General features: G+C 38.7%; 4 protein-coding genes and 1 long non-coding RNA gene across 13 annotated transcripts; 2 read left to right on the top strand and 3 right to left on the bottom strand.

The window, feature by feature from the left end:
* The first annotated feature begins 4,420 nt into the window (after positions 1 to 4,420).
* On the top strand, positions 4,421 to 11,225 carry LOC114272711 (uncharacterized). The gene is made up of 7 exons (XR_014333138.1): positions 4,421 to 7,669; positions 7,758 to 7,898; positions 9,329 to 9,415; positions 9,514 to 9,817; positions 10,306 to 10,530; positions 10,648 to 10,787; positions 10,871 to 11,225. It is a non-coding gene; the product is annotated as an uncharacterized LOC114272711 (long non-coding RNA).
* A 23,242-nt stretch (positions 11,226 to 34,467) lies between these two features.
* On the bottom strand, positions 34,468 to 36,066 carry LOC145793630 (uncharacterized). The gene is made up of 2 exons (XM_082876494.1): positions 35,569 to 36,066; positions 34,468 to 34,500 (listed from the first exon to the last, which is right to left on the bottom strand). The coding sequence occupies exons 1-2, from the start codon at positions 36,064 to 36,066 to the stop codon at positions 34,468 to 34,470; spliced, it is 531 nt and encodes a 176-aa protein (XP_082732620.1).
* A 17,937-nt stretch (positions 36,067 to 54,003) lies between these two features.
* On the top strand, positions 54,004 to 57,796 carry LOC114272710 (mogroside I-E synthase). The gene is made up of 2 exons (XM_028214430.2): positions 54,004 to 54,833; positions 56,990 to 57,796. The coding sequence occupies exons 1-2, from the start codon at positions 54,174 to 54,176 to the stop codon at positions 57,719 to 57,721; spliced, it is 1,392 nt and encodes a 463-aa protein (XP_028070231.2). The 5' UTR covers positions 54,004 to 54,173; the 3' UTR covers positions 57,722 to 57,796.
* Positions 57,797 to 58,524: 728 nt separating this feature from the next.
* Positions 58,525 to 73,842, bottom strand: LOC114272709 (uncharacterized). 4 transcript variants are annotated; one of them, XM_028214424.2, is made up of 15 exons: positions 73,412 to 73,842; positions 71,522 to 72,186; positions 71,118 to 71,430; positions 68,114 to 68,260; positions 67,934 to 68,022; positions 67,700 to 67,792; positions 66,707 to 66,833; positions 65,063 to 65,127; positions 64,768 to 64,942; positions 60,844 to 61,035; positions 60,688 to 60,735; positions 59,900 to 60,046; positions 59,727 to 59,809; positions 59,103 to 59,218; positions 58,525 to 58,884 (listed from the first exon to the last, which is right to left on the bottom strand). In XM_028214424.2, the coding sequence occupies exons 2-15, from the start codon at positions 72,118 to 72,120 to the stop codon at positions 58,802 to 58,804; spliced, it is 2,277 nt and encodes a 758-aa protein (XP_028070225.2). In that variant the 5' UTR covers positions 72,121 to 72,186; positions 73,412 to 73,842; the 3' UTR covers positions 58,525 to 58,801. The 4 variants fall into 4 exon arrangements, with proteins under 4 accessions (XP_028070225.2, XP_028070226.2, XP_028070228.2 ...); XM_028214425.2 differs by having other exon boundaries at positions 71,522 to 72,136; positions 73,412 to 73,838; XM_028214427.2 differs by having other exon boundaries at positions 71,522 to 72,136; positions 73,420 to 73,807.
* Positions 73,843 to 88,738: 14,896 nt separating this feature from the next.
* LOC114272708 (putative disease resistance protein RGA3) lies at positions 88,739 to 138,080 on the bottom strand. 6 transcript variants are annotated; one of them, XR_014333148.1, is made up of 6 exons: positions 134,617 to 138,080; positions 133,781 to 133,825; positions 90,997 to 91,065; positions 89,470 to 89,520; positions 89,061 to 89,145; positions 88,739 to 88,894 (listed from the first exon to the last, which is right to left on the bottom strand). XR_014333148.1 is itself a non-coding variant. In XM_082874856.1 (3 exons), exons 1-2 carry the CDS (start codon positions 138,036 to 138,038, stop codon positions 133,819 to 133,821), a joined length of 3,429 nt encoding a protein of 1,142 aa, XP_082730982.1. In that variant the 5' UTR covers positions 138,039 to 138,080; the 3' UTR covers positions 100,962 to 101,236; positions 133,781 to 133,818. The 6 variants fall into 6 exon arrangements, 4 of the variants coding, with proteins under 4 accessions (XP_082730982.1, XP_028070224.2, XP_082730981.1 ...); XR_014333147.1 differs by having other exon boundaries at positions 88,739 to 89,145; XM_082874856.1 differs by lacking the exons at positions 88,739 to 88,894; positions 89,061 to 89,145; positions 89,470 to 89,520; positions 90,997 to 91,065 and adding an exon at positions 100,962 to 101,236.
* Between the last annotated feature and the right edge of the window lie 6,099 nt (positions 138,081 to 144,179).

The raw sequence follows: 144,179 nt of genomic DNA, 5'->3' as shown, positions 1-144,179 counted from the left end.
GATGGAGCTTTTCTTTTCGGTCATCTCTTTTTAACACTTACGTTTTCAGTTTTCTGTTTATATTTACAAAAATTTTAAAAACTCAAATAAAAACTTGTTTGGTAAAATTTTTGATTTATAAATTAGTGGTCTCAGTTTATAAATTTGGCCAAAAAATGAAAACACAAAAAATGTGTTTCCATTTTGAGTTTTCAGTTTTTTTTTTTTTACCACCCAACACTAGCCACCACCCGCCACCATTTTCTACCACCGTCTTCCACCACCACCACCCACCCCCTACCACCACTTGCCACCACCACTCACCACCCACCTGCCACCACCAGCCACCACCCGTCAGCCATCCCCACCACTCACCAGCTACCACCCACCTGCCACCAACTCGCCACCACCACCCACTCCTCGCCACCACCACCACCACCACCACCACCACCACCCACTACTCACCTACCATCCACCCGCCACCACCCACCACCCGCCACCCACCTGCCACCACCCACCACCTGCCACTACCATCCACCGCCCGCCACCACCACCCGCCACCTACTTGCCACCACCACTCACCACCCACCTGCTACCACCAGCCACCCACCACCACTAGGCACCTACCACCCACCTGCCACCACCACTCACCACCTACCACCACCACCACCACCATCACCTACCACCCACCTACCACCCACCTGCCACTAGCACCACCGACCACCATCACCCGCCACCCATCCACCACCGCCACCCACTTGCTACCACCCACCACCCGCCACCGTCACCCACCTACCTACCCACCATCACCACCCACCCAGCCACCACCACCTGCCATCCGTCACCCACCTGCCACCACCACCCACCAACCGCTACCACCACCCGCCATCGTCACCCACCCACCCATTACCACCACCCGCCACCTACCTGCCACCATCACCCACCTGCCGCCACCACCACCCACCACCCGCTACCACTACCACCACCACCACCACCACCCACTCGCTATCAACCGCCACCGTCACCCACGCACCCACCATTACCACCCACCAGCCACCAGCTACCCACCACCCACCGTCACCACTTTCCACCGCCGTTTTCCGCCGCCACTTGCCATTTCTTACTCATTTTTATATTTTTAAATTTTTTTAAACATTTTATCAATTATCAAACGCGTTTGTAGTTTATGTTTTTCTAAAAATAAACAAAAAATAAGTTTATAAAATTTTTGTAAATATAAACTGAAAACGTAAACGTTACCAAACACACACTTAGATGTCCAAAAAAATTTATTAAAATTTTTACTAAATCATTCATATGAGTATAAATCTTACACTTATGTAGATGATGCATCCACATGAGTATTTATTAAAAGTTTTAATAAAACATTTGAAATGGGAAGCATTACACCATGGACAAATACAACTCTCTCTCTCTCTCCCTTTCTCTCTCTCTCTCTCTCTCTCTCTCTCACTATTGAATAATTTGACTGAAACATTTTGTTGTCAAACATCTACTGGACAGCATTTTAAAAAAAATAAAAATAAAAATTTGACGCCATTTTATGTTTTTTTTTACTGAACTTTTGAAGCATGTTGATTTGATAAAATTAAAATTAAAATTAAAATTTCAAAATTTTTTTTTGTCTTTTTAAAAATTCTAAGGCAATTTTAAAAGTTCAAAAAAATTGAATTAATTTTAAAAAATTCACCCAAGACAAAAATGAGTCAAATTATATATATGTGTGTGTGTAAAAAAACTAATAGAAATTGTTTTTTATTTTGAACTTCTTACAAAAAAATTTATATTTTAAAATTATTTAGTCGAATCTAAAATATTAAATCACTTTAGTCAATTTTTTTAAAAATAAAATAAAAATTCAGCTATGGAGAAAATATATTAAAAAAAAAACAAAAAGAGAGAGGCAAATTGCCAACAGGATTAACATATGTCTCTCGTTATTACTATATATAAAACAGGATTTGATTCTCTTCATTTTATGTATGTAATAGAGAATTTTCATTATATATTTAAAAATTATAAAATAGAAACGTAAACTTATAATTATTTTAAATAAAAAGGATTATTATATTTAAAATTTAATAATATAATAAAACCTCTTCATTCTAAATATGCGAAGAAGAGGATGACAATCCCATAAAACATAAAGGAATGGGACCATCATAGATCTTTATTCTTTTATTTGATTTGGCATCCGTCCATTTTCTAGTTTGTTTTGATGGATTATTTTCACAACAATGATAGAGACCACTAATTTTAGAGTTTTAAAAAGACCACTAATGATATAGTATTTAATAAAAAAAAAAAAAATACAACATCAAGGTCAAAATATCAAATCAGAATAATGCTTGGGACCCCCTTTTGGGGGTCACCCCTCACCCCTCTTTGCCACGTGGCGGGTGGTGATTGGAGGAGCAGGAAAAAAAAGAAAAAGAAAAAGAAATTGTAACCAATGAGAGAGAGAGGGGGTCAAAGGGGGTGGGGGAAAAGGGGGGATGAATCATTGTTGTATCAAATCATTCCTGATAGGGCCCACTGCCATATCATTAGTGATAGCACTAATTAGTGCTCTCACTCATTTTCCTTATTTTCATTGCCTAGGTATGCAGTGATGTCATTTGCCTTTTTTTTTTTTTTTGGAAGGAAACATTTGACCCATTAGTTTTATGCTTTCATTTTTTTCAAAAAAAGCATATAATTTTTTTTTCCAATAAATTGTTTTGTGAAAAGGGTAAATTAAAAATACATCCCTTAAAATTTATTTAAATATTAATTGCTCTTCATAGTTTTAGAAATTACATCTTACCCCTTAAACTTTCTAATTTCTTAACTAATCACCTCTTTTATTAAGAAATCATCAAATCAATTAACAGTTTTTAATAATGTCAAAATTTTATTTTAATTAATAATTTAAATAATTTTATTAATGTATAAGAAAGCCATTAGAAATTTCATTTTTTGCAGTTGATTCTGTTAAACACAACTTTTTAACGAGGGGGTATTTTTAATTTTCTAAAACATAAGGAACAATTCATATTTTAAACAAATATCAGGAGATATATTTATAATTTATACTTTTAAAAACAACTCACTTTTAAATAAATCAAATCTTTTTAAAAGAAATTGAAAATTGTTTTCTCACAAAATAAAAATGATGTTGTTTTTGTACTTTCCATTTATGCTTTTGAAAAACCCAAAAGATAAAATAAAATAAAATAATACAAACAGGCCACTGCTTAGAACACCTAACTAATTACAGACAAATATATCTCTCATCCTAATTACATTAGATAATTTCAAACATAATTGTCTAAATGTAACAATCTCATCTACCTCAAGAGTTAATTGTCTTCAAAATGCAATATGGTTAAAATTTGTTCATTTATGCATGGATTATTCTAATTAAGTTCAATCATACATCAATATTCACACTTTTTTTTTTATTTAAAAAAATAAATTACAAAAAAAAAAAAAACCCCAAGATTTGGCCTCTGTAACAAGTAGGGGTGGGCGCGGGTCGGTTGCGGCCATGGAACCTCCAATCCGCCATCCGTCCGCCAGATTGACGGATTGAAGAAAATCAATCCGCATCCGTCCGCCAATCCGGCGGATGTGGATTGAACGGATTGGCGGTTTGGCGGATGGATGCGAATCGGTTTGGCGGTTTAAAATTTTATAAATTTTCAACATAATTCAACTTGTGCACTTCCTCAAACAAAAAAAGAAAAAAAAGAAAAAGAAAGTATTACAGTCAATGACTTAAAAAAGTATTACAATCACTGTATGTCTTATCCAAAGAAAAAAAGTTTGAAACTTTAAAATATCACGATCACTACATGCCTCATCCATATATTACAATCACAGCATAATTTATCCCCATAAAGTATTACAATCTGTGATTCTTAAAATATAATAACAATTGAAACTACCAAAACCATGAACAGAGCAGTAGTAGAGATTGAATGTCTCTGTATTGTTACATCTACATATGTTTTTGAAAACAAAAACCAACCAGCATTTATCATATTTTCTATTTATTATTTTTAGAGTTACATTTAAAAACTAAAAAATATATATGAATAATACGTTTATTTTTTTCAATTCAAAAAATATATTCAAGTTGAATTTTTTTTTTCAACAAAATATTTAAATTCTTTTTCAATTGAAAACACAAACATAATATTTAAACAAATTGAAAATACAAAATCTTATAAATTACTAAGGGTGCTCGCGATTTGGCGGTTTGGCGGTTCGGTTGCGGCCAAAAAATCTCAAATCCGCCATCCGTCCGCCAAATTGGCGGATTTGAGAAAATCAATCCGCAACCGTCCACTCGTCATCACGCATCCGTCCAAAATGCGGCGGATCGGTTCGGTTCGGTCGGTTTTGACGGATCGGTATATCCGCTGCTCACCCCTAGTAACAAGATAATCGCTAAAATTTTAATTTATCAATTTAAATCATAACCTTTTATTTATTTTTTCAATCTAAACGATTTGTCTATTTTTCTTAAGTAAAACTAACAAAAGAAAAAGATAGTTTAGTCATTAAACTCAACAAAAAAGATATTTTAGGCATTTTGTGTACACTTATATTGAGTTTAATGGTTAAAATATCATTTTTCCGTTGATTTTACTTAAAAAAAGTAGGCAAATGATTTAGATTAAAAACAAATCAAAATAGTAAGGTTTAAATTGAGAAAATTAAAAATTTAGAGTTCATTTCGTTATAGAGGTCAAACGTTGAATTTTTTTTTCTTATTTTTTTTTGTAATTTCCTAAAAAAAAAGGAGATTTTTTTTAAGGTCCCTAATAATAGTAATTTAGAGGATAAAGGACACCATAAAAAAGAATAATGTCTCAAGTCCTTCAACTAATAATGCGCGCTTTTTATTTACTTTTTGGACCAAAATACCCTTTACAATCAACGGGGAACTTAAACTACATTCCGATGACTGATCAGTTCCACACTTCACATCTAACCATCTTCACGAGCAAGAGAAGAGCAAAATTAGGGTTTTCGAATCATCTTCACTATCGACATTAGGGTTTCATCATCTTCTACGAAAATCTTTTCCATTCATTCCTCACAAATTTTTCTGACTTGTTTTCACTGTTTATTGTCATCACAGTTCATTTTCATCACAGTGTACCTTCATCTCAGGGTATATCAGTTCGTAATTAGGGTTTCACACTCACTCTGGTAAGTTTTTCTACAATCCAATGAGTTTTTCTTTAGAAACACAGTTAATTGCATTTTATATTAGCCTTTCATTAATAGGGTTTCAATTTCGTAATAAAAGCTACATGAATTTAAAAAATGTTATATCTCTCATTTTGAACTTATTCTTGAACATTGTTGTGTGATTTTGTCTGTAAATTTTTCTGGTTTCAGAATTTTTCTGGCATTTGCTTGATCTATGTTTCTTCTTTGAATTTTCTCTAATTTGTTTATGTTTATTCTATCATTTTCTCTAGCATGGTTAATTTCTCTGTATTTCTCTGTGTAATTTTCAAATTCAATTCATTCAAATTTCTCTGCTCTATAAATTTCTCTGGCATTTTAATTTTCTCTGGAATGTGTAATTTTCTCAAGCATTTTCATTTTCTATGCTTGCTAAATTTATATTTCTTTTTTGAATTTTCTCTGGCTATATTTTATATCTATATGTAATTTTACTCTCTTGTCCGTGTCTTTTTTTTTTTTTTTGATAATGCAAGTATCCCCAACCCTCTGGTTTTCCGGGAAGTCAGGACTAATCCTGCGAGGTAAGTCGCCCGGGGGAAGCCGTGTACCCTTCTCAAACTCTTGTCCGTGTCTATGTTTCTATGGCATTTATAATTTTCTCTGGCCACATCACTTTTCTCCCTTGTATGTGTCTGTCGTGTTTAATTTTCTCTAATTGTGTCTTTAAATTTCTCTACCATTTTCATATTATGGAATGGAAATTTTCTCTGGCTTGCCATGTTTAATTTTCTCTGGAATGTGTAATTTTCTCTGTTATTTTCATTTTCTGTGCTTGCTAGATTTATATTTCTTTCTTGAATTTTCTTTGGCTATATTTTACATCTATATGTAATTTTTAGTAATTATTCAAAATTTCTCTGTCTTATGTTGCTTTATTTATTTTCTCTGGAAATGGAAATGAATTGTAGCTGCATGTATTCCACATTACTTTTCTCCTTTGTGTCTGTATGCCATGTTTTTAATTTTCAGTGCCTAATTTTCTCTGACATTTATAGTTTTCTTTGGCCACCTTAGTTTTCTCCCTTATATGTAATTTTCTCTAGGAATGGAAATGAACTGTGGCTACATGTATTCCATATTATTTTTCTCCCTTGTGCCTGTTTGCCATGTTTTTAATTTTTAGTGTCTAATTTTCTCTGGCCACCTTAGTTTTATCCCTTATGTGTAATTTTCTCTGGGAATGGAAATGAACTGTGGTTGCATGTATTCCACATTACTTTTCTCCCTTGTGTCTGTTTGCCATGTTTTTAATTTTCAATGTCTAATTTTCTTTGACATTTATAATTTTCTCTGGCCACAATAGTTTTCTCTCTTATGTGTAATTTTCTCTGGGAATGGAAATGAATTGTGGCTGCATGTATTCCACATTACTTTTCTATCTTGTGTCTGTCTACAATGTTTTTAATTTTCAGTGTCTAATTTTTTCTGACATTTATAATTTTCTCTGGCCACCTTAGTTTTCTCCTTATGTGTAATTTTCTCTGACATGTTCAATTTTCTCTGGGATTTAAAGTTGACATTTTTATGTTTCCATTGTCTAGAAACGGCGAAACATAAAACCAGCAAAACACCAGAAACACCAAGAAATAAACAAAAACTCTCTGAGTCTTCTTATGATCTTAGATCAAAAAACAGCAAAACACCACAAACTCCTCACCAAAAAACACAAGTCCAAGGTGATGAAGGAACAAGCATCAAGATGAGTACCCCAACTTAAAAAGACTCAAGCTCAAGGGGGAAAAAACCTGTTAAACTCCAAAGAAAGAGAGCTCATTAAAGCATTCAATATCGATCCAACCTCTCATCTGTTATCACATTTTTTGAAACACTTAAATTCAATTCAAACCAACTTGAAGAGCTTCAAAGGACTCCATTCTGGTATTTGATCCAAGTTCTAACCATTGGAAGGATGGATCCAAGAAAGTCTAGGAAATCTGATGATGATGTAGTTGTAATAATCCAATGCTACAATGAAAAAATGAAAGCATTCACTGTTGATAAAAAGAACTTGACCTTTACAACCAACGACATGACCTTGATTTTTGGTTTGCAAGGTGGTAAAGGAGCCATGTCACTAAAATACTCAAAAAAGCCAAACACTGCATTCCTAAGGCGAAGATTCCTAAAGGACACAAGACTCATTGATCCTGTTCTTAAGAATGCCTTAGTCAAAGCAATGAAAGACAAACAACCAACTGACTTCAAAGATGTAGTAATCATTGTTACCTTGTACTTGTGTCTCACCCTATTTTTTGCAACAAGTGGGAATTCAATAGGGTGAATTTTTATCAAGTACGTCAAACCTCTTGAATCAATGAAGCAATATGATTGGTCAGAAGCTATCGCAGCAACATTGATCGATTCTATCACAACATTGCACATAACTTCGAAAAAAGTTACGGGGTGCATCATTGCATTGCTGGTAAGTAGAATTTCCATTCAAATTTACAGTTATGATATTTACAAATTTGTGTGTTTAGAAAAATTAATTACTTCAATTTCCATCACAGTATTGGCTATGTGAACATGTGAATATCATCGATTTGGAAGACAGTAACACAACTGAATTCCCAAGATGTACCAAGTGGAACCTACAAAGCTTGACCAAACAGTTACAGAAGACACCAGTCTACTCTCTTGTATCTCGACAGGTTAGATTCCTATTGTCACTGAAATCTCAGTGAAATTCTAAAATTTCTCTGACCACTGGTTTGTTTCCCTTATTGTGCCTTGCTTGATTTGATCAATTCTCTCTGCGATGCAATATCTTATATAGAATAACTTATATGCCTTGACTAATTGAGATTAATTTTCTATGAAATTTCAATTTATGTTGCTTGTTTGATTACCATTGGTTTATTTCTGCCCTTGTAATGAATTCTCTCTGAAATCTAAATTTCTCTTACCACAATTATAGTAACATTAACTTATATTCATTGATTGATTTTATCTGATATCTAAATTATGTTGTTTGTTTAATAATTTTCTCTGACCTATAAAATTATTTCTCCTTAATTGGTTTTCTCTGACCATTGGAATCTGGTTGATCTTATTTGAATTTTTCTCTTAGTGAAATTTTAATATTTCTCTAATAAAAGAGCTTCCTATTACAAATAGATAACAAGGAGCTAGTGAAAAACCCATCAGAGGAGTTTTGTCTTGGTAAAAAGAAGAAGAAAGAATCAAAAAAGGCATTGGTCAAATTCAATGAGAGATTAGAAGATTCAACTGAAGAAGAAGCAGGGAATGAAGAAGGAGAAGGCAACACCGAAGAATAAGAAGCAAGCAATGGAGAAGAAGATCAAATAAGCAGTGCATAAATGGAAGCTAGAGAAGAAAATGAAGAAGTAAAAGACAAAGAAGAAAATGAACGGGAAGAAGAAGAAGACAATGAAAAAAAAGATGAAGGCACTGAATCTAAAGAGGAAGAAGAAAACAATAAGGAAATAGATGAAGAAGAACATAATGAGTCGATAGACCAACATCATAATAGCATTTGTGGCTCAACAATGCATCAGTCTCAAGAATCTGAGGAATCTAAATTTGATCAAATTGTTAATCTATATCAAAGACTAAAGACACTTTCTAAATCCAAAATAGAAGAAGAGAAAAATTGGAATGAATTACTTCAAGAAAAGGACATTGTAATAAGAACCTTGACATCAATTAACTCGAAACTTCAAGAAATAGACAACACAAACCAAATGAAACTAAGGATGTTGGAGATTCAAAAAGATGATGATAAAAAAACAATTCAACAGTTGAGATGTTTAATTTTAGAGCTTGAAATTGAAAATGATAGATTGCATGAACAAATTTAAGAACTATCCGTTCAACTAGCAACACAACCTTACAGACCACCAGCACAAGTTCAACCCCAAGGTCAGTGAAAATCTTGAACCACATAACTCAGAGAAATTTTTATTTATTACAATTTTTTCTGTCAATGGTAATTTTCTCTGGAAGTTAAATTTTTCTAACCACATTAGTTTGGCTAGTTTGATTTCTGCTGCTTATTTGATTTTCTCTATCTATTTGATTATTTGATTTTTGGTGCTTGTTTGATTTTCATTGTATATAGTTAGAATAGAAGTAGAACAACAACCAACAACCCAGCAAGAACAAGTGGCACACAAACAACAACCAAAACAAAAGACAAAAGTCTATGGTAACTAGAAAATATTGAATCAAATAAATTTACATATTGAAATATGATCTGTTACTTTAGAGAAATTTAAATTTTACTGATATTTTCAATGTCTACAGTGAAAAAAGATCCTACATCAATGATAAAGAATTTAAAGGCAAAAGAGAGGAAAGAAAAACAACAAGATCCCGACTTTCAATATCCCAAAGTTGTGAAGGTGATTAGAGGTTCAAAACAAGCTGCAAAGCAAATAGAGTAAACCACCAAAGACAAAGAAGTACTTGATGCCGATGAGTACGTCTTGCCTCAACCAACAAACATCAGAAAATCTTGGGTTTTTCCACAAACTCTACCAGTTGCAAAATTGGTAAAAGAACATGTAAAAGATATTTTGCAGCACATATCAAATGTGTCTGGACTCGAGTAAGTACAACAAATAAAATAGAAAATAACAAACAACAATTTACTAACTTATATTGCATTAATAACTACTAAATCCCTTATTTGTCATCTTGTAGGCCTTTAATCTAGACAAGTGAATTGAATCTCATTACTTTTGAAGATATTAAAAACCTAATAAAGGAAAAAAGAAATTGTCAACAATGTAAGTTTTTCATCAAAATTTCTTTGCAATATTCCATCAGTCTTTATAAACCAATGTTACAATTATAAATAATATTTCTCTGCAATATTCCATAAGCTTGGTATATTACTACTTTTTTATTTGATTTTCTTTGTAATTTACTTACTACTTTCTCTTATTAAGATACTTCTTGAAACCAGTTGTGTCACTAGTCTAATTTTCTCTAGTTAGTTTAAAATTTCTCTGTGTGTATATTTCTAAAATTCTTGTCATTTCAACTTTCTCATAATCATTTTTTGATTTTCTCTGACCGCATAACTTCATCAAGATGACGGAAAATCAAACTTTCCGAGTCTCATTATTTGACAAGCATATTGAAACCGCATAGAGGAACCTCCCAATAAATACTGAGGGCAATGAAAAGTCAACAGATGAAAATCACTGGACGGTGCTTGTCTTGGACAAACAAGACAATTTATGGAGGTACTACAACTCACTAAGGCCAATGAGGGATGATGCACAAGACAAACATATCAAAGATGCAAAACAATTGGTAACGAATGCACATTTCTCTGATCCATGATAATGTTTATGTGATGATAATTTTCATAGAATCCCATTAATTTGTGTGTAAATTTCTCTGTTATTTAAAAATTATTTTTTTTTGCAGCAAAATTATGTGGAGGATTTTCTAAAAGCTTGTCTTGAAAGAGAGGCACAATCACAACCCTATTTTAAATTGATAGACTCACAAAACACAAATTATGACTTTCAATATGTCAACAATGGTCCACACTAAGCCAGTGATTCGTAAGTTTCATACAACATCTATAAATAAGATAATCTAATTTGAATGTTTCTTAAAACTAACTATACCTATAATTTGTATGCAGTGTGGATTGTGGTTTCTTTGTATGCTACATAATGAGACAATATACCAACTATGAACCTATCAGCTCGACATTGTCAACACAAGATGTAAGGTTGATGAGGGTAGAAATCATAGAGAGATTTATGACCGAAGTTGGCCGGTCATGGACAGAACCAGTTCAAATACCACCAGAAGAAGAACCAAAAGTATAATAGTGAAAGGAAGACAATGCCCACAATGTAATTAGGATCAATTTTTTTTTCTTCATACATTGAAGGAAAGATGATGTTTGACATATATGTATATATCTTTTTTTGACTAATGTAAATTTCATAGCTATCAATGGTTAAATATATATATATTTTTATAATGCATGCTAAGTGGTGATTGTCAACATAATCCACACAGAAAATTGTCTGAATAAATTCTCTAGTATGAAGTTACCAGAATTTCACAGAGAAATTTAACCCGTATCGTGCCAAGAGGGTGTCTATATGATCATGTAATATATAATGCACTGTGTTGATACAAAACAATCATCAAATTAAAAAAAAACAACGCATACACTAATTTTCTCTGTTATTGACAAATTTCTCTAAATGAATTTGACCTCACAAAATACAATGCACAGAGTAATTTTCTCTACTAGTGGCAAATTTCTCTATATGAATTTCACTGGTATTATAAACACACTGCCTATAGTAATTTTCTCTGCTACTGGCAAATTTCTCTGGATGAATTTGACTGGTATTATAAAGACACTTCTAAAGTATGTTTCTAAAAACACAATACAAAAAGTAATTTTCTCTGCTATTGAAAAATTTCTTTGAATGAATTTGATTGGTATTATATACACACTGTCCACAAAGTACATTCCGAAAAACAAGATACACAAAGTAAATTTCTCTGCTACTGGCAAATTTCTCTGGATTAATTTAACTTGTAATATAAACACACTGCCCAAAGTATGTTTAAAAAACACAAGTGTATTGATCCAGAAATTACAGAAAAAATTTCAAAGAAAATACTAAACACATCGCACAACAAATATGTTATTTTTGTAATAAGATCCTCTAACATCCTCAAATGTATTATTTAATCAATAAAATGTATTATCCTCAACTATTTAACAAAGGTTCCTTGCATGTCCTCTTATTATGGCGACCAATACTCTCACATCGATTACACTTCATCACCCTTTTAAACTCTCCAATAGAAGCAATTCTGTTCTTTTTTGGCCTCCCAGCTGGTCTCTTACTCAATGGAGGTAAAATCATAGCATCATCAATGCTAGATATAGGTTTTTCAACAGTTGGAACTAGGCCAATCGAAAACAAGTATGCTTGACGATACATATCAGCATGAAAAAATGGTTTAACAAATGAATTCAAATTCTTTATGCTCTTGAAAATTGCAGCAACAACATGTTGACATGGATGCCCATTTATTTTTCATTTTCGACATGAACAATTTCTCAACCCAAGATCAACCATAACTGAAGGAAAACAATGCACTTCAAACACATTATTAGATGATAAACTCATATTCCATGTCCTTCCATCTGTGAAAGCCTTCTCAAATACACTATCTATACGAGGACGGAGAACTTTATTCCATTTACTAGAAAGCAGCCTTCTATTAGACCTCATATTCATGATTTGCAACCGTATATGTCCACCAAATTTGTATTGGCAAATGTCGAGCTTCTCGTATCCATGAATTGAATGACTCAGCAACATTTGAATGCATTTCAGCATAATGTTTCCCCTCAAAATATGCATCACTCCAATTTTCATATGATAAATTTCTCAAGAAAACACTCACAATGTCACCTCCCTTACTATTTAAGTCATTTAACTTGAAATGAAATGATGCCTTTATTGGCGCATATGCACAATCTGAAAACTTGGACACAATTGTTTCCCTAACCAAATTTGTGTTTCCACATGATAACCTATCCCTTAAATTTCTCTTTAGATGTTCAAGACAAAATCCATGATAACAATTAGGGAAAAATCTAGCAATCCTTCCACAAAACCACAATGTCGATCTGATATGAAACTTATCACCCTCTTCGATCCCCATACTTCACATAAATGTTCAAGGAACTAACACCAATTGTCTTTATTCTCAGTATCAACAACGGCAAAAACTATAGAAAAAAAAACCTACAAAACAAATAGGAACAAGTAGATTAGATATACACATGTAGAGAAAATTAGAACAATAAACAACCAGAGAAATTTGACACTGACAAAATCCAAAGAAACTTCACACAATGGCCAAATCCAGAGAAAATTCACTGAAAGGAAATATCCAAAGAAAATTTACTTAGTTACCAACTCTAGAGAAAATTCACACAGTGCCAACATCTAGAGAAAATTCTCCTAGTGACCAAATACAGAGAAAATTCACACAGTGGCACATCTAGAGAAAATTCACATAGTGCCTACCTCTAGAGAAAATTCATACATTGGCCAGCTCTAGAGAAAATTTAAAATGTCAGAGAAAAATCACAAAACATAACTACAAAAATAGAAAATTCACTCAATTCCCACATGTATAGAAAATTCACATACTTAGAGAAAATTAGATATGTTTACAATTACCTTCATTCCCATCTTTCCCCGTCGCAGCAAGCATATCTCCTTTGTATCGTCCTTTCAAAAATGTTCCATCAAGAAACAACAATGATCGACAATATTTGAAACCAACAATGCATGTATGAAAAGCCACAAACACTCTTTTGAAATTGTTATCTTCAAAATCTAACTCAAAACGATTACCTGGATTATTCTTCAATGCCTTATTAAAATACCACCGTAATTGATCGAATGACAAACAAGAATCCCCATATGTACTACATTTTGTTTTTCAACCCTCAACCAACCACAGTTATAACTGATCGAGACTCCATACTTGTCTTTCATTTCTTTGACAACATCCACTGGACGAGTTAAAGGTTTTGCACTTACCTCTTCAAGTATCAACCCAAAAACTAAACTGGAAGTCATCCTACCATGTTTACAAGTACAAACCGCCACACCACACGTATGTTCATTGTTCAAAGTTGTGACAACCCTCACCACTGTTTACTGATAATAACACTGATTAGTGCTAATCCATGATTAAGCATGTTGATTGACTGACTGACTGACTGAATCACTAAACTGATTGATTGATTGTGCTGGTTTGAATGCAATTCTATCTGTTGACTGTTAAATTACCTGTTCATGTTTTATGTTTTAAACTGCGAATTGAAGGCCTTATCGGCGGCCGAATCTGAAATTGATGGATGTTTTGTGCTAATTAAGATTTATATGATTTTATGGTGTATTTAATTGAAATGTGATTCTGTATGATTAAATTAGATTAAGTAAGCTAAATTACATAAGTTGGGCCTTTTTACTAATTTGCCATCTAGTGGACTTAGCTAGGCTATTGTTTAGTCTTCAATTACATATGTTGGCATCACTTTTCCTCAGCCATTTTCTTGAGACAAGTCGACCAAGAGAAGAGAGAGAGAGAGAGAGTGAGAGAAATTGAGTTCCATCTTGTGAATTGCTTGGTGAATTAAAGAAATTGAAGGTTGATTTCATAGTTGAGCTTCCTACACTTGATATTCAAGGTCTAAGGTAGAGAATCCACCTTCTTAAACTTGTCTTTAAGTTAGTTCTTGCTTGATTCTTGTTATATTGAATTTTGGAATCAAAATTAGCTTAATATGTTGAATTAAGTAGGAATTCATGCATGCATGTTGCCATTCTTGAGTTTTGAGGATTTTTGTCCGTGGAATTCCACATGCATGTTCATATTATAGTTCTAGTTCATGAATTCCTCATGATTTTGAAAGGATTGGCTCATTTGTTCTTGTAATAAAAGTCTTGAGGTTGATTAAATCCATGCATGTTACATTTAAAGTATGTTCTTGAAGTTTGGTTTGAAATTGGGTTTAATTGACTTACCTTTGGGCTTTGATTTCTCAAATTGATCTTCAAAACATGTTATACTATGAGTTTTAAAGTGTTTTTCAGAAAATTAGCCCAAGAGGATCGAATTTGGTGTTTTAAAACTTGGTTTTGAGCTTAAGGTTCGAATCTGGAATTTTCAGGATTTGGACTTCCGCTCGAGCAGGAAAATCGTGTTCCCAGCACTTTCATTTGTTTTACAGTCCGCTCGAGCGGAAGAATGTACGCTCGAGCGGGGAGTTGTGTCACACGCTCGAGCGGGTGTCGAGCGCCCATCGAGCGTGATTTTCACCCATCCAGTACTTTTGTCACGTTTTGCAGACCGCTCGAGCGGGAAGGTTTACGCTCGAGCGGAGAATTTTGTTTGCATGTCCGCTCGAGCGGGGAAACCCACGCTTGAGCGGGACCTCTGTTTTTTGAAAATTCTGAAAATATTTTTAAAGTGCATCTTTGCATCTTCATTCCATTCTAGGCATTCTTAGGCCTAGTTTAAGACATTTTGATGAGGATATTGATGTAGAACCACACCGAGGTAAATTAGGGATTAAGTTATTATTTCCCAACAGTGTAGCTTAGTGTGTGTTCACTCTGTAACTGTGTAGGGTTGGCATCCGAGGACGCGTACCAGCTTATCTGTAGCCCAGAACTCTGTGAGTAATAATGTTGTAAAGATATGTTCAATAATGATTATCTTCTGAACAATTGAACTATGCTGTTTTCTGAAATGATACTGTTACTGAATGAATGATGTCCTATTTGTGAACTGTATTCGTGGCATCCATAGCAACCTACTGTTACTGTACTATACTGCTACTGTCACAGAGATCTCTGTCGGTTCCAATGTTGGAACCACTACTGTTTGCTGATATGATGGTCATCAACTGACTGTTCGGTCTATTAAGACCTACTGTACTGCTTTGCTATTGGATGTACCACATATGACTGCTATGACTGAATAACCGTTCTGAATGACTGAAATACTATTTAACTGACTGTTTTCAATACTGAAAGGACATTTATTCTTAACCTTTTTACGCATATGTTATTCACTGGGTTTTAGCTCACTGCTCATATATATATGTAGGTGTACAGGCACCAGACCGTTGCTGGGAGCGTCGGGCTAAGCTCCCGTTTTGTCAAAGCCAACCACTGTGCCTCACTGCGAGGTTCCAAGTCCTTCAAGCCAGGGCTTTTGGGGTGTTTTAGTTTCCCCCTCCCCTTTGTATCTGTTTTATAATTACTGTATAGACTGAATGATATCTTACTGTACTGTTCTAATAGGGATTAAGTCCGTGTCCTGATTGATTGTATATATTGTACATACTGTTTTGGTACTGATTGTACATGTGTATTAAAAAGTCTTTTTGCATACAGACTGTCACAGCTCATTGGACATTTTTTAATTACTGTTTTGGCTTCCGCCAGCCCCTGTACTCTATATTGCTGTATTACTGTTAAGCAGGCCTTCGGTAATCTCGGATTACTGGCCGATTACGGTACTAAACCCATAGGGACGGGTTTGGGTCGTAACAGAGTGGTATCAGAGCGTTATTAAATCACAAGTTATACCGCACACACGTGTCCAAATGAGCTATAGGATGTCCTAGAAAAGTAATTAGGGTATTACATGAGCATGATAAGTGTGTGTGGCTAAGACATGAATATAACTGTTAATGTGATAATCTGTCTAAGTATGCAACTGCCTATGTTTATAATTGTTATAACTACCTATAGTGAGATGGACAATGCAAGAAATGTTAATGAAACTGAATCCTCTGAGGCAAGAATGGCAAGGTTGGAGAGAATGGTGGAACTACTAACTGAAAGACTAGGGCAACAACAAAACCAACAGCTCCTACCTCCTCCAGTACAACCAGAGCCACCTATGAATGATGATATCATAGCTCTAACACAGAAATTTAGTAAGATGAAACCGCCATCCTTTTAGGGAGGCCTCGAACCGCTAAAAGCTGAAGCTTGGGTTCTTGAGACTGAAAAGTTATTTGAAGTTTTTCCATGTTCTGAAGCACACAAAGTGCTACTGGCTACCTTCACCTTACAAGAAGAGGCCAGAAGGTGGTGGATGCTAGTCCGTGACACCGACACCGTTATGACTTGGGCTCAGTTTAAGGGAGCCTTCTTTGAGAAATACTTTCCACAGTGTGTCAAGGACAGAAAGGTGACTGAATTTGAACAACTGAAACAAGGTACCATGTCCGTGGCTGAGTATGAATCAAAGTTTACCGAACTTGCCCGTTATGCACCACACATGGTTGATACAGATTACAAAAAGGCCAGGAAGTTTGAAGGCGGCCTTAATGTAGAAATTCTTGACAAAATTAATGTTTTGAAACTATTGAAGTATGTGGATGTTCTTGACCGAGCAATCATGGCTGAGTCAAACATCGAGGCATTGAAACAAACTAACACACCATCGACCGAGTGGCGTGGTAAAAGACGGGGTTTTAAATTCAAGAAAGGCAGAAACAATTCATCGAACAAAAAGCAGAACACAGGGTCAACGACTAGTTCTAGTCAAGGGAACCGTTCTATACCGCCCTGCTCCGAATGTGGTAAGAACCATAAGGGAGTTTGTTATAAATTATCTGGTGCTTGTTACAGGTGTGGCAAGGTGGGCCACATGGTCAAAGATTGCCCTTCCACTTCTCAGGGCAATAGTAAAGCTGCACCAAGCGCAGCAACATCAACTGCTCCACCAAAACCCAACCCTAAAGCGACTGGAAAAGAGCCTATGAGGCATGGCCGAGTGTTCGCACTGGTATCGGGAGATGTGCAGAATACTGAGACCGTTGTGTCAGGTATCTTCTCAATTTGTACTCAAAATGCATATGTTCTTATTGATTCGGGGTCTACACATTCATATGTATCGTATGCTTTTTCGCGAAAATTGAATAGACCATTGGAACCTGAGAGGGAGATTAATGATATGGACTTTGTGCCAGACAGATTTGGGCCGGGCAGAGTTGTGTCGGACAGATTTGGGCCGGACAGAGTTGTGCCGGACAGATTTGGGCCGGACAGAGTTGTGCCGGACAGATTTGGGCCGGGCAGAGTTGTGCCGGACAGATTTGGGCCGGACAAAGTTGTGCCGGACAGATTTGGGCCGGGCAGAGTTGTGCCAGACAGATTTGGGCCGGGCAGAGTTTGGACTGAGTGTGTGCCACCCCGGACCGAACAGAAACTGCTCGGCCAGGAAGTGACCGGTCGGACCAGGATGCTCGGTCCGAGGATGGTCGAAGCCAGACAGACCGAGAGACCGGCGCCCGGAAAGGCGTGGTCAGCCGAGGTAGTTGATTGACCGGCAGGAAGGCCGACCAAAGGAGGTACCCGGGCTAGGCTTTGCCGGGATGCCGCCTAGCCCGGTCCTCCATGTGTTTGTCCGGTTAGGCGCATGGGTATGAAGCATGGCATGGCCGTGGTAGAGCAGCACGGCTGCCGAGCTCCAGCTGTGAAGTCAGGCAGTTGAGATTAGGTGATGTTCAGCAAGGTCTATGCTGACAGATGGGATAGCAGAGCCACGTGTCAGGAGATGACTGGGAGTGGGTAAGGGGCTCAGAAGGTATATAGGCATGTCTGTGCCCCCCATACGGGACACACGAACACATCTGTAAGGATTTCTTACACTCAAACACTCTCTCCCCTCTCTCTATTCCCTCTAAGGTGTGTGCTAATTTGACCGTCGGAGGGTGTTTCCGGCCACACATCGCCGGGTAGCTCACCGTTATTTGCTCGCAGGTGATCGGACAGAAACGGAGCTTGGAAGAAAGGAGTACGGGCTTGCCGGAATATTTGCTCCCCGTACAATTGGCGCCGTCTGTGGGAAGCTTGACAAATAAAACCTTGTCTTCCAGGCTCATCTGATCGCCGTCCATGGTGAACAAAGACGAGATTCCGTTGTCCGCCATCGATGGAGCTACCCCGGAGTTCACCCGACGGAGAGGACATCCTGTCATCCTTCCAATGGCGAACTTGGATACGTTCACTGGAGGACAGTCAGGAGACGCGCGGGATAAGCGCGGAAGAAGTTATGGTCATTCACGAAGTCCAGACGGTCATCGGCGGCGGAGAGAATCACATGCCCGACGTCTGGAACACAAGTTGAGGGACCAAGACGCTGTCATCCGGCGAATGGCAGCGGAGATGGAGGAGTTGAAGCGGCATGTCAAGGGGAAGGGTGTAGATGGAGTGGTAGACCACAGAGAGTGCATCCCATCCCGCCGTTCAGAGAAGTCCAGCGCGCAAGATAGGACTTACCAGCCCTCACGTCCGGTGACGACGTCGAGATATTCCTATTCCACTCGTTCAGAGGACTTGCGGGCAGTCCTGAAGGAACGGGCTCGCCGGCGAGAGGCTCAAAGGGTGCCGGCGTTCCAGCGGCTATCCTACAGGGTTCATGCCAGCGAGGAGGCCGGAATGCCCCCACCCCGCCTAGCGGAGCCACTCCTTGTAGATACAAACTTGACGAGGCTGAGCGCCACCCCTTTCTCCCTGGAGATAGAAACAACACCGCTTCCCGCGGGCTTCCACCAGCCAAAGTTCACGCTTTATGACGGAAAGACCGATCCGTATATGCATGTAAGCCACTTCCGACAGGTTATGGCCGGACGTAGGCGAAATGATGCTCTTATGTGCCTGATCTTCCCGTCGAGTTTAGGCGAGCTGGGCTTGAAGTGGTTCGAGAGGTTGCCAGAAGGGAGTATACAACAGTGGAATCAGTTGGCCGAAGCCTTTGTGACGCGTTTCAAAACCAACACCAAAACGCCAAAGGAAGTTGACCACCTTCTCAGTGTCAGGATGGAACCGAGCGACACTCTCAAGGCGTACAACTCCAGGTACTGGGATACCTACAATGAGATCCTAGATTGCCCAGTCAACCTGGCAATCACCCAATATAAGCGCGGTCTCCCGCTCGGACATAGGCTGAGGGATTCGCTTACAATGAGCCAACAGACATCCATGTGGCACCTAATGCAGCGCATCAATGAGCACATTCGAGTAGAGGATGATGCAGCGACGTCCACCGCGGAGACAACCTCGATGGCAACGGGCAAGTGGGCGACTGGGTTTTAAGGAAGGTCATGGGCAACGCACTAGTGCCGGGTGAAGGCAAGCTAGGGGCAAACTAGGAAGAGCCTTACAAGATAACCGGGCAAGGGGCATACCACTTAGGATTTGGATGGCAAAGGCGTACCCCGGCCATGGAATGCGGCCTTATGTAATTTTTTGAGGGACTTGTTTCCCCTACACTTCTGAATGCAAATACTCTTTTTGTCAATGTAATAGAAGTGAATTACTTTTGCTAAAGAGCTTTGTTGTGTCCGAAATAATAGTGAATGAGGGGCCTACTCTTCTGTTCCAGCCGAGATGGTTTACTCCGGTTGGAAGAGTTGGTGTTTTGTCCAACTTCGGATTCCCAACCGAGATGATTTACTCCGGTTGGAAGAGTTGGCGTTTTGTCCAACTTCGAATTCCCAACCGAGATGGTTTACTCCGGTTGGAAGAGTTGGTGTTTTGTCCAACTTCGGATTCCCAACCGAGATGGTTTACTCCGGTTGGAAGAGTTGGTGTTTTGTCCAACTTCGAATTCCCAACCGAGATGGTTTACTCCGGTTGGAAGAGTTGGTGTTTTGTCCAACTTCGGATTCCCAACCGAGATGGTTTACTCCGGTTGGAAGAGTTGGGGTTTTGTCCAACTTCGGATTCCCAACCGAGATGGTTTACTCCGGTTGGAAGAGTTGGCGTTTTGTCCAACTTCGGATTCCCAACCGGAAGAGTTGGCGTTTTGTCCAACTTCGGATTCCCAACCGAGATGGTTTACTCCGGTTGGAAGAGTTGGCGTTTTGTCCAACTTCGGATTCTCATCCGAGATGATTTACTCCGGCTGACGGGTTGATGATTTGCTCAACTGCGAGGTTCCAGCCGAGATGATTTACTCCGGCTGAAGAGTTGATGATTTGTTCAACTACGAGGTTCCAGCCAAGATGATTTACTCCGGCTGACGGGTTGATGATTTGTTCAACTACGAGGTTCCAGCCGAGATGTTTTACTCCGGCTGAAGAGTTGATGATTTGCTCAACTGCGAGGTTCCAGCCGAGATGATTTACTCCGGCTGAAGAGTTGATGATTTGCTCAACCGCGAGGTTCCAGCCGAGATGATTTACTCCGGCTGAAGAGTTGATGATTTGTTCAACTGCGAGGTTCCAGCCAAGATGATTCACTCCGGCTGAAGAGTTGATGATTTGTTCAACTGCGCGGTTCCAGCCGAGATGTTTTACTCCGGCTGAAGAGTTGATGATTTGCTCAACTGCGAGGTTCCAGCCGAGATGATTTACTCCGGCTGACGGGTTGATGATTTGCTCAACTGCGAGGTTCCAGCCGAGATGATTTACTTCGGCTGAAGAGTTGATGATTTGTTCAACTACGAGGTTCCAGCCGAGATGTTTTACTCCGGCTGAAGAGTTGATGATTTGCTCAACTGCGAGGTTCCAGCCGAGATGTTTTACTCCGGCTGGTGAGTTGATGATTTGCTCAACTCCGAGGGTCCAGTCGAGCTGTTCTTGTCCGCCAAGAAAGAAGTGGCGGAGCGGACCTTGCTCGCCTTCTTTGGAGTTCCTTGGCCGAGCTGATCTTGTCCGCCAAGAAGGAAATCGCGGAGCGGACCTAGCTCGCCTTCTTTGGAGTTCCTTGGCGGAGCTGATCTTGTCCGCCAAGAAAGAAGTGGCGGAGTGGACCTTGCTCGCCTTCTTTGGAGTTCCTTGGCCGAGCTGATCTTGTCTGCCAAGAAAGAAGTGGCGGAGCGGACCTTGCTCCCCTTCTTTGGAGTTCCTTGGCCGAGCAAATCTTGTCCGCCAAGAAAGAAGTGGCGGAGCGGACCTTGCTCGCCTTCTTTGGAGTTCCTTGGCCGAGCTGATCTTGTCCGCCAAGAAAGAAATGGCGGAGCGGACCTTGCTCCCCTTCTTTGGAGTTCCTTGGCCGAGCTGATCTTGTCCGCCAAGAAGGAAGTCGCGGAGCGGACCTAGCTCGCCTTCTTTGGAGTTCCTTGGCCGAGCTGATCTTGTCCACCAAGAAGGAAGTCGCGGAGCGGACCTAGCTCGCCGACCTTGGAAGTTCCTTGACCGAGCTGTTGTTGCTCGCCAAGAAGCAAGTCGCGGAGCGGACCTTGCTCGCTGACCTTGGAAGTTCCTTGCCGAGCTGTTTTTGCTCGCCAAGAAGGAAGTCGCGGAGCGGACCTTGCTCGCCTTCCTCGGAGTTCCTTGACCGAGCTGATCTTGTTTGCCAAGAAGGAAGTCGCGGAGCGGACCTTGCTCCCCTTCTTTGGAGGTCCTTGGCCGAGCTGATCTTGTCCGCCAAGAAGGAAGTCGCGGAGCGGACCTAGCTCGCCTTCTTTGGAGTTCCTTGGCTGAGCTGATCTTGTCCGCCAAGAAAGAAGTGGCGGAGCGGACCTTGCTCCCCTTCTTTGGAGTTCCTTGGCCGAGCTGATCTTGTCCGCCAAGAAGGAAGTCGCGGAGCGGACCTTGCTCCCCTTCTTTGGAGGTCCTTGGCCGAGCTGATCTTGTCCGCCAAGAAGGAAGTCGCGGAGCGGACCTAGCTCGCCTTCTTTGGAGTTCCTTGGCTGAGCTGATCTTGTCCGCCAAGAAAGAAGTGGCGGAGCGGACCTTGCTCCCCTTCTTTGGAGTTCCTTGGCCGAGCTGATCTTGTCCGCCAAGAAGGAAGTCGCGGAGCGGACCTTGCTCCCCTTCTTTGGAGTTCCTTGGCCGAGCTGATCTTGTCCGCCAAGAAGGAAATCGCGGAGCGGACCTAGCTCGCCTTCTTTGGAGTTCCTTGGCGGAGCTGATCTTGTCCGCCAAGAAAGAAGTGGCGGAGCGGACCTTGCTCGCCTTCTTTGGAGTTCCTTGGCCGAGCTGATCTTGTCCGCCAAGAAAGAAGTGGCGGAGCGGACCTTGCTCCCCTTCTTTGGAGTTCCTTGGCCGAGCAAATCTTGTCCGCCAAGAAAGAAGTGGCGGAGCGGACCTTGCTCGCCTTCTTTGGAGTTCCTTGGCCGAGCTGATCTTGTCCGCCAAGAAAGAAGTGGCGGAGCGGACCTTGCTCCCCTTCTTTGGAGTTCCTTGGCCGAGCTGATCTTGTCCGCCAAGAAGGAAGTCGCGGAGCGGACCTAGCTCGCCTTCTTTGGAGTTCCTTGGCCGAGCTGATCTTGTCCACCAAGAAGGAAGTCGCGGAGCGGACCTAGCTCGCCGACCTTGGAAGTTCCTTGACCGAGCTGTTGTTGCTCGCCAAGAAGCAAGTCGCGGAGCGGACCTTGCTCGCTGACTTTGGAAGTTCCTTGCCGAGCTGTTTTTGCTCGCCAAGAAGGAAGTCGCGGAGCGGACCTTGCTCGCCTTCCTCGGAGTTCCTTGACCGAGATGATCTTGTTTGCCAAGAAGGAAGTCGCGGAGCGGACCTTGCTCCCCTTCTTTGGAGGTCCTTGGCCGAGCTGATCTTGTCCGCCAAGAAGGAAGTCGCGGAGCGGACCTAGCTCGCCTTCTTTGGAGTTCCTTGGCTGAGCTGATCTTGTCCGCCAAGAAAGAAGTGGCGGAGCGGACCTTGCTCCCCTTCTTTGGAGTTCCTTGGCCGAGCTGATCTTGTCCGCCAAGAAGGAAGTCGCGGAGCGGACCTTGCTCCCCTTCTTTGGAGGTCCTTGGCCGAGCTGATCTTGTCCGCCAAGAAGGAAGTCGCGGAGCGGACCTAGCTCGCCTTCTTTGGAGTTCCTTGGCTGAGCTGATCTTGTCCGCCAAGAAAGAAGTGGCGGAGCGGACCTTGCTCCCCTTCTTTGGAGTTCCTTGGCCGAGTTGATCTTGTCCGCCAAGAAGGAAGTCGCGGAGCGGACCTTGCTCCCCTTCTTTGGAGTTCCTTGGCCGAGCTGATCTTGTCCGCCAAGAAGGAAGTCGCGGAGCGGACCTAGCTCGCCTTCTTTGGAGTTCCTTGGCCGAGCTGATCTTGTCCGCCAAGAAAGAAGTGGCGGAGCGGACCTTGCTCGCCTTCCTCGGGGTTCCTTGACCGAGCTGATGTTGCTCGCCAAGAAGCAAGTCGCGGAGCGGACCTTGCTCGCCGACCTTGGAAGTTCTTTGCCGAGCTGTTGTTGCTCGCCAAGAAGCAAGTCGCGGAGCGTACCTTGCTCGCTGACCTTGGAAGTTCCTTGACCGAGCTGATGTTGCTCGCCAAGAAGGAAGTCGTGGAGCGGACCTTGCTCGCTTTCTTAGTACGGTCACCATCTTGCATATTGAGGACCGATGAAGTATTACCCCAATCAGGATAGGTAATCCCAGTCACGCTTCAGCGGACGGAATTAAGGGGCAATTGAGAGGGAGATTAATGATATGAACTTTGTGCCAGACAGATTTGGGCCGGGCAGAGTTGTGTCGGACAGATTTGGGCCGGACAGAGTTGTGCCGGACAGATTTGGGCCGGACAGAGTTGTGCCGGACAGATTTGGGCCGGGCAGAATTGTGCCGGACAGATTTGGGCCGGACAGAGTTGTGCCGGACAGATTTGGGCCGGGCAGAGTTGTGCCAGACAGATTTGGGCCGGGCAGAGTTTGGACTGAGTGTGTGCCACCTCGGACCGAACAGAAACTGCTCGGCCAGGAAGTGACCGGTCGGACCAGGATGCTCGGTCCGAGGATGGTCGAAGCCAGACAGACCGAGAGACCGGCGCCCGGAAAGGCGTGGTCAGCCGAGGTAGTTGATTGACCGGCAGGAAGGCCGACCAAAGGAGGTACCCGGGCTAGGCTTTGCCGGGATGCCGCCTAGCCCGGTCCTCCATGTGTTTGTCCGGTTAGGCGCATGGGTATGAAGCATGGCATGGCCGTGGTAGAGCAGCACGGCTGCCGAGCTCCAGCTGTGAAGTCAGGCAGTTGAGATTAGGTGATGTTCAGCAAGGTCTATGCTGACAGATGGGATAGCAGAGCCACGTGTCAGGAGATGACTGGGAGTGGGTAAGGGGCTCAGAAGGTATATAGGCATGTCTGTGCCCCCCATACGGGACACACGAACACATCTGTAAGGATTTCTTACACTCAAACACTCTCTCCCCTCTCTCTATTCCCTCTAAGGTGTGTGCTAATTTGACCGTCGGAGGGTGTTTCCGGCCACACACCGCCGGGTAGCTCACCGTTATTTGCTCGCAGGTGATCGGACATCGACGGAGCTCGGAAGAAAGGAATACGGGCACGCCGGAATATTTGCTCCCCGTACAGAACCTATGAATTACTTGTTAGCTGTATCTTTACCTGTTGGGGGATCTGTGACTTGTGCTTATATGTACCCTGCATGTGAAATTATTGTTGGAGATATGCATCTGTATATTGATTTACTGCCTCTGAACATTGATCATTTTGACGTGCTGTTGAGAATGGACTAGTTAACAAAATATCATGCTACTATAGACAGTGTGACAAAACAAGTTATTTTCCGTCCACCTGGCCTATCCGAATTTGTGTTTAACGGAAGTGGAGTGGTACCTCCCCCATATTTGATTTCATCTATGAAAGCATACAAACTGATTAGAAAGGGGTGTAAAGGGTATTTCTGTTCTGTATTGACTGTATCTACTGACGTTAACGCTAATGTGAACAGTATTCATATAGTCAGAGAATTTCCAGATGTATTTTCAGATGATCTGTCAGGGGATTTGATTGATAGGGAGATTGAGTTCACCGTTGATGTGATTCCGGGTACACAGCCAGTATCTAAAGCTCCTTACCGAATGGCTCTGACTGAACTGAAAGAATTAAAAGTGCAACTGCAAGAACTGTTAGATAAGAAGTTCATCAGGCCCAGTACTTCGCCATGGGGCGCACCTATCTTGTTTGTGAAAAAAAAAGACGCCTCATTGAGACTTTGTATTGACTACCGTGAACTGAACAAGGTAACTGTGAAAAATAAATATCCATTGCCGCGTATTGATGACTTATTTGATCAGTTACAGGGTGCTCAAGTGTTCTCTAAGATTGATCTCAGATCCGGATATCATCAGTTGAAAGTTAAACCAGAGGACATTGACAAAACTGCTTTTCGAACGAGGTATGGACATTACGAATTCCTAGTTATGCCTTTCGGAGTTACCAATGCACCTGCTGCATTTATGGACCTTATGAACAAAATTTTTAAACCATTCCTCGATGAATTTATTGTTTTATTTATAGACGACATTTTGATTATTTCTAAAAGTAGAGAAGAACATGAACATCATTTGAGACTTACCTTACAGACCCTAAGAGAACATAAACTGTATGCGAAATTGAGTAAATGTGAATTTTGGCTTGATCATGTTATGTTTTTGGGACATGTTATTAGTAGAGATGGCATTTTAGTTGACCAACAAAAAGTTGAAGCCGTGGTAAATTGGCCAAGACTAACAAATGTTACAGAAGTCCAAAGCTTTTTGGGGTTAGTCAGGTATTACAGAAGATTTGTCAAAGACTTCTCCAAAATTGCCTTACCACTGACACAGTTGACTCAGAAGGGGATATCATTTGACTGGACTGACCAAAGAGAATCAGCATTCCAAGAGTTGAAAACTCGACTTGTGACTGCACCGGTTCTTACCCTACCTTCAGGTACGGATGGTTTTACTATTTTTAGTGATGCTTCTCATAAGGGTTTGGGATGTGTTTTAATGCAGAATGGGAGAGTTATTGTCTATGCTTCCCGACAACTGAGACCGCATGAAAAGAACTACCCGACCCATGATTTAGAACTTGCTGCAGTAGTGTTTGCACTGAAAATCTGGCGTCACTACCTTTATGGGGCGACATGTGAGGTGTATACAGACCACAAGAGTTTGAAATACTTCTTCACACAGAAAGAACTAAATATGAGACAGCGGAGATGGTTAGAACTGATAAAAGATTATGATCTACAGATTTTGTATCATCCGGGGAAAGCTAACACCGTTGCCGATGCACTGAGTCAGAAATCGATTGGAAACTTAGCCTGTTTACTCATCGGACAGAAAGAGGTGCTTTGTGACCTTGAGAAATCTGAAATTGAGATTGTTTTGCGAGAACAAGGTGGAACAATAGCTGCTATTTCTGCTCAACCGGCACTGATTGAAGAAATTTGTAATAACCCTCACCACTGTTTACTGATAAGCCACTAATTACTGTTAAACTGAGGCTAAATATGTTAATTGATTGACTGACTGAAAACTGAAGCCGAACTGATTGAGTATATTAGTTAAATTGCAACTCTATCTGTTTGCCTGCCAAATTATTTGTTCATGTCTTTGTGTTTAAACTGTTAATTGAAGGTTTTATCTGCGGCCGAATTTGAAATTGATTAGTGTCTTAAGATCAGTAGAATTAATGTGATTTTATGGTGTATTAAATTGAACATTGATTTGGTATGATTAAATTAGATTAAATTGTGTAATGTCATGAATTAGGCTAATTACCTTTTTGCCACCACTAGTGGGCCACTATCTAAGACTATACTTGAGCCTTATTACCTTCAAACAAAACATTTCCTCAGCCAATTTCATTGTTGTTGCCAACTACAGAGAGAGTATAGAGAGATAGCTTCATTTCATCTCAATTTGTCTTGAAGATTAAGGGAATTAAGGAGTGAATTGCAAAATTAAGCTTTCTTGCCTATATTTCAAGACTTAAGGTAGAAATTCATCTTCTCATTCTTGAGTTTAAATTGATTCTTGCATGGTTTAGAGCAAAGTTGAAGACTAGAGCCAATTTATGGCTCAAATTGTTGTGTTGAAGATTAATTGTTGCATGCATGTATATATATTGAAGTTATGAGGTTGTAGTTTGTAATTCCTCACATGCATGTCCATGTTTTGAGAGTAGACCATGATTTCATCTTGGGCTTGAAGGAATTGGCTCATTCGAGCAAGTAATTAAAGCTTTGAATTGGTTTAAACTCATGCATGTCATGTTTGAGTTATGTTCTTGAGTTTTGGTTTGAAATTGGATTTATTTGAACTACTTTTGGGCTTTGATTTTTACAATTGAGCTTTGAATCATGTTAAACTATGAGTTTTGAAGTGTTTTCCAGGAAATGAGCCCAAAGGAATCGAATTTGATACATTTGTAGTTGAATTTGAGCTTGAGGTTCAAATCTGTGATTTCCAGATTTTGAACTCACGCTCGAGCGGGGTGACTGGCGCTCGAGCGTGGAAATCGTGCTCCCAGCATTTTGTTCTGTTTTTAAGTCAGCTCGAGCGGGGTAATTTATGCTCGAGCGGGACCTTGTGTCTTACGCTCGAGCGGGTGTCGAGCGCCCAATCGAGCGTGAATTTCACCTATCCAGCACTTTTGACTGTTTTACAGTACGCTCGAGCGGATAAGTCTACGCTCGAGCGGAAACCTTTGTCTGCATGTCCGCTCGAGCGGATTAACCTACGCTCGAGCGAGACCCCTGTTTTCTGAAAATGCTTTTAAAATACACCTTTGCATCCTCATTTCATCTTAGGCATCCTTAGGCCTAGTTTAAGGCATCTTAATGAGGATATAGATGTAGAACCACACCGAGTCTAAGTAGGGACTAAGCCTTTGTTTCCTAAATGGGAACTTAGTGTGTGTTCATCCTGTAAACTGTGTAGGGTTGGCATCTGAGGACGCGCTCTAGCTTAACTGTAGCCCAGAACTCTGTGAGTAACAACTGTGTAAAGATATGTTCAAAGATGAATGTTTTCTGACTGTTAACTGAACTGCTTTCTGAACTGTTACTGTTAACTAAATAAATGTATGTCCCCTATTCTGAACTGTATTGTAGCATCCATAGCAACTACTGTTTACTGTTACTGCTACTGTTACAGAGATCTTTGTCAGTTCCTATCTTGAAACTTCTGTTTACTGTTATGATGGTCATCATTGATTGCTCGGTCTTTTAAGACCTACTGTTCACTGTACTGTTATGCTAATGGATGTACCACATATGACTGTTATGACTGAATGACTGAAATACTGATTTAATAAACTGTTTTCATTACTGTAAGGACATTCATTCTTAACCTCTTTACGCATTATGTTATTCACTGGGCTTTAGCTCACTGTTTATATATATATATATATATATGTATATATGTATGTAGGTGTACAGTCACCAGACCGGAGCTAGGAGCGTGGGTTAAACTCCATTTTTGTCAAGCCAACCACTGTGCCTCACTGCGAAGTTCCGAGCCTGCCAAGCTATGGCTTAAGGGTGTTTTAATTTCCCCCGTCTGTCTCTGTATTTGTTTTGTAATAACTGCATAGACTGATAGCACTGTACTGTACTGTTTAACAGGGATTAGGTCCCTGTTCTGATCGACTGTAAATGTTGTACATACTGTTCTGTACTGTTTATGTATATACGTATGAAAAATCTTTTTGCATATAGACTCACAGCTCATTGGACATTGTTTATTTATTGTTTTGGCTTCCGCCAGTCCCTGTACTCTGTTGTACTGTCCTACTGTTAAGCAGGCCTTCGGTAATCTCGGATTACTAGCCGGTTACGGTGCAAAACCCATAGAGGCGGGTTTGGGTCGTGACAAAATTAAAGAGAAACAATAACAGGATGACTCCTTAAGAAAGATCATCGATGAACGGGAATCCAAAACGAGGCCGGATTTTAATTTTGAGAATAATGTGTTGAAATTTCAGGGAAGATTATGTGTACCGAATGATTCTGAACTGAAAAGAAGAATTCTGCAAGAGGGCCACAATTCAAAATTGTCTATTCATCCAGGAAATACGAAAATGTACCAAGACTTGAAATTGAATTTCTGGTGGCTGGGAATGAAGAAAGAAATTACTGATTTTGTGTCAAAATGTCTTCATTGCCAACAAGTTAAAGCCGAGCATCAACGAGCCGCAGGTTTACTACAACTCTTACCGATACCGGAGTGGAAATGGGAACATATCACTATGGATTTTATTGTTGGTTTACCTCGCTCCAGTAAAGGTATGGATTCAATTTGGGTTATTGTTGATAGATTGACTAAATCTGCTCATTTCTTCCTTGTCAAAACAATTTATAATGCGGACAAATTGGCTATATTCTATGATGATGTATCGATTCCTGGATGGATGGGTCGGACCGGCCCAGGTTCTCCAGACTCCGACTCAAAAAGGGGGCTCCGCCAGATGACCTGCAAGCAAGTTCAGGGGGGGGAACGGGGTAGTCCCCCAGTGAACCCTCCGGTGCAAGAATTAGAAGAGCAGAGTATGAAAAGACTGTATATCGAGAGATCAAGAGAGAGAGACCAACTTAACCTTCTTTTTTTTCCTCTTATCCTTGCTTATATCCTTTTGTCATCATTTTTCCTGTCTCTTGTGACATGCTTTTTCCGCCGAAAGCCTGTGCCATAGCTCATCTTGTTTAGGGTGATGGAGGCTCTGTTCCGGCGGGGAGTGCTGTTGTAATAAATGCTGTGATGGGTTGCATTAATGGTGATGTGTTGTGATAATAACTCTGCAGATCTTTGTCTGCTGATGTGGCCCGTGTCCCACCTGCCGTGTGCCTAAATGCCGTTGGCCCTTCATGTCTAGGTGGCCTCCAGCTGTTCTGGGCCTTGTCACCCAAGCAACCGGGTTGTGCCATTGGCCCCAAGCACTGGGTTCGGGGTGGTTTACCGTGGGCCGTGTGCCTTGTGGGCCTATCCATGTCAGTAGTCCCCCATTTCCGAGTGCAGCTTTAGACCAACGAAGGGAATAGTGAGAAGGGAGAGAAGTGTGAAACGGGTGGAGAGGCCGACTGGAAGGTGTGCCGACTGCGAGGAGAGCCGAGCGGGAGGTGTCGACCGTGAGGCGGGCCGACCACGAGGGTGGCCGAGCGGGAGGGGTCGACCGTGAGGCGGGGCGACCACGGGGGTGACCGAGCGGGAGAGGTCGGCCGTGAGACGTGCCGATCATGAGGGTAGCCGAGCGGCAGGGGTCGACCGTGAGGTGTGCCGACCAGGGGGGCGTGGGGTTCTAAAATGTGCTGATGTGAAAATGGAAAAGACAGGGTAAGGGTAGGGGACAGTGCATCGTGGCCATACACGTGGCAGTGTCGTGGGGGAAGATGAAACGTTGGGGCAGGAAATGAAGCGATAGGTCACGGGGGGTTTTGAAAAGGCGGTTTTGGCGGTTGATTTGAAAGGTTTTGAAACGGGTGAAAATTAATGTGGATCCGTGGAATACGGGCAAAACCGTAGGTTTTAGGTATAATGCGTTTTACCTACCGTGGGACAAGAACTCAAAATATCCAACTCTTTCACGGCGTGCGACATATCTGTGTAGCATTCTCTCAACTTTCTTGTGGTTGCGTCAGAAGTGTTTTGTGAGCAAGCCCTAGAAATGGCACAAGAAGGAGTAGTTAACGTGAGGGTAGACCCGTTGGGGGACGATGATGGGGAGGAGTTAGCAGCGCAGTACAGGGCAGAGGCATCGGGCTTGATATTGGCCCCAAAGCCATTAAACCAGGTGGAGTCGGGGCAGTGGCACACTAAGGCGGACAGATCCACGCTCACGGTGGCGGATTTGGAGGCGATTAGGGAGCGATACCAGATTCCGGCGGAGGTAGATTTACGGTTGCCGACGCCAGAGGAAAGGCCGTCTATGGTGAAGCCAGGGGAGTTTTCCCTGTACGAGGAGGCGCTGAAAGGGGGGCTGAGGCTGCCATTGCCTCAAGTGGTGGTTGATGTGCTAAATCGCCTGGAGGTAGCGCCGGGGCAGTTGATGCCCAATGCGTGGAAGATTCTGATGGCTTGTGCGAGTGCGTGGCCTAAGGCGAATGGAGGAGAGGCCATGACGATCGACGAGTTCTTCTCATGTTACAAAGCGTCGGGGCAGCAAGAAACGTGGGTCACCCTACAGGCGGTGATGGGCAGGGGGTTGGTGGCGGGGCTGCCTACGTCGATCAAGGGGTGGCGGCCACGGTGGTTTTTCGTGTCAGTTAATGGGGGGATGGGGGTGCGCACCATGTGGAAGGTGCCAAATCGGTCGATGGAATCTAGGCTGGGGGTGGTGGCGGAAGAGAGGGTGAAGAAAGTGAGGGAGTGGAGAGAGAGAGAGAAAGCCAGATGGGACGATCTTGTCCAGCCGTCAGCACTGTTTGAGGCGGGGCTGGGACCGCAGCCGAAAGGTGGAGACCTCGACCGGGGGGAGTTGGAAGAGAGGAGAAGAGCACAGGAGATGGAGGATCGAGCCATTATGGCCAAGGCCGCGAAGTTGATAGAGGCGCAGAGGGGCCGACCGGCTGAACCACTCTCGCGGGAGAGGATCCGACCGCGCCCTAGGCCTTTGGGGGAAAAAGACTTGGGTAGCTTTGAGCCGCTTCCGCCGCCTGTAGACCCTGTAAAGGAAAAGGCCAGAGGGGTTGTGACGGTCATGAAGAAAAAGAAGGAGAAGAAGAAGAGGGGGGCCCCAGAGGAGGCTGCAGAAGAGTCTGGGGCCAAGAGGGCGAAGGTGGCCCCAACGGATGCAGAGGAGTCTGCGGCAAAGGACGCCCCAGAGGAAGTGGAGATCATCCCAACGGTGGAGGTTGTGGAGGTGGGTCCACCAGTACAAGCGGAGGCTGGGGTGGGGGAGGCGGCGCCGAGCGGGAGGGAACAGGTTCAGAGGAGGCCCGACCCCCAGGAAGGGGGGGTTCGTGTGGCCACGGCTATTTATCATGCGCGCGCGGTAGCTGGGAGGATGGAGGGAGAAGAAGGCCCAGCCAGGGCGGGAGCCGACCGCCTGGTGAGGATTGTGGACGAAGGAGCTCTGCGCGCGGCATCTGGGTATAGTGAGGCCGACCTGCTGAGGGGGTTATGCTCCGCCCAAATGGAGGTGACTACCTTAGCGGGGGCTCTTCTCAGGAAAGCTGGGGCCGCCAAGTTGAAGGCTGAGGAGGTCAGGGTCCAGCTGGCCAAGTTGAGGGAGGATAGTGCCGACTGGGAGACTGCCTATGCCGACCTGCCAGCAGTCAAGTTGGAACTGGAGGACACACGCCGTAAGGTTGTGTCGCTGGAGTTCCAACTGGCTGGTGAGCACAAAAAATTGGAAGAGTCCGAGAAGGCCTGCGCGGTGGCGGTCGAGAGGCATGAGGAGGCTATGACCAGCAATGAAGAGCTGGTCAGGCAGAAGGATGAAGCGGACTCTAGAATTGGAGACCTGCTGAAGGAGCTGGGGGAGGAGCGCACCAGAGCAGAGGAGGACAAGGGGAGGCTTCTGAGGGAATGGGAGATGGAGAAGGTGAAGATGGCGGCGGAGCTAGAGGGTCTGAGGAAGGGGATGGAAGAGGAGAGGGCGACGGCAGCTGCTGGAAGGGTGGCTCTGCAAAGGGAGCTGGACGAGGAGAGGGCGAAGGCGGCGTCTGAAAAGGCGGCCTACCCTGATCTATGCGTCGCAGCAGTGGAGCAGTATAAAGGGTCCTCCGAATTTCAGATGGAGGTGGATGCTGCTGTCGCCAGGAGTCTGGCTGGTCAAGAGCCTGGGGGGTTGGGCCCGTCAAGGAAGACTGCTGGAGGTAGGACAGAATCAGAGGTGATTGAAAGCTTCCAGCAGTCCGACTTCTATAAGCATGAAATGGCCGAGTACTGGGACAGTGGTTGGAAAATGTTCAAGCGTAGAGCTGAGGAGCTGTTTCCAGACTTGGACCTGAGTAGTGTGACAATAGGCGAAGATGATGTGGCCCAGACCCCCCTGGACGAAGGCGTTGAAGAAGAGGATCTAGCATCCAGCGAGGAAGAGTAGCCAAGGAGAAGAAGAGCTGGGCGTGTTCTGTGGGGTTTGGTTAAGTGTATACATTGTAATTTTTGTGCATTGTTTTTTTTTTTTTTTTTTACATTGTAATTCTATGAGTGAATGAATAAATACGTGAAGAGTTTGGTTAAGATGAATTTGTGTACGAATGTTATTTTGTGTCTGTTGGCAGCTGACTGTTTGTGCAGCAAAAGTGAATAAAAACCTTGTGCAGTAAAAATGAGTAAGAAATTTTGTGCAGTAAAAGTCCACAAATGAGGGTAGAGGGTAAGTTACAAGTAGTAGCTAGACAGTTGAGTGTAAATTTGAAAGTGAATGTGAAAAACGTAAGTGTTATGAGGAGGTTTCAAAACGGACGAGTGAGAGTGTAAACATGAAGGTAAGAGTAAGTAAGTGTTGTGGGGAAGTTTAAAAATGTGACCAAGTGTGAAAAAATGTAGCCTTGTTTGGTTTTGGAGTGCTCGGTCGAGTGTTCAGTCTAGCTGGGGCTTTGAAGTGCTTGGTCTGGCCGAGGCTTTGAGTGCTCCGTCTGGCCGAGGCTTTGAGCGCTCGGTCTGGCCGAGGCTTCGAGTGTTCGGTCTGGCCGAGGCTTCGAGTGCTCGGTCTGGCCGAGGCTTGGAGTGCTCGGTCTAGCCGAGGCTTTGAGTGCTCGGTCTGGCCGAGGCTTCGAGTGCTCGGTCTGGCCGAGGCTTCGAGTGCTCGGTCTGGCCGAGGCTTCGAGTGCTCGGTCTGGCCGAGGCTTCGAGTGCTCGGTCTGGCCGAGGCTTCGAGTGCTCGGTCTGGCCGAGGCTTCGAGTGCTCGGTCTGGCCGAGGCTTCGAGTGCTCGGTCTGGGCGAGGCTTCGAGTGGTCTGGCCGAGGCTTTGAAGCGCTGAGGCCGGCCGAGGTTGTGAAGTTTTGAGTTGCTGTCGGTGGCAATGTTATGGGATCGTCATACAAACATTTGAATTATGACAGTGTAGATCTGCAATCGGAATTTGCTTTATATATAAAGAAAAGGGGAATACAACAATATTGGTAATACAAAAATATGAACTTATTGATAGTAACGCTTCAGATGTTCTGCATTCCAGGGATGGGGCAGGTCTCGGCCTTCCATGTCTTGGAGTCGGTAAGTGCCTGGTCGTGGTCGGGCTTTGACGATGTAGGGGCCCTCCCATTTGGCTGCCAGTTTGCCCTTGGCTGGATTCTTTGTGGCGAGAGTCACTTCTCGTAAGACAAGATCCCCGACGGAGAATTCTCGAGGTCGGACTCGGCGGTTGTAGTGTGTTCTCATTTTCTGCTGGTAAGAAGCCAATCTGACAGCAGCGGTTTCTCTGAGCTCTTCGATTAGATCGAGGTGTGTTCGATGGAGCTCTTCGGCTGAGGCCAGATCCGGGTGTAAAACCCTAGGAGTGGGGAGGCCGACCTCTACCGGGATAACCGCCTCAGCGCCATATGTTAAGCGAAAAGGGGTTTCGCCGGTGGGGGTGCGAGCAGTGGTTCGGTAAGCCCAGAGTACATTGGGCAGTTCCTCGGCCCAAAGGCCTTTAGCAGCTTCGAGCTTGGTTTTGATGATTTTGAGAAGGGAACGGTTGGTGACTTCAACTTGGCCGTTTGCCTGGGGGTGACCGGGGGAGGAGAAGCACGGTTGGATCTGGAGATCTGCACAAAATTTTCTGTACTTCGCGTTATCGAATTGTTTGCCATTGTCAGAGATGATGGCTTGAGGGATGCCAAATCGGCAAATGATCGATTGCCAGATAAACCTGGTTGTGTTCCGCTCGGTGATTGTGGCAAGGGGTTCAGCTTCGACCCACTTGGTGAAGTAATCGATGGCAACGATTGCGAATTTGGTCTGACCTCGACCGGTGGGAAGGGGACCGACCAGGTCAATCCCCCATTTGGCAAACGGGTAAGGACTGCAGAGTGTGATTAACTCTGTAGGAGGAGCATGAGGGATGTTGGCGAAGCGTTGGCATTTGTCGCATTTGAGCACGAAATCAGTCGTATCCTGACTGAGTGTTGGCCAAAAATACCCAGTACGGAGTACCTTCTGGGCAAGGGACCTGCCTCCTGAGTGATTGCCACAAATCCCCTCATGGATTTCCTGCATTACGTAAGTTGCTTGCGCTGGATTGAGGCAGCGTAGGTATGGCCGGGAGAAACCGCGTTTGTACAATATGTCGTCGATGATGACGTAATTGGACGCTCGGGATCGGACTTTGGAAGCCTGCTGCTGGTCCTCTGGGAGTGCTCCTGTGGTCAGGAATAGGAGGATGTCGGATGCCCATGGGATAGGTTCATTTTGAATGTGTTGTATAGCTTGTAGACTCGGTGAAACGGCCGGGTGGTGTAGGTATTCTATGCGGACGTCATGGCTGAGAGTAGGATGGTCAGCTGAAGCCAACTGAGCCATTTCGTCTGCTTTGGAGTTGTCTGCCCGAGGAATATGTCTGATGTGGAAGGTATTGAAGAGGCGAGCAAGAGGGAGTGCCAGGTCTCTGTAGGCTCGCATCGTATCGTCCTTGGCGTCAAAGTCCCCCGTCATTTGACCGACAACAAGTTGGGAGTCGCTGAAGACTCGGAGGTGGCTGACCCCTATGTCCTTGGCGAGGTGGAGTCCTGCTATTAATGCCTCATATTCGGCTTCATTGTTGCTTGCTTCAAACAGGAAACGGAGGGCACATTTGAAGTGACCGCCTTCAGGAGAGGTGAGGATGATGCCGGCACCGCTTCCTTCTCTTCGGGACGACCCATCAACATTGAGGGTCCAGGAATGAGGATCTTCTGGCTCTGTTAGAGTTGGTAAGGGCGGGGGTGTGGTGGTCGGGGTCGGTTTGGTGAATTCCATGATGAAATCAGCTATAGCTTGCCCTTTGATTGCTGTCCGAGGGCGGTAAGAGATGTCAAACTGGCTGAGTTCTACTGACCACTGCATCAATCTGCTTGAGAGTTCCGGTTGCTGCATGACCTTCTTCAGGGGCTGGTCGGTGAGGACCACTATGGAGTGGGCTTGGAAGTATGGGCGGAGTCGTCTAGAGGCAATGACCAAAGCCAGGGATAGTTTTTCCAGCAAGGGGTAGTTCTGCTCCGCGCCCCTGAGAGCTCGGCTAATGTAATAGACCGGTCGTTGGACTGAGCCATCTTCTCGGAGGAGAGCCGCACTGACTGCGGTTTCTGATACTGCTAGGTAGAGGAAGAGAGGCTCACCCGTGATTGCTTGAGAGAGAAGGGGGGGTTAGCCATGCATTGCTTTAACTGTTGGAAGGCCTCTTCGGACTCAGTTGTCCATTCAAAGGTCTGCCGAAGGACTTTGAAGAAGGGCAAGCACTTATCTGTCGCGCGGGATATGAAGCGGTTAAGGGCTGCCACTCGGCCGGTGAGCCTCTGAACTTCTTTGACCGTCCGAGGTGACTGCATCTCGATCAAGGCTTTGATCTTCTCAGGGTTAGCTTCGATGCCGCGTTGGCTGACCATAAAACCCAAAAATTTGCCGGATCCTACGCCGAACGCGCACTTCTCTGGGTTGAGCTTCATCTGGTACTTACGCAGGGTGGTGAAGGTTTCTCGTAAATCAGTGAGGTGGTCGGAGGAGTATTTGCTTTTGACTAGCATGTCGTCGACGTAGACTTCCATATTCCGGCCTATTTGGTGATGGAAGATGGTGTTAACCAGCCGCTGATAAGTGGCCCCAGCATTCTTCAATCCGAACGGCATTACCCGGTAATGGTAAGTACCGCGGTCGGTAATAAATGATGTGTCCTCCTGGTCGGATGTGTGCATTAGGATTTGGTTGTACCCAGAGAAGGCATCCATGAAGCTGAGCATTTGATGACCGGCGGTGGCGTCGACCAACAGATCTATGCGAGGGAGGGGGTAACTGTCTTTAGGACATGCTCGGTTCAAGTCCGAGTAGTCGACACAAAGCCGCCATTTGCCATTGTGTTTTCGGACGAGGACCACATTGGACAACCACCTAGGATAGTCCACATTTCTGATGAATTGGGCCTCGAGGAGTTTGTTAACTTCGGCGGCTATAAGGGTGTTGCGCTCCGGATGGAAGATGCGCTGCTTCTGGCGGTGGGGTCGAAAATGGGGTTCGATGCTAAGGCGATGGGTTATGAAGGAGGGGTCGATGCCTGGCATGTCAGAATGAGTCCAGGCGAATACATCTCTGTGCTCGGTTAAGAGGGCAGTAAGGTCGGCCTTGGCTTGAGCGGGTAATTGGCTGCCGATCTTGGCGGTTCTGATTGGATTGGTGGGATCAATGTTGACTTCAACAAGTTTCTCTACAGGTTCACCTCTGACCAGCTCGTCCTCGTCTCGGACGTCAAGCCCTTCGATGATCATGGCCTCTTTTAGCTTGACTTCTTTGAGTGAGGCGACATAACACTCCCTGGCTGTGGTTTGTTCGCCTTTGACGGTTCCGACGCCGAGGTCGGTGGAAAATTTCATGGCCAGATGGTATGTGGAAGTGATGGCTTGGAAGGTATTTAGGGCTGTGCGGCCAAGGATGATGTTGTAAGCGGAGGGGCAGTCGACCACGAGGAAGGTGAGCAGCTTAGTGGTCTGCCGCGGGTGCTCACCGATGGTGATAGGCAGATCGATGGAGCCGATGGAGGTCACTCGGTCTCCGGTGAAGCCGACCAGAGGGGTTTGGAGAGGGGACAGGCTCTCTTCCCCAACCTTGAGTTGGCGGAAGCAATTGAGGAAGATGATGTCCGAAGAGCTGCCGTTGTCTATGAGGACTCGTCTGACTTTGTAGTTGGAGAGGATGGCGGAAATGACAAGGGGGTCATCGTGTGGGTAACGGACTCCGGCACAGTCGGTATCAGTGAAGGTGATGGGTTCGATCCATTGTTTTGACTGTTTGGGAGGTCGGTCCACCGTCATTACTGATTTGTCTGAGCCTTGTCTGATTTTTCTGAGTTCTGCCTTCTGGGCGGAGCGGGATGGCCCCCCGCAAGCAAGGCCTCCTGAAATGACTCTAATTTCGCCGACTGGTGGGGGGGGATTGCCCGGAGGTCGAGGCTGTGGTGGGGGGCGATCGTGGCCTTCGTTTGGTGGGGCTGGATTGCGGGGCGGTGTGCGTCGGCGATTGTTCCTGGGATGGTCAGTTCTTTGTCGCTGTGGGGGACGGGGGTCTGTGAATCGGCTGAGACGGCCCTGGCAGATGAAGGTCTCGATCTGGTCTTTGAGGTTAATGCACTCGTCGGTGGTATGGCCATGGTCTTGGTGGAAACGGCAGTATTTGGACTGATCTTTCCGGGTGGAAGGGTTTCGGGATGGTAGGGGCCATTTGAGGGGGTAGTCCCGCTGGATCTGGTTTAGGACGTGATCCATAGGGGAGTTGAGAGGGGTGTACCGCTCGAACCGACCGGGCGGTCGGGTCGGAATCGATCGGTCAGTTCGGGGGGGGTGGTCATTATACTGGGCGGTTCTGGGCTCGGAGTCTTTCCTCTTCTCTCTGGGAGTCGGATTTTTAGGGGTCGGCTCTTGTCGAGCGGCCAGGGAATCTTCAGCATTCATGTATTTCTGAGCTTTGGATAGTAGGGTTGCCATGGTGGTTGGGGGGTTTTTGGAGAGGGAGAAGAGGAAGTCAGACGGCCGCAGGCCGGCCATAAAGGCGGTGAGGATGACCTTGTCGTCATTTTCTGCTACTTGAAGGGCTTCGGTATTGAAACGGGTGACAAAGCTGCGGAGCGACTCCCCCTCAGTCTGACGAATGTTAAGGAGCTGGGTGGCCGGGCGCCTCTGACGCTGGGCTCCAATAAAATGGCTCAGGAAGGAGTCACTGAGGTGTTGAAAGGCGGAGACGGACTCCGCCGGTAGCTGGCTAAACCACAGCCGAGCTGATCCCTTTAGTGTCACTGGAAAAGCTCGGCACATGATCTCATCAGGAAAGGCATGGAGGACCATGAGGGTGCGGTAGGTTTCCAGATGGTCGACTGGGTCCGTCGTGCCATCGAAGGAGTCAATGGTAGGCATCTTGAATTTGGCAGGCAATGGTTTGTCGCGGATGGAGGCAACAAAAGGTGAGTTGGCGGTGGCCGAGGGCTTGTGCTGGATGTTCTGCATGACCCCTTGTAGTTGGAGTTTCATAGCTCGGATTTCAGCGTCCCAGAGGGGGGTGGTGTCGCCATGGTCGGCCAATGGAGGCTGGACGCTGCTAGCTTCCCCCTCAGGGGTCAGTACTGCAACCGGCGGGCGTGGAGGTGGTATGTTTTCATGTTGGGGAGGAAGGTGCTGCGAACCTTCTGGGTTAGGTGGAGGGGGCTGTGGAGCGAGATGGTCTGGGGCTGTTTCTTGGTTGGGTGGAACGTTTGGAGGTGGAGCGGGGGGGTTTCTTTGGAGTAACGCATTGATCAGGGCCTGGTTTTGCTCGGCCATGCGGTTAATGCTGTTGGTGAGCTCGATGATGTATTGTGGTGGATTGATCGGGTGGGAGGGGTCTGTTTGGTGGCCGGAGGCATTGTGGTGAGAAGCCATGGACCTAGTCGTGACCATACACCTAGATGGGCAAAAAGGGGAGGTGATAGTGAGAAGGGAGGGCTCCGGCGGTAGTGAACACAACTACCGCGCGAATAAACCAGTATGTTCCCACAGACGGCGCCAACTGATGATGTATCGATTCCCGGATGGATGGGTCGGACCGGCCCAGGTTCTCCAGACTCCGACTCAAAAAGGGGGCTCCGCCAGATGACCTGCAAGCAAGTTCAGGGGGGGGAACGGGGTAGTCCCCCAGTGAACCCTCCGGTGCAAGAATTAGAAGAGCAGAGTATGAAAAGACTGTATATCGAGAGATCAAGAGAGAGAGACCAACTTAACCTTCTTTTTTTTCCTCTTATCCTTGCTTATATCCTTTTGTCATCATTTTTCCTGTCTCTTGTGACATGCTTTTTCCGCCGAAAGCCTGTGCCATAGCTCATCTTGTTTAGGGTGATGGAGGCTCTGTTCCGGCGGGGAGTGCTGTTGTAATAAATGCTGTGATGGGTTGCATTAATGGTGATGTGTTGTGATAATAACTCTGCAGATCTTTGTCTGCTGATGTGGCCCGTGTCCCACCTGCCGTGTGCCTAAATGCCGTTGGCCCTTCATGTCTAGGTGGCCTCCAGTTGTTCTGGGCCTTGTCACCCAAGCAACCGGGTTGTGCCATTGGCCCCAAGCACTGGGTTCGGGGTGGTTTACCGTGGGCCGTGTGCCTTGTGGGCCTATCCATGTCATTCTATATTGATGAAATTGTGAGGTTGCATGGAGTGCCTGTGTCCATTGTTTCTGATAGGGACTCGAAGTTTACATCGAGATTCTAGCAAAACCTACAGACAGCTTTGGGTACTGAACTGAGACTGAGTAGTGCATACCATCCTCAGACAAATGGCCAGTTAGAAAGGACCATCCAGACTCCGGAGGATTTACTGAGAATTTGTGTCCTTCACTTTCAGGGAAATTGGGAAAGCCATCTACCGTTGGTTGAATTCGCCTACAATAACAGTTTTCACTCAAGTATCGGTATGGCGCCTTTCGAGGCATTGTATGACATAAAATGTCGATCTCCGATTTGCTGGGCAGAAGTTGGAGATGGGCCTTTGCTTGGGCCTGAGATTGTGCAAGAAACTACTGAAAAAGTAAAACTGATACAACAGAGACTGAAAACCGCACAGAGCAGACAGAAAAGTTATGCGGATGTCCAAAGGCGAGACAGAGAATATGAAGTAGGTGATCACATTTTTGTGAAAGTGACACCGATGAAGGGCCAGACCCGTTTTGGGGTTAAAGGCAAGTTAGCGCTGAGATATATCGGACCGTATGAGATTATTGAGAAAATCAATTCGGTGGCGTATCAAGTAGCGCTTTCTCCTGAAATGGAGCATATGCATAACGTGTTCCATATTTCTATGTTGAGGGAATACCTTCGGGATCTCTTCCATGTGATTGAGCCTACCCGTGTAGTGCTAAGTGATGACTATACTTATGAAGAACGGCCTATTCAGGTTGTAAACCGACGGCTCAAGAAGTTAAGGAACAAAGAGATTCCGTTAGTGAAAGTTGACTGGCAAAACCATGGTGACGTGTATGCCACTTGGGAAAGGGAAGATGATATGATAAAAAGATATCCTGACTTGTTCCAACTGAATCCTATTTTCTTCCAAAATGAAGGTAATTCGAGTTTGGAGGACCAAACTCTTTTTAAGGATGGGAGACTGTGACAACCCTCACCACTGTTTACTGATAATAACACTGATTAGTGCTAATCCATGATTAAGCATGTTGATTGACTGACTGACTGAATCACTAAACTGATTGATTGATTGTGCTAGTTTGAATGCAATTCTATCTGTTGACTGTTAAATTACCTGTTCATGTTTTATGTTTTAAACTGCGAATTGAAGGCCTTATCGGCGGCCGAATCTGAAATTGATGGATGTTTTGTGCTAATTAAGATTTATATGATTTTATGGTGTATTAATGTGATTCTGTATGATTAAATTAGATTAAGTAAGCTAAATTACATAAGTTGGGCCTTTTTACTAATTTGCCATCTAGTGGACTTAGCTAGGCTATTGTTTATTCTTTAATTACATATGTTGGCATCACTTTTCCTCATCCATTTTCTTGAGACAAACCGACCAAGAGAAGAGAGAGAGTGAGAGAGTGAGAGAAATTGAGTTCCATCTTGTGAATTGCTTGGTGAATTAAAGAAATTGAAGGTTGATTTCATAGTTGAGCTTCCTACACTTGATATTCAAGGTCTAAGGTAGAGAATCCACATTCTTAAACTTGTCTTTAAGTTAGTTCTTGCTTGATTCTTGTTATATTGAATATTGGAGTCAAAATTAGCTTAATATGTTGAATTGAGTAGGAATTCATGCATGCATGTTGCCATTCTTGAGTTTTGAGGATTTTTGTCCGTGGAATTCCACATGCATGTTCATATTATAGTTCTAGTTCATGAATTCCTCATGATTTTGAAAGGATTGGCTCATTTGTTCTTGTAATAAAAGTCTTGAGGTTGATTAAATCCATACATGTTACATTTAAAGTATGTTCTTGAAGTTTGGTTTGAAATTGGGTTTAATTGACTTACCTTTGGGCTTTGATTTCTCAAATTGATCTTCAAAACATGTTATACTATGAGTTTTAAAATGTTTTTCAGAAAATTAGCCCAAGAGGATCGAATTTGGTGTTTTAAAACTTGGTTTTGAGCTTAAGGTTCGAATCTGGAATTTCCAGAATTTGGACTTCCGCTCGAGCGGGGTTACTGGCGCTCGAGCGGGAAAATCGTGTTCCTAGCACTTTCATTTGTTTTACAGTCCGCTCGAGCAGAAGAATGTACGCTCAAGCGGGGAGTTGTGTCACACGCTCGAGCGGGTGTCGAGCGCCCATCAAGCGTGATTTTCACCCATCCAGTACTTTTGTCACGTTTTGCAGACCGCTCGAGCAGGAAGGTTTACGCTCGAGTGGAGAATTTTGTTTGCATGTCCGCTCGAGCGGGGAAACCCACGCTTGAGCGGGACCTCTGTTTTCTGAAAATTCTGAAAATATTTTTAAAGTACATCTTTACATCCTCATTCCATTCTAGGCATTCTTAGGCCTAGTTTAAGACATCTTGATGAGGATATTGATGTAGAACCACATCAAGGTAAATTAGGGATTAAGTTATTATTTCCCAACTGTGTAGCTTAGTGTGTGTTCACTCTATAACTGTGTAGGGTTGGCATCCGAGGACGCGTACCAGCTTATCTGTAGCCCAGAACTATGTGAGTAACAATGTTGTAAAGATATGTTCAATAATGATTATCTTCTGAACAATTGAACTGTACTGTTTTCTAAAATGATACTGTAACTGAATAAATGATGTCCTATTTGTGAACTGTATTTGTGGCATCCATAGTAATCTACTGTTACTGTACTGTACTGCTACTGTCATAGAGATCTCTGTCGGTTCCCATGTTGGAACCACTACTGTTTACTGATATGATGACGATCAACTGACTGTTCGGTCTATTAAGACCTACTGTACTGTTCTGCTATTGGATGTACCACATATGACTGCTATGACTGAATAATCGTTCTGAATGACTGAAATACTGTTTAGTTGACTGCTTTCAATGCTGAAAGGACATTCATTCTTAACCTTTTTACGCGTATGTTATTCACTAGGCTTTAGCTCACTGCTTATATATATATGTAAGTGTACAGGCACCAGACCGTTGCTAGGAGCGTCGGGTTAAGCTCCCGTTTTGTCAAAGCCAACCACTGTGCCTCACTGCGAGGTTCCAAGTCCTTCAAACCAGGGCTTTTGGGGTGTTTTAGTTTCCCCTCCCCCTTTGTATCTGTTTTGTAATTACTGTATAGACTGAATGATATCGTAATATACTATTCTAATAGGGATTAAGTCCCTGTCCTGAATGATTGTATATATTGTACATACTGTTTTGGTACTGATTGTACATGTGTATTGAAAAGTCTTTTTGCATACAGACTGTCACAGCTCATTGGACATTTTTTAATTACTGTTTTGGCTTTCGTCAGCCCCTGTACTCTGTATTACTGTATTACTGTTATGCAGGCCTTCGGTAATCTCGGATTATTGGCCGGTTACGGTACTAAACCCATAGGGGCGGGTTTGGGTCGTGACAAAAGTTCTTATGTAAAAGAACTCATTTGTTTTTTCAACTGAAGTATGTACACGCGACATACATCCCCTTGATTCCTTATATGCACATTCTGCCGTAACCCTCTACTTGTCATTTTTAACATACGTAAACTGAAAACCAACCTCAATAGCATACTTGTATAAAACAGTATGAAACTTAATCACACCACCCTCAAGCTTTTGTCCAACACACGTAATATTATTTCGCCAACCAGTTGACAATAACACATTTTCTTGGTGAGAACAAAACTTAGAGAGTGAATTCCTTTCAATATCCACAAGCCTATCACATTTACCATGCACAACATCTACCCAATTAGACCCCACTTCATCATCTTCATTAGAAGTACTGCACCTAATAACTGAAACATTAACTATATCAACACCACGTGCACAAACAATCCTCAACATATTCAGAAAAACAATATTATTTTGAACCATACAATTCGGAGGCCGTCAATAAAATATGAAATACATATCGTCTCAGGTTTCAAATTCTCCCATGTTTTACACAAAATGCCAACCAATTCCTCAAAATTCAATTCGCATGAAACATTAATGATAATAGTATCATTTCCATATTTGCATAGCAACAACAATGCACTGTCCATGTAAACTGAAAGAAAAAATACGAAAAATAACTTGTTCAATATAAAAACACTTCACAAGAACAACATAAAAGTTTAGAGAAATTTTCAATAATTCTAATTTTCTCTGGATTATAATAATAAGCTTATACTTTTTTCTGGACTCAAATAAAAGTTCAGAGAAATTTACAAACTAATATTCACCTTCAAGATAACAAAAACAAAATCACAGAAAAATTAATGAATCCAGAGAAAATCACAGAGAAATTTAATGCTAACTATTAAACACAATTATAAACAAAAATCACACAGAAGATCTGTTATGAAATTATAAGTTTCTTTGTGATTTTCACTGGAGTACAAGCTTACAATTTTTTCTGTGTGATTGTGCAGTATTGCACTCAAATAAAAATTTAGAGAAATTTACCAACTTATATTCACCTTCAAGATAACAAAAACAAAATCACAAAGAAAGTTAATGAGTCCAAAGAAACATCACCGAGAAAATTAATGAGTCCAAAGAAAATTATAAACAAAATTAATGCTAACTATCAAACACAATCACTGACAAAAATCACATAGAAGATCTATTATGAAATTATAATATTCTCTGTGATTTTCACTGGACTAGAAGCTTACAATTTTATCTGTGATTTTTGTTGGATTATAATAACAAACATACAATTTTCTCTGGAATACAAACAAAAGTGCAGAAAAAGAAAAAAAAAATTGCAAAATAAATGGAAAGTGAAAAAAAAAAAAAAAAAAAACAGAGCACAAAACTTAGGAAAGAGCAGAAAAACAGAGCTGGTCTCTAAACACAAAGAAAAAAACTTATCGTTGATAAACATGTAACAGAGAACGAAAAATCAACTTCAAAAATCAAAATCAACTCCATTGTCAAATAACAAAGAATGAAAAAATAACTTTAAAAATCAAACAAAACTACACTAAGCTAGCTTTTTTTTCACATTGATCAAAACTGAAAGCAAAAACTTAATTCAAAATACACTACAAAAACTTCTTTGAAATCAGAGTCCTTACATACAAATCAAATGAAAAATAAAAAACTTAAACTGATTATTAAACTTACCTGATTCAACTCCATTGGAATTTTGAGCTTCAACACGATTTCAACTTCTACACGAGCAACGAAAAATAACTTCTACACGATCAACAAAAATCAACTTCTGCACGATTACAAAATTCCTAAAAAATCTCCATGAATATCTACATCATCAAAATCTCCGTCGCCAAGTTCATCCCCAAGTAATCTCCTACAAAAATAGCAACGTAATCTTCAGTTTCAAAACTTGAAAACTGTATATTATAAAAAAGGATAAAATAGGTATTTTATAAACTAAAATAACATTGAGGGACCTTAGGCATCAAAAAATAATATTATAGATCTCTTCTCATATTAAAAGTTGGGTAGGGACATTAGACCAATTTTTTCAAAAAAAAATGAAAATTGATAAATAAATAAAAAAAAAAGGAAAAAGAAAAAGGAACTCAAGTTCGGAAACCAAAACAAATTGCTAATGTTCTGATAGAATTCAAACTATCTACCAAAAAGGTCATCAATTTTTGTTGAGCTTGGCTGAAAAAATAAAATAAAAAATCAAGCTTCAAATTCAAATGGCATACCCACTAAAGTAGGAGTTGATTAGAGCTCACTTGCTTGCAAGATTAAATCACTTAAGTAGGAGTTGATTAGAGCTCACTTGCTTGCTAGGTTAAATAAGCAAAGTTAGTGATGGAGTAAAAAATTCAGTATGAGTGGCATAAATTAATGGCAACAAATGATTTTTTTTTCATAATAAATAATAATGAAATATTACTAAATTTCAATATTATAAGTCCATTTAGATAAATATGAATTTTAAATTAACAGATTTAAGGTTTAATTTTATAAAAATATTGGAGAGTAACTATTATAAGTACGTTGAGACATTAAAGAAAATAAGTCGAGATAGAAATGATTTATGTTAGTAGAAAAATTTTATAAACCACATAGCAAAAAAGTGTGTATTATATGTCGCGTTTATAATCTTTGCAATCTTTAGTTATAACACATTATGATATTAGTTATGATTATTCATTGTGGTCCTTTTAGTTATAATTGGAAATAATTTGGTTATAACACTTTCTAGTATCTGCACCATGAAATATCATAACTTATATATGGTATATCATTTTAGGGAGTATATAGTAGAATGACCTATTTAAGTAGAATATTTATAATTACAAAGAAAATCCTTAATAAAGGGGCACTATTACAATTTTAGAGAGGGAATTTTTATAATTTTATAAAGGATATATCAGAGATAATTTATGTATATTAAGGCACTAATAAAATTATCAAAAATTCAGGGGCACATGAGCCCCAATCCGTCCTTGAGCAAAGCAAGTTCAATCTTTGTTTTTGTGCATGTTAAATTTTTTTTGAGGACTGTAATTTATTTATTATTTTATTTCATTAGATTACATGATAATATGTATAATTTTTCAAAGTTGATACATTTGACAAATGACAAAATTAATTAACTTTTTATTAACAAAAAAGTTGAGTGAAATTTATTTATTTTATTTATACTTTTGTCGTCAAGTGAGTTATTGTTTGACAAATAATAAAGTCAATTAATTTTTTATTAACAAAAAGTTGAGAAAAATATATATATATATATATATATTTATTTAAATTTTTTGTCGACTTATAAATAAGTCATTGCCAGTTTATATTTTAGTGCCTTGAAACAATCAAAAGGTTTTTGAATTTGTTTAGCAGTGAGTGGAGAAGTGGAGCAATCGGCCAATTGACTAGCTACCTACTAGAAACAACCATTCAATTCAGCACCAATCATTCTTTGTGTTATCCTCATTTTATATCATTAATATGGAAGTCTGGATCACAGACTTATTGGGTGGACTGGGGTTGTGTAAATTAAATTTGTAGAATGTAGTGTAAGATTTGAGTATAAAACAAATTTAAATTACAAAATAATTCGGTGTGTTTGGTTTGAATTTTTTAAATTAAATTTTTTTATTTTCATATTTTTTTATTTTTAGTGAATATTTTTTAAATTTTAATATTAATATTTTTCGATGGTTAAGTTTGAATTTTTAATATTACTGGATTAATATTAATTAGTCCTGTCTTGTTCTGTTAGATCTCTTCGTTGATTAAAAATGAAATAATATTTATATATAAAAAACAATTTAATACCATTTCACATTTATATATATATATATATATATATTTTACATTTTAAATATATTTTTCGCATATCTCCAAAATTATTAAGGCAAATTATACTTGTAGCTCTTGTGATTTGTCTCATATACTAATTTAGTCATTATAATTTTAATAGTCTTAATTTTATCTTTAATTTTTTTTTTATATTGAATCAATTTAGTTCAATTAATAACTTTTTTTTTGAAATTGGATTCTGAAATCAAGAGATAAAATAATTGGAAGGTTAGCGTCTAATTTAAAAATAGTCCATTTTCTTTTGAATAGATTATTTTGTCATTAATTTATGCCTATTTTTTTTAACAAATATTATTAATTAGACTAAAAATCAGCACAGTTAAAATTACAAAAATTAAATTAATGTAAGAGATAAATTATAAAAACTACGATTATAATTTGCATTAATTATTAACCAGTATGAATTAGGGTCATACATTTATACAAATAACATTATAATTTATGAATTATTTCAACATCAACCCTAAATGGTGAGTTAATGAGAAAGCATCTGAATGATGCCCTAATCATTTCTTATCATTTTTGAAAATTGGAAAACCAAACAAAGTTACCTGAATAACAAGAAAGGAAAATGTTTCGTAGCTTGAAACATTTGCCCCGAATGGCTCGATTTCGAAGCAGAGGGGAAGAGAGAAGCAGAGGGAGAGGGAGAGAAAGAGAGAGAGAGGGAGAGAAAGAGAGAAGCAGAGGGGAAGAGAGAGAGAGAGAGAAAAGGCGATCGTCGCCCCGCCCAGCCCAGCCCCGCCGCAGCCTCCGACCACCGTCGCCCCGCCTCTGCCTCCTCCTCTCCCAAATATTATGCCCTCTCCAGTCCTCTTCCTCCTCCTCCTCCGCCTCATTTCTTCCTTCTTCTTCCTGATCTTCGATCTTCTTCTGCAAAAAAAAATAAAAATTGAGCCATTCGGACTCTCCGTTTTCGAGCTACGTAGCGCGATTGAACAAGAAATCACATACACAATAATGTAGTGTAAATCCAGTTGTGCTCGAGACCAGTAATGAACTCTACTGGTGAATTTTTTTGTAATCCATGTTAAATTTGTTTTTGTACAAATATCTTTTTCCAATTCAGAAATGAAAATTGAAGCGTTTTGCAATAAATACATATAAATCCTATATACACGTGAATAATTGATAATTTAATTTGTATTTGTATTTTTTATTTTTAAAATAAAAAATGATGATGCAATGTACTGGTGCCAAACTTGTCTTATCATGTGGGCCATCAGTACATTATAACTATGCTCTGATTATTCAATTTGTCAACCAGTTAGTCAGGAAGTGGGGTCCCTTCAGTCATTAACTTCCCTACCTACTATTCACATAAAATCTAACATCAGACCCACATGCCACATGCTACTATGTCCTCCTCATATGGTATATGTTTTTCATATTTAGATTTGGATTGTTTTATGTTCACAATTTAATTTGAAGGAATATTTGAATTTAGTAGGTGAGTCAAATTATTCATTTTTTTAGTACTCATTAAGAAAAATATTAATGTAAAAGATAAAAAATAATTAGAATTTTATAAATATATGTTTGAATCACATTTATCTTAAAAAAATAGATAGCAAATACAATTTCAAGAATAACTGTCCATTTTTTTAAAGACGAATGTGATTCAAAATTCAATCATCTTATTTTTTTAAATGAATATTCTTCTCAATGAATTCTAAAAAGTAAACGGTTTGAATTATCGAGTTTGGGCTTACAATGGGTCTTCTAAGCCCAATTTCTCTCTTAAATTGGATCCTCAACATGAGAGTAGTCAAACCCATCATATTAATACTATAAAATTTTATAGCAAATAGTAAAACAACATAAAAATATAATTTTACATTGAGACGTATGCCATAAATTAATTATTCATAATTTTTATCATAAATTCACGTAATACATTACAAATATTTATAACTTTTACTATAAAAATCTCATATTTATAGCGTGTACATCATAAATTTTCTCAACACGAAATGAGTAATATTAGGATGCATAACATTTTTTTGTCTTCTAACTTTTATTTGAATTTGATCTCTTACATTTTTTTATTATAACATATACGTACTTTAATTTTAACCTGTTTAAATGTAATCCTCTCGTTTTTTAACCGTTTAAAATTTAAGCGGAAGTTAAAATATAAAAGACTAAAATGAAATTAGTGTAAAAGTTAAGAGGATAAATTTTTCATACTTTTTTCTTTAATGCCATAAAAACATGCTCACGTGAAGATTGTTTGTGCATTTTTTTTTAATGATGAGTAACATCAGAATTTCTTTGAAATAATGGTTGAAATGCAAAACTTAATTATTGTAATTAAAAAATGAGGAATTAAAATGCAATTTAAATTAAAACGGGAGTGAAAATGTAATTTACCTTATAAATTAATTTATGGTTAGATATTTAAGTATTATTAGACACAAAAATCTGGTCACGGAAGACTATAGGCGACCAGATAAATTATTTCTGCAACCAAAAAATTTGGTCGCTAAAGGTGTTCTTTCTTGTATGTAACATAAAATACTATTCTCAATACAACAAATTAGGACTTTAAAGATGAAAGTTTAGGGGAAAAAAAAAAAAATCACTTTTTAAGAATAAAATATTTTTATTATCAAAAATATCATTATTATATTTTTAACTAGAAAATTAGACATTTTTAGTAATAACTGTTATCTTTTTAGGGTCAATTTTTTTTTGTTTAAAAAAGTAAACATTTTTACCCGAAATTATTTTGTCATTAAAAGTCCATTTATCAACGACATTTTTAAATTTTTGTTGCTAAAAGTTTTTTATTTATATTTTTATGATCAAAATTAACCTATTAATATTTTCTATAACAAAATTTTATTTTTAGAAATAAAAGAATTTAGTCTAAAAAATCCTTATATATTAAACTGGTGGTGTTACATATACTAATTAATGTACACACTAGTGTATCAACTAGTATTATGTCATTATTATTAACCCCACCTATTATACAAATTATAAATATTTAAAATTTCTAAAATTATGTCACATCATCTATTAGTATACTAATTAATACATTAATTAATATATATAATATTATTTATATTAATCTCTTCTTCATTGTTCCGAAAAAAGATAGAAACACGTAATAAATTACTAAAAAACTATACAAGCTACTCACATCACATGATAAAAGCTGGGGACCATTACCAAGTAATTCAGGTCCTGTTTGGTGCAGTTTTAAAGTTGTTTATTTCAATTTTCAGTTTAATTTAAGTTATTTTGATGTGTTTGGTTTAACTTATAACTTATACCTTATAACTTTTCGAAAGTCAGAAATCAGCTTATTCATTGAGTGGGGCAGGAGATGCTTAATTTATAAGTCAGAAATCAACTTATGTTCATAGTTATAAGTTATAAGCTGTTTAAGTATAAGTTATAAGTACTTTCTCACAACTCTACCAAACAGGACCTCAGAAGCGTTTGTAGCAAAATTGAGTTGTTCCTCCTCTATATATAAGAAGCAGCCAAGTAAGAAGAAAGAGATCTATTTCTCTATTGTTTGGCAAATTTGTAGTATTATTATATAATTTATATTAGTATTATTTTGATCAAACTTGTCTTCTTCTTTATTTCATCCCAATTCAGCTCTATCCTTTCTGCCAAAGAGGAAGACAAATAGATGTTTGGGATTGATTTTTTTTTAATGATTTTTTAATTAAATTTTTTCACTCTTTAGTGGATTTAAAAAATAAAATAAAAAATATTATGGTGACGTTTGATAACACTTACGTTTTCAATTTATATTTATAAAAATTTAAAAAATTGTCATAAAAACTTGTTGGTAAATATTTTGGTTTATAAACTAGTGGTCTTAGTTTATAAATTTGGCCAAAATTTGTAAACTCAAAAAATGAGTTTACATTTTCAGTGTTTTTTTTTTTACCACCCACCACTCGCCACCACCTACCATCATTTTCCACCACCGTCTTCCGGCACCACCACCCACCACCACCCTCTACCACTGTCTTCTGCCGCAACCACCCACCACCGTCTTTTGCTGTCACCACCCGCCACCACCATCTTCCGCCGCTACCACTCGCCACCACTTTTTCCACCACCTTTTTTCGCTGCCACCACTTTCCACCACCGTCTTTCGCCGCCACCACCCGCCACCACTTTTCACCACCGTCTTCCGCTGCTACCACCCGCCATCACTTTCTCCCACCATCTTCCGCCGCCGCCACCACCTGCCACTATTTTCCACTACCGTCTTTCACCGCCACCATTTGCCACCACCATCTTCTGCCACTATCACCCGCCACCACTTTCTACCACCTTCTTTCGCTGCCACCACCTGCCACCACTTTCCACCACCGTCTTTTGCTACCACCACCCGCCACCTGCTACCACTTTTCACCACCGTCTTCCGCCACCACCACCCGCTACTACCACCTGCCACCACTTTCCACCACCGTCTTCCGCTACCACTCTCCATCACTGTCTTCTGCCGCCACCACCTACCACCTGCCGCTATTACCCATCACCCGCCACCCGCCATCATCGTCTTCCGTCACCACCACTCGCTACCACCCACCACAACCGTCTTCCGTCGCCACCCACCCGCCACCACCGTCTTCCGCCGCCACCATCCGGCACCACTCATCATCACCCACCACTACTCGCCATTTCTCACTCTTTTAGTTTATATTTTTAAAATTTTCAAACATTTTGTCCAAACCAAACGTGTTTTTAGTTTATGTTTTTTTAAAAATAAATAAAAACTAGTTTATAAAATTTTTGTAAATATAAACTGAAAACGTAAGTGTTACCAAACAGGCCCTATACTTTTTGGGTATTTCTCAACCAGACGAACTAGAAAAGTAAATAAAAAAATTAAAAATTCTAAGCAAAAGTCTAGAAAGAAAAAAAAAATGCAAAAAAGTGTTTGGTTTCAATTTTTTGGATTTAATGTTTTGAAAATGGAATTTTTTATTTTTTGTGTTTTTATTTTTTTATTTTTAGTGAATATTTTTAAAATTTGAAATAATTTTTTTACTTTTTTAGATGTACCTTACTTAGATGTATCTAAAAAGTAAAATATTTGTAAAAAATATTTTAAAAAATCAATAAATATACAAGAATATGAAAAATGTACTAAATTGTCTCTTTTTTTTTTTTTTTTATATTTGGTATTTAGTGAATTTTCTAAATATTTTGTTCACAAATATTATTCTTTTAAGTGTGTTTATGTTAGGTGTATCTAAAAATAAAAAATAAAAATTCCTTAGAATATTAAAACAATTTAGTGAAAATAAAAAAATAAGGAATTTTTTTTCCCCAATTTTCTGAAAAATGAATCTTGAAAAACCAAACCAATTGTTTAATTTCATTTTATGTTTTAGATTCTTCTATACAAGATGATTATGAAAAATAACAAATTTTGACATAATTTCTTTCAAAAAAAAAAATATCACAGATAAAAATAAAAAAAAAAATGATATTTTTGGGGTTTGCTTATTTGGTAATTTTTTTTTTTTGGTTTATTTTCAATTGTAGTGAACTTTAAAAAAATAAAATCCAAAAAGTTTTAAATTTTTAGATTTAATTTGACGAGAAGAATCGAAAATTTTAAATAACATTCAAGAAAGACAAAAATAAACAAAAAAAATAGTGATTTTTTTGTGTGCGTTTATTTTGGCTTTTTAAATTATTTTTAGAAATTTTTAAAAAAAATTACTTTCTAGATTCTTCTACATAAGACAAACAAATTGAAAAAATAAATTTTTTTACATGATTTTGAAAAAGAATAATGCTATATAGATAAATTGGTATATTAAATAGTGTACTAACGGATGATATGATATAATTTTAGAAATTTCAAGTTTTTATAATTTGTATAATAAGTAGAATTATAATATAAAATGACAATATTATAATATATATTGATATATTAATTAATGCGTGTGGTATCACTATTCGAAAAAAAATCAATAAAAATAAGACTTTACGAGGTCCCAAACACCCGCCAAACACAAGGGAGAGAGAGAGAGAGGATTTTTACTCTCCTATGTATATGGTGAGTTTCTAATTAAGAAGAGATACATGGTGAGTTGCTAAATAAGAAGAGACACAGAGAGAGAGAGAGAAGCAGAGAGAAAGAAAGAGAGAAAATGGGTAGTAGTAGTGAAACACAAATCCTAGTCCTTCCATACCCAGTACAAGGTCACATAAACCCAATGCTCCAATTCTCCAAACGCTTATCCTCAAAAGGCCTCAACATCACACTAATCACCACCACCTCCATCTCCACCACCCTCCAACTCAACCTCCACCCCACCTCCACCTCCACCCCCATCAAAACAGTCTCCATTTCCGACGGCACAGACAAAAAAGACCACTCCGAAACCTACGAGGCCGAGATCCTCCGCTTCAAAACCGCCGTCTCCCAAACCCTAGCCCAACTCATCCAAACCCAACTCACCACCTCTTCAGGAACCAAAGTGCTCGTCTATGACTCGGTTATTCCATGGGCTCTGGACATAGCTCACAAGTTCGGGCTTCGCGGGGCCTGTTTTTTTACGCAGCCGTGTAGTGTGTGCGCGATTTATTATCATCTGCATGAAGGAGAGTTTAAGGTTCCTTTGGATTTGGATCAAAGTGGTGTTGTTTCGTTGCCTGCATTGCCGGGGATTGGGTTTGATGATATGCCTTCTTTTGTAAGTGATATGGGGTCGTATCCAGCTATGTTGGGGCTGCTTGTGAATCAGTTCTCCAATTTTAGGAAGGCTGATTGGATCTTGTTTAACACCTTTGATAAGTTGGAAGAACAGGTACTTTACCTATTGCCCTATCATATTAGATATTCTCCAAATATCACTTGAAATTGTTTTATTTATTTGTTTATTTTTTGGGGACCAACACCTTCTGGTCTAATTAAAAAATATTTTCTACCCATTTTTCTTTTTTTTAAAAATATATTTTTCTACGTTTGATGATGAGTGGTGGGACTAAGAGCATCTCCAACCCATCATTCATATCTTTAAATATGAAGGATGGTCTCCTCCAACCCATCCTTCAAATTCATCTCCATTTGAGAGGAGAATGAGTTCATCCTTCATATTTGAAGGGAGGATGAAAAAATGAAGGATCCCTCCAAAATACTATTCATTTTGTATTTTTTATTATATTACAAATAACTTTTAATTTGTAAATTTAATTTTTATAAAATTGACATCATTAAAAAGTATAAAATCATACATTTAAAATGAGTATAATATTAAATATATTTTACAAAAATTTTAAAATTAAATATTTATTAATGAATAAAAATTACTTTTTGAATAGAGTTTGAATGAAGGAAATGAAGGTTTGTGGTTGGAATTTGAATGAATAATGACCTCCTCTATATTTACTTTTTGAATAAAAAATATTATTTTCATCCTCTTAGTGAGAGTATTGCATTGGAGATGCTCTAAGGTGGAGGAGGTGTGGTGGCAGGGTGACAGCAATTATGATGCATGTGGGCCAGTGGCTATGGTGATGGTGGCATGGTGGTGGAGATGATAGTGATGGTAATAATGTGATGATATTAATAATCTTTTAGTTTAGAAAAAATCAACATTAATAATCTTTTAGTTTAGAAAAAATCAAAAGTAAAAAATATTTTTTTCTAAATAAATTTATTTTTTTGTTAACCATATAAAATATTTTCAGTTGATTTTTATTTTTTATTATATTAAATACCAAAAACTATAAAAAAAATTTAAAAAATATTTTGTATCCCAACAAACGGAACGTAATTATTCATCATTTGTCTCTAACTATTTAACAAAAGAGTGGTGATTTAGAGCACTAAATTTGAAACTTTAAAAACATCACTAATGAGGCGGCAATGTAAAAAAAAATAAAAATAAATAAAACAAAGGCCAAACTATCACATCAATGGTGGAGTCCACATGATGCCACATCATTAGTGGTGTATTAGTGGTGCTAAATTAGTTATATGGAACATTTTTCTTAACAAAAAGTAACTTAGCATGTCCTATTTATAAAATTTTCAGCTACATGACTGGTTTATGACACATGTAAATAATGTCACAAATTATTATTATTAATGAAAAAATATTTTTACAATGTTTTTTTATATTAATATATATATGTATATATATATATATATTTTATCATTCATTATTTCTATGTTTATATTTAGACCTAGTTTGGAAAGATTAAATAAGTACACTTTTTGACTTTTTATGAAATATGGGTTGAGTTTGAATTGGGTTTGAAGTGATGTGTTAGAGAGGTGATGTGACTTAAATAAGATGATGTGACTTAAATAGGATTGTGACTTTTTAACTTTTTGTCTTTTTTTAATCATGCCAAACTTGACTTTAGTCCTGATCTTTTTAACGTACTAAAAGGAGATTATTATAATTATGTCAAATTTGTACTTCCTTGTCCCAAATTATTTATTCAACACAAAATAATAATTTAAAAATAATATATTTTTCTATCAAAATTTTCAAAAAAAAAAAATCACTAATTAAAAAATCTCATAAAGTAAATTTTTTGTGAACTTTTTTTTAAAAAATTAACAAAAAAATACATTATTTTAAAATTTTAATTTTACCTGTCAATCAATTTGGTACAGTAAAATTTACTTATTTTTACCTCCCAAATCTTAAAGGTAGTTCGTGTACCTTACTCTAATAGATTTAGATGTATTGATTTGGTGCGACAGCTAGTGCCTTGTGTCCCCAACCTTGTGGTGTGGGTTCTACGCCATGAGAATTAATCTCTTCACAAAAATAAATAAATATATAAAATAGAAATATAGTTTTCTACCCAGTACAGCTCTCAAACCCTACTGTAAACAAGAAAACCTTGAACATTGGGCAGACTTCTACAGATGCTTTTTTGTTAATTTTCTTTTATTCTATGACATTGGTATTTATTTATGTTTTGTAATTTTTTTCCAATCTACTAGATAGTGAAGTGGATGGCAAGTCAACGGTCGTCAATCAAGACAATAGGACCAACCATTCCATCCAAGTTTTTAGACAAGAGGTTGGAAGATGACAAAGATTATGGCCTCAGTCTCTTCAAGCCCAGCGTCGAGGCTTGTATGAAATGGCTAGACACAAAACCAAAAGCCTCAGTCGTTTATGCCTCGTTCGGGAGCTTAGCTAGCTTAAGTGAAGCACAAATGGAGGAAATAGCATGGGGCCTGAAAAACAGCAACTACTACTTCTTGTGGGTAGTTAGATCTTCTGAACAGGGTAAGCTTCCCAGCAACTTCATCGATGAAACCTCATCAGAGAAGAAAGGTCTAATTGTGAATTGGTGTTCTCAGCTTGAAGTTTTGGCTCACCAAGCCATTGGGTGTTTCATTACTCACTGTGGATGGAACTCGACACTTGAGGCTCTTAGTTTGGGGGTTCCAATGGTGGCAATGCCACAATGGTCAGATCAAATGACTAATACTAAGTTTGTTGTCGATCTGTGGCGTACAGGGGTTAGGGTTAAGGTCAATGACAAGGGTATTATTGGCAAGGAAGAGATAGAGACGAGGATAAGAGAAGTTATGGAGGGAGAGAGAGGGAGTGAGCTTAGAAAAAATGCTGTCAGGTGGAAGGAACTGGCTAAAGAAGCAGTTGATGAAGGTGGAAGCTCCGATACCAACATTGAGGAATTTGTTTCAGAAATTCTGAATGCATAATGTAGATGTGTAATGACAATTGAAGAGATGTTGAATTGTAATGTTATTTGCCATGAAATCAAGTCAATTTGTCAAGACACCTATTTTTCAAGTATCAATTCTAGGTTGAAAAATTCTATTATATGCATCAACCGAGTCACAGTGCAAGAGTGAAAATGTCTTGTAAAAATTTAATCAGAATGAGAGCACCTACAGTGTGTGCATACATTTACCTATTTTCAATGGATTACCAGTCTTTGATTTATTAATTCACAAATTTAACGTGAATTGTCTTAAAATCTCCGCCCCCTTCCTTCTCTAGCTAGGATAAAGAACGTTGATGGCTATCCATTCCATAACCCTTGTAACTATACCATAAAGTGGTCAAAATGCTAATTTACTGCATAAAATAAATGAGTATTGCTATTCAAACCAAAAAACTAGACCCACTTTCTAGACTTAATGATGTGACACTATGAAAATATTTAAGTCAACTCTCATTTATTCTGTAATCATCAACCAGTTATCTTGTTGACACATCACTGAGTCTAGAAGGTGGATCTACAAAATGGATTTATATATCATTTTTCAATACGTATTCCTGGTGAAAATTCGGGGAAAAAGATGAAAGCAGCAGAGCAGAGCTGTTTTGCTTTATCATAAATATTAGGAAACCAGAAAATACATTAGTGATAAGTTGTTCACAGCTTATTGTAGATCTAATATGAGCATCTTGGCTCACCTTGATGTTATGGTGAAAGGCATTTAGATGTATAGTGAAAATTAACAAAATGTAATATATTTTAAATTCAGATTTCAACTAATTTTGGCACATAAGATGAACCGCATTATCTTGGTATGAAGCATAGAATATAATGTTTGGAAAATCGTTTCTTATGTCTTCTGTACACTAGGCACTGTTGCGTTTACATAGTATGTGTTTTGGCCTATCAACTATTTTTTACAGCACTAGAAAACACATTGTTTTCATTAGGCTGATAGAAAGAATTACACTTCTCTATATATCACTAGGGAGAGTTATCACCTGGGTAGTGCCATCTAGATATTGAATGCCAGACAAAACGGGAACACTGTTATCCTCTACCTCCCCTCAACTTCAGCCGTACTGCCATCTTCTGCTCGACTACCCAATCGAACAATGTCTTCAACAAGGATCTTCCCTTCTGTAGAGGAATCAAGTTCATTAAAATCAAGACTTAGAAAAAATGAAAGAGAAAATTTTTTCACACATAACATGTTTAAAAGCTGCCAAGCATTTAGGTTAAATAATTGGCCTTCAAAAGAAGCATTTATTTCAATGGTTTCAGGCAGAAGGAAATTGCATATAGATTTTTAAAACCATTAAGAAAATGAATCACGGAAACTTATTTGAATCACTGACCTGGATCTTTGGAAAGGTTGCTGATGAGTTCTTGGATCCCATCCTTGCCTAAAGTATCCTTCAAGTATGTAGCCGCAGCTGCCACCTCCTCGGGAGTTACTTTGCCATCATAATCTCTGCACACATACCCCATGTTTACCATGTGTGGCCAGATATGAAAAATACACAAAAGGTAAAGAGTGCTTGAAATTCAATTGGTGTATAGTGCGGTCTATGCATAGAATGAATCTAAACCATTCATTAATATTTCTGTTTAAAATGCCAAGTATGTAATATTGCTGGGCTAGATAACATGATTATCAAACAGTTACTGGAACCAACCACACCTATATGGCAGCTACTAGAAACAAAAGAAATGTCAAGACAAATCGCGAATATGCAGGAAAGTAGATCAGGATTAGTTCAACCCAATCCAAATAATTTCATCAAGGTTCATTTAACCATATAGATATATGTATATATCACCTTCTAGGTCGCCTAACATCAAGAATTCTGAGTTGTTGACTAGGATGTTAAGATTAGTTACATGATAACCCTATATAAATATTATTGCAACAATGAAAAAACTTGTAGAACTAGAAAGAACAAGAAAAATAAAAGTATAATCCTCAACCAATCACAAACCTGTCAAGTAGCCGCCACCGATCACCAATTTTAGCATCTACATCATCAATTTCCTTTTCAAGCTTTTGAAGCATAGCATCAACCTGAAGTACGGAAAATGATAAAATGGTTAATTGTCAAATGCACCAGTATTCATCACATTTCATGAAAGGGGGACAAATGGAAAAACTTACCCTATCTACGAGTGCTGATGAAACCTCATCATCATGTACGGCAAAGTCCGAAGCCTGGTCACTTTCCTCCCGTGCAGCTTTATATGCCTTCATGGCCTCTACTTCGTCTGTACCTTCTTTATCTACCATGCTATTGTAGAGTTCTATCTGACAAAATCAGAGTTATCTAACATGAGTACACTGTCAAAGGGATGCCATATGAATTGCACAGAAGAAAAAAATAGAGAAAAGAACATGAAAATGTAAAGCAATTGTTAATATTTTCATGTTGCATATCCACAAATACCCTTTCACTAGTATACAAGAAGCATCACAGAAAGATGAGGGGGCCAAAACGAACATAAACTGATAACCATTCAGGTTGTCAGGAGCAATTTGATATCCCATAGACCTATCATAACAAATTCGACTTTGCAATAAAACAAAAGTCCAGTTAGTTGACATTGTGCACATAAGAATGTTTCTGACATTAGTAAGTTTGATCTACAGAAGCGACCAAAAGTGAGAGATCAAAGCATTAATTTGACGTAGGACATGCATATTCTGCATATATACGAGAAGAAACATTAAAAAAAAAAAACCTAAAATTCTGCACATATTAAGATTATTATTTTTTATCACTATGCATGTAGCTTTTCTTCTCTTTTCCTCATTTTTTTTGGTGGGCCAGCAGGGTTGATATCTGAAAGAATCTCACGTAACAATATTTGAGTCAATATAAAGAAGATAGATTGAAAATAAAAGCTATTCATCATGAGTAATTAGTTATGTCAATGATTCAGATGTACCTCTTTGTTTACTAGCCTCAGGAACTCTTCACGTTCTCTACTGACTGACTGCATAGATAAGCAGCAAAAGGAAATCAATATGCAGCGCAAACCAGCAAAGTTTCACAAATATAGAGTCATAAGGAGCTCAACATAGTTAAAACATTTAGTCCTTACAGATGCAGAAGCTAAAACAGCCAAAGCTCGACTGAGTTCGCAAAGATGCTCTTGTTTTTCCAGAGTTCTTTCTCTAGCTTGATCTTGTGCTTCTCTTGCTGTCGGAATGACCATTTCTTTCAAAGCCACATCCTCTTCACCAACAGCAGATTCCTTCTTAGCGTGCTCCTCTTCTTCTTTCTCTTGTTCCTCCTATAATTAATCAATTTAGAACCACAGAACTAAATCTCGTAAGGTACATACGTGAGACTCAAGATGGCATTGAGACTCCTCAACCTTGTAGACTAGGCCTTGTTTGATTTGGCTTTGGGAAAAAGATTTTGGAGAAAATTTTTGAAAATTTTGTTTGGTTTGTAATTTTTCTCAAAAAATTTCTAAAATCACTCTCTTTCCTGCACATCAATCAATCACTTTTTCTCTTTCCTCTATCCTTTTTAATCACTTTTTCTCTCACATACATCTATTCAATTACAACAAAATATCAAATCATCCCAAACTCCAAAACTATTTTCAAAATATACAACCAAACAAACTACAAAAATTTCTAAAATCTCTTCCCAAAATATTTTTTGAAAACTTATCTCCCAAAGTCAAACCAAACAAGGCCTAGAGCTTTTTGAAGTAAATCAATAAGTACTTTAAGGAAGAAACTCAAGATTTCCATAAGGCTCAACCTTCAAAAATCAAGCCTTTAGATTAAGGATCAAAATTTCGCTTTGGTGAACTGACTTTTGCCAATCCAAAAAAAAAAAAAAAAGAGTTTGTGTATTGTTTTGGCAAGCCCGGTTTGGAAATGTTTTGGTAACATTTCAAAAGATACACAAAAAATTGAAATACATGAAATCTTTAGAACACAGACTCAAACTTATCTAAAGGTATAAAAAAACATAAAGATTGTTATATACAGATTTAAAGATTCATTCACTGATTTGTATCTGTAAAATACAAATTTAAAAAAAAAAAAAAACATGTTGCTACTAACAGAAATTGTTAGGATTCTCATATAAATTATCAAATGCAAATGTACATGATTCTATAAGTGCATCACATCCCAAGAACATAAGATAGAAAAAATTTAATAAGATAGTAACAATAATAGCATAAGGCAAGCTAAGAGCCGAAACCTATTCAAAGGTCTCTACAAAATCCGAAGATTTGAGTTGAGGATGAGTTAATCAACCCCGAAAATCAACTATACGAAATAGACAAAGAGTAACTCTTTAAAGTCAAAAATGATTCTTCTTTACCAATAAAAGTTTTTCTATTCCCTTTTTTTTTTTTTGGACAAGTATGTGGACTTTATTGAGAAAGCATCAAGATGATGCAAAGAATACAAAAACCCTAAAGGGGACAAAAATCACCCTCTAACCTATAACCTCATCCAAAAACTCTAAAAAACCAAACATATCCTGATTAGTTTTCATCTCTAACCAACTATACAAAACAGCTAGTAAACGACTCTCAAGCCAACTAACTATGCGATGAATCTCTTGAAACGTGCGCCTATTACATTCCACGCATACTAACCACATCAAACAAAATGGGACCAAATACCACACACGCCCCTCCGCGCCAACTCCACAGCATATCCATCACCCTTAGCGGCTGAACCCAAACAATCCCAAAAAGAGAGAAAACAAAGCCCCACACACGGAATGTGACCATGTCGATTTACTAGAATGTGACCACACCGCATCAAGTTATCAATCGTGAGATTCCGACTCAAAGCCATCGTCCACATAAAGAAAACCATCTTCGATAGAACTCCTGGCACCCAAACACTACAAGGAAAATCCTGTCTCACCTCCCCCACCATGCTCCAATGGAATGACGAGGCCGAAAAACAACCCTTAACCCCAACATGTCACCCCAAAACATCCTCTCCCACCCCAGTAAAACCTAACCCATACAAGTAACCCCACAACTCCACCATCTGATCAACCTCCTAGTCTTCAACTTGTTGCCATAACTTAATGTCCCAAACCACTCCCTCCCCACCCCTGAAATAAGATGCCATGCCACTATAGCCTCATGATCTCTCACAATGCTGAAGATCGAAGGAAATCCTCCAGCAAATCCACACCAAACCACCTATCCTTCTAGAAACGCACCCTCACCTCATCACCCACTCGAAAACCAACCCTATCCCAAAACTCCCTTCTCCTAACCAAATCCCTTTTCAAAACCCACAACCATTTCCCCAACAACGCTCTGTTAAAAGTCACCAAACTCCTCACCCCTAACCCCCCTGCCACTTTTGGTTGACAAATCCGCCCCCAATTCACCAAGTGATAATTAAAATCATCCCCCCCACTGCCCCACAGGAAATCCCTTTGTAACTTCTCAATCCGCTGCACCACAGACATATGAATAATACACACAAACATAAAGTATGTCGGGATACTGCACAACACGCTCTTGATCAAAGTCAACCTTCCCCCTTTCAAAAGATATTGCCTCTTCTAACCTGCTAATCGTCATTGAATCCGCTCCACAACCCCTTTCCATGCCCCTTTAGCCTTAAACGACACTCTCAACGACAAACCCAAATAAGTCACTGGCAAAATGGACACCTTAGAGCCCAACACCGCCGCTAGCACTGGCAATCCGTCCACCTTACCCACTGGAATCAGCTCAAACTTCCTCAAATTCACCCGAAGGCTAGAGATAGTTTTGAAACACAACAAAACACATCTCAAGTAACCTAATTGTTCCGCCACCGCCCCACAAAAGATTAGCGCATCATCTACGTACAACGAATGGGAAACACTCATAGATGCTCTTGTGAGAGACTCCACCACAAAAGTTCTTATATTCCTTTCTCCTCAAATTAACCACGTAATTGCCAAAGGAGTCAAATATCAATCCTTCTTCCTCCTTCTCCCCACACTAACACCCCTCCAAGAGCAAAGAAAATCCCTCACATTACTAGGGGATGTCAAGTCCACTCCAGAGAAAAAGAAAAGTCAAGGACCATAACTCCCACACTACCTCATAATGGATAAGAAGGTGGCTCACACTTTCTCCATCTCATTTACACATGCAATGCAACACCAATTGACAAGCACTTGTTGTTGCCTCCCTTTTAATCAAATTACCAATGGTGAGGATCTTGTCATGGGATGCACATCAAACAAAGAAAGCCACCTTAAACGGTGCCATAGTGGCTCAAAACTCTCTCCAAGGGAAGGAGAACCCCCTATTACCTAATGGGCCTTGTATTACGACTTCACTTCAAATCTACCAGAAGAAGACCTCATCCATCAATCGAATCACCTCCGTCCCCAAGGTGGATGGCATAAAGACGAGAGAGGGGATGAGTTTGATACGAGGAATACTACTAGTAGTAATTCTTATTAACATAGAAAATAATGCCTTTATCTTCTTTTTTTTTTCCCCATCAAAAATATAAAAAGAAAAAAAATATTTTGAGAGATTCCAAATTTGTGTCCACGCAACTTATAGTTTCACAATGTTGCATTAGGTTTTGATGCAATGCGCAATGTTCTACTATCTTTCAATGGATAACGCTAGAATTTTGTTATTCCACTAGTGTTTGTTTTGGTCTCTTAGGAAACGAAAACATTTCAAACATCCCATTAAAAACAAAAGGAAACTTTGTTCCTTACTTCAAACACAATAATACAATGCACCTTGAGCTTTGGGTGTCAACCTTATTTCCTAACAAAGTCCCATTCTATCCACAGTATTGAAAGCACTAAACATTTTTCCATTTTCTGCTTCAAGATTCAAGTTCCCATGATAGGAACAAAAGTGAAGGCATCAGGACTAGCTGTCAATATAAGGCAAAAGCAGTAAAATATGAAAGTAGAATTATCCTGGCATATTGTCACTAAAAGAATGATTGGTCAAAAGTCAAAGAGGGTGTTAATTGGCAATAAAATAAACCATAAGATTATTAACCTTGATGAGTTCTTCTTGCATTTCAAGGAACTCCAATTTCCTCCTCCTTTCTGAAACAGAATCTTCAGATGGTAAGGCTACGACACCAACAGTATCGACAACCTCATCTGGAAGTGAAGACAATGTAGCCCCAACGATTTCCTCCGGCTTTAACTTTCCAGAAACAGTGAAGGCTCTGTGTACAGTATCAAAACAGGAAAAAAGTTAAATGCAGTCCAAGTTATAGATTAAAACAAACTGGTGTGGCTTCCAATTTTGATTACAAAAATTAGAACTGAAAGGGCCTTTAAAATACCTGGAGAGGATCAAAAGTGAAGATGGTACTGAGTGATTGAGAGATAAATCCAACCAATCACGAAGCTAAAGAAAGAGATTATACACTTACATTAAACTTCTGAACCAAATATGTTAATTCATCAAAAACACTGTAAATGTATCTGGGCTGTAAAATTGAGAGAGAGAGAGAGATTCATGTGTAGCTGATGTCAAGCAGCTGCACATGCCAAATAATCTCCATCACACAAAAATACCTTTATAATATTACAAAAAAAGATAGGAATGTGTAGCCATATCCTGATGTCCTTGGATTTGGGAATTTATATATATCCTATAATTAGATGCATACCAACACCCAACACACATCCAATTCCGTTTAATATAGATGTTCTTGAGCTTCTTAAAAGCCCTCCTCAAGATGAATTTACGAAATTGCTTTTATGGAGAGACATTGGGTAGACTGCTTTAATCAATGTGTCAATTAGAATGCTATCTTCTTGAATTTTATCTCAATATTAAATTACAACAGCATGTCATGCTCTTAGGCTTCAGTCAAGGATTTTTTCATAAATATGTGCAGCTAAAATTTGTTTGTGAAGAAGCATAAAATGAAAGCACAAAATTCTACTTATACCAAAAAAGGTAGCTCATGTGCCAATGTAAAAAGAACCAGCCCAGCCAACATAGTCAAACCAGTGAACCGGTGAACAAAACCGTTGGCAAAGCCAGTTAAAGAAGCATACAAACTGGATGAACACATATGGCCCAGCTATATTGTATGTCAACAAAATGAAGCATGCAGGCTGCAGAAACCATCTGGTTTTCTTTTGCCGAAAACATGAGATTTATGTAATCACAACCATGACTGTTCAGAAAAACACAATGGGATAAAATTCAAGCCAGGAACGACCAGTCCACACGTTAATCTTGAAATTTCTATTTAACTTATGTGAAACGTTTACAAACCAAGCCAAAAGAGAAACTTCTTCAGGGGAGTTAGCATACCCATGATAGGATGGGCTGGTTCAATTTTACCTCACAATCCCCTTGTACAACAATAGGAATTAATGAGACCATTTAATGTAATTTGGAATTTCTACAAACACAAAAAAAATGCTATCCAAAAATATAGGGCTTGTTTGGTTTGTTTTTGGGTGAGTTGTTTTTGAAAAAAATTTCCAAAATTTTGTTTGGTTTATGGTTTTTCTCAAAAAATTTCCAAAATCACTCTCTTTCTTACACATCAATCATCACTTTTTCTCTCTCCTCTCTCCTTTTCAATCACTTTTTTTCTCATACACATTTACTCAATTACAACAAAATATCAAATCATCCCAAACTTTCAAACTCCAAAATTACTTTCAAAATATACAATCAAACAAACTAAAAAAAATTCTAAACTTTCTCCCCAATTTTTTTTTTTTTGAAATTCACTCTCTCGAAAACAAACCAAACACACCCATAATGTCTATATGAAACCATGGACCTTGGAATGAGATCCTCAGTCTGCATTTAATAATCTATACACTAGACATAATTCAAGGAGTTTTCAAGCTTTATACTTCTGTTTTAATTCTAATTGTCAAAGACGAAAAAGAGCAACACACAAGTAGATCCAAGAGTGGGAGAAAGAGGGGAAAAAAGGAAAGAAAAAGAAAAAAACCTGTTGGCGCATTTCCTCAACTGAAAGTAAACCAAGCATGCCTCGCTCTCTACAATCTTCACGAAGTTCAGCTTCTGAAAGAGACTCCAAACCCTCCGCTTGTATCATTTTATCATCATTCTTTATCCTTACAAAACAAACAATAATAATAACAATAATTCAAGGATACCTACCATTTGAAAATGTATTTTCCCTCAGGTCAAACCACCTTTATGTAAGCATGCAATTCTTCAAATTATTCTTAACAAGCAATACTTTCGAAACTTAATCTATGATAGTCCTCAATAAAATAAGAAAAAGAAACTTATGCACAAAGATGAGCCTATGCATATTAACATGCATATTACTGTGAATCTGTGTCTCTGTATTTAATCCTTTTTTTAGCTCATTTTGCTACATCATGGAAAAAGGATCAGATTTTGTGGAGGGCCCGAATGACACGTGATAACCAAGACAAGGTTCCAAGAAAATAATTGGGCCCCTCAATATTTCATAAAATAGCCCACTGGTCGCGGGCCATGAAGCATGTGATTGCACATATTTGGCGAACAGTTTCAGCTTTTTATTACACAACCAGAGACACAGATCAAAGGTGAATATATTTTTCATGCAGTGAGAGGGTAATTGGCTCAAAACTCTACACCCCCACACCACTTTCTGGCACAACTTTTGTGAATTCCAGAAGTCTCATTTCATGGGGCTTAAACTATTCCAAGGACACTAAAATTTATCAGAATAAATCCACAATATCTTTCTTCCAAGTTGAGGAAAAATCAATCATCTAAGCCATAAATTCAAACTAGAGCACAAGTAGGTCAAAAAGTTCAAGTCAACCTCAAAACAAGCTGTGAGATTTAAGAAGATAGACCAGACAGCCCAATCTTAGCTGGGTTCAAACTCACCCAGATCTTTTACACCATAAAATTAAAAAGGCCACCCATACTCACGGTGGTATGATAGTAAACCTACATAAAATAGGAAGATGTATCTCACCATTGCAATCTTTTTCGAAGCATAAACCGCAAATATGCATCTGTTCCATAAGGATTAATTCCCATATACTTGCACATGTTCACTAACCGAGGCCTGAGTACAAAAGAGTCCAAAACAAGGAGAAAGAGTTGTTATATAGTCCCAGTCATTAAGCAAATAACAATACCAACACAAATTTCAGATTAAACAGCTAGGATACAGCATAATGTACAATCAATGATAATAAAGCTCAACCTGCTAATATTATCCAGTGTGAGTTCATCGTTGAACAACTTAGCAAAGCTCAAAATTTCCTCATTAGAGACACCAGCACCTCTTCTAACCTACACAACATACCAGGTCATACATATCGTGATTAACAGCAAGAGAGAAAACAATATATACAAGGCGCTGACTGTTAGAATTGTAACTGACCTTGGTCAAAAATTCATCGAGATCTTCAGCTGTTTTCTTAGTTTCTCCACTCCGTGAGCTTTGGACTTCCTTTGCCATTTCTTTAACAGTCTCCTGGAGAAATTTTGCATATTCTATTCTTGCATTTAGCCTCCTTTTCAATGCTTCCTACAAGTTAAGCATTTGATGCGAATCAAATATCCAGCTTGAAACGGGGGCAACAATAAAACCCATGGCATGCATTGTAGCTGTTCGTATGCATGCAAATGTACATGAAAATAAGAGCACCTATGAGTGCCCGTGCAAATGGACAACTGTACATTCCACTTAAATTAGTGACAAAATATGGAGAAGGAATATGTTTTTGATAAGTAAAAGATATAACTTCATATATAAAGAGGTATGGTGTCACCAACATCTAGTACACACCGTACAAGGGAGGAGTTTATGCACTAAAATGAAAAAGGGAAACAATTTTGCATAGCAATACCATAAATGTGTGGTGTCACCTTGTCATGGAAGCATAATATCCATAACATTCAGGTATAAATCAGTGTTACATGGACTCTTCTATTCTCCCTAGTGTATTCGCATCCACCAAATATGACAAGGCTAAGGGTTTGTGTTTTGTGTCAAACCCATGTAATCAAATTAGTATCCAAATTAGACACTTGGTCTTTGTTTGGTTTTGAGTTTTCAAAAATAGTTTTTTGAGTTTTCAATCCGTATTTTTTTGTTTTTATTGAACTTTTTAAAAAATTTAATCATTTTTGTTTTACTTTTTAGATCTACTTAATCTAGATACACTCAATAAGTAAAATATTTGTGAATAAATCTTTAAAAAATTCAATAAACACAAAACAAATACGAACATGCACTGAATCTTTGTATTTTTTGTAATGGTCACAAAAGTCGAATTACACTTCTAGAAGTATAAACTTGAACGATAAGGCATATCATTGATTGTGTGCCAAATTTTGATGAGCATATTGACACAGATATAGCTTAGGAGATACATGTAGAGGTGTATGCCATAAAAGTTGGCAATTTCCAATCTATCTCCTTATAAGAAAGGTTGTGAGTTTGGTAAAAACTAAGGAGAATGTAAAAAAAAATTTCGACTTCAGAATTATCCAGCATTGCGAACTTCAAAGACTCAGGTCCTCGTCTAGATTGTGAAAAGTTTAACCTGAAAGCTAATAACTGCTAGCAGCTTATACATTTAATATTTCTTACTAATAAACTTCCAGCATAACTAGAACTGAGCCACAAATGAAAACCTCCTAGCATGTATAAACGAATTGAAGAAGAATAAAACCACCTGCTTCTTTGTGTGGTGACTAATAAGATGCCGTGCACCGCCCATTTAGAGATTTCACAAATGCCCAAATCAAAAGGTGAGATTCTTATTGTTCAAACCAGGTCAGATGGCTCAACCTATCTCTTCATTATAATTCAAAATTGACTAAAACCCATCTTATTGAATTTTCCAATGCTTATATATCCTAGAAGATTTAAAAGTCCCTCTATTTTTGGGGTATTAATGACTAGAATAAGAAAGACAATGTAAGAACAAACTAATTTCCAACCAAATAAAAAACTAAAGAGAATATATGTGTGTCTGTGTGTTGTAAATTTGAAGTCATCAATTTAGTAAATATTTGATTGAGTAGACAACTTTTTCACAGGTCCTCAAGAGCAATCAATTACTCTTCTATTCTTTATAGTTTATCTGCTTCCAAGTTTGCTAAGGTACCTTTGCAAATGCATTTTTGCAAAGTAAGAATGGAACACAAAATGCAGTGATTTTTCTTTTCAAATCAAGGTCTTCTATGAAAGAACTAGAGATAGTTGAGTGGCTTGAGCGAGAATGAAAAGCTGAAAGACAAATATTGGAGCCCTTTACAATATTCTAGAAATCTAGAAACAGAATGCCTAGGTCGTAAGGCAAGGGAGAATGGAACCCCACTTTGACTCACCAAGAAGAAAGTAAGTGTTATTATATCATTTCTTTTGAAGTGAGATAAATCAGTGCATGGACATAGGGCCGCCAGCCCACATCAAAACATGGGTGCATTGCGCACACTGGAGCACAAAAAAATCTTTAACATGTTTAAAGATCTTAAGCAAAACTAGACATAATAATGGTCCGAGGGTCAAGGGGAGAAGTCCAATAATGAAGGTTTTTGCTCCAAATTGTTGAGGCACAGTCTATAATAGGATGAGTTCCAAAAGTGCAAGCTTCCAGGATGAGTGTAAATAGCCCTATATAAGACTCCAAGAAAAAAGAACTTGATAGAATGTCATGCATCTGACAAGGAAATGTACCATAGATAACCTAGAATAAGCTCTACAATAGTGGTACAAACTAACCCTTCAAAATTGGCTAGCAGGGAAAGGGGGTTCAAGTGCTTATAGTCACTTGGTAAAGCTCACACTTCATCGATGTGGTACAATTGTAGGATTGTAACACACCACCATGCTCCACAACCAACGTCCACAACGATCCACTCTATCAACAGACCTGATGGTAGCACTTTCCTTTTTGGCGACTTCACTCACCTATTCATATGCAACACCCTCAGTACTATGTCCATACATAATTCTAAGGTATCTTAATCCAACCTATAAGTCACTCATTCTACAACTCGAACCACAAAGTCACACCCCCATCCAATACTCGCATGGGTTGTGTCTGATTACATACTCGACGTGGTGGCTATCTTTGATACCAAATGAACCCTTAAAAACCGGCTTGCAAGGAAAAAGTGCTCAAGAGCTTACATTCACATGGTCAAGCTCACACTTCATTGATGTGGGGTAATTTTAGGATTCTAACAAATAACTCACGATAAGACACATCCAAACAATAAACAATGTAAACATAATAGAAAGAGAACAAAGATGGAAACTTCAGCACTTATCAAGGGGAAAAATAAAAAAAGGATGAAGTCTACAGCATGCAAATTGCAATTCATTTAGCATGAAACAAGGAATAGATTTTAAGCCCAAGAAGAATCAGTACCTGTTCTTTCATTTTATCTTGAAATGTTGATGGTAACATGTTGGGAAATACCGCCAAGAAAACTGGGAGCAAGAATTCCATGAATGGGACAATGATAAAAACAGCAAATGGAACTAGTCTAAAAATATCAGCTGTGGTTCGGGTTAGCTGTTGCCTCTCCCTCCTGGTGAGACTCTTCCCACCAGCAAGTTTAAGCAGCAACCTTGAACTGATCCTCACGTCAACCCACAGTAGCTTACAACCCAACCAATAATGTTGCAGTGTTGACACAAATTCATTTTTCCAATGATTTAGTTTCTTTGCCCAATCTTCCCTAAAGAAAGAAAACGGTCAACTAAGTATTAAATTTGAAACATGTTGACTTGGTAATAAACAAATAAATCAACAAATGCAAAATTGTTAACCTGCTCATCGAAGCAACAGCTCTCAAAGCTGGACCAATCCCCAGGAGTGTGGCCCATACTCTTTGTAAAGCAGACTTAGCAACCTTTTCAGATTCTTGCAATCGTTTGGCTTTAGCTTTGGCCTTTGCAGTACTCAGACCTTCAACAGCTTGATCACATTCCTCCGGAGATGCTTCTTTTCTCTTTTCAGCAACTAGTTCCTCCTTATCTTCATCATCGCTACCCAAATCAGGCTTACCTGCCGTGGCTGTGGAAGCATAATGTATAGATTGCGGCATCAACCTCATCCCCGTGGGGAGAATAAATTGTGATCTTCCATTCACATGACCGGATGCCATAACTCCATAGCATCTATGCTTAAAGATTCCCAATGCCGAAAATTTTAGTAAATCCTCATTCACAGCTGAACCTGCATCCCCATCCTTTATGCAAAAAATATCTCCAGAAGGATGATTTGCACCAGAGCTCAAACCACGAGAATCCACATACTGATTGGATTGTCCATGACCAAGACTTTGAAAACTTCGAATTGAGCGTGCAGAGACATTAAGGTAATCAGAGACAAACTTCCTTCTCCGTAGAATTGATCTTGAAGCCATGATTAATTTTTCCTCTCTTCACAAAGAGAATCAGAGTCACAATTTGCAAGCATCGACTTACTTAAGCTAGTCAGCAGAACCATAAGAAGATTAATCCATGACCAAAGAAAAGACCAAAAAGAATAACAGCCAAATAAAACCTGAATACTACATGAGTACTACATTCCTGTAAACATTATAACAATCTACAAGTGTACTACATTTCGCATTCAGTATTAGGACATTCAAGAACAAATACAAAAACAAACATATAATCAGAATCACAAAATGAGAAAACTAATTAAGAGGAAATTTTATATGCAGTGTACATAGGTTTCCCACACTGCACAAGTGCAATCTACACTAAGGCCTCGTTGCTAATTTATTAGTTGGTTTTTTAGCTTTTTATGACAAGATGTGCGGAAAACTAGATAGAGAGAGTGATGTGACAACTATATATATATATATATTTTACTTTTTTGATAAAAGCCTATCATCCCAAACAAGGCCTAAAACTTAAAAACAATATAATCATGTGAATATCAGTTTGGAGAAAAATGAAAAAGAAAATTAAATTGCACATATCAAACCAATTTATCTGCATTTTAAAACTACTAATAGGTGTCAGCTAAAACAGAAAAAATAAAAAATAAAAAATTAAGAGGGGGTAAAGCTACCCTTGGTGACCTGGTGGTCATGGGTTCGAGTCCCGGAAACAACCTCTCCGGTTGCGGGGTAAGGCTGCATATATCAACCCTTCCCCATACCCCGCTTAAGTGGGGAGTTTCGTGCACTTGGTATGTGCACTTGGTAAGTATGCCCTTAGAGAGAGAGAGAGAGAGAGAGAGAGAGAAGAAATAGGAAAGTGCTTACGAAATTTAATTAATTAAAGCAAGAAAATCAAAAAAAAAAAAAAAAAAAAAAAAAGCATAAAGAACCAAATACGCTTATTGTGCATAGTCAAGAAAAGTTAAAAAAATAAAATAAAAATCCACAAGAAGAAATTCACAACAATCAATTTATGAATCACAATTTATGCAATTGAAGGCACTGGTATTATATACACCAACACCTATTTCTGCACAACACATACAAACAAGCACGTATATATATATATATATATATATATCAAATGAATCATATAAATGAATTAATGACCAAATGAGAGAAATTGAAAACATAAAAAGCTGGAGTCGCAAGAAACATTTACAGAAGCTGAGTGTAATTCTACATATTATCAGCAACGAAATGATTCTGAAAACTATACGAAATTCAAAAAGTTGAGACCGATCAAGAGTTGATGAGCACTTACAAACTTACAGTTTGTGCGAGACTCAGCACCAACGATCTGAGTAACGAACGAAGAACAATCAATCCCCCAAAATGGCGCAACGAGAGAGCGAGAGAGCGAAACTAATGCCTGAAGAGAGAAAGAGACGAGGAGGGGTTTTAGGCTGTGTGCGCAGTCTACACGAAAAAAGGGAGGGCGCTGAGATTTGAGAGAAGAATGGAAAGATTGCCTGGTGCTGAGGACCACTAGATCTTGGTGGTTTGCACCGCTTGATGTCATTGAAATATGTGTGATTGGAGGATGATTGGGTGAGATTGTGAGAGATATTTTAAGTGGGGCCAAGGGATGATGGCGGGACTGGGGGTTGTTGATTTTGTTTACTGTCGAGGTGTCCATCCAAGAAAGAGATGCGTATATACGAGTGCAATTAGGACATGTCGGAGGCTTTATTTGCTCACATTAAAAAAATTGCACTTATATGAAGATTAACCTAGGTTATTTTAATAATTTTTTATTTTTTATAAAAAGATATATAAAAAAAATAAAAGAGAGTGATGTGATAATTTATAATGATTTTTTAATTTTTTTAATTAAAATGTATAATTAACAAGCAATACCTATTTTAAAAACTTGATTAAAAGTTATTTTTTAATATTTAATCTCTTTTAGGCTATATTATTTTTTTATATTTTTTTTTTAAAAAAAATTTAAAATTTCAACTTTTAACTTAATTTTTAAAACAAGTCTAAAATAAATAACATCAAATTAATGGGGCAATTAAAGATAATATGCTTGACCAAGAAGTCTAATTTTTTGCATTTTTATGTAAGACACGCCCTAAACTAATAATTTAGGAGTCGTTTGGCTAAAGATTTTTGGTTAAAAAAGTATAAAAAGACAAAATTAATTATATAAGTCAATAAATAAAATATCACATCCAAACCATAATCGTTATATTTTTCCTCTCACAAAAATCAAAAAAGCCAAACCAAACGAGGCTAAAAAAGCTAGGTTAAAAAAGTCTCAACACAAAAAAGTCAGTTAAAAAAGCCAATGCCAAACGAAAACTTAGATTCCAAAATTTATACATCATAATATGCCAATTTGAGCTCTATATAACAAATCTCTAATATACAACGTCATTTGGGGGTGAAATTAAAAAAATACATATTTTAAGAATCTCAAATATTCTTTTTTTGGAAAAATTAATCTAACATCCCTCTCCAATTTTTAGTAATGAGAGATGTCCATAATAATTTTTTTTGTAGTTTAAGGTCTCTCACTCACACCCATATATAATACCCACTCTATCATTCTCTCACTCACACCCATATATAATACCTACTCTATCATTCATTCTCTCTCTCTCTCTCTCTCACACACACACACACATTCTAAAAATGGATGATGACACAGACATCTATGGTGATAAGCAAGAGGAAGCCGAGGAAGTAGAGGCATTCTCTGAGTGATTTTCCAATAACCACCACTGATGATCAATCTCACTCTAACGATAACATCTCTATATCCAAATCCAAGTATGAAGATTGTAGATCATTCTCTGAACCTACTAATTTCTTTGAATTCTTCAACAATCTCACCTCTGAAATGTCTCATCCACTCTCAGTCGATCGAGTCATTCATTTCTCGATCGATCGATCGATCTTCGAATCTCAAAAAAAAATGAGAGAAATCCTGTACATTCAAGGTGGACAGTGTGGAAAACCAGATTGGATCAAAATTTTGGAAAATTGTTTGTGATGAACATGGGATTGATCCAACTAGAAGGTATGTTGGAACTTTAGATTTGCAACTAGAACGTGTTAATGTATACTACAATGAGGCTTCTTGTGTGAGGTTTGTTCTACGTGTTGTCCTCATGGATCTTAAGCCTAGCACCATGGACAGTGTTCGCACTGATCACCAATCATAACTCGGTATTTCTTCATCTATCTGTATCTTATTATTGATTTTTATTGCATTGGATTTGAATCATCACTCTCTTATTTGTCTATACAGTCCAGAGAATTTCTCTAGTAAGAAGAGATATGTTTGGTGATCGGAGGAGAGAGATTAATGATTTGTGCTAAAATTTCTCTAGTTTGGTTAAAACAATTTTCTTTGGTTTAAAATTGTGAACAAACATAGAGAAATTTGTGAACAAAGTCAGATAAATTCCCTGTGAACAAAACTAGAGAAATTTTAATTCTCTGTGAACAAAGCCAAAGAAATTTGTGAACAAAGTCAGAGAAATTTCAATTTTCTCTAGATTTCTCTAGCTTGAACTTAGAGAAATTCTCCTTTTAGTGAGTCTCTCTCTGTTTCCCCCTCTCTCTCTCTATATATATACTAGTGTATGCCCGTGCCTAAAGGCACGGTGCAAATAATGATGAGATCAAAATGTAATTAAATATAAAATTATGGGGTTAAAAGGTAATTTATCCCATTTGTTGCTAAAAATTTGAAGTCAAAATATGAATGAAGGTCTAGTTAGTTTTGAAAAGATTTTTTTATTAAAAAAACTTGAAAATATTTTTAGTTGTATATTTTGAAAATAAACATTTCCCAATCACCTATTTAAAGTACGGCAAGTAACACAATCATAAACATTTCATTTTTATTAACAAATTTTATGACTCTAAAGTATAAACTTTATATCAATGCAAACATTAAAAATAAAAGCACCCTTGCTAAGCAAGTTAATAAAAAATTGTAAACACAAAACAAAACATACAAACCAAGGTATTTTACATTTGTTAACACTCTATAATCCAAAAAAAATTACACCAAACAATGCACACCAGCCAGTATTCTGCAATTCAAAAAAAAAAAAAATTAAATTAAATACTAACCAACACACACCAGCTATTACTCTGCAATCTAAGAAAATTAAAATTGAAATGCACACCAACCAGTGCTCTGTAATCTAAAAAAATTAATTTAAATACCAAGCAATGTACACCTGCTGGTGCTACTGCTGCAAATCACATTGTAATAGTTCTTTGCAAATTATAAACCTGAAACTACGTGTGAAAAATATAAGAAAAATAATAATAATTTAACTTACCTACAAACAATGTGACATGAGAAAGATGTAGTCCCAACACAATCTGACATCAACCAAAAACCTACAAATGTTATGCAAACTTTCAGATATAACTAATTAAGTTGAGAAACAACTAATATACCTAGGCAGTTCAATATAAAGCTAGACATTGGGTCATTGAGCAATCAACAATATTTTTTGATTAATACTAAATCACTTGTACATTTTTTGAGCAATACTAAATCACTTGTACATCCATGAAAAATACTAAATCACTTGTACGAAAAATAGCAACCTTACAAAAAGTAGCAACCATACATACCAGTCAAATGTTTTTTTGCAAATCATTTGTACATCTTTTGAGAATTTAAAATGAATAGCAAAAAGTCAACTCATCTCTCCACTTTTCGAAATAAAACCATTGATAGCAAAATCAATAATAAAATCTAAAAATTAATAGGAAAATTGCCAATCAATGGTAAAGCTTATCAACTTTAATAATTTAAGTGATAAAGTTTCCCATGATTTTGCAATTTTTTTTGGTCTTACCACTGATTTGCAATTTCTCCAAAATTAATTTCAGTAATTAAGTGTCACAGATAGAAAATACTTAATGGGTTACAATTAAGATGCGAAGAAATAAAAACATAAAAAAAATGACTTACCCTGCAATTTTTGTAAGCAATCTCGGTGGAAATTCTACAAAGATACTAAGATCTTTTTACCCTCAATCAGGCAACGGTCATTCGTTATTTTAATTCATTTTCATATAAGACAATTAGCGAATGACTTGTGCCTAAAAACATTCGAAAAGGAAAGGGAAAAAAAAATATCTAAGCATGCTTTCTATCAATTATTGCATACTATCTCATGAATTGTTTGTATGATTTCAAATAAATATATCAAATGGGTTATGAGTTCGAAAACCGTTATGATTAAAAATTAATACTATAATTGCTAAAAAAAGGCAATCAATAGACTATACTCAATTAAGCGGTCCTAAACAGAAACAGTAATTTTCATTAGATCACTCACACGCAACATAGATAAAAATTTGATCAACAAATAAAAGCCGATAGAAAATGAGATTAGAAGAAAACTAAAAAGTTAGTTGGAAAGTAATTTGAAAATTCAATATTACTCATTTTTCCTTTCAAAATGACACCAAAATTAAAATTAGGCAATTCCATCAGCTAGACTCCTCTTAGTTAAAGTAGATAGCATAATAATAAAAAAACAAACAAAAAATCAACAACTACGGTCCTCTAAAAAAAATAAAAAAATAACTATGAATTAAAAAATATGAACAAAAAAAATTTAAAGTTGCTCATTATGTTTAGGTCAAAAATCTGTCATAGTGTTAAGATTTTCTCTCATTCTACCTTTAAAACCCACCAAAGAAAACATTGAAATCAATTATTTCACAAAACTATCAACATATATGCACCAAAAGTCACAAATAATCACATACCCATAAATTGAGTTTTGAAATAATAAATGAGCTGCACATACCTATAATAAAAAAAAACTACACACTCCCTAAGAAATGAACCCTCAAGATCAAACATAGATCATACCCACATGTCAAGAGAGAATGAATGGGATAAAATGCAGATGATTAAAAGAGAGGAGAGATGGATAGAGGTTTGTGGAGTAAGCTTTGCAGTGAAGCAAGATACAAAAAATTGAGAGATCTTTAAAGATGGAATTTATCAACAAACATGACACATTTGAGAGGGAATTTAAAGGTGAAAAAACAATCTCTCACCATTTGATCTTAGAAAGAAATAATCAATCTTTCCAAAATATTCAAGAAACTTTAAAAAAGCTACCTTCTTGATCTTAGCGGTATAAGATCTGACAAAATGTTTAAAATTGATCTTGACCATCTAAAATGATACATGAGACAGCTATCCAATCTCTCTACTTGGACAATGATACAAAGTACAGAACAATGTAACAACAATATTCCTAAATTTCCAAAATTCACAAAGCTTCACAATTCAAGTGATGACAAAACAGAGTATATTCTTCATCCAAGTACATCATCACTTATGGTTATCTATTCAAGGCTCTAAAGCTCTAAGCAACATGATCTTGATTATCACCATCTTGCTCTTGCTTCTACTAGCCTGTGAGAAATTAATGCAAATTGTGAAAGTTAGGTTAGTAACTTGGTAGACAGAAAGTAGCATGCTACATAAAAGAGAATTGATATGGTACATGATTCAATGTTGAGATATCCACAACGCAATATAATAACTTCAAACTATCTTGCAAATGCCAACATCACCGTTTAAAGCAATGCAACTATTATGGTCAATTGAAACCTGTCATTCCATGTTCAAGTGAATAGACATGCGTCTGCACTATTAAAGTAGATAAATGAATAGAAAGAAAACAACAACATAGAGAGTGAAATTGAGAATGACAACAAATCATACAAACCTCCAGACCGTAGCTACCTAAAAACCTATTGTAGTGAAAACATCATGTTTGATACAATAAGAAAAGGAAAACAACCAAAGAAAAAGAAAAATATAAAACAAAATTCAGTTGATAGTGGAAGACAACCTTGAAAGAGAAAAATAATCCAAGTACCTACTAATCTATGTATTTTTTCCCAATGCAAGAGTCTAGGCTATTCCTACACTCTTCTAACTCGTTGAGAGTATTATTCAATGGAAACCCAAAAAAAGAATGTGAGACATGTATTTCATAGAAAAGAACAGTTACATGTGTTGGAAAAATGGTTTCTATAGGCTTATTTTGGGCCGACTTTGAGCTTAAAATTGAGTGGGCCCCGAACGTCTTTTGAGACGGGTCCGAAGAGGTGAGGTACAAGTCACACGGTAAAGACGGTTCATCAAAACCATTTATGAGTGAATGAGAACATGACGTCGTTTTCGAGTTCGTGGAATGAACATTTAAAGTTTGTAACGTGGGTTTTCTTGTGAGGCTTGTCCCACATTGAAACTTTAAGAGAGTTTTGTTGAGTTTATAAGTTCTAGCCTACAATACTTAGGTTGGGCCCCAAGGGGCACCCCAAGTTTGTAGAAGGGATGAGTTATGGACAAAGTGAACCTTAGCCCAAACCACCACATGCACGCGCGCCGCCGCCATCCGTTCGGCCGGGCTGGGCACGGGTGTCGGTTGTGGGTCGGGTCGGTTATTGTATTAATTTTTTGGACGAAATTCATTTGAATTTTTTCAAAAAATATTGTGAGAATTTAATTCAAATTTGAATTTCAATTTTTGTCCAACTTCTGTCTGAAATTCCTCAATAGATTAAAACTATTTTTTCAGTTTTTTAACTTCCAGAAACTGCCCAGCAATGCCGGGTTTAACTGTCCAGCAGTTAAATCTGTTCAAACAGATTAGATCTGTTTGAATTTTGAAGTATACCTGTTCATTTCAAATTCGCATCTGTTGAGTTCAAAATTCTGCACCTGTTCGGCTCTATATATACCAGCACTATCCAGCATTTTATCCAATCCGAAAATCAGTCTGCTCTTATGCCTTTGCTGTCCAGATTTTGCTCTAGTGCATTTATTCTTCATATATTTGTTTTAGATTAAATAATCAGAGAGTTAGAACACAGGTTTGGTTCGCCGAACAATTTGTTTTGGAGTGCTACTACAAATTGGTTAAGATCATTGTATCCTGCGAGATAGACGCCACTCAACCGTAAGCACCGTAGCGCGGCGAATCTGTCTTAAGGACAGAGTGTCACACACTCGACTTGGTCTTTGAATTTTTAATTTAGTTCGATAAATAAATTCGGTATTTATTTATTTGTTTGACTTTGTTTCAATTTATTTTATTTACACAGAAGATTGCTCCAACAATCTTAAGACAGATTCGAATTTATTTTGTTTACAGAATTTTTTCGTTTGTTTCCTTTTCTCTTTCTTCTTTTAAGAAAATTATTTTCTGTGGATTTACAAAATAATATTCTGGTTGGAAAAATAAATAGTGATTATATGCTATTTGACAGATAGTAGTAATATACTATCTATTTTCTTTGACAACTAGTAGTACGATACTGGTGTCATTAACAATTCAGAATATATTTTTGTGGAATTTTTTCAGAAATTAATTTTGGGTTTTAGAAATTATTTTTTGAGTTTTCATTACTTAAAATTCTGTTTTAGTATTTTAATTATTGAAGTGTTACAGAAATTTATTGTCGGTGTGGAATTAATTTGGTTGAACAAAATTTTATTTTATTTCCAAATTAATTGAAAAATAAAAGTTATTTTCTTATTTCTTTTATTTTTACAGAATTTAATTTCCTGTGTGGAATTAATTTGGTTGAATAAAATTTTATTTTATTTCCAAATTAATTGAAAAATAAAAGTTACATTCGTGCTTCGTTTATTTTTTACAAAATTTAATTCTGTGAATTTGGTTTTATTTTTTGTGTAGTGTAAATTCTAATTATAAATTTGTTTTATAAATTAGAATTGATGGCTACTGAAACTAATGCCCAAACAAGTACTACTGTGGTGGCTGCAATGATGCCAACCCTCTCTCCTGTTGTAACAGTACTGGTAAATCACGGTAAAAAACCAGAGAAGTTCGCAGGAACTGACTTTAAAAGATGGCAACAGAAAATGTTGTTCTATCTTACAACTCCGAACCTGGCTCGTTTCCTCCGTGAAGATGCTTCTATCTTGAAAGATAATGAAACCGACCGACAAGTGGTTGCTGCGGTTGATGCCTAGAAACATGTCGATTTCCTTTGCCGGAATTACATCTTAAATGGACTTGACAACACATTATACAACGTCTACAGTCCAATCAAGACAATAAAGGAACTTTGGGAATCGTTGGAGAAAAAGTACAAAACGAAAGATGCCGACTCAAAGAAATTTGTGGTTGGTAGATTCCTGGATTTTGTAATGGTTGATTCAAAAATTGTGATCAGCCAAGCTTAAGATTTCCAACTCATTCTGCATGGCATTCACGCAGAAGGCATGTCTCTCAGTGAATCCTTCCAAGTTGCAGCCTTAATTGAAAAATTACCAAAAGGCTGGAAGGAATTCAAGAACTACCTCAAACACAAGCGCAAAGAAATTTCTATGGAAGAATTAATTGTGCGTTTGAGGATTGAAGAGGACAACCGCAATTTTGAAAAACGGGCTGGTAAGCATCCTATGGAGTCTAAGGCAAATGTGGTGAAACATGCTTCAAAAATCAAGAAACGAAAGTCTTCTGGAGAAAGTTCATCACAATGCTCTAAAGGGGGGGAAAATAAAAAGTACAAGTTTAATGGCAAATGTTACATATGTGACAAAGAGGGACATCGGGCCAAAGATTGCCGTAGCAAAGGCAAAAGCAAAAGAAGAACAAGCAAGAAGCCTGCTCAAGCCCACATGACTGAAGTAGACAATATTTCCAATGGTATAGATGATATCAATCTTTCTGCAGTTGTTTCCGAGGCAAATCTTGTCGGAAATCCTAAAGAATGGTGGGTGGACACTGGTGCTACTCGCCATATCTGTGCCGACAAAAAGATGTTCATATCTTATTCTACAGTGGACAATAGTGAACAACTTTTTATGGGCAACTCCTCAACTTCCAAAGTTGAAGGACAAGGAAAGATTGTACTTAAGATGACATCTGGAAAGGAACTTACTCTCAACAATGTGCTGCATGTACCGGACATTCGCAAGAATTTAGTTTCCAGATCTTTGTTGAGTAAGAATGGGTTTTGGCTAGTTTTTGAAAGTGGCAAGTTTGTACTTACCAAAAATGGGATGTATGTAGGAAAATGTTATATGTCTAGTGGCCTTTTCAAGTTAAATGTAATGACCGTCGTACCCTCAGTTATTAATAATAATACATCTTCCTCTTACTTGCTTGTGTCTTCAAATTTATGGCATGGTAGACTAGGACATGTTAATTATGGATCTTTACGTAGATTAATTAATATGGAATGTTTATCTAAATTTGATATTGATTCAAATCATAAATGTGAAATTTGTGTTGAGGCAAAATTATCTAAAACTCATTTTCATTCAATTGAAAGAAGTACGGAACCACTTGAATTAATTCATAGTGACATTTGTGATTTTAAATCAATTAAAACCAGAGGTGGGAAAAAGTATGTTATCACTTTTATAGATGACTATACTAGATATAGTTATGTTTATTTAATTCGAATCAAGGATGAAACTTTGGAAACTTTCATTCAATATAAGAATGAAGTTGAAAATCAACTTGGTAAGAAAATCAAGAAACTTAGAAGTGATAGAGGTGGTGAATATGAATCACCTTTTGGTGAATTTTGTAAAGAACATGGAATAATTCATCAAACCACCGCTCCTTACTCACCTCAGCAAAATGGAATTGCTGAAAGGAAAAATAGAACTTTAAAAGAAATGATGAATGCCATGTTAATAAGTTCTGGATTACCTCAGAACTTGTGGGGGGAAGCAATACTTTCTGCTAATTATATACTTAATAAAGTGCCCCGAAAGAAAGTGAATCAAACACCTTATGAATTGTGGCATGGAAGAATACCATCTTACAAATACTTAAAAGTGTGGGGGTGTTTGGCTAAAGTGGCTATTCCTAGTCTTAAAAAGACTAAGATAGATCCTAAGACCATTGATTGCATTTTCATTGGTTATGCCAAGAATAGTAGTGCATATCGGTTTTTGATTCATAAATCAGAACATTCCAAAATGCATGTAAATACTATTATTGAATCTCGAAATGCATCTTTCTTTGAACATGTATGTCCAAATAAGACTGGACAAGAGATTAGTAACAATAAAAGATCTCATGATCAAGAACATGATCAAGAACAAGAGTTAGATCAAAATGAGGAAGATGAACCTAGGCGTAGTAAACGTGCTAGAACCTCAAAATCTTTTGGTCCAGATTTTCTAACATATTTGTTAGAAAATGAGCCTTTAACTTATAAAGAGGCTATGCCCAGTCCTGAGGCTCCTTTATGGAAAGAAGCTGTCAATAGTGAAGTTGAATCCATCTTGCAAAATCACACTTGGGAATTAGTGGACTTGCCACCAGGTTGTAAACCTCTTGGGTACAAGTGGATTTTCAAAAGGAAAATGAAAGCGAATGGATCAATTGACAAGTACAAGGCAAGACTTGTGGTCAAAGGATTTAGACAAAAAGAAGGTCTTGATTACTTTGACACATACTCACCGGTTACTAGAATAACATCCATTAGAATGCTAATTGCAATTGCATCTCTATACAATCTAGAAATTCATCAAATGGATGTGAAAACCGCTTTCTTAAATGGTGAGTTAAATGAAGAAATTTACATGGAACAACCAGAAGATTTTTCTGTTCTCGGAAAAGAAAAGAAAGTGTGTAAATTGGTTAAATCATTATATGGTTTAAAACAAGCGCCAAAGTAGTGGCATGAGAAATTTGACAAGGCAATGATGTCAAATGGATTTAAAATTAATGAGCGTGACAAATGTGTTTATATTAAAAACACAGACAAAGGTTATGTCATTGTATGTCTTTATGTAGATGATATGCTCATCATAGGTAGTAATAATGACATGATTAAAACTACCAAGAAAATGTTGAATAAACATTTTGACATGAAGGACATGGGCATTGCTGATGTAAGTAATTCTTGATATGAAAATTACCAAAACATCAGAAGGATATGCTTTGTCACAATCTCATTACATTGAGAAAATACTTGACAAATTCAGCAAAGATAATGATCATCTTGCTAGAACTCCTGTAGATGTTAATTTGTATCTTTCTAAGAATGTACAGGAAAGTATTTCTCAATTAGTGTATGCCCAAATTATTGGAAGCTTAATGTACTTGATGAACTGCACTCACCCAAATATAGCTTATGCAGTAAGTAAATTAAGTAGATATACGAGTAATCCAAGAGTAAAACACTGGAAAGCAATTATAAGGGTTCTAAGATATCTCCAATTTACTCGTAACATTGGGCTTAATTATACTAGATATCCAGCAGTACTTGAAGGATACTATGATGCAAATTGGATATCGGATACTAGAGACTCGAAGTCCACCAGTGGGTATGTCTTTACTCTTGGTGGGGCGGTTGTATCTTGGAAATCCTCCAAACAGACTTGCATTGCTAGGTCTACTATGGAATCTGAATTCATATCTTTAGACAAAGCTAGGGAAGAGGCAGAATGGCTTCGCCACTTCCTTGAAGATATTCCAATATGGCCAAAACTGGTGCCTGCTATATGCATACATTGCGATAGTCAATCAACAATTGGTAGAGCACAGAGTCATATGTATAACGGTAAGTCTCGACACATTCGTCGTCGACATAATACCGTGAGACAACTACTCTCTATTGGAATTATTTCTATTGAATATGTGAAGTCTAAAGACAACATAGGGAATCCACTAACCAAAGGGTTAGCAAGAGAGTTAGTTGAGAATTCATCGAGGGGAATGGGACTTAAGTCTATTAAATAAGAGTTACCACAACGGTAACCCAACCTAGTTGACTGGAGATCCCAAGATCTAGGTTCAAAGGGACAATCGAGTTGTGAATAACTTAGAAGGATCACTGGGGAGTCTAACTCCTACCCATTTCTTTGATGAAATAGTGATGTCTGCAGCGTTTGAGGTTAAGTAAAATTTTAATGATTCTTATATCTAGGTAAACCTAGTGGAGTATGTCAGGATACTCTTCATAAGAATCGCCTATGTGAGTGTGAATTGGGCCGGTTCTATAAGATTTGTGAAGGGCTACAAGTCTTTAGAGCACTCATGAAAGACCAAGTTGTTCAGGGCCAAAATGAACACAATAGTGAGAACTAAACTGTGTCTAGAGATATACTGTGTGAGTTCTATTGTCTTGGTTTACACAAACGGATGAACAGTTCAAGACATCATGTTGACTGGTTAGCTAGTAAATCCGATAGTGTCTCACAGGGGAAGGTTCAAAGCCAAAAGCTACCTATCCTTTGCAAAATATTTTCAATTTCTGTATTCTCTGTATTTAGATCATGTTGTTTCATTTTCTCTCCGTCAAATTCCATTCATGTGTGGGATTATTGGAAAAATGGTTTATATAGGCTTATTTTAGGCCGACTTTGAGCCCAAAATTGAGTGGGCCCTGAACGTCTTTTGAGACGGGTCCGAAGAGGTGAAGTGTTCCTTGCCGCGTAACAAGTCACACGGTGAAGACGGTTCATCAAAACCATTTATGAGTGAATGAGAACATGACATCATTTTCGAGTTCGTGGAATGAACATTTAAAGTTTGTAATGTGGGTTTCCTTGTGAGGCTTGCCCCACATTGAAACTTTAAGAGAGTTTTGTTGAGTTTATAAGTTCTAGCCTACAATACTTGGGTTGGGCCCCAAGGGGCACCCCAAGTTTGTAGAAGGGATGAGTTATGGACAAAGTGAACCTTAGCCCAAACCACCACACGCGCGCGCCGCCGCCGCCGTCCGTCTGGCCGGGTCGAGTCGGTTCTTGTATTAATTTTTTGGACGAAATTCATTTGAATTTTTTCAAAAAATATTGCAGGAATTTAATTCAAATTTGAATTCCAATTTTTGTCCAACTTCTGTCTGAAATTCCTCAACAGATTAAAACTGTTTTTTCAGTTTTTTAACTTCCAGAAACTGCCCAGCAGTGCCGGGTTTAATTGTCCAGCAGTTAAATTTGTTCAAACAGATTAGATCTGTTTGAATTTTGAAGTATACCTGTTCATTTCAAATTCGCATCTGTTGAGTTCAAAATTCTGCACCTGTTCGGCTCTATATATACCAGCACTGTCTAGCATTTTATCCAATCCGAAAATCAGTCTGCTCTTATGCCTTTGCTGTCCAGATTTTGCTGTAGTGCATTTATTCTTCATATATTTGTTTTAGATTAAATAATCAGAGAGTTAGAACACAGGTTTGGTTCGCCGAACAATTTGTTTTGGAGTGCTACTACAAATTGGTTAAGATCATTGTATCCTGCGAGATAGACGCCACTCAACCGTAAGCACCGTAGCGCGGCGAATCTGTCTTAAGGACAGAGTGTCACACACTCGACTTGGTCTTTGAATTTTTAATTTAGTTCGATAAATAAATTCGGTATTTATTTATTTGTTTGACTTTGTTTCAATTTATTTTATTTACACAGAAGATTGTTCCAACAACATGACTGGCCAAATATTTAAAAAAAACGTTATAATTTTACCTTATTTATTTGTATGCCTACACATCATGACTAAACAATGGATAAGAATTTTTTATGATTGTAAACCGACAAATAATTAAATTCAAATTTATAAAATGAGTATAAAAACAAATAAATCAAAAAGTAATTAAAGTTTACCTTGTGTTTAATATTCATTTTTGGATGAATATGTTGCTTTGAGTTCCCATCAAGAAAACAAACCAGTTGGAAACAATGTTAATTATAAAGGTTAAAAAAATACAAAATAAAAATAAAAGAGAGACGAAGGACAATATAATATTTTAATTGAGATCCAAAAATATACATGATCCTCTAGCCAGAAAATTCAAATCATATTAAATAAACCCTCCATCGAAGCTTATCAATTAAATCATGAATTTTCCTTTATAACTATAACTCATGCCTCAATTTGGAAGTGCTCACACTGGTAAATAAAATATTACAAACTTTAAACAATTGTGAATTTTTTCAAAGAAAATGAGCATCAAAACTAACTTATTCCTATAGATTCATATCCAACCAACAGTGGTAGAGTATTTAGGATGAATAAGGAAGAAGATTAAAAAAGAAAGATTACTTTAGGAACATAAAGTCTAGATAGGAGTATTTAGGAATATGACATAATTTCATAGTACATATTGTGGAAAAAGTAGAAAATTTAAAATTTACTTGGCAAAAGTGTCACCCTTCAAAAATATATAAAAACAACGCCCAAATAGTACACATTAAAATCCATGTAAACTACTAAGATAACTGTGGAACATAAAATTTTATAATATTTATGTGAGTTTACCACTTGGATGCTATTTAGGATAAAGATGAAAGAGAAATGTGCCTTCAAACATTATCATATCTTTTCAAACAAATTGAACGAAGTATGCACAAATTGTTGCTCACTCGAGATTGCCACTCTTTCGACACTCATCAATCAAAGAAATGCACGTTTAGTTTACACATTTCTAGCAATATTTTAACTCCCACAACGATAAATACAAAATCCTTAGAGAGATAAGAAAAACTTAAGCTTAAAAAAGTGTAGACCTGTAAAAAGGGAGCCAATATTACCATTTACAAAATAATTTCAGAGAAAAATTGTTCATTTCTTATACCATCACTGTTATACTTGCTCAAGCTATCAATCTTTCTTGTTCTAATTGAAGAGGTTGGTCTCATTTGAACTTTGGCTAAAATTTAAAAAGAATATAATCTCAGTGATTGCAATATTAACAAACCATCTCTCATGTCAACTATTGATAGGTAATGTTTAAAAAGAAAAGGCATGGAAAGAAAAATCGTGCATCGCTACTCACCCCCATTGTGCAAAATTAAAATGTATCAAAGCCCAAATTGTAGCAAGAAAAATGTATCAATTAGTTAAATAAAATGTATGATTAGCAAACTCATGAACATATTACACTCAAGTCTCAGTAGTATTAGTTAGTTACAACACTCATTTCACTTGGGCTCAGACTCTTCATATTACACTTCTCTCTTGCTAATTACAAAGAAAGAGAAAAATAGAAAGTAAAAATCAACACAAAAAAAAGAAAAAAGAAAAGAAAAGAAGAAACTAAACCTTAATCAACAAAACCACCTCTCTTTGGGCAATTAGCTAACCTTCCAATCAAGCACATATGTCTATGGATTACACCAATCTGAAAACATCAAGCACTATCTATAATAGTTGCAAAAGCAAAAATCATCAAGCACTAATTGAAAGTTCTAAACACATTATTAGATTTTAGCTCTTAAACACATTATCAAGCACTAATGTTTATAAATGCCCCCCTCCATCATCAAGCACTAATGATTCAGTAAATATATTTAATTTCTAAAATTGAGAATGTCAATCTTTTAGAGACATGGAATTCAGCATATAGGTAGATAACTTTTCAAGATGCAATTTGTCTCACACCATTTTATTCATTTATCTGCACTTTTTGCCGCTCTCTATCTCTACTCTCCCTCATCCCACACCCACACGCCCTCTCTATTTTTTAATCTATGTAGCAAATATTTTATGCACCTAGACACATGTGGGATTTACACGAGAAACTACTATATATCAAAAAAATGTTTCAGAGACACATCCATATAGAGGGAAAAAGAGAGAGATTTACTGATCAAAAAAAATGCTCTTTCTTTGATAACCTTCATGGATATCTTTGGCACCACAATGCAAGGAGCATCCGTTTCAAAAATCTTCAAACCACAATCTCAAAAGAAAGATTTCATAAACTCACAACTGAGATCCAATTGAGAGCATTCAACCTATTTAGAAGTAATGCAAACAAAAAACAAAAAAACTGCTAATTTTTTTTGTCCTTCCCAAAAACAATAAATAATAATAAAAATAATTAGCAAAGAGAACATTATCCAAAAAATAGATAAATTCATAAACTCAACCCAGTCAAGCAAAGGGAAACTTTTTCCTCACCCCAGTCAAAAGTTTAGCAAAGGGGAACTTTTTCCTCAACCAAAAGTTTGATCATTCGATTAATCTCTCCCTCACCGTCTATTCCCTGTGAATTAATAAACACATCAAATAGAGAAACAATTTATCAAGCATTTGGTGAACATTGTGGTAGCAGAAATTATATAGTGGTAAAACTAATTATTTTGAACTTCAATTGTTGCAAACTATACTGAAATCGTTAGAATGGAGTGAATAACAATAAATTTAATTAAAATAATAGGAAATAGGTTGTAATTTATTCCAAGTGACATGAGGAAGTTAGTCTTTGAACTATGGAAATTGAGTAAACGATTAAATCATTGACTTACAACATCATGAATGTACAAAAAATAAAAAATAGAAGCAAAAAAAGGGATGGAATCTTGATTACCTCTATTGATGGAGCCTTTAGAACTATTCTCCTCACCAAATTCTGATGCCTCTGTCACATGTACAAAGCATTAAGAATAAAAACATCAGCCTTACATGAATTGATAATTTCTCTACAACACTCTAACTCAACAAAAAATTGTGCATTGATTTTAGGAGAAAAGATGTTTCATACTAAAACTAATTCCCTGATAAAATAAAATAAAATAAAAAAAGACAGAAAACTACAACAATAAAAGGTGGGTGTGTCCAACACAGATGAAGGAGCTGAAGGGTTTGCAGAATTCGAAAGGAAGATTCATCTTAATTTTATATATATTTCAACAACAACATCAACAAAAATAAATAAATCTACAAATAAAACTGACAAAAAGGGGATAAAGAGATATTAAAAACTAACAAAAGAGGGACGGAGAAAGTCAAAAGATGGCAAATAGTAATCCTAAAGACCTTAAAAAGGTTGTGTGAACCCTTTTCCAACAATAAAAAACTAAAAAGGAAAGACAAACATCGATTTTAGCAAATCGAATCGATTCACTTCACGATTCACTGATTTGGTTCACCGATTTACCTATGATTCATGTCTATTTGCGATTCATACAACATGTTCGTATTGATTACTCACTGAATCAAATCGTAAATCGTATGATTCTAATAATAGAGATTTCAACACATGTCATATTCATATAAATGAAATCAAAACCATAAAGAAACACAAACAATTATGCCCAACTTCTCTGCACTCCTCTTTCAATTATCCATAAAGAAATTGAAGAAAAAAAAATTCAATCAACACGACATAAACAAACCTGCTAAATGGTAGCTAAAATGACATATGACAAATAATAGGAAACTAATAATTAGACCAAGCAACAATATTACATAACAAATGTTCTGCAATAAGAAATGAGTAAAAAATTCGTAAACTAAAAACAGATTGAACAATTTTATTCCCAATGGAAGCCAAGCATCCTATTAAAGAATTAGGATACCTTTAATGGGTTAACATGGTGCATTGAAATGCTATGGACAGCGGTTGCAAAAAACAAAAAAACAAAAAAATTCAAATAGCTCAAACTATTCAAATCCTCCCATAAGCAAAATATGAGTCAACCCTTTTGGATCCATTTGGTTTGCTCATGGGAAGCAACCAATGCACTGCCACAACAAAAAACAAATTTTGGATTCAAAAAAAAAAAAAAAAGAAGTAAAAATTAGGCCACAATATTGATATTGATATTGCGCACTGTTTGAACACCGAAATTGCTTAAGAGGTTGACACACCATGGCTATGTAGTGAAGAAATAGCTCATTTTAAGGGAAAAAGAGAACTGCTCATCAATTGATGAAGGCATTGTTAAAATATTGATGAAATTGTTTACCAAATCAATTGACAGAACCCAAGACATGAAAGAAAGCATAGCATATCCACAAAAACACAAAAGCATGAGAGAGAGAGAGAGAGAGAGAGTACCCAAATGGAACTTAATTTAATAGTACTAAAAATGGGAATAAAGAAAAGACTTACTGGAAGAGAGTAGTTGGAATAGAGAAAACTTGCAGCTCTCAACCTTTGTCCTTGATGGTCTTTGGAAGCCTACAATTCGAAAAATACAAAGAGGTAGTGGAAGTTTTAAATTTTTAATCTCAAGCAAATGAAAGTTTCAAATGATCTTAGTAAGTAAATTTAAGATTAGAAAGTTTCAATCTTAGGCCTATGTCATTCCAAATATTAGAAAATATAAGTAAGCAAGCTCCATTATCCCTTGTCCAAAATTTGCCTACTGTTTATTATTAAAAATAACATCCAACTACCACCAATTTGAATATACCTCTATTTTTGCTAAACCTTACCACCATACACTACATTTACTTGGCCTGTTATAATAAATTCACTCACTATTTTAACAACAAAAAAAGTAGAATTATATAAGCAGCTATCATTAAAAATTAAAATATTTTAATTGAGGCATTTTACCGAACATGGTATATGCATGAAGACACACACAAAATATAGAGGGGTAAAAAGACAGATTTTAATTGAGGCAATATAAATGAGAAACAAATCACATAATATAAATAGATACACAATCAAACCCAAATGAGAAACAAATCACATAAAAATGTAGACACCCAACGAAAACCCAAATAAAAATTTTGAGGCATTTTGGAGACCCATTTTACAAATCACATAGTGAATGCATACAAAGAGACACATAAAACAAAAAAAAAAGCCGAAAAAGAAAAAAAAAAAATTGAATCGAGAAACCCTAGATATGCCTAGAAAATGGAGGAAAAATTTGAAAACGATACCGATCTCTTTCTTGGTGGTTGCGTCGATTGATCTACCTTGCATTTGATCAAACAGTGCACTCGAATCAAAACCAAGAAGGGAGAGTGGGTAGAAGAAAGAGAGAGAGACTAAAACAGAACTAGAGAGAAGGAGATCAAAATTTGAAATGAGGATAAAAGAGAGAGAGAGAGGAGGACGTCTGTGAGAGAGATAGGGAGGTGTGTTTGGTACTCATTAGTAGGACTCCAAAGAGACAGAATGTTATGTATTTGGCCCTTAGATTTTGATTAGGATTGATCTGAACCATTGGTTATAAATGTATCTCTAAGACAATTTCTTGCCACATAGGACAAATTCAAAAACTTTATTTTCATATTATATAGATTATCAGTTTAATATAAAAATAACACTATTCTTGGAAAAGAAAAGCAGAGCCACGTAAGTTGCCCCTCACTCCCTTTGCTTTTTCCTTTCTTCTTCTACTTCTTTTTGCTTTTGTTCTTTTTTTAGCAGAGAGCTCTGTCTCTCTTTTTCCTCTACGGCTCTTTCTTCCTATTTGAACTCCATTGTTGCTCAAGCTTGAGCTTTGAATGGGAGTCATAACCCAGTTAATGAAAATCACAAACCCAAACCCAAATAGACTACCAGTTCAAATATAGCTCCAGTTATATGTTGGGTAGAGAACAAAGTTCTTGGTGCTTGGATGGGTATAATAAACAAATGACCCGTGAGAGACCCGTGAGAGAGAGAATGAGATAAGTTTAATTAATTGTGGAGGATGGATTGTAATTAATTGTGGAGAATGGAATTCAAATAAAATGTATTAGATTGATTCAAAAAATTGTGGGTTTAACAGTCGAATCCAATTTAAATGACCCATAAACAATCTAAAATAACCGTAAGAAGATAGATGAAACATGACTTTCAAATTAACCTCAATGAAAATAAGAACCAACAAATACTTGTGTGGTCCAAATAGATGGAATAAAAAGAAAAAAGAAAAAAGAGTCAATTGGTCCAAGTTCATATCAATCTAATTCTAACACTAGAATTGCAGATGTAATCACAATTCAATGGGTCAAGTCTACTTTCTTTCTCTTTCCTTTCTTCTTCTTCTATATATATAGATATATATATATATATATATATATTTTTTTTCCCTTTATAATTGGTTATTGGATTTGATTGGCTATATCATATAGAGCTGTATTTACCATCCATTCACTGATCAATATGAATTGAAAAAGAAGAAAAAAGACGCTTGCAATTTATTATATAAACAAAAACAATAAGAGCAGCAACAGAAAAAACAAAACTTCCGGCAAGAGCTAGAAATAAATCAATGGATAAAAATATAAGAAAACAGCTTCAAAAAAGGATTAGGAATATGCCTAAAAAGAATAAACATCTCAGAAGAAGAAAATCATTATGTACAAAGGAAGCCAAGGCATTTTAGCAGCAGGAAGATCTAAGAACAAAGCAACACATCAAGAAGAAAAAATGTCAGAACCATACAAAAACTTAGCAACAGTTGCTAAATAAACCCAGGAAAGCAGCAATTCTATTAGTTTCTTGAATCTTTGGTCAGTAACTCCAACCACACTACTTTCTCTGCTCAGATTTCTTCATTTCTGGATTACTTCACCAATCTTTTTTATGCAACTAAAGCATCAAAATCATGTGGTTTTTTTTTTTTTTTTAATTTAATAAAAAAATTAGTATCACTCACTAAAATATTAAATCCACTGGAGGGCAACTGTTGGAAGAACAAATGAAGGAAAAAGATTCATGTATAATCCCCAATAGTTCGCACTTAATGCTATGTATATATGAAGTTAATATTAATTTACACACAGTAGCATATAGGTTCGCAATAGCATCCAGAAACAAATTCTGCTCATATTTTACCTTCCAAAAACTACCTTTCTAACTCCATTAGATACCATTCCTTAAATTGGGATATAATAGAATAAATGTGGAATAGAATGAATTGGTATGATCTTTTCTTAGTCTCCCTACAAGATGACCATTCACTTGTTGTGGGTGTTGATTTTTGACCACACAACCAAACAGGAAACTTAGCTAGAGAGCACCAACAGAATAGATTGAACCAACTACCTGCCAACAAGAAGATGAGAATACTGCGGTGGTTCGTCTACTCGGGGGCACTCTGATGATCAAGTCAATAAATCTTATCTCTCACATATATCAAAACAGTACTTAAACTCACAAGTCAAAACATACTTTCGATCCTTGAGGGTGCCTCACTTTTATAACCAACAATGACCTAGTCCCCTAGAAGTCTCACTTCGTAGGACTCAAGTTCAATGCTCATTTCAGACTCTCGGTTAGATAGGGATAAACTCCTCAAGAACCTTATCCTTATCCAAACCGAGAGCCTTATCTGATCTAGGACTCTTGTCCCTTGTCCAAATATCTCGGGATTCCGACATTACCGTAGAACATCTTGGCAATGCTGTGGTTACCTCAGCAAACATGACTCATCCACGAGGCACCTTAGTCGACATCTCGGAGCTATCTCGGCCACAAGGAGTCATCCGTAAAATACTTCCCCATAACTACCCCCTAGGTTCTATTACCTTGGCAAACTGAGGTGACGGAACCTATATATGTATTTCTCCGACCGCAATCGTGACTCGTCGGCACCAAGGACCAAGGACTCAAACGTCTACTTCATCAAGAATTAAGAATCAAGAACTAAGTTCTTTCAACATCCCAACCGAGATCATCATCTCAGTCGCGATCGTTCTTCTCAACCGAGATAGCTTCACTAGCTGAGGTCATTACCTCACTAGTTCCAGAATTTTAAGAGTTTCAACTACGCATGACCTGTCACGCACCGTCATTTCAACCGTTTCTTCCACGTGTCCCATTCTTACTAGCTCATACCTAACACACACCATCAAATCACGTTGATTTTGCCCTTGCCGCCTGACAAGCATGTTGTCCAAGGCAATTTTATTACGTTTTGCCTCATTTTCGCATTTTTGACAAAACTCTCTCCTTTCTCTCTGTCTCTTCACTTTTCAATCACAAACCCTCTCTTGCTCACATTTTCTCTCTCTACAATCCCCTTCTTGAACCGCCATTGTTGTGCCTTGAAGCTTTTTACAACTGGTCCATTCATCTCCTCCGGCGAGCTTTTCACTGTTCGACGTCATCGTCTGACTCCGGCAAGCTACATTCCGGCGCTCTCATCGTTAGCTCCATTCTGTGAGTTCTTCATTCTCTTTTTATTTCGAATGCTCTACTGTTCATGAATGAATTTGCTTTTGGACAACTACACATATTGTAATTGCATCTGTATTGCTCTTAGATCTCTTATTTACGTTTATCCCCTGATTTGTCCATTTGTTCCTCGCATTCTTGATTTGGAACCTGTTCTTCTCATACTTTATGCTTTATTCATGTTTTCTCGTTCTTGCCCAATGGCTCACTTGCAATTTGAATTTTATAAACATGCTAATTTTGTCTTTATTTTCTCTGTGTTCTTGAATGTCTAGCGTTGTTCTTGTCATATCTGTGTTCTTTTCTATATTTCTGTCAATGTTTCACATTTTGAATCATGTTCTTTTGGTTTTCTTGTCTGTTTTCCAGATTGTTGCTTTTGAATCTTGTTCATTTGCATAGCTTTAGGTTTGGGATTTGTAAGAAACCATATCCTTAGGAAAATTGAAACAAGAACTTCCCTGAGATTTCTAGAATTCTTGCCCTAGTGCTCATTAGGGTCTTGTCGAGGTTCCTGAACCCACATTAAACCCTTTTTCCATAGTAAACCATAACCAAGTCACCCTAGCCGAGATCATGGGCATGTTTAAGCGAAGAGTAGATTCTCCTAGTACGTTAGAGTACTTCCGACAGGAGTTTAACATTCTAGCCGACATCAACCTTAGGTTGCCTGGTAAGGAAGATTCCATCATTCCAGGGGAAACCTACATGCCATTTCCCCGTGGTGTCCATTATAGACAGTGGGATTAGATTCCCTCTTGACATCCTTTTCCGAGAAGTCTTGCACTTCTACAAACTTAACCCTATGCAACTAGCCATCAATACCTTTAGGGTTATCAACGGTATTGCTGAGTTGGCTCGCCGAGAGACGCTAAGATCACTCTCCCCGACATCCAATTCTGTTATACCATGTGTGGCCTCAAGTCCACTAGTGGTTATACTCACTACCTCAAGCCCAGATCCACGCATACAAACTCATAGCCGACCTCGCAGACTCCAACAAAGGAGCTGGAGATGTCTACCTGATTGTCTCAGGCAATTGAGAGTTTGCGCCTGATGATGATTTTCATATCTACCCTTTGCGCTGAGGAGTTTTTAGAGAGGATGGGTGTAAGAACTTAGTCAAAATGCCATTCTTTTCGCACTCATGCACTTATCTCTTATATATGTTATGAAGTTTCCTTGTTTTTGCAGCTCTTCCTCAGCAAAGTAAATCATTTCGGCAATCTTACGTCTCCAGCTGAGATCTCAAATGGCTCTTGGACCTTCTGATCCTCAAACGAAAGGCCCTACTTCTATTGAACTACGTGCCAACCTACTGGTCCCTACTCCCCGACGTGCTAAGGAGGAACAAGACTCCACCGTCTGCGTCAACTCCACTTGCCACTTTTTCTCCGAGGGCAAACCAAGCCTCATCGTCTAACCCTGTGGACCAGCCATCCACATCTGCTCCAACTCAACTCTCACTATCACAGCGCCAACGCCGTCGCTGACCTCCCAACGCTCTTGCCGGCAGAAGGCGCAACAGAAGACGCCGAGATTTAGAGGTGTCGGCTTACGATCCTGTCAATCCTCCCATTGCTCTTCCTGTCATCAACTTCGGCACCAGAGTTACCATTGCTGCGACAGTCGAGGAGATGGGTCGGAAACCAATTGTTGTCGAGGATCTCCTTACCGACATTCCTGGCGTCGTGACGGTCCAATCTTCCCTTTCTCAATCCCAGCCCAAACTAAAACCAAAACGAGTGAAAAAGGCCAAGGCCAAGGCCATAGTGACTCAAGTTCCTTATGATTTTGAGAAGGACCCTGATGACTCCCTTTCCATATCCAAATTGGCCGATGCCGAGAAAAGGCCAGTCGAGGCCACATTGTCGGACGCCACACCATTGAAGAAGTCGAGGTCGGAATGCCCAGAGGGTGTGAGCAGCTTCCCCTGCGATTATACCTAGGCCTCCGAGGTCACTGTTGGAGACCGACCTTTGAAGGCCAGTGATAGTGCGATCGAAAACGTGGAGGTCGGCGCTACTCTCTCTACGACCGTGCTTCTGCCAATCGACATGAACTGTATAGCCGAACTCAATGAGTACGAGAACTTCGCCTTAATGATGCAGCCTTCAGTCTTGGTAAGTTTCTAATAATTGTATCTTCTCCTTTAACTTTTATTTTAGTCGCTTACACTTAGCAAAATTTTCTAAACTTACTTGTTTCTTCTCTTCCAGGCCATCCAGCATGCGCATTCACACGCAGTCAAGGCCCAGTTAGTGAAGAAGGAGTTGACCACAAAAACTCAAGAGGCTGCTGGTCACCTTGCCTCACTTAACAAAGCCAAGGCTCGCATTCGCGGACTGCTGGACAAAGCCAAGGCTGCTCAAAATGCCTAAGACAAGGCTGAGGGGAGAGCCGGGCTACGGAAGCCGTGGCCGAGGTGGCCAAGGCTGAGGCCAAGAAAGTCGAGGCTAAGGTGACCAAAGCCGAGACAGAGCTAAAGGAGGCCTTGGAGACCAAAGAGGCCAAGATCAAGGTGGCCGACGAAAAGGCCTATGCAGAGGGGCAAGCCAATGTGCGAGATGCGTACAAAAAACAAGTCAACATGGCCTGCAACAAAGGCTACTATCTCGGCTGGATGGTAGCCCTTAAAAAGTTGTTTGTCCCCGAGGACTCGCTCCTCCGTGACATTAGCCAACTCAGTGTCCCTTTCCCTCCCTCTCCCAACCAATTTGAGGATGAGACTGAGGAAGCAGAAGATGTCGATGACGAGGAGGCCGAAGACAAGGAAAAGGTCGAGGCCGACATTGCAAAGAAAGAGTCTGAAACTGCTGTTGGGGCCAAGTCCCTTACTCCAAATGATCAAGTCCTGGACTTGACTGAGGAGGATCGAGATGAGGTTTCCAAGAGCATCTTGTCAAAAAAGGCCAACCTTTCTAAGACCAAAATCACTGCCGTTGCAAAAAGCCTGGACCAGACTCTTCTAGAAATCGACACCGAAATCACGGCTGAGAAGTCTACCAAACTGTCTGCTGAGGCCGAAACAACGCCAACTGTCGAGGCTGCACAGTCTAAGGATCATGCTGATGCTTAGGAGATTTTCTTTTTCCTTTGATTGTATTTTGTTTCTTCTTTCATTGAATAGTTGTAATGTTTTTTTGCTTTTGTCAGTCCGAAGCGCCTTCTTTTGTAATTAAACAAATTTCTCCTCTCAATGCAAGCTTTTCTTCTTTCTTCTAAGTGTTGCATGCTTCTTAGCTTTATGCCTTGTGTATCTCTCTCTGTCTTGTATGTTTCTATACTTTCAATTTTCTTTTGAAATACTTCTAAGTACAACTTACTTGTATAATCGCTTCGGATTAGCACACCTCAGATAGTCACCTCGGGTATCAATTATCTCGGGTTGATATATCTCGAATAACAACTCTTGTTAATTATCTCGGCCAAATTACACTGATAAAAATTTTCTAAAAAAAACTTTTATAAGTGTTATTTCTTCACTTGTACTTATTGTCTTCTGGCAAGACTTCACCTCTCCAAGTCTAACAACCTGGTTAATTATCGCGGGTATACCTCGGGTATCCCTTCATTCAATTATGTCGGATAACTTTAACTTGCAAAATTTTTCTAAAATTTTCACAAGTGTTATGTTCATCCTACTTCTTGCCCCCTAATGTGAACCTAAGTACCACTTATGTTCACATTAAGGACGTATCACCTGGTTATCGCCTAAGTCTCACTTAGACACTTTTGGCCAAGGTCGTCATGTTTAGCTCACCCAAATAAAACAATTAAGGCTTAACCTTAGTGCACTGAGAGTACTAATTACCTCGGCTTTTCTTATAAATTGACCAAGTCATGGCCGATTTCGCCTTGCTTCGTGCTGAAGCATAGCTAACTTAGTTCAACTCTACCGTCATGGAAAGTCTAAGTTAATTATCTTGTTTCATGCTGAAACATTGCAGACTTAGTTCAACTCTACCATTATGACAAGTCTAAGTTAATCGTCTTGTTTCATATTGAAACATCGCAGACTTAGTTCAACTCTACCATTATGGCAAGTCTAAGTTAATCATCTTATTTCATGCTGAAACATTGCAGACTTAGTTCAACTCTATCATTATGGCAAGTCTAAGTTAATCGTCTTATTTCACGCTGAAACATTGCCTTAAGACTTTTTGGTCTTATCGCACAAATTTCACCAACATTCTCGTAAAACAAAATCAAGCTAATGTTTCATTAATACTTCGGCTAATAATCTGTTACATAAAAGAAACTCGAAAAACAGAAATTAATGGTAAAAAAACTTCAAATTGCCAGTGTTCCAAGGTCTTGATGGCTCTTTGCCATCAGTGTCTTCAAGCTGGTAAACACCATTGCTTGCGACCGAGATGATGCGATATGGTCTCTCTTAGTTTGGGCCAAGCTTGCCCTCCTAGGGATCTTTCTTATTGCCGACAATCTTTCTTCAGACAAGGTCTCCAATTTGAAATTCCCTAGGATTGACCTTTTTGTTGTGTGCCCTAGTGAGTTGTTGCTGGTACGCTCCCAGCCGAATTGTTGCTCTTTCTCTTCTTTCTTCTATTAGATCAAGATCTCGGGTAAGGAATGCCTCATTTGTTCCATTCTTCACTCCTTAGGTTCTAATTCTTGGGATGCCGATCTCTAGTGGAATGATTGCTTCGGTGCCATATACCATAGCGAAAGGAGATTCTCCAGTAGATCTTCTCGGCGTAGTCCGATATGCCCACAGGACATTGAGCAATTCTTCCACCCACTTGCCCTCGGCAGCTTCCAACTTTTTCTTGATTCTATCCAGGATGGTCTTGTTAGACGCCTCGGTTTAACCATTACTCTGGGGGAAGCGAGAAGTAAAATAGTAATTCTTGATCTTGTACTTTGCACAAAAGTTTTTAATCAGCTTACTATGAAATTGGGTACCATTATCTGCCACAATGGCTGTTGGGATTTCGAACCTGATGATTATGTTTTTCCAGATGAAATTCTTCACGTCCACATGTTGTATTTTGGCTAAGGGTTCAACCTCTACCCACTTTATGAAGTAATCAGTTGCTACTAGTAGGAACTTCCTCTATCTAGTTGTCTGGGACAGTTGCCCAACTAGATTCATGCCCCATTAGGCAAATGGCCAAGGACTGGACACTGGATTTAGATCTGCAGCTGGCTGGTGTATCAAAGGTGCAAACTTTTTGCACTTTTCGCACTTCCTTACATGGGCTTCAGCGTCCTTCTGTATATAAGGCCACCAGTATCCCTGAGATATGGCTATGTGGGTAAGTGATCTGCCCTCAGCATGGCTTCCATACACTCCTTCATGGATCTCGTACAGAAAGTCCTCTACTTGGGATGGGTGTACACATCGCAGAAGGGGTCCCGTGAATGATCTCCTGTATAGATGGCCTTCTGCTGACAGGCAAAATCTGGCCGACTTCAATATGATCTTATGCGCTTTCTTTCTCTCTTCTAGCAGTCTGTCATCTCTGAGGAATACTAATATAGCGTCCATTTAGCTTGGGCTCATCTCCACACACATTGCTTCATACTCTGTTATCAGAGGCTTTATACTTGGGCCTGATAGATAATCCACCATTATTATCATTGCCTTACTTGACTTCATCGCACTAACGAGGTTAGCCAGGGCATCGACATGGTTATCATCTCGGCTAACCTGCTGCAGCCAGCAACTTTGGAAACATGTTAACAACTTGACAACCTCCTTGACATACGCTATCATCCTCTCATCCCGAGCTGTGTACTCGTCTGTTGCTTGATTTACAATGAGCTGGGAGTTTGTCACGACCCAAACCCGCCCCTATGGGTTTAGCGCCGTAACCGGCCAATAATCCTTGGATTACCAAAGGCCTCTGAACAAAATAACTTATAATTAGGGGTTGTAGAAGCAAATATAGAAACATACATAATCCATTGAGCTGTAGAGACATATATGGGACAAAAATGTTTTAAACTTTATACACATATACATGACGTCATAATGCAATAGTCTTCGTCAAATTCATTACAAATAAAGCCAAAAAGGACTTAGCCCAATATACAGATAACAGAAAACTTGTTCTATACCCAAAGGAAGACAAGGTCTTAAACACAAGCCATTTAAACTTGACTCGCTCACAAAATGGAACCTCGTCGGAGGCACAACGACTGGCTGACAAAACTGATACGCCAGGTCCTCAATTTTGAGCCTGGTCACGCGCTTGGTCACCTACATACATAATATAATTATAGTGAGCTGGTACCCAGTGAATAATAACAAAGTAAAAGTTTTAATGAATGATGACCGTAACAGATTTAGATTTCAAATCTCTTATCAAAACAGAAACATAGTCATGATCATATTCATATTCATATCATGTGTGGTACTTCCTTTAGCATGACATATCATGTTGGTCAAGCATATCAAGTTCCATAATGGAACCTCCGGTACCGGGTAACATATTTCGTATATAGGCCACGAGATTATTCCCCCGGGTAAGGGCCTGGCCACGGTATTATTTCCCCAGGTGAGGGCCTCACGACCATAAGCCACAGTATTATTCCCTTAGACGAGGGCCTCCGCTAAGGATACCACAAAGACATTTCAAAGAATTGGATCATCATTCATGTAATCACAAAATAACCTTTTGTATCATTCAGAAATAGTTCATATCATATCATAATGCTCAGAAGGTATTTCATATCAAACATAGCGTTACTAAATTATTACTCACAGATAGCTTGGTAGCAGACCAATGGCTCAACAGCTCATGACGCGCGGCCTACACCAACATAATAGTACATATGCTGAAACACATGCTTGGATTGATCATAACTCATTTCATTTCGTTCTTAGTGTGTTTCTAGCCTATACTCTCATTATTGTGTCTTAATCTTGGCCTAGGAATGCCTAAGATGTAATGAAAATGCCAAAAATGCACCTGGAAACACTTAACCAAACTTGCTGAAAACAGGGGTCCCGCTTGAGCGCAACTTACTTCGCTCGAGCGAACATGCAAACATGTGAGGGGCCGCTTGAGCGCAACTTCCTTCGCTGGAGCGGTCTGTAAACTTTGAAAAGTATTGGTTATGTGATTTTCATGCTCGACGGACGCTCGACTGTTGCTCGAGCGTGAGACTCAAGTCCTCGCTCGAGCGCAACTCTTATAGCTCGAGCGGTCTGCAAAAACATGAAACTTTTGAGAGCTTGCATTTCACGCTCGAGTGGACTTCTGGTCGCTCGAGCGGAGATGCAAAAACAAAGGTGGCCGCTTGAGCGCATGATCTGTCACTCAAACGGAGAGGTCGAATTCTGGAATTTTCAAATTCACCTCCAAGCTTCCAAACTCAACTTCAAAGCTACAAAACTCATCCTTTTGGGCCAAACACTTGAGAAAACACATCTAAACTTGGAAAATATTGAGAATTCAAGATCATTTCATGAAATCAACGCCCAAAAGCATGTCAAGTGCTCAAAACTAAGCTCAATTCTTTGAAAAACATAACATGCATGTATTGTCTTGACTTCAAAACTTCCAAAACATGATCAATTGAGATGAAATAATATTAATCAAGATAAATTCTCAAAATAAAGGTAAAATGGACACATGCATGAGAGAATTCTTTGAAATTAAACTCAAATTGTGCTCAAATGGACATGCATGCATGGTATGATCCATATTTCTTCATTCTAGCTCACTTCTCATAATAATCCACCCAATACACTTGTATTCATGAATTTACCAACTCAGGAACAAGGCCAAAGGCTTGAATTCTTACTTTAGCCTCTCAATTGTGCTCTAGATGGTTAATTATTTGAGTTTTTAAGCCAAAAGCTTCAAAGCCTTCTACCTTCTACAATCCTTGAGTTTGAATTCAATTCTCCCTATTCTCTCTCTCTCTCTCTCTCTCACCCACGTTTTGGGCTCATAAGAATGAAGATGAGATGTGTCTTAAGTGGTATAGGGACCCTATATAGGCTTACTTAGTGGTCTTTAATTGAGTTATTGATTAAGCTAATCAATCGGACATTAATTATTTTAATTTAATCATTCCGAATTGATTTTTAATTAAACATATCTTTAAATTCTAAAAATCCCAAATAACACATATATCAAGTCAACTTCGTAATCAGATATTGATAAAGCCTTCAATTCGCAAAACGAAATAGAAACGAAAACAAATATTTCTACAATAAACAGATATAAGCACAATAATGTAACACTTATATGCAATTAATTCAAAATTTCACCTTAATTACTGTTTAGGCTTATTTAACCATGAATTAACGTTAATCAGAGGTCAAGGTTGTTATAGAGTTACAGAAGACTACCACCTCATCGGCTTCCACAGTTGTTGCCAGTTTCAATCCAACAATTAGTGCTTCGTACTTTGCTTCGTTGTTCGAGGCCTTGTGTAGCAACCCTGTAGACCGTCCGAACTTGCTCCGCGCGCCCACCTTTCGGAGAGGGCGCAAATTGTAGTTCTAGCTACTACAGTTCGGACTCCTGTCACGGTTCTGAATCTAATCTCACAAAGTGCAATGTAAGACTGATAAATCACCAAAGAGTCCAAATCCGACAAATCATTTTGGAAAATCGATTTTAATCAAAAAGTGCCAAACATGGACTGCTTTACCAGATTTCAGAGTCGCCACCAAAATATTTTGTTTTTGAAAAATTTAGGAAACCCTGACTCGTGCCTAAGGCCACGTGTTCGTCATCACCAAAGTTGCCTCGGCTCGGGAACTTGGGTACGAGAGGGGAAGGTTCTGAAATTAGCACCCCGGCTCGCCCGATCAAAGATCGGCCTCTACTAACATGATATGTTGTTTTTGTAAACACATGTGTTCTTATTCCAGTTTATTAGCTATCTTTACTATGTGATGCGTACAACACACAAGCATAGACTAAATCACTCAACTTGGAACAAAACATCTCATACTTGTTTTTTTCAAAATGGTTTGAAAGTGCTACTCGCAAGTAGGCTAAGACGCGGATTTGCCACCCTCAAGTGGCCTTAGAAAACAACATGATTTTGCCACTCCGCAAAGTGGGCTTAAAACACACATTTTGATGAATTATTCCAATTCAAGCAATGAAACCTTCATCCACAGGCATTCATGCAGTTTAAACACATAAGCACATAGCCTCATGGCAAACATGCTATCATGGCAGTCACTTACGCACATGCAAGGATGCTAAAGCATAAACACTCACAGTGTACTCCGAGCAAAAAAAGAAGCTAGTCAGTAATCAATGCATGATCCTAGCTATGTTAACAATGCTTAATGCAAACAATGCTTAATGCAACACATGCAAAAATGAAGCTAAAATAGGCTCGGCTGGCTAAGATGGCATATGAATGCAGTAATTTGATACATGTATTCAAATAGGAATTGAAATACAATGCAGTTTGAATGATACACTGAACCCGGTGCATGCAAGACAGATGAATTGTAACAACCCCCATACTGTTTACTGATTAATGACCGATTGATTACCGATAATCACCGATTACTGTTAAACGGAACTGATAATGACTGATAACTGACTGATAATTGAACTGATTAAAAGTACTGAACTGACTGACTGAAATTGGAAACCGAATTGATTGAGTAGATGTTAGTTAAATTGCATTCTATCTGTTTGACTGTATGATTATCTGTTCATACTTATATGTTTAAACTGCTAATTGAAGGCCTTATCGGCGGCCGAATTAGAAATTGATCGGTGTTTTATGATCCTCATAATTTATGTAATTTTATGGAATATTTACCTGAAAACTGATTAGGTATGATTAAATTAGATTAAAATAAGCTAATAAAAGAGTTGGACTTATTTACCATTTTGCCACATGAGTGGCCCACTACTTGAGTCATCTTTGATTCTCATTACACTCAAGTAACACATTTCATCAGCCCTTGTGTTGCCTCTAACCGACCAAGAAGAGAGTTAGAGAGAGAGAGAATTGTTCTTGTTGATTTGGCTTGAATTGCTTGGAATTGAAGTGTAGATTGCTATATTGAACCTCTAGATTTGCATTCGAGGAACCTAGGTATGAATTTCATCTTTTGATTTTGTCTTTAAGTTGATTCATGCATGGTTCATGTTAATTTGTAGAGCTAAGTCATGATTTGGTTCATTAATGGTGGATTGAAGCTCATCTCTTGCATGCATGTTAGTATTGTTGCATTTTGAGGTTGATTACATGGACATTAGTACATGCATGCTCATATTGTTGTTATAGACCATGTTTTCATCTGGTTTTGAAAAGAAATGAGCTGATTGAGCAAGCTTTGGAGCTTCAATTTGGTTTAAAACTCATCCATGCATGTTTGAATGTTGTTCTTGAAAATGGGTTTGAATATGGTTTTAATTGACTCACCTTTGGGGCTTGAATTCATAAATTGAGCTTTGAAACTTGTTATACATTGAATTTAGTTATGTTTTCCAGAATTTGGGCCCAAGAGGTCGAGTTTGGAGTGGTTAAATGCTTGGTTTGAGCTTGGGAGGCAAATCTGGAAATTCCAGATTTGGCTTCCTCGCTCGAGCGAAGGGTTCCCCGCTCGAGCGAGCACCTTTGCCCAGGGCTCCGCTCGAGCGACCTTCGAGCGACCATCGCGCGTAAAATCTCAGCATCCAGTACTTTTACTGTTTTGCAGACCACTCGAGCGAAGGATTCCTCGCTCGAGTGAAGCCTTTGATTTTGGACTTCCGCTCGAGCGAAGAAAGTCTCGCTCGAGCGAGGCCCCTATTTTCAGCAAAGTTTGCAAAATGTTTTCTAAGTGTATTTTTGCATCCTCATCCCACCCTAGGCATTCTTAGGCCTAGTTTAAGACATTTAGATGAGGATATCGTTGTAGAACACACCAAGGCAAATTAGGGATTAAGTTATGATATTTCCCAACTGTGTAGCTTAGTGTGTGTTCAACCTGTGAACTGTGTAGGGTTGGCAACTGGGGAGACACGCTCTAGCATACTGTAGCCCAGAACTCTGTGAGTAACAATTGTGTAAAGATATGTTCAACTGATATCTTTTGAATACTGAACTGAACTGTTTACTGAACTGGTATTATTTACTGAATGAATGTATGTCCTTTATTTCTGAACTGTACTGTGGCATCCTTAGTACCTACTGTTTACTGTTACTGTTACTGTTACAGAGATCTCTGTCGATTCCCTCGTGGAGCCACTACTGTTTACTGACTGATGGCCATCATTACTGTTCGGTCTTTTAAGACCTACTGTTACTGTTATGCTAATGGATGTACCACATATGACTGTTTACTGTACTGAACAACTGAAATACTGATTGAATTGAACTGTTTTCATTACTGTAAGGATATTCATTCTAAACCCCTTTACGCTTTATGTTATTCACTGGGCTTTAGCTCACGGCTCATATATATATGTAGGTGTGCAGGCACCAGATCGGAGCTAGGAGCGTCAGGGTAACTCCAGTTTTGTCAAGCCAGCCTTTGTGCCTCACTGCGAGGTTCCGAGCCTATCTGTTAAGGCTTAGGGGTCTTTTACAATTCCCCCTTCTGTACTGTTTTACTGTTCTGTATAGACTGAGTGTTACTGTACTGTTATATAGGGTCGAGTCCCTAGTCTGAATGATTGTAAATATTGTGTATACTGTTCTGTACTGTTTATGTATAAATGTATGAAAAGTCCTTTTGCATACAGATTGTCACAGCTCAATGGACACTATTTATTTACTGTATTGGCTTCCGCCAGGCCCTGTACTCTGTTTTACTGTATTACTGTTCTGCAGGCCTTCGGTAATCTCGGATTATTGGCCGGTTACGGTGCTAAACCCATAGGGCCGGGTTTGGGTCGTGACAGAGTGGTATCAGAGCGATACTTACCACGAGTTATACCGCACACACGTGTCCAAATGAGCTATAGGGTGTCCTAGAAAAGTGATTAGGGCATCTCATGAGCATGATAGGTGTGTGGTTGTGTTATGACTGAATACATACTCATGTGGTAAACTGTTAAACAAATGACTGCTTATGTTTAAAACTGTTATAACTGCTTATAGTGAAATGGACAATGCAAATGAACCTGAGTCCTCATCTACTGAGGCAAGAATGGAAAGAATGGAAAGAATGATGGAACTGATAACTGCTAGACTTGAACAACAGAACCAACAGCCTCCTCCTCCTCCGGTACAGCCGGAACCTAATGCAAATGTAAATGATGGGGATATAATTGCTCTGACCCAGAAGTTCAGCAAAATGAAACCGCCATCCTTTCAGGGAGGCCTTGAACCGTTAAAAGCTGAAGCTTGGGTTCTGGAAACAGAAAAATTATTTGAAGTGTTTCCGTGCTCAGAAGCGAACAAAGTACTGTTAGCTACCTTCACCTTACAAGAAGAAGCTAGAAGGTGGTGGATGCTGATCCGTGATACAAATACTGTTATGACGTGGGCTCAGTTCAAGGAGTCCTTCTTTGAAAAGTACTTCCCTCAGTGTGTCAGGGATAGAAAAGTGACTGAATTTGAACAGCTGAAGCAGGGCACAATGTCCGTTGCAGAGTATGAAACCAAATTTACTGAACTTGCCCGTTATGCACCGCACATGGTGGATACTGAATATAAGAAGGCCAGAAAATTTGAAGGTGGCCTTAATGTTGCAATTCTTGACCGAATAAATGTGTTGAAACTACCGACTTTTGTGGGTGTTCTCGACCGGGCATTGATGGCCGAGTCGAACATTGCAGCGGTGAAACAATCTGAAACACCAACAACTGAATGGCATGGTAAAAGGCAGGGTTTCAAATTCAAGAAAGGCAAGCACAACCCAGCCAACAAGAAACAGAACACGGGATCAACGACTAGCCCCAGCCAAGGGAGTGGGTTCACTCCACCCTGCTCTGTATGTGGCAACAGGCACAAAGGGGTTTGTCACAAATTATCTGGAGCCTGTTACAGGTGTGGCAAGGTGGGCCACATGGTTAAAGACTGCCCCTCTGCTCCACAAGCCAGTAGTAAAGCTGCACCAAGCGCAGCAGCATCAACTGTAGCACCAAAGCCTAACCCCAGAGCTACCGAGAAAGAGCCTGTGAGGCAAGGCCGAGTGTTCGCACTAGTACCGGGAGATGTGCAGAATACCGAGACCGTTGTGTCAGGTATCCTCTCTATCTGTACGCAAAATGCATATGTACTGATTGATTCGGGGTCTACACATTCTTATGTATCACATGCTTTTTCACGAAAATTGAATAGACCCTTAGAACCCATGAACTATCTGCTAGCCGTATCATCACCCGTAGGGGGATCCATGACATGTGCTTATATGTACCCCGCATGTGAAATTATTGTTGGGGATATGCATCTGTTTATTGATTTACTGCCATTGAACATTGATCATTTTGACGTAATATTGGGGATGGATTGGTTACAAAAATATCATGCCACTATTGACTGTGTGACCAAGCAAGTTGTTTTCCGTCCACCTAGTTTGCCTGAATTTGTGTTTAATGGGAGTGGAGTAGTACCTCCTCCGTATTTGATTTCGTCAGTAAAAGCTGTTAAATTAATTAGGAAAGGATGTAAAGGATATCTGTGTTCTGTACTGACTGTGTCTACTGATGATAGTGTTAAAACTGATGTGAATTGTATTCCTATAGTCAGAGAATTTCCAGATGTTTTTCCAGATAATCTTCCAGGAGATTTGACTGATAGGGAGATTGAATTTACCGTTGATGTGATTCCCGGAACACAACCATTTTCTAAAGCTCCTTACCGAATGGCTCCAACTGAACTGAAAGAACTGAAAGTGCAATTGCAAGAACTGTTAGACAAAAAGTTCATCAGACCTAGCACTTCGCCATGGGGTGCTCCTGTTTTGTTTGTCAAGAAGAAAGATGGCTCACTGAGACTGTGCATTGACTACCGTGAACTGAATAAGGTAACTGTAAAGAACAAATACCCATTACCGCGTATTGATGACCTGTTTGATCAGTTACAGGGTGCTAAAGTATTTTCCAAGATTGATCTCAGATCCGGATACCATCAGTTGAAAGTTAAACCAGATGACATTGATAAAACTACTTTTAGAACGAGGTATGGACATTATGAATTTTTAGTTATGCCTTTTGGAGTCACGAATGCACCAGCTGCTTTTATGGACCTCATGAACAAAATTTTCAAACCATACCTTGATGACTTTATTGTTGTATTTATTGATGATATATTGATTTACTCCAAAAGTATAGAACAGCATGAACATCATCTGAGACTTGCCCTACAAACCTTAAGAGAACAGAAACTGTATGCTAAACTGTCTAAATGTGAATTTTGGCTTGACCATGTTATGTTTTTGGGGCATGTTGTTAGCAAAGATGGAATTTCTGTTGATCCGCAGAAAATTGAAGCTGTAGTGAACTGGCCTAGACCAACAAATGTGACTGAAGTCCGAAGCTTTTTGGGATTGGCTGGATATTACAGAAGATTTGTCAAAGATTTCTCCAAAATTGCCCTACCATTGACTCAGTTAACTCAAAAGGGGACATCATTTGACTGGACTGACCAAAGAGAATCTGCTTTCCAGGAGCTGAAAACTCGATTAGTGACTGCACCAGTTCTTACCTTACCTTCAGGTATGGATGGCTATATTGTATTTAGTGATGCTTCTCATAAGGGTTTGGGGTGTGTTTTAATGCAGAATGGGAGAGTTATTGCTTATGCTTCCCGACAGTTGAGACCACATGAAAAGAACTACCCGACCCATGACCTGGAACTTGCTGCAGTGGTGTTTGCACTGAAAATTTGGCGTCACTATCTGTATGGGGTGACATGTGAAGTATACACTGACCACAAGAGCTTAAAATATTTCTTCACACAGAAAGAACTGAACATGAGACAGCGGAGATGGCTGGAACTGATTAAAGACTATGACCTACAGATATTGTACCATCCAGGAAAAGCCAATACCGTTGCCGATGCATTGAGCCGGAAATCGATTGGAAACTTAGCATGTTTGCTTACCGGACAGAAAGAGTTGCTTTGTGACCTTGAAAAATCTGAAATTGAAATTGTTTTGAGAGAACAAGGTGGAATCTTAGCCGCTATTTCTGCTCAACCGGCACTGATTGAAGAGGTTAAAGAAAAACAGCAACTGGATGATTTCTTGAAGAAGATCATCGAGGAAAGAGAATCTAAACCAAGACCGGGATTCAAATTTGAGAATAATGTACTGAAATTTCAAGAAAGACTGTGTGTACCAAATGATACTGAACTGAAAAGGAGAGTTCTACAAGAAGGCCACAATTCGAAATTGTCTATCCATCCGGGGAATACGAAAATGTACCAAAATCTGAAACAGAATTTCTGGTGGCCGGGAATGAAGAAAGAAATTGCCGATTTTGTATCCAAATGTCTTCATTGCCAACAGGTCAAAGCTGAACATCAACGACCGGCCGGACTATTGCAACCCCTACCCATACCAGAGTGGAAATGGGAGCATATCACCATGGATTTTATTGTGGGATTACCTCGCTCCAGAAAAGGTATGGATTCAATTTGGGTTATTGTTGATAGATTAACCAAATCTGCTCACTTCTTACCTGTCAAGACAATCTATAACGCGGACAAATTGGTTGTTATCTATATTGATGAGATTGTAAGACTGCATGGAGTGCCTGTGTCCATTGTTTCTGACAGGGATTCGAAGTTTACATCGAGATTTTGGCAAAGCCTACAAACTGCACTGGGTACTGAACTGAGACTGAGTAGTGCCTATTATCCTCAGACAGATGGCCAATCAGAAAGGACCATCCAAACTCTGGAGGATTTACTGAGAATGTGTGTCCTTGATTTTCAGGGAGACTGGGAAAGTCATCTGCCATTAGCTGAATTCGCCTACAACAACAGCTACCATTCGAGTATAGGCATGGCGCCTTTCGAGGCATTGTATGGCAGGAAATGTAGGTCTCCAATTTGCTGGGCAGAAGTTGGAGATGGGCCTTTGCTTGGGCCCGAGATTGTGTATGAAACAACTGAAAAAGTGAAATTGATACAGCAGAGACTGAAAACTGCACAGAGTAGACAGAAAAGTTATGCAGATGTCAGGAGACGGGACAAAGAGTATGAAGTGGGTGATCACGTTTTTGTGAAAGTGACACCAATGAAAGGCCAGACTCGTTTTGGAGTCAAGGGCAAGTTAGCGCCGAGATATGTCGGACCGTATGAGATTATTGAGAAAATCAATCCGGTGGCGTATCAAGTTGCGCTCCCTCCTGAAATGGAACACATGCATAATGTTTTCCACATTTCTATGTTAAGAGATTATCTCCGGGATCCGTTCCATGTAATAGAGCCTACCCACGTAGTGTTGAGTGATGACTACACTTACGAAGAACGGCCTATACAGATTGTAAACCGACGGATCAAGAAACTGAGGAACAAATAGATTCCGCTAGTAAAAGTTGACTAGCAGAACCACGGTGGCGTGTATGCCACTTGGGAAAGGGAAGATGACATGGCCAAACGATATCCTGAACTGTTTCCACTGAATCCTGTTTTCTTCCAGAATGAAGGTAACTCGAGTTTAGAGGACTAAACTCTTTATAAGGAGGGGAGACTGTAACAACCCCCATACTGTTTACTGATTAATGACCGATTGATTACCGAAAATCACCGATTACTGTTAAACGGAACTGATAATGACTGATAACTGACTGATAATTGAACTGATTAAAAGTACTGAACTGACTGACTGAAATTGGAAACCGAATTGATTGAGTAGATGTTAGTTAAATTGCATTCTATCTGTTTGACTGTATGATTATCTGTTCATACTTATATGTTTAAACTGCTAATTGAAGGCCTTATCGGCGGCCGAATTAGAAATTGATCGGTGTTTTATGATCCTCATAATTTATGTAATTTTATGGAATATTTACCTGAAAACTGATTAGGTATGATTAAATTAGATTAAAATAAGCTAATAAAAGAGTTGGACTTATTTACCATTTTGCCACATGAGTGGCCCACTACTTGAGTCATCTTTGATTCTCATTACACTCAAGTAACACATTTCATCAGCCCTTGTGTTGCCTCTAACCGACCAAGAAGAGAGTTAGAGAGAGAGAGAATTGTTCTTGTTGATTTGGCTTGAATTGCTTGGAATTGAAGTGTAGATTGCTATATTGAACCTCTAGATTTGCATTCGAGGAACCTAGGTATGAATTTCATCTTTTGATTTTGTCTTTAAGTTGATTCATGCATGGTTCATGTTAATTTGTAGAGCTAAGTCATGATTTGGTTCATTAATGGTGGATTGAAGCTCATCTCTTGCATGCATGTTAGTATTGTTGCATTTTGAGGTTGATTACATGGACATTAGTACATGCATGCTCATATTGTTGTTATAGACCATGTTTTCATCTGGTTTTGAAAAGAAATGAGCTGATTGAGCAAGCTTTGGAGCTTCAATTTGGTTTAAAACTCATCCATGCATGTTTGAATGTTGTTCTTGAAAATGGGTTTGAATATGGTTTTAATTGACTCACCTTTGGGGCTTGAATTCATAAATTGAGCTTTGAAACTTGTTATACATTGAATTTAGTTATGTTTTCCAGAATTTGGGCCCAAGAGGTCGAGTTTGGAGTGGTTGAATGCTTGGTTTGAGCTTGGGAGGCAAATCTGGAAATTCCAGATTTGGCTTCCTCGCTCGAGCGAAGGGTTCCCCGCTCGAGCGAGCACCTTTGCCCAGGGCTCCGCTCGAGCGACCTTCGAGCGACCATCGCGCGTAAAATCTCAGCATCCAGTACTTTTACTGTTTTGCAGACCGCTCGAGCGAAGGATTCCTCGCTCGAGTGAAGCCTTTGATTTTGGACTTCCGCTCGAGCGAAGAAAGTCTCGCTCGAGCGAGGCCCCTATTTTCAGCAAAGTTTGCAAAATGTTTTCTAAGTGTATTTTTGCATCCTCATCCCACCCTAGGCATTCTTAGGCCTAGTTTAAGACATTTAGATGAGGATATCGTTGTAGAACACACCAAGGCAAATTAGGGATTAAGTTATGATATTTCCCAACTGTGTAGCTTAGTGTGTGTTCAACCTGTGAACTGTGTAGGGTTGGCAACTGGGGAGACACGCTCTAGCATACTGTAGCCCAGAACTCTGTGAGTAACAATTGTGTAAAGATATGTTCAACTGATATCTTTTGAATACTGAACTGAACTGTTTACTGAACTGGTATTATTTACTGAATGAATGTATGTCCTTTATTTCTGAACTGTACTGTGGCATCCTTAGTACCTACTGTTTACTGTTACTGTTACTGTTACAGAGATCTCTGTCGGTTCCCTCGTGGAGCCACTACTGTTTACTGACTGATGGCCATCATTACTGTTCGGTCTTTTAAGACCTACTGTTACTGTTATGCTAATGGATGTACCACATATGACTGTTTACTGTACTGAACAACTGAAATACTGATTGAATTGAACTGTTTTCATTACTGTAAGGACATTCATTCTAAACCCCTTTACGCTTTATGTTATTCACTGGGCTTTAGCTCACGGCTCATATATATATGTAGGTGTGCAGGCACCAGATCGGAGCTAGGAGCGTCAGGGTAACTCCAGTTTTGTCAAGCCAGCCTTTGTGCCTCACTGCGAGGTTCCGAGCCTATCTGTTAAGGCTTAGGGGTCTTTTACAATTCCCCCTTCTGTACTGTTTTACTGTTCTGTATAGACTGAGTGTTACTGTACTGTTATATAGGGTCGAGTCCCTAGTCTGAATGATTGTAAATATTGTGTATACTGTTCTGTACTGTTTATGTATAAATGTATGAAAAGTCCTTTTGCATACAGATTGTCACAGCTCAATGGACACTATTTATTTACTGTATTGGCTTCCGCCAGGCCCTGTACTCTGTTTTACTGTATTACTGTTCTGCAGGCCTTCGGTAATCTCGGATTACTGGCCGGTTACGGTGCTAAACCCATAGGGCCGGGTTTGGGTCGTGACATGAATGATGCACGCATGCAAAGCATAAGTATGCTAATTGAAACATGTCCTAAACTAACCATCGAAAGCTGATAAGTAAAAAGAAGAAAGAAATGGGGTTAGAAGACATGCATCACACACGCGCACGCTTATTACAGCATTTACCCTCTCGATGGAGGGTCCGAATGAATACGCTAAGCTAATCAACTAATCTAATTAAGCTAATTAGACTAATTATTACAAATCAAATTGAATAACAAGTAAACTACTTACTAATTGTTACAACAATTAACTAATTAACAATTTAATTAATTTACCAATTCAGGCTAACTAACAAGTAAAGCTTTAAAACTCTGCTGCCTTGGCTCTGTTTGAAGAAGCAGAAGATGCATGCTCGGTTTTAGCCCCGAAAAGCTCTTCGGTTGCTCTCTTGAGGCTCTGTTTGTAGGGTGTCTTTGAGAACTTGCTGCTGAACCTTACCAAATCAATGCTAGGGAATGCACCAGTGGCCTGCCGGCCATGAGGAGCTACTGCCGACCCCCCTGCCTGCCAAAGATGCACACTGCCGGCCAGAGATGAAAGGGTGCCGGCCAACAATGAAGAACTGCCGGCCACTGGTGTGCTGTGACACCAAGCTGCAACAGAGCACAAAACAGAGGAAATTGAGGGTCTCCCAAGGGTATGTACATACCATGCCACTCCATATCACCTCAAAACATCAAGGGAGAGGCACCATTGGATCCAAGACCATCAATTAAGCATCTCAATGCATGATGGCCAAAGATCCAACTTGCACAAATTCAATAAATGGAATGCAAACAAGACTCTAAATCCATTACCTCCTCATGGATGATCAAAGGCAACAGAGACAAAGGGGATTGGCTCACTTTCATCACTTCAAGTATGAAGTGGGCCAATCCACCTTGTGTTCAACATAACGTCCGGTTGAACATCGTGTAATGCAAACAACATGCTACGCTTGGCATGAAACACAAGACTCTAACATGTAAACAACGTATCCATAACATGTTAAGGGACTAAAATGATGAAACTAGTGAATGACACAACACTAGAGACATGCAATATAATGCTCAAATGATCATACCAGCTATGGACAGACCTAGAACATGCCAAATCAGTGGCCTAAACATGCTGAAACTCAAGCACAAGAAGCAAGAAAAGCATGCCCAACTTATGGCTCACAAGCAAGGCACAAAACTCAACTCTCAAACACAATGAAAGAGTGATATGTGTGAGAGTGAGACAATGTTATATGCTCTGAATTTACATGCTAAATGATGCCATATCATGCAAACAACACAAGTATAGCATGTTAGGGTCCTTAGAACTCAAAGCTAGTCAAGGGTTTTACACAAGAGGCATGCAATACAATGCACAAACAACCAAACCAGCTCTGGACAGAGCTTAATCATGCTAAATCAGAGGCTACAACATGCTGGAATTGAAGCTCAAATAGCAAGAAATGCATACTCATGTATTGGCCCATAAACAAGGCATAAAGGCACAACTCTCAAAGCCATTGAAAGAGTGATTTAAGTGGAAGTATGGCAAAGATATAAGCTCTGAAATTACATATCAAATGAAGCCATAACATGCAAAAAGCTCAAGTATGACATGCTAGGGGTCCCAAAGTGCAAGGCTAGCAAAGCCAAATACACTATAGCTATGCAAAGCCAAACATGCATGACCAAAACCACTTAAATCAGACCTCAAGCACATTAAATCAAAACCAAAAATGTGCTGGAGTAGAGCATACGCATGCTAGATCAATAGACTAAAACAACAAACATACTAGGCTAGTGAACCAAAATTGCACTACAAGTGCAAGGAGCATGCAAGAGGCAACCAAACCAACACAAATCAGAGTTATGACATGCCAAATAATGGCTAAAAACATGCTTAAACTAAGCAAATTCAAAGCATAAAGACATGCTACTTTGCAAGGTTACAAGTAGGATTACACTACAAGTATAAGAAGCATGCAAGAGAGGACCAAGACAACCAAAAACAGAGTTATGGCAGGTCTGAAAAGTCACAAAAATATGCTTGAACAAAGAAGTAGAAACATATGATAGGCCAACAAGACAACCAAGCAAGACAAGAGGAGGGGGGGATCACCCTCTCCTATTTGGGACCTCAAAATAGGGTTTTTACCACTGAAAATTCTCTGAATTTCAGTGGTTAAAAGGCCACGAAAATTTATTTTGAAAGGCCTTAAAAGATAGCTCAAAAGGCTTTACAAGCCAAGGAGCAAAAGAGAGAGACAACCCCCTAGCCAAACAAGGCTTAAACCACCATTTTAGAACATCAAAACCAGAGTTTTTTATGGTTCAAAACCAGCCCCAAAATAGTCCAAAACAATGGAAAAAGGATGGTGAAGCAAGTGTGAAAGACAAGCTTAAAGGGTGAAAGTTTTACCTCTTGGAGGGAAGCACACTTTGAGGCACAAAACCAAGTCAAAACCTCCTTAATGAGCTCCAAGAAGACCTTTTAGCAACCTCAGCCCAATGATCAACAACTCTTGTTAAGGGTTGATAGGTTGAAGATGATTGTATGCAAGCCTTTAAGCACAAATGCCCAAGAGAGTGAAATCTATAGAGAGTATTAAAAAGAGAGAGGCTCTCAAACTTCTTCCTCAATTGTTCTCCAAATGTTCTAACCCTTGAATATGAGATATAAGGCTCTCATATATAGTAAAATATCAAGCTTTGGTCGAAATATCTCCAAAGGGGACAGCTGTGCCAGCTGGAAGCAAAATATTTGCAGAAAACTGCACTGTTCCATCTGTGGCCGGCACTGTACCACTGTTGGTCGGCACTTTACCATTGTTGGCCGGCAGCACACTCCCTTGGATGGCAGGGGGCTGGCATTGACCATTCATGGCCGGCACATAGCCCAAAAATCCTATTCATGGTCATAAACTTCCACCTCTGGTTGGACAAAAAAATCTATTTTTTAGGCCCGATTTCAACCGGACATATCTCCTTTATCTGAACTCTTTTTCAGGTCATTCTTGAGCCTAAATTGTAGCCCTGGAAGTCTTCTTTCAAATGGTGGCAGCCTCACTTCAAAATTCCAAGTGTACAAAAAGTTATGCCCATTTGAGTGAATACTGCTCAGTTTTGATCCTGCCGGGATTCATGCCCAATTGCCTCTCCAACTTGTTTTCTTCTCTCATCTCCTCTTTTCTTCAACTCCAAACCCCTAAACAAGGTGTTTTAAAGATTTTTCAAAAGAGTTCATCTCTCCTTCATTCATTTCCACTTTGTCCTTGCTCGGTTTACCGAAAAGCGCGACATTTAACAAAATGCGAGCATCAGAACATCGCAGAAGAATTTTCAAAACTATTTTGAAAGAGAGGGTTTCAAGGTCTCAAAATCTTTTGATCAAGATCATTTTGGTCCAAAAAGGGGTATGAAGTTGGGATTTGACTTTCTCCTTGCCGAAGAAATCGAACCCTTGCACTGCACAACTTTCACCACCAAGTAAACCATCAGTAACGCCCAAGTCTTAAGGGCGGTCAAAAATGGGGTGTCTACAAACCCTGACCCACGATTAATATTAATCCATGATTAATTATGCCTAATAGTAATTAAGGAGGAATTTTGAATTAATTGGCATGTGTGTGTTGCATTATCTGTGTTTATATCTGTTTTGCGTAGCAAGATCTGCTCATGTTTTAGTTTCAGTTTGTAAATTGAAGGTCTTATCGGCATTCGACTCAGAAATTGACTTGATTTATATGTTAAGTAGGATTTATATAATTTTTATGGTAAGTTCAATTAAAAGTTGATTTGGAACAATTAAATTAGACTTTTATTTGGCTTTAAATTAATTACACTTTTGTCCAAATCTAATTTAGGCCTTAGTGGACTTCTTTGAGCACCAAAACCCCCCCAATTCATTCCTTTGATGATACAAACGTGAGAGTGAGGGAGAGGAGAGAGAGAATTGGTCAAAGACTTGAGAATTTAAATTCAAAACTAAGGATTGCTAGAATTGTTGTCAAAGTGAAGAAGATTAGAGGGTTTCAACTTTAACGCTTGTGGATTCAAGCCTCTTGGGAAGGAATTGAACTCTTAATTGAGTAATTGATGTAGATTCTACAAGATTATTGGTGAATTAAGTGAAGTCATGTAGGAATTGCACTAGAGTTGGGAATAACTGGGCCATACCATGTATTCATGTGTATTTTCTCACAAATTGAGCATGATTTCAAGGATTTCTTTCATGCATGTGTTCATCTCACTTACATTTTGGGAGTTCATCATGTTTTCCATTAAATTGCCAAGTTTGGTCATGGTTTAAAGAGGTTGGATTCAAGAAAAATTCATGCATGTTATGTTCATAAAATATTCTTGAGTTTCATGTTGAATTTTGTTCAATTGGCAAGTCTTTAAGCCATGATTTCTTGAATTAATCCTTGGAACATGTTATTTTATGAGTCTCCATGAGTTTTCCAAAGTTTTGGCCTAGAAAAATTGAGTTTGGTGCCTTAGAGGTTGAATTTGAACTTGTGGATCAAATCTGGAAATTATAGAAATTTGATCCACGCTCGAGCGGGGGAATTCACGCTCGAGCTAGCACTCTGGGTACGGGCACTTCAACTCGAGCGACAAGAGTCACGCTCGAGCATGAAATGCATATACCCAGAAGTTCATATGTTTTGCAGTCCGCTCGAGCGGGGGAATTCACGCTCGAGTGAGGGTTTGAGTCTCACGCTCGAGCGGGGATCAAGCGTGCGTCAAGCGTAGAAATCATGCAACCAGTACTTTTTCCAAAGTTTACAGTCCGCTCGAGCGAAGAAATTCACGCTCGAGCGAGCCTTCACATCTTGCATGTCCGCTCGAGCGGGGAAAGTCACGCTTGAGTGTGGACCCTATTTTCAGCAAAATTTGAGAAATGTTTCCAAGTGCATCTTTGCATCCTCTTTCCATCTTAGGCATTCCTAGGCCATGTTTAAGAGTCTATAATGAGGACAAAGACTAAAAGCACGCCGAGAGTAAATAAAACAAGTTATGTATAATTTGATAGTATGTTTCAAGTGTGTGTTTGTATGTATGTTCGTGTAGGTCGCGTGCCTCGAACCATTTGATTAATCTGCTCTGTTTGTCTGCACCCGAAGCCAACTGTGAGTAATAACTCTGTAAAGTTATGTTTAACTTTAAGTATCCTCTGACTGATATGATATGATCTATTTTCTGAAATGTTATTTTATGAATTATGAATGAATGTCCAATTTACTGAACTCTATCTGTGGCACCCTTAGTTCACGTGGCCCTCGCCCGGGGGTAACAATACCGTGACCAATCTGCACGTGGCCCTCGCCTAGGGGTAACAATACTGTGACTTATATTCACGTGGCCCTCGCTCGGGGGTAACAATATTGAGGCCTACATTCACGTGGCCCTTGCTTGGGGGTAACAATACCATGGCTACTTGCGCGCAAGATATGGACCTTTATGGTCATCGGTACCGACTATGCATGTGGGTTTTAGGACCAAGTTGATATGTTAGCTATTGGGTGTACCACATATATCTGCTTACAAATTTGAATATGTATATGAATCTATTTCTGATATTAACTCTGATTTCTGAATCTGTGATGGACATCATTCATTTAACCCTTTACTCAGTTATTATTCATTGGGCTCTAACTCACTGTATTATCTATATGTATGTAGGTGGGCAAGCGCGTGACTAGGCCTGAGACGCTGCCTGGCGAGTTTTGGTTTCAGCCAGCTATTATGCCTCCCGTGGAGGTTCCCTTTTGAGGTCTACCCGAGTTCGTAGTCTTTGGGACTTTTGTTCTTCCATAATGTTTATGTCTGGTCTGAACACGTTGTAATCCTGTATATGTGACTTGGGTGATGTAAAGCTACTGTATCTTAATGCCTTATCTGTATGTATGCAACATGTATATGAAAGTTTTATATTTTCTGTCCCATATATATGTCTGCACAGCTCTATGGACTATGTAAGTTTGCATAATTGCTTCCGCAGTCCCTACTACAAATATTATTCTGTTCAGAGGCCTTCGGTAATCTAAGGGTTACTGGCCGGTTACGATGCTAAACCCATAGGGGCGGGTTTGGGTCGTGACACCTTGAACCCCAAACGGATAGACTGTTCTATCATTTGCCCATTTGCCAATACCAAAACCACTCCTGCCCCTACTCCTGGTTAGTTTGAGCTGCCATTGACAAAGAGGCGAAAAGAGTCGCCGATGTAAATATCGCAGAGTTTTAGCCTTTCTTCTCCCTTTTTTGTTCTATTAACATGGGGTTCCATGGCCCTAGTTAGTTTTCCTCTTCCTCTCCTAGACATCCTAGGCCGCGGCTCACTGGTGCCCGTTTTGGGATCGCACCTGGAGAGAATTCTGCCACTACATCGGCTGAAACTTGGCCCTTGATTGCTATTCTTGGCCTGAATTCTAAGTCATACTGACCTAGAACTACAACCCATCGAGATACTCTGCCTATCAGGTCCCCATGCTACAACAGGGACTTTAGTGGATGCTCGGTTAGCACCACAATCTTGTGGGCTTGAAAGTAGTGGTTCAGTTTTTTAGAGGCCATTACCAGAGCAAATGTTAACTTCTCCAGAGGCAAGTACCGGGTTTTTGCATTTGCCAGGGTCTTGCTCACATAGTACACTGCCTTCTGCTCACTTTTTTCTTCTTGGATGACCACGACACTCATGGCATGGTCCGAAATTGCCAGGTACAAGAATAATTCTCCTGGTACCGGGTTCGACAGCACTAGTGGGGTTGTCAAGTATTTCTTTAAGTTGGCCAAGGCGATTTCACATTCTTCTGTCCACTGAAAATCTATGGCTTTCTTTAATAACTGAAAAAATTATTTACATTTATCTGAACTTCGGCCAATGAACCTTTTCAAGGCTGTTGCCCTGCCAATAAAAATCTAGACTTGTTTCGCTATTGTTGGGCTCTTCAGATCAAGGATAGCCCTGATCTGATCTGGATTCGCTTCAATTTCCCTCCTCGTTACCAAGTATTCCAGGAACTTATCGGATCTAACTCCAAATATGTACTTCGAGAGATTAAGTCGAAGCTAATATGCTCTCAATATGTCAAAGACCTCTTTCAGGTCGGCCAAATGACCCCGATGTTCCTTAGTCCTGACGACCATATCGTCAATGTAGACCTCCACTGTCCTCCCAATTAGGTATTTGAACATCTTGGTGACCCATCTTTGATATGTTGCTCTTGCATTCTTCAGCCTAAAGGGCATTACTCTGTAGAAATAGAGCCATTTGGAGGTGATAAATGTTGTCTTTTCTTTGTTTGGGGCATACATTGCTATCTGGTGATACCTTCTGTATGTATCCAAAAAGCTCATCCTCTCATACCCTAATGTGGCATCCACCAGCTGATCAATCTTGGACAGTGAAAAGCTGTCCTTGGGGCAAGCTTTGTTCAAGCTTGTGAAGTTCATGCAGACCCTCCACTTGCCATTCTTCTCTTTTACCACTACCGTATTTGTCACGACCCAAACCCGCCCCTTAGGGTTTAGCGTCGTAATCGGCCAATAATCCTTGAATTACCATAGGCTTTAGTCTAAAATAGCATATAATTACAGGCTAAAGGAAGCAAATACGTAAAACATATATAGTCCATTAAGCTGTGTAGACATACATGGGACAAAAATTTCAAAACTTAATATACATACACGTGATGTCATAATTATAGTAGTCTTACGTCACCCATTTATACAGATAAAGTAAAAATAGGACATAGCCCAATATACAGATAAACAGAAACTCGTTCGAAATTCACAAAAGAAAACAAGGTTTAAAACACAATTCACAAAACATGACCATTAGACTTATTCTGGAACCTCCTCGAGAGGCACAAAGGTTGGCCGGCAAAATAGAACTCCAAGCGATCATCATTAAGCCTGGCCACGTGCCTAGTCACCTACATATATAAATAATACAGTGAACGGGAGCCTAGTGAATAATAACAGAGTAAAAGAGTCAATGAATGTTGTCCATAATAGTTACAAAAGACAGAATTCAGTAGTTAACAAGAATGGATTCATAATCATGTTTAGAAATCAAAGGTCATAACAGAAACAGATTCAGAATCATACTCATAATCATCATTTGCAGTTAGTCATATGTGTTAAATCTATTAGCACTAATAGAAACAATTGACCTATAAAGGGACAGCCATGAAAGCATACAGTTGACTCACACACACGGAGACGGTACAGTTGGTTCATGAGACGTACAGTTGGCCTATAAACAGGACGTACACAGAAGGAACTATAACAGTTGGCTCATGAGACGTATAGTTGGCCCATAATTAGGACATAACAGAACAGATAATAGATGTCATCTGAAAGTAATGATACTACGAGTACATTTCAGAAACATTGGATAACTATTCATTCATACAGAAAATAATATTTCAGAAGACAGATCATCTTATATCATTCAAAAAATACTTATAAATTGAACATAATTTTACAAAATTATTACTCACAGATGGCTCTAGAAGCAGACAGACAGAGCAAATAAGTCCAATAGCTTACGGCGCGTGACTTACACAACATAACAAATACACATATTGAAACACACACTCGGAAAAAACTTAACTCATTACGTTTCGTTCTTAGTGTTTTTGTAAGTCTTATCCTCATCATTATGTCTTAATTAGGGCTTAAGAATGCCTAAGATACGATGAGGATGCCAAAATGTGAGTCAAAACACTTAGTCAAATTTTGTTGAAAATAGGGTCTTCGCTTGAGCAGGGATTCAAACATAAAGGTGGTCACTCAAGCATAACTTCGGTAGCTTGAGCGGTCTGTAAACTCTGCAAAAATACTAGTTATGTGAATTTTTCGCTCGACGGTCGCCCAAGCAGGAGACTGAGGTCTTCGCTCGAACGCAACTCTAATCGCTCGAGTGGTCTGCAAAACTTGTAAACTTCTGGGAGTATGAATTTTACGCTCAAGTGGAAGTGCAAAATCAAGAGTGGTCGCTCAAGCGAAGAAGCAGAATTCTAGAATTTTCAGATTTGCTTCCAAACTTCAAAACTCGAATTCAAGGTTGCAAATCATGTTCTTTTGGGCCAAAAACTTAACATGTGTAAACTTGTAAAACATGGTGAATTCAAAATCATTTCGCAAAATCAAAACCCACAAGCATGCCAATTGTGTAAAATCAAACTTGGAATGTTAAAACATCACATGAACTTAACATACAAGTAATTTCTTGACTTCAAAGCCTTCAAAACATGATCAAATGAGGTGTTTAACTCAAAGACATGCTGAATTCCTAGAACAAGACCAAAAAAAGGACATGTAAGAGGGAAATTCTTTGAAATCAACTTCTCATTGCCATGAACTATGCATGCATGCATGGTTTGAGTTGTAGTTCTTTAATTTAGCTTAATTCTCATGTTAATCCACCTCTTTCACTTGAATTCTAACATGAACTAACTTAATTACACAGCTAAGGGTTTGATTTCTTACCTTAGGTGCTCAATTATGGTTTATGCAAAGATGGTTTGAGCTCACAAGTCAATTCTTTAATTTGCCTGCCAAATCTCTCCAATTCTCAAGCTTAGATGTGAAGTTCTTAGCCTCCTCTTCTCTCTCACGTCTAGTAGGCTCAAAAAAGATGAAGATGAGATGAGTCTATGTGGTGTGTAGGCCTTATATAGGCTTGTTTAGGAAAATTAATTAATTAGGCTTACCACTAATCAAATGGGCATCATTTGTTCTAATTATTTCGTTTCGAATCAAATTTCAATTAAACCTACCATAAAATTTCAAAAATTCTAAATAACACATAACCCAAGTCAATTCCGTGATCGGATGCCGATAAGGCCTTCAATTTGCAGAACGAAACAGAAATACAAACAGGTATTCCTATAGCAAACAGATATAAATGCAAATAACATATAAGGTATGCAATTAACACATGATTTCCTCTTAATCACCAATTAGGCACCCTTAATCATGGTTTAGCAGTTAATCACAGGTTGGGGTTGTTACAGTATTGGACAACCAGGTAGGATAATTCACTTCTCGAATGGCCTGCGCTTCAAGTAGTTTGTTTACTTCTTCCTCAACTGCATACACATGTATCAATGTCGGCCTCCTTGCTCTCTGGATGACTGCTTTAGCCAACTTGTCCACGTTAAGTCTGTGACTGGTGACCTCGGGGCTAATTTCTGGCATCTCATAAGGTGTCTAGGCAAACACCTCTATGTTCTCTCTCCAAAAAGCCCCTAGTTCCCTTTCTTCTTTTTCGGCTAAGCCAGAGCCGAGGAAAAAGAATCGCTCCTCATCTCCTTCTTGTACAAGAACCTTTTTCAAGGGTTCTTCACTCTTGTCGGCGGGTTCTTTGCCAACATCATCCAAGACCTCGTGGTCTTCGCCTTCAATCTCTGCACTCTTTGCTTCCCTTACATTGCAGGTGTACTTCATTACTACCATGGAACAATTTTTCACCTGTACTTGGTCTCCCATTACTTCTTTAATCCCCTGTTCAGTCGAGAATCGCAACAGCTGGTGCAGTGTTGAGGGAACAACCTTTATTGCATGCAACCAAGGTCTTCCCAAAATGATATTGTATGAGGAGGGAGTATCTATCACAGTAAATTCCGTTATTACCTTCTTGCTCCCTACCTCTAGACTCGTGGCTCCTAGAGACCATGTCGGTGTCCCATTGAATCCGACCATAAGGCTGTTAGATTGCTCTAAATCATCCTTGTGGCGGCCAAGTTCCTTGTAACACCTGACATACATGATGTCACAAGAGTTGCCTTGGTCAATCAATATGCGCTTCACCTAACAGTCTCCAATCTTTAAAGTTACCACAAGGGCATCATTATACGGATACTACACCATATCCAAGTCTGCTTAAAAAAAAGAGATCATTGGTCCCTAATGTTCATTTGTTCTGAGCTTCTTCTGCTGGACCTGATATACATGCTGTAAGTGGCTTACTCTCTAGGTCTCCCCTCGAATTTCATTCTCATTGACCTTCGAGTGAATCACATTGATTACCCGAGGTCTATCCACCTGCTGTCGTGGTGATGGTGGTAGAGGTGGTGCTGCTGGTGCCTGGGCAGCCTCGTGTGCTCTTCCCTTGTCTTCGCCTCATCTACTAGGTCTCTCAGGTGTCCCTGTTTGACCAGATCCTCTAGGTATGACTTCAGAGCCCTGCATCCCTGAGTCATGTGTCCATCCTCGTCATGTTAGGCACAATGCTTCCTAGTGCTTCTACCTATGTACTCGCCAGTGACCTTCTCCGGCACTCTGTAGTACGGCTGATTCCTGATCCTCTCTAGAATTTTATAGATTGGAATCCTAAATACCATGCTGACTGCCTGCATAGCCCTCGTTTTTGTTTCTGGCCTATCACCGCCGGTATTCCCTCGACCTCACTTCGGCGAGCTGTTTCTCCTTTCTTATTTTGGTGTCTTCTTCCTGTTCTTGTCTTCCTTTGCTTTGGCATACTTCTCAATTCATGCCATGACGTCTTAGATGTTCTTCGGTAGGGGTTTTGCAAGTTATTGCCGAAGTGGGCAATCATCATTCAGGCCATTCTTGAAAGAAACGACCGCCAACTCCTAGTTACAAGACGTGATCCGGTTGTAAACCTCATAGTATCTCTTGGCATAAGCCTTGAGGCGTTCACCATCGCTAATCTTTAAAGCCAATAAGGAGTCTGCCTTCAATGGCTGTGACTTGTTGGTAACAAACTTGGCCACAAACATCTCGTCCGGACCTTCCTAACTCTTTACACTCCATTTCGGTAGTTTATGGAACCAATCTGATGTTATTTCCCTGAACGACGACAGGAATACTTTACACAACAGTTGCTCGTTCCCACTCCACAAAGCCATTGAATTTAAATATAAGCTGACATCAAAGTTCGGGTCGGACTTTCCATCATAAACTTGAAATCTCAGCATGCTAAACCTCTTTGGCACTTCGAACACATCCAACTCCACCGAAAATGGCGTCTTCGGCTGGTCGTTGGATGTGATCTCGGCGGTTATGCCTCTTTCTCTGGAGGTAATCTCTCAGGTCCTCATTCGTTCGTCCGGGGGCTCAGCTGTCAATAGACTTCAGCCTTTTCGGCGCGCTGCTTCTGGTGTTATTGTGCGTTCTCTTGGACTTCCCTTTTTCTACTGCATCGTCAAAACAGAGGCCTTGCCCTTGGATCTGTCGAGATCCTCAGACATAGGCCCTTTTGGTCCATGTTGTCCTCTGTGACTCACCTCGTACTGATTCTGTTTGCCCGACATCTCGTGATGGACGATGTGAGTTTCCCTGTCTCTTGCCATGCTGTGGGACAACTGGGACTGTCTTATGTCCTCCTTTTAGGGCATCAATTTTGGTTACTGTTGCCGGCGTGCCCTGCAATGGAAACGATGGTTGCATCATGTTGTTTTGCATCATGAAATTGACCACTGTTTGCAGGTCTATCAACTTGTTTGCCATGCCATTCATCTCCTCATCCTGTCTCAGGCATCTATCCTCCCATACCTGGAGATCACTTTCATTGCAGTATTTATCTCGGCCTCCCTTCTTTGGGCCGTTGCCCCTTGCCGACATCATTCGCCCTAGGACTTGGTTCCTACACCTTTTCATTACTGTTCTCTCCTCTAGCGGTAGGATCCACATGTTCCTCCTTCTCACTGTGGATGTCGTCCCCAATTCTCATTTCCTGTCCGTTGTTGGCCATCTATCCTTACTAAGTTCCCACAGATGACGCCAAATTATGGGTGTTAATTTTTGACTACACAACCAAACAGGGAACTTTGCTGGAGAGCACCGACAGAATAGAATGAGCCAACTACCTGCCAACAAGAAGATGAGAATACCACGGTGGTTCGTCCACCCGAGGGCATTTTGACAATCAAGTTAGTTAATCTTATCTCTTACAGATATCAAAACAGTACTTAAACTAATAAGTCAAAACATATCTTCGACCCACGAGAGTGCCTCACTTTTATAACTAGCGGTAACCTAGTCCCCTAGAAGTCTCACTTTGTAGGACTCAAGCTCAATGCTCATTTCGGACTCTCGGCTAGATAGAGATAAACTCCTCAAGAGTTTTATCCTTATCTAGGCTAAGAGCCTTATCTGATCTAGGACTCGTATCCCTTATCCAAATATCTCGGGATTCCGACGTTACTGCAGAACATCTCGGCAATGTCGTGATTACCTCGACAAACCTGACTCATTCACAAAATACTTCCCCACACTTGTAATAGTGAATAATGGTTTCATTTACAGTATCTTTTATCATTTTTTTAGTGAACCAAACACGAGAATGAACATTAAGATGGAATGATCGTTCCATTGCACCTTTATTCCAATGAACCAAATACGGCCTTATTGTTATAACTCCTTTCTAGGCCCTTGCACATAAATTAAATTGACCACATAGAATAGAATAACTCCATAAAATTGATACATAGTTTTAATAGGAATTTAAGCAAATAGGTGAAGGCATTTTTGCATAATCACAACCAAAAACCAATTAGGAAATAAGTAATAGAAATAGACAAACATGTTCATACTACTGAGCAAAATAATAATAATAATAATGAAAAGAAAAAACAAACATCTGCATACCAAACATAATAATCAATGGATCGAGAATTAAAATATTTTGTCGTAACACCATGGAATACCATTATTGCGAGGACTACCTAATCCATTAGTCGCTATAGAGAACTAAAAGCCATGCCTCGAGCATTACCTCTCTCCATATGTTGATATGGCTATGAAAGAAGATAGCAGTAAGTGAAAAAGAAGAAGAGAGAAACAGAAAACTGAATCTGCAGTTTATTCACTCTCTTCACATACAACCTGATTACAGTCCAAAAGAAACTCCCCTTGTTTCCCCTCTCAATCATAGCTATATACATCTCATACTAACTAACAAACAAACTTCTCCTAACCACTAACTAACCCAACTAACTAACTGACCCAACTAATTAACAAACTTCTAAACTAAGTACTAAGTTGAAACTGAATTCAAACTGAATTCAAACTGACCCAACTAATTAACAAACTTCTAACTAAGTTGAAATTGAATTCAAAAGCTGAATTCAAAATTTCTTTTCTTTCTCTAAATCATAACATTTCCCACCCCATAAAACAGCCTTGACCTCAAGGCTGGAATTGGGGATATTTGGTGATGATGTCCTGGTAGTCCACCCAAGTAGCATCTTCTGGAAATGAGTGAGACCACTGAACGAGGAGTTGAATCACCGCCCTGTTGTTCCTCTTAACCATACGTCTGTCCAGCACCGCCACAGGTTCCATTTGAAAAGTACCATCAGGTGCGACTGGTGGCAATGTAGGCTGTGCGACGATGTGCTGACCCAACTTTTTCTTTAACAAAGAAACATGAAACACGGGATGGATATGAGCAGACGCAGGTAGCTGGAGCTGATAAGCAACCTTTCTAATTCTGGCCACAACCTGAAATGGACCATAAAATCGAGGAGCAAGCTTCATATTCCTGTGTAAAGCCAAGGTAGTCTGCCTATAAGGTTGCAGCCGCAAATAAACCCAGTCATGTGGTTCAAATTCACGGTCAGATCGATGCATATCAGCATAATGCTTCATCCTGTGCTGAGCTTGATGCAAATTGTCTTTTAACATTCTGAGAATTGAAGCTCTTTCTCGTATCCAATTATCCACCTCAGCCACAGCAGAAGGGTTGGAAGAAATGAAAGTGTGGTCTGGAGGATCTTGACCATAAACAGCGTAATATGGAGTGGTTTTGATGGCTGAATGATAAGAAGTGTTATACCACCATTCAGCTAACGAAAGCCACTTAACCCAGTTCCTAGGACAGTCACCTGACATGCATCGTAAATAATTCTCCAAGCACTTGTTCAAGATCTCGGTCTGACCATCAGTTTGTGGGTGATAGGCTGAACTTAAACACAATTTGCAACCTTGCAAAGTGAAAAGCGCATGCCAGAAATTACTAGTGAAAACTGCATCTCGATCGGAGACAATAGATGAGGGCAATCCATGTAGTTTGTATACTTGATCCAGGAATACTTGAGCAACATCTTTGGCTGTGTACGGATGTGAAAGTGCCATGAAATGACCATACTTAGTTAACCTGTCGACAACCACAAATATAACAGATCTGCCGTGGGATTTGGGAAGGCCCTCAATAAAATCCATAGAAATATCAGACCAGACTCGATTGGGAATAGCTAGAGGCTGTAACAATCCAGGGGATTTCACATTTTCACTCTTAAACCTTTGACAAATGTCACATTCGGAAACCAACTTCGAAACATCATTCTTTAACCCTTTCCAATACAAAATTCTCTGAATTCTCTTAGTAGTTTTATCAATCCCTGAATGCCCACCTATTGCAGAGCAATGAAATTCCTCCATAATCTGGATCTTGAGCTGAGGCGTGTTTCCTACCACCAATTTGCCTTTATAGGTCAGAATCCCTTGTTCCCAACGATAACCCCTATGGGAAGTATGATCAAGAATCAAATCAGCAATGACTTGTTGTACCACTGGATCAGATATCCAGCTTTGCTTGATTTCAGCTAACCAACTAGTAGACACAAAAGTAATAGCATGCAAAGTAGCAAGGTTATTTGTAGTATCCTCCCTCCTAGACAAAGCATCCGCTGCCATATTCTCTTTTCCACATCTGTAAATGATCTCAAAATCATAACCCAACAATTTAGTAATCCACTTCTGTTGAAAAGGGGTGCCCACTCTTTGCTCCAATAAGTACTTTAAGCTTTGATGATCTGTTCTGATAAGAAATTTCCTACCCAAAAGGTAATGCCTCCATTTGAGTACAGCCAAGACCACTGCCATTAGCTCCTTTTCATAGGTAGATAAAAGTTGATCTCGTGCAGATAAGCCTTTACTCCAAAAAGCTATCGGATGCCCCTCTTGCATTAGCACCGCCCCTAGGCCTTTTCCTGATGCATCTGATTCCACCACAAATTCTTTAGTATAATTAGGCAAAGCTAGAACTGGTATTGTGGTCATTACTGCCTTAAGCTGTGCAAATGCCACTGCCGCTTCTGAGTTCCATTGGAAGGAATCCTTTTTGAGTAATTGATTTAGTGGAGAACAAATTTTTCCATAGCCTTGAACAAACCGTCTATAGTATCCTGTGAGGCCAAGAAATCCTCTTAGTTCCTTTAAGGTAGCAGGTGTTGGCCAACTAGTCATAGCTGTAATCTTGGTTGGTTCAGCAGAGACCCCTTTTCCTGAAACCAAATGCCCCAAGTATTCTACCTCCTCTTTACCAAACACACACTTGGACCTTTTGGCAAATAGTTGGTGAACTCGCAGCAACTGCAAAGTAGTTTGCAAATGATGCAGATGATTGGTCCATGTACTACTATATACTAAAATGTCATCAAAAAATACTAAGATGAATTTCCTTAAGTGAGGCCTAAAAACTTCATTCATCAAGCTTTGAAAAGTAGATGGGGCATTTGTTAACCCAAATGGCATTACCATGAACTCATAATGTCCATCATGGGTTCTAAATGCAGTTTTGTAAATGTCTGTAGGAGTTACCCTTATCTGGTGATAACCAGATCTCAAATCCAGCTTAGAAAAGTACTTAGCACCACACAATTCATCAAGGAGTTCATCTATAGCAGGAATAGGAAATTTATCCTTCACAGTAGCTTTATTTAAGGCTCGATAGTCAATGCACATTCTCCAATTCCCATCCTTCTTCTTAACTAACAGCACCGGTGAAGAATAGGGACTAACACTGGTTCTAATAATTCCTGAAATTAACATCTCGCTGACCTGTTTTTCAATCTCAGTTTTTTGAAAATAGGGATACCTGTAAGGCCTGATATTGGTAGGTTCTGCCCCTGTTTTCAATGGTATGCAATGGTCATGAGATCTGGTTGGAGGAAGGGTCTTAGGTTCTTGAAAAATATCTCCATAATCAACCAGTAATGCTTCCAAATCTGGTTCCAAGTCTGGTTGTAATGTATCCTCTATTTCATCACATTCAGCCTGAAAAGAGTACACCTGAGCTACAACTCCTTGTGCTTGTTTCTGAACTATCTTTTTCATCTTATTAGCCCCAATGACTGTCAATTCTTCTTTCTTTCCTCCCCTTAGCACATGCCTCTTGTCATTCAACTGAAACTCCATGCTCAGATTCTTGAAATCCCACTTTACTGGACCCAATGTTGCTAACCACTGAATTCCCAAAACCATGTCACAGCCCTTGAGTTGCAAAATCCTCATGTCAGCTTGAAATTCAGTGCCTTGCATTTCCCACCGAAATCCTTTACATATTGCTGTGCTCATTAGTTTGGTGCCATCAGCTACTAAAACTGGTAATGGGTCTGTCTCTGAGGCCATTATCCCAACTCTCTTGATTACTTCTGGGCTTAGGAAATTATGAGTACTTCCCGAGTCTATTAGAATCATAACTAGCTTTTTCTTGACATTTCCTTTTACCCTCATAGTTCTGTAGGAAACAGAGCCAGACAGGGCATTAATAGAAATTTGTAATTCCTCTTCCGGAACCTGGTCTTCCTCCACATCTGCACCTTCGTCTTCTACCTGTTCTTGATCTTCTTGTTCAACCTCCAGAGCATATAACTGCTTCTTTTTACAGATATGGCCCCTTGTATACTTCTCATTGCATTTGAAACATAATCCTTTGGCCTTTTTTTCTTCCCAGTCCTTTGGTAGTTCTTTCCTTACAGGATTCATAACTGGATTTTGTTTGGCTTGATGGGAAAAAATAGATTCTCCTGCTCTATTCCCTTGTCTTGCTCTTCTTGTTATGGCTTCAATGCTATTCTCCTGCATTTTAGCCAATCCAATGGCCTGAACTATTGTAGTAGGCCTGAACATTAACACCCCTGCCTTAATGTCTTCTCTTAACCCACTGATGAAACAACTAATGAAAAAAACTTCTGGTAACTCGCAGGTTCTATTTGCCAGAATTTCAAATTGCTCCTGATATTCCTTCACAGTGGTTGTTTGCTTTAATTTGGTCAGATCACCCATTGCATCTTCATAAGAATTGGGCCCAAATCTGGAAATAATTCCTTGTTTGAACAGATCCCAATTAATCTGGCGATGGCATTTCTCAAACCACTGATACCATTGTAGGGCCTTATCCTCTAAATGCAGAGTAGCTAATTTCACCTTGTTTGTACTTTCAACTGAGTTATAATCGAAGAATCTCTCACATTTATACAACCAACCAGTGGCATCTTCCCCAAAAAATCTTGGAAAATCAATTCTTGCATATCTGGTATTGAAAAAAGAAGATGATTGAGGTGAATCCGAACGAACCTGGGCTTCCATGGTTTCTGGATGATTTCCAAAGACTCCATTTGCCATTTGATCATACTTGACATTCATGGCAAAAATCAATTCCTTGATTTCGTTCACATCCTTCAATGAATTTCTGATCTCTCTGATATCCTGTGCTTGCCTATCGCTGCTGTCTTTAAGCGTTCGTATTGCTTCATCTATTTTTTTTGATTCTTGTGCCCTAGTTCCATCTGCCATTTCTGTGGAATTTCTCTCGCAGGCCAAGAATAGCCGGCTCTGATACCAATTGATATGGCTATGAAAGAAGATAGCAGTAAGTGAAAAAGAAGAAGAGAGAAACAGAAAACTGAATCTGCAGTTTATTCACTCTCTTCACATACAACCTGATTACAGTCCAAAAGAAACTCCCCTTGTTTCCCCTCTCAATCATAGCTATATACATCTCATACTAACTAACAAACAAACTTCTCCTAACCACTAACTAACCCAACTAACTAACTGACCCAACTAATTAACAAACTTCTAAACTAAGTACTAAGTTGAAACTGAATTCAAACTGAATTCAAACTGACCCAACTAATTAACAAACTTCTAACTAAGTTGAAATTGAATTCAAAAGCTGAATTCAAAATTTCTTTTCTTTCTCTAAATCATAACATATGTCCAAACTTCTCCACTAATATCTTCTGATGCAACCACATGCAAGATACACCCCAATTGTAAGCCCATTAGATAAACATGGCTGATGGGAAAAAAAAGATTCCACAGCAAAACAATTAAAGTTTACCAGACGTAAGAAATAGGTTGCTTGCTCTGGATTTAAGGTTCATAAGACTGGTAGACTAAGTCGACTAGCATGGGTAATGAATCTGTATATAGGGCTTTTTTTTGGTAACCAAAAAAGGGAAATCTTAGACATGGGTTTTTTTCACTGTTATCTCCCAAACTGTAAACATTTTTTTTCATTTCATCCCTGAACTATCAATTTCATCTGTTTAGACCCTAAAGTTTTTTTTTATTTCAGTTTATGTAGTCCAATTGTAAACGATTGCACATTAGTCTTTTGATGGTCAAAAGGTCAAACCAATTTGATGGGTGTTTGATTGTATAGTTTAAGTCGTTCAAATTTTGAATTGACCTTTTTGACCATCAAATTAGACTAATGGTTACTGACTTGTACAATTAGACCAACAGTTACTGATTTGTACAATTATACCATCAAATTAGACTACCGGAAAGAATTCTCAAATGTAACTCATCCTAACTTCTCTCACAACAACAATTCAAACTGACTAAAGTATAGAAGACAATTATATTAGTTGCATATTAAAATCCAACTTACTTTTGGAGTAAATTATTTGTGTTTCTATGTTTGCAGTAAGGAGGAGCCAGATATTATATAATTTTCAAGTACTGTCTAATGAGAAATAGCATTGCAGAGGAGTGGATAACAGATCTTCGAGCACTCACATTTGCATTCTTCTATTTCAGCTGTATTTCCAATTGGTTTATCTCCTGAAAACCCAAGAATTCAAACCAAATAGTTGCTATAAGATGAAACTGCTTAGTGTTGAGAATGATGGATTTCAAAAAAATTCAAGACACAACACGTAGGGGACGTGCAAAATATATAATGTTGTATATTTATTATATGTCATGTATATGAATATTTCATTCAAAGATAATAAAAAAAAACATGACACTAATTCTTAAAGTTTAAAGAATGACAGATTAGTAGGTATAAATCTACATTATTAATCTTACATCACTGGCTTCTCCAGGTTATTTTGTTGAAACTTATAATGTGTTTTATGTGTGTTGAAGTGATGAAGATGTGTATCGCTCAAGTGTCCAAAGCATTTTGGATCTGAAAAATTAAAAAATAGTATGACACATCTGGACGTATGTTCAACACATTGGGAAGTGCCCAATCAGTGTCAATGGGTGTTTAATTAGTGTCGGTGTCCAACACGTGTTGGACATTACACGCTACCTTTCTAGAAGTTCATGCTTCTAAGGCCTTCACAAATATGAACAGAAAAAGGGAACGAAAAAAAGTATTTAAAAAATTATTATTATTATTATTATTTGCTAGACATTCAAGTGAGTTTAATATTAGGTGATTCTATTGATAAGCGAAAACAACTATAGAAGAAAAGGAAAATGAAAGCACAAAAACAGAGGAACAAATAACATCAGAAGGGTAAACAAAAATGAAAATAAATAAATAAATGGATATGAGATAAATAACTTGAGATTAGTGAAAAGACACGAGGTTTGGCGGTAAATCTTGTAGATATCCTTACTCATTTTCATTAGTATGATTTGATCCCAGTTTGACGTAGTTGCTGTCTATTTGAATTGATGGAATATGGGAAATCTTGTGCCAATCAGGCCCGCTTTCCTTGCTACATTTTTCCTTGAGAAGGGGACACCACCTAATCTTCAAACTTTGCAATTTGGTGAGGCTTCGCATTGCTTTCATTGAAGGTAGAATCATTAGATTCTTGCATTTCCAAAGATGTAGAGCTTGGAGCGATGAAAGGTTACCCAGCCAGTCTGGCAGAGATTCCAACCCATCAAATTCCCAAATACTCAAGTCTATCAAGGCAGTGAGGTGCTGGAGTTCATCAGGCAGAGATGTGAGCTTTGACCAACCATACAAAGTTAGAGACTTTAGCGAGACGAAGAAGCGTTGTTGTACTTGATGGGTGATGTTGAAATTGCTGCTACTGCAACTAGAATTGGTACAGGTAGAAGTAGTTGTAGTGCTAGTGATTGTGGGCCAAGGGAAATAATCAAGTTCCTCTGAGAAGTCACCTATCACCAATCTTGTGAGGTCAGGGGTTAGAGAGAGTAGCCACTCAGGCCAACAATTATAAGTCCTCAATATTCCACATTTTTTAATTTCCAGACTCCTGAGGGATGTGAGCCTGCAGATATCTGATGGGTCAATTACCATTAGGTTAGGGCACTCAGACACAGCTAAACGCTCAAGAGATGCAAGGTTCCCTATTCCTTTTGGCAAACAAGTCAACTTGTTGCATTTGGTGATCATAATGTCTTGAAGACGAGTGAGGCCATTGTGCTCCTCATTGATATCTAGTATAGTCGTTATATTTGGGCACTCTTTTATACATAGTGTCTCAAGGGACGCAAGGTCATGCAGCACATTCGGCACATGAGCTACACCATCACAAGAATCAATTGTCACATGTTTTAGTAAAGATCTATTATTTTTGAACATCTCTTCAAGCACAAAATTGATCTCTGAACCTGAGACCTTCCTTAAATTCAGGAAAGTGAGAGACGTTAGCTTGTTGCTCATCTTTCTTAGGGCCACACTGTTGATTTCTGCTATTGTCAATGTCTTAATGGATGGAAAGTGACTTGGAGCCATTATCAATCGGGGACACCATCCAATATTCAAGACCTCCAGGGAAGGAAACACCAAGCCAGATGACCCCGAATATGCTGCAACTGCCGCTTCACTCCATTCTATTAAGCTTGGCATATATTGTAGACTGAGTTCTCTCAGTGCTTGAAATATTGATGTCTCTCTACCACCATCATTAAGATTGTGAGGACCATAGAATTCAGTACCAACACTTTTCACATTATGCATCCCCACTATTTGAAGAACCTGTAGGAAAGGAAGGTGCCCAAGTGCGGGGATTTCTCCCAGTCTTTTGTAATACTTCAGTTCTATCTTCACCAAATTGTAAAGCAGCGATGTGTGATCTTTCACCATCATCCATGATGCAAGTTTCTCACCCCGATAGTTCTCAATCACCAAACCTTTCAAATTACTGTGAGGTTTTAGACCTTCCAACACATCCACATCATTATTAATGTCTGTGTTTTCCACTTCATCATTAGTCCAATGAAACCTTAATTCTTGAATATTTGGATTGCTTGATAAATTTGCCTTCTGCGCACCTTCCTTGCTTTTCACATGCTCAAGACCATAAATCTTTACTACTCCTCTGAGGTTGTGTAAGCATCCTAGCTCCTCAATTCCGCATCCCTTATTCTGACCCACAACGAAAAATGGCAATGTCAGGAGACAAGTCAACTGCCCTAATCCCACTGGCATCAAATTCATGCGCTTTTCATCATCATCCATGTAAAAATGCCTCAACTTAACTAGCTTCCTAAATTCTCTTGGAAGCTTTTCCAAAAACAAGCAATACAAAATTCTCAGAGTTTGCAAATTATAGAGATTAGTGACAAAACTAGGTAACTCTTTAATGGCTGTCCTTGAGATGTCAAGATATCTTAAATGTATCATCTTGCTTATTGAACTTGGCAATTCCTTCATTTCAGATTTAACTAAATTCAAAACACGCAAGCGTGTTTTGTCCATTGACACATCTCCAAGGAGAATACCTGATAAAAACAATGTTCGCAATTTCTGGAAACCAAATTCTGAAATTAGCGATACCTCTTCTTCACTAGAAACCAATGATAAATGTTGAACATGAGAAATATCACTCACCTCAGTGGCCTTTGAAGTCGAGCAATAATTTTTTGAGATATGTAGTGCAAAATTGTGCACGAGATCATGCATCTTGCAGCCAACAATAGTTCCGTACCCATCTTTTGGAACAGCTTGCAATAAAAAATTCCACAATAGGACATCGAAATAATTGTTACCTACATCCTCCATCAACATATCACTTCCCTTAGTGGGCTGAAGGTATCCTTGGGCCATCCAAAGTTCGATTAAATTGGTTCTCTCAATAAAAAAATCCTTGGGGAAAATAGAACAATATGCAAAACATTGTCTTAATGAGGGTGACGGAAGATGATCAAAGCTTAACCTTAAGCTAGGAAAAATATCGGTTCCATTTATTTTTTGAGATGAATTCCATATTTCACTCCTTTCAATTGACAACCAGTCATGCTCATTCTTCTTTGAGTGCATCAAACCTCCCAATGTTTTTACTGCTAATGGCACACCCCCACATCTTTTTACAATCCTTTGGCCCACAACCACCAAATTTGGAGTCTCTTGTGGTCCTCCTCTTGCAAATGCTTTTTGCCTAAATATGGTCCAACTATCATCGTTTGATAGTCCTACCAAACGATGAGTACGAGACGCCTGCATGGTTGACGCAACCACCTCATTACGTGTGGTGACAATAATTTTGCTTCCCTTAGAGCCACCTATCCCAAGCAAAGAGTTTCTCATGTTCTCCCATTTCTCAGGAATTTCATTCCAGACATCGTCTAGTACAAGAAGATATTTTTTCCCTTCTAGACTTTCCCGCAGCTTTTTAACTATTGCCTCCCTGTTTGACATCTCAGAAGTGGTTCCAGTAAGGGATTGAACCATCTCATTCAATAGCCTCTGAACATTGAAATCATCAGATACACAGACCCACATTCTTTCACCAAAATTTCTCACCACCCTCTCATCTTTATAAACTATCTGAACAAGGGTTGTCTTCCCAAGCCCTGCCATACCCATGATTGAGATGACTGGCAGGGCTTCTTCCTCTTCTTCATCATTATCAGAGGAAAGCAACAACATTTCTACTAGTATTGATAAATCACCATCCCTACCCACAACTTTTGAATCATCAACAAAGGGATCAGTGGGCCTAATTTCTCGAAGCTCCACAACACTAGTGTTTATGACTTCCACGGCTTTAAGTCCGATTTCATTAGCTTCTTTGTAAATTTGATCTAGCATTGTGTTGATGTTATTGACTTTGTGAAACATCTTCAGGCGAAGTGCCAGTGGATTTGAGAGGGTGAAGAAGTTGCGTACCTTGTTCGTGATTCTGTTTTTCACCTCCAACTTTCTTCGAAGAACTTCAAATGCCAACTCATCCAGCACATCCTCAGCATCAGATGCAACAGCCTTGAGATTTTTCAGCCAGTCAAGCACTGCTTCCTTTTCTATTGTTTTCCTGTCTTCAGCATCACATAGTAGAGCTTGAGCGGTTTTGAACCGCCTAGTAAGCCGTTTAAGCTCTGCCTTCAAACCCCATGCCAAACTCATCTCACTGGTAATTGAAATCAACTTTTTCAGGATTTCCTTAGCAGTAGCTACAAGGAGTGCTTCAGCAGCCATCTTTCCTTCTGTGGTGTAATGGAGACACAAACGCTTCAGAAATCTCTCAGAGACCACACAATTGGCGTTGTTGACTTGCCTTTCGAGGAAAATTCCGTACCATACGTTAGGGGAAATTATTCAATATTTCGAAGTAAACGTTTGAAAAATGTTTGAGGGCCAAAAAAAAAAAAAAAATGTGGTTCAAATGGTTCGAAACTGTCAAAATGATGTTATTTTGTATCATTTTATGTCCAAAACGATATCGTTCTGACAATTTTAAGCTATTTGAGTCACCCTTTTTATGGCCCTCTACCATTACTCTAAACGTTTTTACTCCTTAACTAATTATTATTTTCTTCAATCACTCAATGTGATATTTCACCTACCTATATTTTTTACCAATCATAATATTATAAAACATTACAGATTTATATTATGAAATTACTGAATTATCCATACATTGGTAGTTACTATGTTTATGATATTTTATTATAGTAGTAATCTATTTTAGTTTTTGTCAATTTTAGTAAATTAAAATTTTTGGGCTTGTTTAGTTTGTATCTCAAGATATAATTTTTGAAAAAAAATTTCAAACTTCCGTTTGGTTTAAAAAAAAAAAAAAATCAAAGTCACTTTATCTGTCCTACATATCAATCAATCACTTTTTTTCTTTCATCTTTTCTTCTCAGTTACCTTTTCTCTCATACACATCTATTCAATTATAACAAATATCAAATCATTCTAAACTCCAAAACTCCAAAACTATTTTCAAAATATACAACTAAACTAACCTAAAAAAATTCTAGGCTCTCTCCTCAAAAAAAAAAAAAAAAAAAAATCAGAATTTTTCTCAAAACACAAATCAAACACACCCTTTGTATTTGGAATGATAGTTGAATTTTATCTCAAAACACACCCTTTTGGCAAAGGCTTTTTTTTTTTTTACTTTTTGGACTAAAATTTAGAAAATGACAAAATAAGCTAAAAATAGTCAATAAGATAAAATGTCATATCAAATCCATAATCATTTTACTTTTTCTCTCGCAAATATCATATCCAACTACAAAAAAATCCAACTGTCTTCCCAAATACAAAAATTTTAACCTACTAAAATAGCCAAAAAATAAAATAGCAACTTTTCAAACACCCACTTTGTCTTATTGACTATTTTAGTCTATTTAATTTTTTTTTGTAAATTTTAGCTATAAAAAAAACTAAAAAAATCTCTTGCCAAGCCGGGCCAATATGATTTAATTATGAGTATTATTATTCAGGTTTAAAAATTAGATTTATTTTTTATATGTCAAAAAAATGATTTGATTGATAATTAAATATTTTCTAATTATTAATCAATCATCTTTTTGAATCTAAAAAGTAGGTCTAAAAAGTGAATTTATATATCATTTTCTTTAGTTATACATTTTCTAATACTCCTAGTTATGTCTTATTATAATATTATTTTAATTATACCTCTTTGTATTGCTTGGTTATAATTTATTTATTTTTTTACTTATGATTCGTAAAAATATTAATTATGACATTTGTAATAATTAAGTGTATAATGTCATAACTTCCATACAATTTTTTCTTTTTTGTTTTTTGAACTATAACTAACCAACCATACTAGCACAACTGCATTGTGTTGAATTACTAATATTACAGTGGTGTGACTTGGCCGGCATCACAGTCTGATGTTGAGCTAACAAATGTGCTTGAGGCATCTGTTGTATTGGCATAGTGCCTTAGAGTCCTCTACCTTGTGTATCTTATCAGCCCCTCGCAAGCTTATGGGAGAAGAAAGGAGCATAAGCTTGTCTTTGAGATAATGAAACCGAGAACCAGACAATGGTTTGGTGAACAAATCAGCTAATTGATTAGACGTAGGAACATATTTGAGAACAATTTGTTTAGCAACAACTCGCCTGCGAATAAAATGACAGTCGATTTCTATATGTTTAGACCTGGAATGAAAGACTGGATTGGAGGCAAGAGCCATAGCCGATAAGTTGTCACCATAAAATTGGAATAGAAGGAGTAGGAAGTGAAAAATCCTTAAGCAACTGCTGAAGCCAACTGAGTTCAGCAGCAGTATTGGCTAAGGATCTGTATTCAACCTCTATGAAGAAACGAGAGACCGCAGGCTGCTTTTTGGCAGACTAAGAAATCAGATTTGGGCTTAAAAAGATACAGTACCTTGAGGTAGAACGTCTGTCCAAAGCATCACCTACCCAATTTGAGTCAGAAAAGGCATGAAAGGTGAACGGACCAGGAGTGAAACTCAATCCATGAGAAACAGTCCCTTTAACATAACGAAGAAGACGTTTAATATTCTGAAAATGGGCATTGGTAGGAGCATGCATATGTTGGCATGCTTGATTAACAGCCATAGACAAATCTGACCTAGTAATGCTAAGATATTGAAGACCTCCAACTAAACTGCAATAGAGGGAAGGTTGAGAAAAAGAAATATCATCTGAAGGAGAGACAGGTGACTTCATAGCCAATGGAGTAGAACAAGGCTTGCAGTCCACCATACCAGCTTTAAGAAAAAGATCAATAACATACTTTTGTTGACACAGAAAGTAACCAGAATCTTGAGCAATGATACTAATGCCCAGAAAATAGGATAAAGACCCAAGTTCTTTCATAGAAAATGCCAAGTGCATCTGCTGAAGAAACTGAGTAAGAATAACAGAATCACTACCAGTCAAGAGTATGTCATCAACATACACAACCAATAGAGTAAGACTGGTGGGAGTCTGTAACAACCCCGACTCAAGATTAATGATAATCCATGATTTAATATGCCTAATAAGTTATTAAGATCAGATTTTGAATTAATTACATATGTGGTGCATTATTTATGTTTTATCTGTTCATTGTAGGAGTATCTGTTTGAAATTTTTGTTACCTTTTGTGAATCAAAGGCGTTATCGGTATCTGATCACGAAATTGATTTGGTATATGTGTTATGTGGAAATTATAGAATTTTATGGTAGGTTTAATTACAATTCGATCCGGAACGATTAAATTAGAATAATTAATGCTACTTAGTTTAGCTTAGGCCAATTAATTAAATGCCACTAAATGGGCTTATACAAGACCACTTTTATTTCTCTTATACATATTTTTGACACTCTTATTTCCCATCTTAAAGCTCCAACCGTGAGAGGAAGAGAGAATTAGAGAGTGAGAGTTGATCTCAAGAAGCAAATGGAAGAATTCCTAGGAGATTTAGTGAATTGCCCAAGATTTTGGTTAAGTGGAACTCAATTGAGTAGCCTAGGTAAGAGCTCAGCCTTTCAACCTTGAAGTAGAGTTAATTCACCCATGAATTTAGGTGAATTGAGCTAGGAGATGTAAGAACCAAGCTTAAGAAGTAGGAAGGAAGACCAATTCATATATGCATGTACATTTCATTATATTTGGAGCATGTTTACTAGGAATTCTCTCATGCATGTCATAAATTGAGCTTAGTTGTAAGAATTCATTATGTTTTACATCCTCTCATTTTCATTTGATCATGATTTGGAAACTTGAAGCTCAATCATTTCATGCATGTCATGTTTTTTGAGAGTTCATGAAGTTTAAGTTGAGTTTGCGAACAATTGGCATGCTTTTGGGCCTTAATTTCATGAAAGGATCTTTAAATCATGATGTTTTGTGAATTTGTAAACGTTTTCTAGAATTTTGGCCCAAGAGGATGAGTTTGAAGTGTTTGGTTTGAGTTTGAAGCTTAGAGATCAAATCTGGAAATTCCAGAATTTGAATCTACGCTCGAGCGTAAGAGTTCACGCTCGAGCGTAAGAGTTCACGCTCGAACGAAGCACTCTTAATGCGTGCACTTTCGCTCGAGCGTGAAATGCATGTATTCAGAAGTTCATATGTCTTACAGCACGCTCAAGTGACAAAAGTCACGCTTGAGCAAGGGCCTGAGTCTCATACTCGAGCAGAGATCGAGCGTCCGTCGAGCGTGAAAAATAAGCAACCAGTACTTTTTCAAGAGTTTACAGTCCGCTCGAGCTAAGGAAGTCATGCTCGAGTAAACCCTCACTTTTTGCATGTCCGCTCGAGTGAGGAAAGCCACGCTCGAGCGTGGACCCTATTTTCAACAAACTTTAGAAAATGTTTTCTAGTGCAATTTTTGCATCCTCATTCCATCCTAGGCATTCCTAGGCCATGATTAAGTCACCATAATAAGAATAAAAGTAGAAACATACTAAGAACAAGTGAAATAAGTTATGTACAATTCGAACGTGTGTTTCAGGTGTGTATTTGTTATGTGTTAATGTAGGTCACGTGCCATAGACCGTTTGATTAGCCTGCTCTGTCTGTCTGTACCCGAAGCCAACTGTGAGTAATAACTTAGTAAAGTTATGTTCAACTTTATTTATTTTCTATGTGATAAAATAAGATCTGTTTTCTGAAATACTATATTCTGTACAATGAATGATTGTCCAATTTCTGACATGTATTCGTGGCATCCTTAACATCATGTGATATATGTTAGCTGTTACCCGGTATCGGAGGTTCCATTATGGAACTTAATATGTCTGCAATCTGTTACCTGTACCGGAGGTTCCATCATGGGGCTCAGCATATTTATTCTCTGTTACCCAAATCCGGAGGTTCCTTTATGGAACTGGTTATTCATAACCACTATATGTTCTGCATCTATTCTGTATCTATTCTGTTAGCGTTAATGGATGTACCACATATGATTAAGCATAAACTCTGATTTCTATATATGATCTGAACAATAATATGAATATGAATCTGTTATGAATCTAAATTATGATTTCTCAATCTGTATGGACATTATTCATTAAAATCCTTTACTTCGTTATTATTCACTGGGCTTCCGCTTACTATTTATATTATGTATGTAGGTGAGCAGGCGCGTGACCAGGCCTAAGCTGCTACCTGGAGTTTTGGTGTCAGCCAGCTATCGTACCTCCCGTGGAGGTTCCTTTTTGAGATCTGCCCGAGCTTTTGTGTTTTGGAACTTTTATGCCTCTTAAATGTTTATGTCTGGACTGAACATGTGTTTGAAAGTTTTGTATAAATGGCTAAAGTGACGTAAGGCTGATGCTTTTACAACGTCACATGTACTAGTATAAAGTTTTAAATTCTGTGCCATGTATGTTATCACAGCTTATTGGACCACGTATATTTTGTATATTTGCTTCCGTAGCCCCTAACTATATGATATTCTGTTAAGAGGTCTTTGGTAATCCAAGGATTATTGGCCAGTTACGATGCTAAACCCATAGGGACGGGTTTGGGTTGTGACAGTCTTTTTAACAAACAATGAAGTATTTGACAAATTGTTATGAAACCTCTGAGAGAGAAAAAAAGTTGAAAAGGTGGAATACTAGGCTCGAGGAGCTTGTTTAAAGCCATAAAGAGTTTTCTTGAGTTTGCACACATGAGTAGGATAAGAAGGGTCCACAAATCCCTGAGGTTGAGCCATGAATAGTTCCTCTTCAAGTGAGCCATGGAGAAATGCATTGGAGATATCTAGCTGAGTAATAGGCCAGTTATAATGAAGAGCAATGCAGATGAAGATACGAAATGGTGGGCTGCTTAGCAACAGGACTAAAGGTCTCATAAAAGTCTATCCCCTCATTTTGCAAGTAGCCTTTAGCTACAAATCTGGCCTTGTACCTTGCAATACTACCATCAGAATGACGTTTAATGCAAAAAACCCATTTACAGCCTATTGCCAATTTAGAAAAAGGTAAGGAAACAAGATCCCAGGTACCCTAAACTTGAAGAGCATCATACTCCTTTTGCATAGCTTTA

This window comes from Camellia sinensis, chromosome 6, assembly GCF_055761805.1.
Source record: "Camellia sinensis isolate YWXY chromosome 6, ASM5576180v1, whole genome shotgun sequence".
Classification (NCBI taxonomy): Eukaryota; Viridiplantae; Streptophyta; class Magnoliopsida; order Ericales; family Theaceae; genus Camellia; species Camellia sinensis.
Note: the sequence above shows the minus strand (reverse complement) of the source record. Positions and strands in the feature narration are given on the sequence as shown.

Coding starts and splice junctions, on each gene's coding strand:
- LOC145793630 (XM_082876494.1), bottom strand. CDS start 36,066: ATGACGGGGGACTTTGACGCCAAGGACGATACGATGCGAGCCTACAGA. Junction 34,501..35,568: donor GCAGGTCCCTTGCCCAGAAG/GTACTCCGTACT, acceptor TTCCGATTGCAG/ATCTACACTGTCATAATTCA.
- LOC114272710 (XM_028214430.2), top strand. CDS start 54,174: ATGGGTAGTAGTAGTGAAACACAAATCCTAGTCCTTCCATACCCAGTA. Junction 54,834..56,989: donor TTGATAAGTTGGAAGAACAG/GTACTTTACCTA, acceptor CCAATCTACTAG/ATAGTGAAGTGGATGGCAAG.
- LOC114272709 (XM_028214424.2), bottom strand. CDS start 72,120: ATGGCTTCAAGATCAATTCTACGGAGAAGGAAGTTTGTCTCTGATTAC. Junction 68,261..71,117: donor AAGATAAAATGAAAGAACAG/GTACTGATTCTT, acceptor CTTAACTTGTAG/GAAGCATTGAAAAGGAGGCT. Junction 61,036..64,767: donor TGCAAGAAGAACTCATCAAG/GTTAATAATCTT, acceptor GATTAATTATAG/GAGGAACAAGAGAAAGAAGA.
- LOC114272708 (XM_082874856.1), bottom strand. CDS start 138,038: ATGTTTCACAAAGTCAATAACATCAACACAATGCTAGATCAAATTTAC.